Below are 139561 nucleotides of genomic sequence, written 5' to 3' on the forward strand. Positions count from 1 at the left end.
CGCCCACCGGAGGAGATCCCGACGTCGGCGGAGGCGAGAGGAGACCCCACCCAGGAGCCGTTCCCCCAGAGATCAAGTCAGGCCCATTGAACAACTCCCAGCACCGCCGCCGGCCATGGAGCCGCGTGGCGAGGAGCAGGTAACATGTGCTATATGTCTTGTAGAGAAGAACGGGGAAGGTTTGTTTACGCTCACCTCTCCCCGTTCTTCAGCTCCTGTGACCCGATCGCGGGATACTGGCGGCGATCGGGTCCCGTGGTCACGGAGATTCAGACCGAGTCGCGCGCGAGCCGCCGGCGGCGCATGTGACCCACTGCTGGGCACTTAAAGGGCTGGGGGGATGATTAGGGGTCTCCCCTGCTCCCCCCGACTCTCCTCCTCACCTTCACAGCTCTGCTCCCCCCAGCCGCCATTTCTGCCCCCCAGGACCGTTCCTCTCCCTCTCAGTAACAGTCTCTCCTCACCATTCATAGAGATATCCAGTAATAAATATGGCCGATGGCTGATGATGAAACCATAGAAACACAGCATTCGGGATAGGAGACATCTATGGCAGGGATCGGTATTACAGCCAGAGAAGAAAAGATCGCCATCTTGTGGCCAAATTCAATAATAACCATTAAAATCACCCAAAAATGTTTAATTATAAGTAAAATCAATAAAATGATATAAAATTGATAAGGGTTTGTGTTATATGACTGTTGGTGTGAGGGGTTTACTTCAGTGTGAGGCGCTGTGATTGGTCACAGGTTGTTGATCACTTCAGTCTGAGGACCTCTCAGCTCACTTCTCCTTAGTAAGTTGCCGGAGTGACATTCAGAGAGCTATCTCCTGTATTTCACTGCGATTTTCAGCGACTTACGGCGAATAACCGCGACTTGTATCATTTTTATTGATATTTATCACTATTACTAACTCTTATTATAATATTCTAATTAAAATTTGATTTTTTTTGCCTTTTCAGGTCTTCAGAATGCCTCGTCCATCACGTCGGGACGGCGACTCACCAACCGCCCACCGGAGGAGATCCAGATCTCGACGTCGGCGGAGGCGAGAGGAGACCCCACCCAGGAGCCGTTCGCCCAGAGATCGTGTCGGGCCCATTGAACAACTCCCAGCACCGCCGCCGGCCATGGAGCCGCGTGGCGAGGAGCAGGTAACATGTGCTATATGTCTTGTAGGTTATGAGGTTGGAGAAGAAACAGCCATCCTCACCTGCGCTCATGAATACCACATGGCCTGCATTCAACGGTGGATGGAGGAGAGTGCAACCTGTCCAATGTGCCGAGCTCCCATCCCCCAACCGGACCGCAGAATCCAGTTCAACATCGCCAACTTGATTGACGAAAGGTTTGAAACTGAGGCTGATGAAAATGGTGATGTGTGGTACATTATTGGGAGGTTATTTTACAGGTTTGAGTTTTACAATGATGGAAATGGTATTATGTGGTTCATTGACTTTGAAGAGCTGATGGCGTACAGGTTTGATATTGAGGTTGATGAAAGTGGTAATACGTGGTTCACCAACATCGAGGGGAGGCTCAGGTACAGGTTCAACATTCAGGACGAACAAAATGATAATATGCCGGTCATTAACCTTGAAAGGTTTTAAAGACTTTCAGGGTAATGAAATGGTAATGATTGCTATAGTATACTTGTATAATTATAATAGTAGTTTTATAGTAGTTAAGAAAAAAAAAAGAAAAAAAAAACCCAAAAAAATATAGTATAAATATATGTATAAATGTATAGATAAGAGAGATTTTCTTTTAATACCGCGGATAAGTGAATTGGGGGGGGGGGGTGATGGGGGGCAGATGAGTGAATGGGGGGTGATGGGGGGGCAGATGAGTGATGGGGGGGACAGATGAGTGAAAGGGGGGTAGATGAGTGAATGGGGGGTGATTGGGGGGGGGTCAGATGAGTGAATGGGGGGCAGATGAGTGAACGGGGGGGCAGATGAGTGAACGGGGGGAGGATATTGGGGGGTAGATGAGTGAGGGGGGGAAGGGACAGATGAGTGATTCACTCATCTCCCCCCCATCACCCCCCGTTCACTCAACTCCCCCCCATATTACCCCCCTTTCACTCATCTGCCCCCCTCATTCACTCATCTGCCCCCCCCCCCCATTCACTCATCTGTCCCCGCCATCACTCATTTTCACCAACATGGAGGAGAGGCTCAGGTACAGGTTCGACATTCAGGTCGATCAAAATGGTAATGTATATATCATTGACCTTGAAGGTATATATCATTGACCTTGAAGAGTTTTAAAGACTTTCAGGGTAATGAAATGGTAATGATTCCTATAGTATACTTGTATAATTATGATAGTAGTTTTATAGTAGTTAAGAAAAAAAAAAAAAAAAAAAAAAAAAAAACTATATAGTAGAAATATATGTATAAATGTATGAATGTATAGGTATAAGAGAGATTTTCTTTTAATACCGCGGATTAAAGAATGTGGGGGGGGGGGGTGATGGGGGGCAGATGAGTAAATGGGGGGGGGTGATGGGGGGCAGATGAGTAAATGGGGGGGTGTATAAATATATGTATAGGTATAACAGAGATTTTCTGGTAATACAGCATGCTTGTAGTAGGAATGGTAATGGTTTATGCTTGTATAAGTTTTATTGTAGTTTTAAAAAACAAAATCCCCCATAAAAAATAAAAAAATGGTATAAATATATCAGATATTTTCTTTATGTTTATGCTTTGCAAAAAAAAAAAAAAAAACATTTATTTATAAAAATTAATAGTAAAATATATAAATATATAAATCTTAGAGGAGGGCAGAGTCTTCCTACAGATCCTGCACCAAAAAGGGGACCAATGATCCTGATTGTAGCGTCTAGCTCTCAGGTGCGTTCCCCAGACACCACTGAGAAGGGGACCAATGATACTGATTGTAGCGTCTAGCTCTCAGGTGCGTTCCCCAGACACCACTGAGAAGGGGACCAATGATCCTGATTGTAGCGCCTAGCTCTCAGGTGAGTTCCCCAGACACCACTGAGAAGGGGACCAATGATCCTGATTGTAGCGCCTAGCTCTCAGGTGAGTTTCCCAGACACCACTGAGAAGGGGACCAATGATCCTGATTGTAGCGTCTAGCTCTCAGGTGAGTTCCCCAGACACCACTGAGAAGGGGACCAATGATACTGATTGTAGCGTCTAGCTCTCAGGTGAGTTCCCCAGACACCACTGAGAAGGGGACCAATGATCCTGATTGTAGCGTCTAGCTCTCAGGTGAGTTCCCCAGACACCACTGAGAAGGGGACCAATGATCCTGATTGTAGCGTCTAGCTCTCAGGTGAGTTCCCCAGACACCACTGAGAAGGGGACCAATGATCCTGATTGTAGCGTCTAGCTCTCAGGTGAGTTCCCCAGACACCACTGAGAAGGGGACCAATGATCCTGATTGTAGCGTCTAGCTCTCAGGTGAGTTCCCCAGACACCACTGAGAAGGGGACCAATGATCCTGATTGTAGCGTCTAGCTCTCAGGTGAGTTCCCCAGACACCACTGAGAAGGGGACCAATGATCCTGATTGTAGCGCCTAGCTCTCAGGTGAGTTCCCCAGACACCACTGAGAAGGGGACCAATGATCCTGATTGTAGCGTCTAGCTCTCAGGTGAGTTCCCCAGACACCACTGAGAAGGGGACCAATGATCCTGATTGTAGCGCCTAGCTCTCAGGTGAGTTCCCCAGACACCACTGAGAAGGGGACCAATGATCCTGATTGTAGCGTCTAGCTCTCAGGTGCGTTCCCCAGACACCACTGAGAAGGGGACCAATGATCCTGATTGTAGCGTCTAGCTCTCAGGTGAGTTTCCCAGACACCACTGAGAAGGGGACCAATGATCCTGATTGTAGCGTCTAGCTCTCAGGTGAGTTCCCCAGACACCACTGAGAAGGGGACCAATGATCCTGATTGTAGCGTCTAGCTCTCAGGTGAGTGCCCCAGTGTAGCGCCAGTCTTATGAGGTAGACTGGGCCGCAAGACAAATCAGCCTGGCTCCCCCATATTTGGGCGCAAGTTCTGTATTCAGAATGAACTTGCGCCCTTAGTTACGGCGGCGTAACGTATGTGTTGCGGCGTAAGGCCGCGTAATTCAAATGGGGATGTAGGGGGCGTGTTTTATTCAAATATGTGTTGACCCCGCGTTTTTTAAGTTTTATTTGAACGGCACATGCGCCGTTCGTAAAATATCCCAGTGTGCATTGCTCTAAATGACGTCGCAAGGATGTCATTGGTTTCGACGTGAACGTAAATTACGTCCAGCCGTATTCGCAAACGACTTACGCAAACGAAGTAAAAAATTCAAAACTCGGCGCGGGAGCGACGGCCATACTTAACATTAGCTACCCCTCATATAGCAGGGGTAACTATACGCCGGAAAAAGCCGAACGCAAACGACGTTAAAAAAAAGCGCCGGGCGGTCGTTCGTTTCTGAATCGGCGTAAATCCTCATTTGCATATTCCTTGCGTAAAAATACGGAAGCGACACCTAGCGGCCAGCCTGGAATTGCAGTCTAAGATCCGACGATGTAAGAGACTTACACCTGTCGGATCTTAGGGATATCTATGCGTAACTGATTCTCTGAATCAGTCGCATAGATACGACCGGCGGAACTCAGAGATACCGTATCATATCTCTTTCTGAATCTGGGCCAGGATGTCCAGATGTAAATAAACTGAGCGCTCCATGCTTTAGATAGATGTACACACACACACAACCAAATTAGGAAAGAGTAGATCGCACACACAGATTATAAGATGAGGCCGTACTACAAACCTACACCCAACATTAGAGAAAGGATGACTAGCATCCAGTAGGGTAGCTTAGTGTAGTCAGTGTAGATCCTGCCCTAGAAGAGTCTACCTTGCCGTGGTGGGCAGGCTTGTAATCTCTTGGTCAAAAGTGTGTCAGCGAATGGGCGAGACGATCACTAGATCTTCACTTCTGGCCAATTGATTTTACCAAAGGACTCTTGGTTTAATCCGAGTATATATATATATATATAGTTGGAAAAGGAAAAAATATGTATAGGTCCATAATTCTACTTTCATAAACACCCAATAAAAATTTGGTATATTTACATTTGAATTGCTTCCTCTTCCTCGGGGCTGAAGTTGTTAAAGTAGAACTATAGGCAACATTTCTTTTTTTTCGCTTTGAATAGCATACCTCCCAACCCGCCCGGATTCTGCGGGAACTTCACGCACAGATTGCATCCTCCCGCAGTCCCGCAAAGGGGTTAACTTTCCCGCACAGGAAGGAGAAGAAAAATTTCTGACGGGAGACATGCGAGGAGAACTGACAGGCTGTGCAGTGGTGAGTGGGCAGAACTTCACATCCATCCACGGCAACCCCCCCGCTCACCCGCGATCATCGTCCTCCCCTTCCTGCGATCGTCCGCCCCCCCGCTCAACAACTCGGAACGTTACCCCCCCCCCGCTCTACAACTTAGATCCCCCCCGGCTCCAATACTTCGATTGTCCCCCCCCCCCCCCCCCCCCCCCCTGCTCAACAACTCTGATCGCCCGACCCCGCTCAAAAACTTCGATAGGACAAATAGCCCCGCTCAACAAAAATGTCCCGCAGTGGATTTTTTAAATGTTGGGAGGTATGGGATAGAGTAAGGGAGGATTATAGCCCCTGTTAATTCTTTTTTGCCATCCGTTTATTTCCGTTCATTTCCTGCCCCATAGACAAACAGGAAGTAAGAGGAAATCTTTGCATATTTAGGGAATCCCCCCCCCCCCCCCCCAAGGCCCTCAGAACTGTCCCCACTGGAAAATTTCAGTGCATGTCTTAAACAGGAAGGGGTGTGACCTTGACAGGAAGGGGTGGGTCATATTTAAATGAGGGGTTGCAGGAGTTTAGTCGGGCCTAGGGCAGCACAAAACCTAATTACACCATTGCTCATGATACTTTATGTAGAAATATATTCTGATGATAATCTAATGATGATGATTAGGGTTGTCCCGATACCGATACTAGTATCGGTATCGGGACCGATTCCGAGTATTTGCGGGAGTACTCGTACTCCCGCAAATACCCCCGATACCGAAATAGAATACTTCCCGCCCGCCGCCGTCCCCGCCGACGCCACCACCGCCGCCGTCCCCGCCGACGCCACCACCGCCGCAGCCGCATCCCCGCTTGGTTATTACGTGCGGGGAACATTACAGCTTTCATTTGAATAGCTGTAGTCTTTCCCGCGCGCCGCGTATAGACACTCCCCCTTGCTCGGGTGAACTGTCCAATCCCGAGCAAGGGGGAGTGTCTATACGCGGCGCGCGGGAAAGACTACAGCTATTCAAATGAAAGCTGTGATATTACCCGCACGCTGCAAACCATTCCATGCCGCACATGTGACAGCAGAATGTGGCGGCGTCGCACGGGTTATTCCGCAGTGCTCACCAATAGCAGACAGGGCGGTTTTTCCGGCTGCGCATTATTCGAGATGTTGCTTCCTGAAATCCTCCAATCCCAGCACCCCCCGCTCTGCTGACACCCAGGCAGGTAATAGTGCGCCGTGTCCTACACCCGGAGTCACCCCATTGCCGCTCACAGACCGGATCTGCTGGTGCCGTAGCTTGCAGTGTCGCTCAGGAGGCCGGGGGTCCCCGCTAACATCGCTCCTCTGTAGTGATCTGTTCGTTGCTTGTCTGTTTGTGACCTGTAATACTAGTACTGCAGGGTGACTGAAACATGTGAGACAGGTCTCCTCCTGTGTGTGTCAGCAGGCTGGCATCGCTACTATGGGGACAGATTGTATAGGAATGCATGGGGAGATCTTCACCTGTGATCAGTTTGTTTTTTCTACTACTGTGTCACAATAGATGTCATCTATTGTGACACAGAAGTAGAAAAAACAAACTGATCACAGGTGAAGATCTCCCCATGCATTCCTATACAATCTGTCCCCATAGTAGCGATCCCAGCCTGCTGACACACACACACACACAGGAGGAGACCTGTCTTACATGTTTCAGTCACCCTGCAGTACTAGATGTGATTTCCAATGTTGTCCAATGGTATGGGACTGTGATCCCCTTTGATTTTCTGCTGTTGGAATTTCTGAGGCATATGAGGAACAGGAAATGTTTTATTTCATGAAATTATAACCTGTGTTCAAATGATTTTTGCTTTCAATCTGTTCACAATGTGTCTATTGGCTTAATTTAGGCTACCCAGGCATGTGTGAGTGATTTTAAAAGGTCAAATTGCCTTTCGGGGAAAATAATAATAAATGCACGTATATTTTGTTGTATAGTGCAACTTTTTATTTTTTTTCTACAGGAGATTGCAAAGAGCATTACACCTGCTGCATATGTGGGGGGACATGGCTGGATTTATGGGGGACATGGCTGCATATGTGGGGGGGACATGGCTGCATATGTGGGGGGACATGGCTGGATTTATGGGGGACATGGCTGCATATGTGGGGGGGACATGGCTGCATATGTGGGGGGGGGGACATGGCTGCATATGTGGGGGGACATGGCTGCATATGTGGGGGGACATGGCTGCATATGTGGGGGGACATGGCTGCATTTGGGGACACATTTAAAAAAAAGTATCGGTATTCGGTATCGGCGAGTACTTGAAAAAAAGTATCGGTACTTGTACTCGGTCCTAAAAAAGTGGTATCGGGACAACCCTAATGATGATGATAAACTCTCATGATATTCTGATGATCAGAGTTTGGGATGTTGGAAGGTTGCATGGTGACTCATGCGGATTGTTATGTAAGCCTCGCCCGGTCAGGTTTAACCACTTGCCGCCCGCCATATAGCAAAATGACTAGGGGTGTAACGGATCAAAAAACTCACGGATCGGATCGATCCTCGGATCAGGAGTCACGGATCGGATCATTTTCGGATCAGTGCAAAAAAAAAAAAAATGTGTGTGTAATATATACATATATGTATGTATGTATGTATGTATGTATGTATGTATGTATGTATGTATGTATGTATATATATATATATATATATATATATATATATATATATATATATATATACACACACACACACATTTCACGGGTGGATTAAAGAGGAAGCAGGTGAGGCTGTTTGGGACTTGTTAAAAGTACAATCTTGATGTTTTTACAGCTCTATATATATATATATATATATATATATATATATATATATATATATAGAGCTGTAAAAACATCAAGATTGTACTTTTAACAAGTCCCAAACAGCCTCACCTGCTTCCTCTTTAATCCACCCGTGAAATGTGCTCTCCCCCCCCCCTCCTCCTCCTCTCACACTAGTGCTTCTCTGCTACTATTCCCTCTCCATGTCGGCTTGCCAGAGCCCAGTGCACAGCGTGACACGCCTCCCCGGGGAGGCGTGTCACGCTGGGCTCTGGCAAGCAGACTGGGTGGAGCAAGATCGCTCCGGAGCTAGGCCGAAGCCGGGGACTTTCCTAGGCCTAGGCTCCGGAGCGCTCCGCGGATCGCGGGGTGTGCCGATCCGAACGGGGTGGCCCGTTCGGATCACGGATCGGTGACGATCCGTTACACCCCTAAAAATGACGGCGGCAAAGTGGTTTCAATATCCTGACTGGATGTCATATGACATCTTCAGGATATTGGGGGGGGGGGGCGCATCGCGGCGATTGTTGTTGCGGAGTGTCAGTCTGACACCCCGCAACACCGATCTAGGTAAAGAGTCTCTGACGAAGGCTCTTTACCACCTGATCAGCCGTGTCCAATCACGGCTGATCACAATGTAAACAGGAAAAGCCGGTAATCGGCTTTTCCTCACTCGCGTCTGTCAGACACAAGTAGAGGAGAGCCGATCGGCTGCTCCTCTGACAGGCAGGGTTTGTGCTGATCGATTATCAGCGCAGCCCCCCGAGGATGCCCACACTGGACCACCAGGGATGCCACCAGACCACCAGGGATGCCCACCACAGGTATGCCACCCTGGACCACCAGGCATGCCAATCAGAAATGTATAATGGATGCCTAATGGATGCCAATCAGTGCCCACAATGGATGCCAATCAGTGACCACAGTGGGCATCACTGATTGGCAGGCATTATTGTTTGGCACGGATTGGCATCCATTAGTACAACACATTACAGTACATCAGTGCCCAGCCATGCCACCTATCAGTGCCCATCCATGCCCATCCGTGCCACCTATCAGTGCCCATCCATGCCGCCTATCAGTGCCCAGCCATGCCCATTAGTGCCACCTATCAGTGCCCATCCATGCCGCCTATCAGTGCCCATCCGTGCCACCAATCAGTGCCCATCCATGCCGCCTATCAGTGCCCATCCGTGTCGCAGACTCTCAGCCTCATCTATTGATTTGGTAATGTCCATCTCACAATGACCGGTTTCTGATGACACCTCTGGAGCTTCTCTGTGATTGGATGAGACTTTGTGACTTAATTTCAATTGAGATTTATAAATTGAAGTGTTTACATGTAAGATAACAATGTGGAAATGTTTATAAATGACAAACTTTCTACTGCTTTGCGACGCATTCACACAATTGGGGGATGGGGACAGATCGTCGTCACCAGGGTTTGCCCGGGACAGTCCTGTATTTTTCAGGTGTGTCCCGGGTCCCGGGCACCTTCATTCCAGGACAATACAGTGTCCTGGAATGAAACTGACACGGCCATCCCATGAGCCGATGATGGAAACTGTCTTGTTTCCCAGCCCAGGGTGTTCGCCCCGCCAAATGCCCTGCAATGCACTGCACCCAACCAGGGCGCAGTAAAAGCTGGTATATATATATATATATATACACAGTAGGTATTTGTGATATTGTGTTTTTAGCACGACAGCATCGCGCTGATTCTCGGCGACATGGTGCCGAGATCTCGCACTCACTGGAATAGTGACAGCACATCCCAGCAAGCGCGTCATAGAAGCGACGGGAGATCCGACTTGGATTCCCGCCAATTCTACACGTGTGCGGCGTTTGTTATGAATCCTGAGGGGGAAGTCCCCGCCGGATTTTAAATAAAAATCCGGCATGGGTTCCCCCCTGAGGAGCATACCGGGCCCTTAGGTCTGTTATGGGTTGTAAGGAGAGCCCCCCTACGCCGAAAAAAACGGCGTAGGGGGTCCCCCTACAATCCATACCAGACCCATATCCAAAGCACGCTACCCGGCCGGCCAGGAAGGGAGTGGGGACGAGCGAGCGCCCCCCCACCTGAGCCGTACCAGGCTGCATGCCCTCAACATGGGGGGTTGGGTGCTCTGGGGCAGGGGGGCGCACTGCGGCCCCCCCACCTCAGAGCACCCTGTCCCCATGTTGATGAGGACAGGGCCCCTTCCCGACAACCCTGGCCGTTGGTTGTCGGGGTATGCGGGCGGGAGGCTTATCGGAATCTGGGAGCCCCCTTTAATAAGGGGGCCCCCAGATACCGGCCCCCCACCCTAAGTGAATGGATATGGGGTACATCGTACCCCTAACCATTCACCTGTAGGAAAAATGTCAAAGTTAATAAACACACCACACAAGGGTTTTTAAAATAATTTATTTTTCTGCTCCGGAGGCTCCCCCTGTCTTCTTTATTAGCTCTTTTACCAGGGGGGGCTTCTTCTTTGACGTTTTCGGGTGGGTGGGGGCCGCCGTCTGGTTCTCTTCCACCGCCGGGGGGGGGTCGCTTTTAAAAAAGCCCCCACCCCCCGGTGGGTTTCCTCCGGCGTCTTCGGCGGGGGGGCTTCTTCTTCCGCTATCCCGACGGGTCTTCTCCGCTATCCGGGGGGTCTTCTCAACTCTCCGGGGGTCTCCTTCTATGTTCGCCGCTCTCCGCTGTTGACTCGGCGCACCCCGGTTCTTCGTCTCGCTGTCCGGTGCCTTCTTCCGTGCTGTACGTCTTCTTCTCCTTCCGTGCTGTGAGTTCTTCTTCTGTGCTGTGACGTCATGTTCTTCACTTCTCTCCTTCTCCCGATGTTGACACGTCGCCTTTCCTCGCTGCAATGACAAGTGCGTGGCTTGCATTGGATTTATATAGACCTCACAATCCCATCATGCTCTGGTACCTACCCATGTGATACCTACCCACGTGGGCATTGCATGACGGCATTGCAGCGAGGAAAGGCGACGTGTCAACATCGGGAGAAGGAGAGAAGTGAAGAACATGACGTCACAGCACGGAAGAAGGCACCGGACAACGAGACGAAGAACCGGGGTGCGCCGAGTCAACAGCGGAGAGCGGCGAACATAGAAGGAGACCCCCGGAGAGTTGAGAAGACCCCCCGGATAGCGGAGAAGACCCGTCGGGATAGCGGAAGAAGAAGCCCCCCCCGCCGAAGATGCCGGAGGAAACCCGCCGGGGGGGTGGGGGCTTTTTTAAAAGCGACCCCCCCCCGGCGGTGGAAGAGAACCAGACGGCGGCCCTTACCCACCCGAAAACGTCAAAGAAGAAGCTCCCCCTGGTAAAAGAGCTAATAAAGAAGACAGGGGGAGCCTCCGGAGCAGAAAAATAAATTATTTTAAAAACCCTTGTGTGGTGTGTTTATTAACTTTGACATTTTTCCTACAGGTGAATGGTTAGGGGTACGATGTACCCCATATCCATTCACTTAGGGTGGGGGGCCGGTATCTGGGGGCCCCCTTATTAAAGGGGGCTCCCAGATTCGGATAAGCCTCCCGCCCGCATACCCCGACAACCAACGGCCAGGGTTGTTGGGAAGGGGCCCTGTCCTCATCAACATGGGGACAGCGTGCTCTGAGGTGGGGGGGCCGCAGTGCGCCCCCCTGCCCCAGAGCACCCAACCCCCCATGTTGAGGGCATGCAGCCTGGTACGGCTCAGGGGGGGGCGCTCGCTCGTCCCCACTCCCTTCCTGGCCGGCTGGGTAGCGTGCTTTGGATACGGGTCTGGTATGGATTGTAGGGGGACCCCCTACGCCGTTTTTTTCGGCGTAGGGGGGCTCTCCTTACAACCCATAACAGACCTAAGGGCCCGGTATGCTCCTGAGGGGGGAACCCATGCCGGATTTTTATTTAAAATCCGGCGGGGACTTCCCCCTCAGGATTCATAACAAACGCCGCACACGTGTAGAATTGGCGGGAATCCAAGTCGGATCTCCCGTCGCCAGGGTTGCCACCTCATCCCTTTAAAAAGGAACACATCTGAATTACACAGATTATGAGGCTAATTTAATGCAGATAAGGCACCAAGTGAGTTTAATTACCACCTTAATCAGCCACAGAACCTGTGTAATTCAGATGTGTTCCTTTTTAAAGGGATGAGGTGGCAACCCTACCCGTCGCTTCTATGACGGCTCTGTCTCCATCGCGGCAAGCCAGCTCGGCGCTGGCTCCCGCGATGGGGCTCATAGGTGCTCAATCTCACCGAGAAAGGGAGCGAGATTGACACAATATCGCGTTCACCTACTGTATGGACATACATACTTCAATATCAATTGATTTTTTTTTTTTCCGAATAATCGTTGTAGAAAATCGTTTTAGTAAGTGATTAATAAAATAGTATTACAAATGTAATTAAAAATACAATTAAATTTATATCTAAGAAAAACACTGTTTTAAATAATATTTTCCTGACAGACTCCATGGCAGCCTACGTGTGGGTTAATCCCGCCCCCTCATACCTCATAGGACCCTTCTCCCATAAATCTTTGCTCTGGGCCAGAGGCCGTGTTCCTTTTTTTGTCCTCCTCCTAGGACCAAGATATAGTCTTACCTTTTCATGAAGTTTTCTGTAATCCAGGCCTGGTGGTGTGCACAGCGATACGTTGGTGGTTAGCGGTGATCCTCTCTGCAGTCCAGCAATCCTAGCTATTAGCAGGTGGACATGGGCGATATGATGCGATACCATGAAGAGCTTACTAACCTGGCCATTGGCAGGCAAGCGGCAATATGGCCAAACGTCCCAGCTATTAGCGGGAGGCTTTGTAAACGCCCGATCGTGCAGTGGGTCGAGCGAACAGCTCCCCAGTCCCAGGTTCTGGTCCGGATCGTGCCATGGTGGTGGTAATGTACAAAGATATTTGTTTTATATGGCAGCCGTGTCTCTGTGTTTTGTTTGTCTCCTTATTTTCTATCAAACTCCAGTGAGTGGCCATGGCGGCTAGAGCGCAGCTGCGTTCCAGCTCGCTGCTTCAGGAAGTCGCCAGGACCTGTCTGCGCATCTGCAAGCCACGAACAAAGATTCCATGCTTGGTTCGTGCAATCGCAGTTTCGCCAAAATGGTGGCGGCAGTTGCGCATGCGATTGGTCGCCACCGGGTCGCGACATTTTTTCCAGCGCAGGCGCGCTGTGGGGCGGTGACATCATTATCGGTGGCATATTTAAATAGCTTTAAAAGCAGCTATTCCTTGGGATGACTTGCATGCTTATGCAGCGGTTTCCCTATGCACTGGTCTCTGGTTTACAAGGTAAATTGTTTGCTGCAGGCTCCCTAGGTGCTGGCTATGTTTGAATTGTGCTTTCTCATGCCTGTTGTCACTCCTGTTTCTCATAAGGCTTGAATAGTTCATTTCAGTTTCAAACTGCCTTGCCATGGATATGTCACTGCCCTCTTGTGGCCAACCCTTGCGCTGCAGATAGGATTTAGTTCCTTACTGCCTATGATGCTTGGGTTCACTCATTCAGGAGCTCTTATCCCTTTCTTTTTCACACAGCACTTTTAGGTCTGAACACCAAAGCATGGCAAAGACCATCCTAGGTCCCAACGTCATCACTTCTCTTCAAGCTCCAGATGTCATAGATCTCCCTTTAGATCTAGGTACCTCAGAGAGGAGTCTAAAACCACCTCTGGGCGACACTCTCACCACCACTCCAGCCGCTCTGTGAGGAAAGCCTGCTGGGTATGCGAGGCCCAGGTTCCTGAAGGTAAATCGCTCTGCGAGCGATGCTTTTCTAAAGTCGCAAAAGAGAGGATGGAGACCAACAAGTGGAAGCACTGGTCAGAAAGGTGGTCCATGAATCCCTGAGTAAAGTGAATTCTGGTCATACCCACAACCCTGCTGGCAACACTATGTTAGTCCCTATTAGGGATAATCTCGAGGCCTCAGGCCCTTCACAGCCGAGCCATTCCTCAATTGAAGCCTCAGACAGTGGGGTGGAGGTAGATGACCCTGGTGCAGGTTTTGAATTTGCCCCAGTACCACAACTGGTCAAAGCTGTCAAAGAAGCTTTGAGATGAGAAGAGCCAGTGGGGGCACCCTCCAAACAGAGGAAATATTTTAAACGCCTCAAAAAAGAAGAAATTCTCCTTTTTGGGTGAACTCGGCGCAATAATTACCGATGAATGTGGTGGTGTTGAAAGGAAGTATTGCCTGTTAACAAAGGTGTCAAAAATTTACCCATTTAAAAGCAAGGATGTAAAACACCTGGAGTCGGCTCCTCTCATTTAGTGTTGCTCACGAATATTCGCATTGCGAATATTCGACTCGAATATAGCATATTCGAGAAATCGCGCTATATTTCGAAATTCGCGGTGAATATTCGCAATTCCGAATATTCGATTTTTTACAATTTTTTTTTTGAATCAGATCACATCCTAGATATCTCCATCGACGTCTAAAAGCATTGCTGGTATCATTAGAGACCCTGGGCCGAGTAGCTGAAGCGTTCATTGAATTTTCCAGAAAGATCGCAATGCGATTATTCGGCAAACGCAATATCGCGCGATTATTTTCCTCGCCCCGATCTTCCGCATCAGAGCGATTTTTACAGTTTCATTTTTAAAACAGATCACATCCTAGTGATCTCCATAGACGTCTGAAAGCATTGCTGGTATGATTAGAGCCATTGGGCCGAGTAGCTGAAGCGATCATTTTATATTGCCGAATAATCGCAATGCGAATATTCGGCAATAGGAATATTGCGCGATTATTTGCTCCGCCCTTTTGCATCAGAGCCAATCAGAGTTCTCCTTCCACACTCGTCACAGGTTAGCAACCAATAGGAACCTGCCTGCATGGACATTATATAAGCTCACTCCCAGCACCATTTCATTGCAGATTCAGAAGCTTGCTATAGAGTGTGGAGGCTGTTTCTGTGTTCCTGGTTTCCTGGTTTCCTGTGTCTTTGTTCTTGATTGATTTAGATCATCACCAGCATTGCTATTTAGTGATTCCAGTGGATCTTTTCCAGTATATCAACTGCTTTTTTCAAAGCAATAGACCCAAGAGCTTTTTTCAAAGCTACGTTTTGTGCTGTTTTGTGCTGTTTTTTTCATTTGTGTTACTGTTTGATCCTGCAATCCTCCCTGTTCAGTTATATTTGCAAGAGATTTCAGAACACATATTGATCTGAGCTTTATAAAAGAGCTTTTCTAAAAGCTAAGTTTTGTTCATCTTGTGTTACTGTCAGATCTTGCAGGTTCACTGTTCAGTGATATTTGATAGGCATCTCAGTTCAAATTTTGTTTAGTTTTCCCTAAAGAGCTTTTATAAAAGCTAAGTTTTGTGTTCAGTTTAGTTAAATTTTGTGTAGAAAGTGTACACACTGTTAGTGTACATTTATTTCATCTAGCTTAGCTTAGTGTGTGTTTAGTGTCTGTGTTTTGTGTTTAAAAAAAAAAAAAAAAAAAAAAGTTAGTGTTTGTTTAGTGCTTTTTTTTTTTTTCTTTAATTTTGTAGTCCTTGTCTGGTGTACTACTTTTCTTATAGTTTAGTAGCTGTCTGTGTACGTCTTTGTCTGCGTGCCTGTCTTGTAAAAAAAACACAAAAACACATTTTGTTCACATTTTCCCCCCCAATAAAGTTTAACCCCCCCACACACATATCAGCAATTATGAGCGGCATCCGTGGCCGTGGCAGTAGGGGTAGGGGAGTTACTCCCAGTGCTGGATCGCTGCCAGCACGGGGTACCTCTCGTGCCCCTACTAGTGGTAGAGGATCGGGTGCAAGGGGAGTACGCCTGATCCGGGAGTTCTTCCCATCGGGCAGCCGCCCGATATTGCCATCTCAGGCTCAAGTAGTGGTGGACTACATGGGGCACAGCAGTGCCACTGAGTCGTCGGTCCCGACTCACAGTAGTACCACCATTACACCGTTGCCTGTACTACCCCCCCCCAGCCCCCAAGAGTCCAGCATCTTACTGTTCGACAGCGACAGTGATAGGGATCTCTTGGGGGAGGCCATGCATCAGGCAGACCTCCAGCTCTGTCCTGATGGTCAGGACCTTTTTGAAGGGATGGATGAGGAGGATGGGATACCTGCTGGCAGTATCCCAGAGACATCCCTTCAAACTGGTGCTGCTGTTTTGGTGCAGGAAACAGCAGCACCTAGTCAGACCCAGGCGTGGGTGAGGGGACAGCGGAGCCAGGCTAGAGGCTCCATGTCACGTGGTTCCCTCAGACCAACACATCTCAGCCCTTGGTCTGACATCTCTGGGGGCGAAGAGGGTGACCCATCATGGTTGCCATCTGACGCGTCGGCTCACTACGTCAGTGACGACGGGGAAGGTAGGCACCCTGGTGAAACGGTGCGCCAGGTCACCACCAGGGAGACCATCGTCAGGGTCTCCACTGGTGATGGCAGCAGGAGGTGTCAGGAGGAGGAGCAGCAGCAGCAGCAGCAGCAGCAGGCAGCTCCACCTGTGCGCACCGAATCCCAGCAGGTGCAAGTAAGCGTCACCCCATCTGACAGGAGGGCGGTGCTGAAGTCACCTGTCTGGAATTTCTTTACCCTGGTGGCAGACAACCCTACCGTGGCCATCTGCCGGATTTGTAAAGTGAGGGTGAAGAGAGGGAAGTGTTTGGCTCGGGTGGGTACCACAGCCCTGAACCAGCACCTCAGGATAAACCACTGGGCGTTGTATGAGGAGATGAAGCGTGGTGGTGGTAGCAGCGCCACCACCACAAGTGAGCAGGGTACAGCAGCCCCTGCCACATCTTCATCTGTTTCCAGCAGGTCATGCCCCCCCGCTCCCTCTAGTAGAGGTACTGGTACCGGCAGCCAGACCTCTACTTCCACAGCACCCTCCACGTCTGTGTCCCGCACTGCCGTCCGGCGCCAGGCGTCGATTTCAGACGCCTTTGACCGCACCACTCCCTTCCCCCCTGGAGACCGACGTGTGCGTTCCCTCAATGGGCTCCTGGCAAGGGTTATTGCCCAACATCTGCTGCCCTTCAACATAGTTGACAGCAACCCCTTCAGGCAGATGTTGGAGCAGGCCCAACCCCAATGGCGTGTCCCCAGCCGCCATTTCTTTGCCAGGACTGGTGTCCCTGCCCTACACCAGCACATTGTTCAGAATGTAACCCTGTCGCTGGATCACGCTGTCAGCGACAGGGTTCATCTGACAATGGATGGCTGGACCAGCAGGCATGGGCAGGGACGCTACATCAGCTTCACGGCCCATTGGGTTTCCCTCCGAGGCGTCGGTGAGGGATCGTCGGCAACCGATCTTGTGGTGCCGCCCCGGGGTGTCCAGGGGAGAACTGCTGGTCTCCCTCAAGCCACTGTCTCCGCAGCTGCTGAGCCTCCCAGCAAGCGCCCCCGTAGCTACTCAAGTGTGGGGCACGTGCGCTGTCAGGCCGTGCTCCAGCTTGTTAGTTTAGGGGACCGGAGACACACTGCAGAAGAAGTGCTGAAAGCACTTCAAGCTCAGGTCCAGAAGTGGCTGACACCCCGAAGGCTCCAGCCAGGTATGGTTGTCTGCGATAACGGCAGCAACCTACTCGCCGCCCTCCATGCTGGCAGTCTGACGCACGTGCCCTGTCTGGCACATGTCCTCAACCTGGTGGTGCAGAAGTTCCTGCGCACTTATCCAGGGTTGAGTGACATTGTGGCAAAGGCGCGTAGGATTGCCAGCCACTTCAGGCGCTCCCCAACCGCTACCGCGTCCCTGTCCAAATTGCAGCGGAAGTACAATCTGCCCCTTCACAGGCTGATTGTGGACAGTGTGACGCGGTGGAACTCCACCCTCCACATGCTGAAGAGGTTGTGGGAGCAGCAAAGGGCGGTGAGGGAGTACCTGATGGAACTAGGCACTCAGAGGGCTTCACCACAACTCCCTTTCATCGCCTGTGCGCAGTGGGGGCAGATAAACCAGGTCTGCCAAGTGTTGTCCTCCTTCGAGCAGGCGACCAAGATGGTCAGCAGTGAGCAAATTGGCCTCAATAGCGTGCTGCCAATACTGTTCATGCTGGAGAGGACACTAGATCGCCTGCTCGAGGCTGGGGAGAGTGCCTTGGTGGAGCAGGAGGAGTCAGCAATGCTCCACCGAGACCAGGGCCAGGACCAGGAGGAGGAGGAGGAGGAGGAGGAGGATGATGATGAAGAGGAGGAGGAGGTGGTTGCTGGTGTCGTCCCGGAGTCAGGGCCTGGTCAGGAGGGAGAGCCGGTGTTGGGGGCACCGATAGTCCGGGGGTTGGGCATGTCTGAGTTTGACCAGCAGCGCCTCAGGGAAGAAGAGTCGCACCTCATTAACCTGGCCAGCATTGAGGAGTCACAGCGGGCTGTGCTCTTCCCCATGGCTGCCCACATGCTCAGATGCCTCAGGAGGGACCCCCGGGTTAAGACCATCAAGACGAGGGATGATTTCTGGATGGCCACCCTTTTGGATCCCAGGTGCAAGGGGAAACTGGAGCAGTTCATCCCAGCCAGCCGGAGGCAGCACCGGATGGAGGAACTGCAGGCAGCCATTGTCAGACGGTTGGAGCAGGCAACTCCCCGGCCTCCAGTTGTCCCCCCTCATCTCACCCAGCAGGTGGCTGCACCCAGCTGCAGCCGAGCAGGGGACCTAATGGAAGAGATGAGGATGTTCTTCCAAACCGAGCGACCCAGTACCACCACCAGCAGCAGCAGCAGCAGTCACCACCAGCGGCTGGCCCACATGGTGGCAGACTACATGGCGTCCGTCGGTGCTTCTGACAGTATGAGCACCGACGACCCCATGGAGTACTGGGTTGCCAGATTGGACACCTGCCGCGAGCTCGCTCAGTATGCGCTGGAGTTATTGTCTTGCCCCCCCTCCAGCGTACTATCTGAGCGGACATTCAGCGCGGCAGGTGGGGTGGTCACGGACAAGAGGACCCGTCTGTCCACAGAGTCCGTGGACAGACTCACATTCATAAAGATGAATGAGTCCTGGATCGGCGGTGACTTTCTGGCACCCGTCGTCGGTTCAGGGCGCTGAAGGGTCCCTTGCCATGCATTCCCTGATGAAGCCCCGGACATGATGTATTTACAGTGCTGAATATAACTATTTCAACATCAGAGAAAATCAATGTTAATATTTGGTACAGTAGGCTTTCTTTGCAATTACAGCGGTCAAAAATTTCTTGTAGTTTTACACCAGCTTTGCACACACTGGAGGAGGGATTTTGGCCCACTCCTCCACACAGATCTTCTCTACATCAGTCATGTTTCTGGGCTATCGCTGAGAAACACGGAGTTTGAGCTCCCTCCAAAGATTCTCTATTGGGTTTAGGTCTGGAGACTGGCTAGGCCACGCCAGAACCTTGATATGCTCCTTACAGAGCCAATCCTTGGTTATCCTGGCTGTGTGCTTTGGGTCATTCTCATGTTGGAAGACCCAGCCTCGACCCATCTTCAAAGCTCTAACTCAGGGAAGGAGGTTGTTGCCCAAAATCTTGCAATACATGGCCCCGGTCATCCTCTCCTTAATACAGTGCAGTCACCCTGTCCCATGTGCAGAAAAACACCACCAAAGCATGATGCTACCACCCCCATGCTTCACATTAGGGATGGCGTTCTTGGCATGGTACTCATCATTATTCTTCCTCCGAACACGGTTAGTGAAATTATGATCAAAAAATTATATTATAGTCTCATCTGACCACATGATTTTCTCCCATGACTCCTTTGGATCAGTCAAGACAATTATGTCAGCAGTTATTTCACACCCTATATACTCTTATTAAGACTGCTGTACATCATGGCAACTCCTGCCCATGTGATATGACTCTGTATCAACTACTACTGTTAATACTACTACTGCTGCTTCTGCTGCTGCTGCTGCCCAGTCAAGACACCTATGTCAGCAGTTATTTGACACTCTATATACTCCTATTCCTACTGCTGTTCATCATGGCACCTCCTGCCCATGTGATATGACTCTGTATCAACTACTACTGTTAATACTACTGCTGCTTCTGCTGCTGCTGCCCAGTCAAGACACCTATGTCAGCAGTTATTTGACACTCTATATACTCCTATTCCTACTGCTGTTCATCATGGCACCTCCTGCCCATGTGATATGACTCTGTATCAACTACTACTGTTAATACTACTGCTGCTGCTTCTGCTGCTGCTGCTGCCCAGTCAAGACACCTATGTCAGCAGTTATTTGACACTCTATATACTCCTATTCCTACTGCTGTTCATGATGGCACCTCCTGCCCATGTGATATGACTCTGTATCAACTACTACTGTTAATACTACTGCTGCTTCTGCTGCTGCTGCCCAGTCAATACACCTATGTCAGCAGTTATTTGACACTCTATATACTCCTATTCCTACTGCTGTTCATCATGGCACCTCCTGCCCATGTGATATGACTCTGTATCAACTACTACTGTTAATACTACTGCTGCTGCTTCTGCTGCTGCTGCTGCCCAGTCAAGACACCTATGTCAGCAGTTATTTGACACTCTATATACTCCTATTCCTACTGCTGTTCATGATGGCACCTCCTGCCCATGTGATATGACTCTGTATCAACTACTACGTTAATACTACTGCTGCTTCTGCTGCTGCTGCCCAGTCAATACACCTATGTCAGCAGTTATTTGACACTCTATATACTCCTATTCCTACTGCTGTTCATGATGGCACCTCCTGCCCATGTGATATGACTCTGTATCAACTACTACTGTTAATACTACTGCTGCTTCTGCTGCTGCTGCCCAGTCAAGACACCTATGTCAGCAGTTATTTGACACTCTATATACTCCTATTCCTACTGCTGTTCATGATGGCACCTCCTGCCCATGTGATATGACTCTGTATCAACTACTACTGTTAATACTACTGCTGCTGCTTCTGCTGCTGCTGCTGCCCAGTCAAGACACCTATGTCAGCAGTTATTTGACACTCTATATACTCCTATTCCTACTGCTGTTCATGATGGCACCTCCTGCCCATGTGATATGACTCTGTATCAACTACTACTGTTAATACTACTGCTGCTTCTGCTGCTGCTGCCCAGTCAAGACACCTATGTCAGCAGTTATTTGACACTCTATATACTCCTATTCCTACTGCTGTTCATCATGGCACCTCCTGCCCATGTGATATGACTCTGTATCAACTACTACTGTTAATACTACTGCTGCTGCTTCTGCTGCTGCTGCTGCCCAGTCAAGACACCTATGTCAGCAGTTATTTGACACTCTATATACTCCTATTCCTACTGCTGTTCATGATGGCACCTCCTGCCCATGTGATATGACTCTGTATCAACTACTACTGTTAATACTACTGCTGCTTCTGCTGCTGCTGCCCAGTCAATACACCTATGTCAGCAGTTATTTGACACTCTATATACTCCTATTCCTACTGCTGTTCATGATGGCACCTCCTGCCCATGTGATATGACTCTGTATCAACTACTACTGTTAATACTACTGCTGCTTCTGCTGCTGCTGCCCAGTCAAGACACCTATGTCAGCAGTTATTTGACACTCTATATACTCCTATTCCTACTGCTGTTCATGATGGCACCTCCTGCCCATGTGATATGACTCTGTATCAACTACTACTGTTAATACTACTGCTGCTGCTTCTGCTGCTGCTGCCCAGTCAAGACACCTATGTCAGCAGTTATTTGACACTCTATATACTCCTATTCCTACTGCTGTTCATGATGGCACCTCCTGCCCATGTGATATGACTCTGTATCAACTACTACTGTTAATACTACTGCTGCTGCTTCTGCTGCTGCTGCTGCCCAGTCAAGACACCTATGTCAGCAGTTATTTGACACTCTATATACTCCTATTCCTACTGCTGTTCATGATGGCACCTCCTGCCCATGTGATATGACTCTGTATCAACTACTACTGTTAATACTACTGCTGCTTCTGCTGCTGCTGCCCAGTCAAGACACCTATGTCAGCAGTTATTTGACACTCTATATACTCCTATTCCTACTGCTGTTCATCATGGCACCTCCTGCCCATGTGATATGACTCTGTATCAACTACTACTGTTAATACTACTGCTGCTTCTGCTGCTGCTGCCCAGTCAATACACCTATGTCAGCAGTTATTTGACACTCTATATACTCCTATTCCTACTGCTGTTCATGATGGCACCTCCTGCCCATGCGATATGACTCTGTATCAACTACTACTGTTAATACTACTGCTGCTTCTGCTGCTGCTGCCCAGTCAAGACACCTATGTCAGCAGTTATTTGACACTCTATATACTCCTATTCCTACTGCTGTTCATGATGGCACCTCCTGCCCATGTGATATGACTCGGTATCAACTACTACTGTTAATACTACTGCTGCTGCCCAGTCAAGACACCTATGTCAGCAGTTATTTGACACTCTATATACTCCTATTCCTACTGCTGTTCATCATGGCACCTCCTGCCCATGTGATATGACTCTGTATCAACTACTACTGTTAATACTACTGCTGCTTCTGCTGCTGCTGCCCAGTCAATACACCTATGTCAGCAGTTATTTGACACTCTATATACTCCTATTCCTACTGCTGTTCATGATGGCACCTCCTGCCCATGCGATATGACTCTGTATCAACTACTACTGTTAATACTACTGCTGCTTCTGCTGCTGCTGCCCAGTCAAGACACCTATGTCAGCAGTTATTTGACACTCTATATACTCCTATTCCTACTGCTGTTCATGATGGCACCTCCTGCCCATGTGATATGACTCTGTATCAACTACTACTGTTAATACTACTACTGCTGCTTCTGCTGCCCAGTCAAGACACCTATGTCAGCAGTTATTTCACACCCTATATACTCTTATTAAGACTGCTGTTCATCATGGCACCTCTTGCCCGAGTGATTTGACACTGTATTGTCAATGTCTACTACTACTATTACAGCTCAGTCAAGACACCTGTGTCCCAATTTTTTGGTACACTATTGACTACTATGACCACTACTGATGCTGTAAAGTATTCCCCAAGTGTTTTTATGCTATGTATTACTATTACCACTACTGCTTGTAAATCATGCCTGTGTGATACTTAGTGGGAATGCTTTAATAAGCATTCCTAGTATGGATACCCGTAAATGTATTAATCTTAATTAGTGTGAATGCTTTAATAAACATTTCCAGTATTGATATCCGTAAATTTAGTAATCTTATTATTCCTTAAGTTTTTTGGTTCTGCGTAACTTCGGCATACTTTCAGCTATTGAGACCATTCAACTGTAAAAATGTTCGTCTCGTTCAGCTAATGATGGGACTTCTTCAAGTTTTTTTCTACTTTTTACACTTTTATAAATTTTAAGCTTTTAGACCCTTTTTTTAAACATTGAAGTCAATGAGAACATCCTTTTCCCCTTTGAATTCACATGCCATGCCAAAAGTTTCAGCTACTTCATACTTTCACTTACAGACACTGAAAAAACTTTAAAGCGGTCACAAAATATTTAGCTATCCGGCTATGACTTTTCAGATCGTTATCGTTTACAATTTTTTGGTGAAAACGCAATTTACGTTTTGCGAATTTTTCACAAAAATGCAATAGGTTATAATGTAATCCTATGGAGGGGATTTAGAGTCTGTCATGTGACCTTAACATTGGAGATCTTTGTAATTAAAAATATCTTTACAAAAAGGGGAAACAAATTGGTCTCACGCCCACAAGATCTACTTTTCATACACAATTTTTAGATCAAAACGTAGCTATGCTTGTCTGGTTTATGGCAATGTGACCAATTCTGCGATACGTATTTTAGTTTTAATTATTGGAGCAACAGCCAGAAATTATGTCTCATAGACTCTCATGTGAAATTATCTAAAAAATGTTGCTGCAGAACTCACAAAGACGCTCTTTTCTAAATCGCAGAAATGGCCACATTTTTAAGTTTATCTACATAAATTTCATATCGATGCGTTTACAAGGGCCGTGTATTTCAAACGGTGTAGTCGTTGTATCAATTGCATGTACGTTTGAGGATTTATTAAGCTTTGTTTGGAGGCTTAAATCATGTATTAGATCTGTGAATTAAAAGCGTTTGTAATGTTATTTCTTTCCATAAATAACTTTCCTGACCTCAGTGCAATATTCCTCCTCACTGACCTGGGGGGGAGGGGAAACCTATTGAGGGGGGAGGGGCGACCAGGAAGTCAGCATACTCTATACTTTGCAGATAGAGAAAGAAGCTGTGTGTCCTAAAGATAGTGTAGTGGTTATGGTGAATGTCTTTGGCAAGGGGCTCACCAATTAAGCATTCCCACTCGCATTTTCCTCAGGAAATGCATTGTCTAGTTATATTATATTTTAATACTCCTGCTGCTGCCTCCATGCTGAGTAAAGCTTCATGACCTTTCTGGCACAGCGGATCCACCAACAGCCTCCGCTACAAGCTACCAGACCGGACTACCAGACCGGATCTAAACAGCAAGTGTAACTATAACAATGAACCTTATGTTAAACCCTGTTTTGCGGCATTTATACTGCAACCATTGGGCTGACTGCAAGAGCTCATCTGCATTCTCTCTCTTTCTTGCTCTCCCTCTCTCTCTCTTTGTATATATATATATATATATTGTTGCTTTTGTTATGTTCATTTTTCAACAGTTTATTTTGTGTTCGTCGTGTCTGTGTCGTGTGCTTTAGTTTGTCCTAGGTTAATGTTAAATAAAATAATAGTATAAAATGTTTTTGCTTATTATGAAGTTAAATGTGTTGATGTTGATTTGTTTGATGTGAAGTTAGATGTGTTGAAAAACCTACAACTCTATCTCAAAAAGAAATGAAACATTTCCAAAAAATAAGTTTTTTTAATACAAAAATAAATTTAAATATAGCTCTCAATCCGTTTTTGAATGCGGTGCATTTCCGCAATCTGACCCGATAGCTGCTGCTCTAGCAGAGCATTTTGTTGGTTGAGGTAGCTCATCTTACGCTGGTTCTGAAGGATCTTCTGGTGCGTCTTTTCAATGAGTATATTTTGCCTCTTCAGATCTCTTGATGCTTTTAGGATATAATAAAAAAACATTTGGATTTCAAATAACGTTACCAAATAAATAAATATTTTTTTTTGCTTATTAATCAATCATTATCATGTGTATACACTTGTTATGTGTCTAACACATCCCGGGAGTGCAGAATTATTAGGCAAATGAGTATTTGGACCACATCATCCTCTTTATGCATGTTGTCTTACTCCAAGCTGTATAGGCTCGAAAGCCTACTACAGATTAGGCATATTAGGTAATGTACATCTCTGTAATGAGAAGGTGTGTGGTCTAATGACATCAACACTCTATATCAGGTGTGCATAATTATTAGTCAATTTCCTTTTCTTTGGCAAAATTGACCAAAAGAAGGATTTGACAGACTCTGAAAAGTCCAAAATAGAGAGATATCTAGCAGAGGGATGCAGCACTCTTAAAGTTGCAAAGCTTCTGAAGCGTGATCATCAAACAAAAGAAGCGTGTGGAAAAACAAAGGTGCAAAATAACTGCCCATGAACTGAGAAAAGTTAAGCGTGCAGCTGCCAAGATGCCACTTGCCACAAGATTGGCCATATTTCAGAGCTGCAACATCACTGGGGTGCCCAAAAGCACAAGGTGTGCAATACCCAGAGACATGGCCAAGGTAAGAAAGGCTGAAAGACGATGACCACTGAACAAGACACACAAGCTGCAACGTCAAGACTGTGCCAATAAATATCTCAAGAAAGATTTTTCTAAGGTTTTATGGACTGCTGAAATGAGAGTGAGTCTTGATGGGCCAGATGGAAGAGCCCGTGGCTGGATTGGTAAAGGGCAGGGAGCTCCAGTCCGACTCAGACGCCAGCAAGGTGGTGGTGGAGTACTGGTTTGGGCTGGTATCATCAAAGATGAGCTTGTGGGGCCTTTTCGGATTGAGGATGGAGTCAAGCTCAACTCCCAGTCCTACTGCCAGATTATGGAAGAGACCTTCTTCAAGCAGTGGTACAGGAAAAAGTCACCATCCTTCAAGAAAAACATGATTTTCATGCAGGACAATGCTCCATCACACGTGTCAAAGTACTCCACAGCGTGGCTGGCAAGGAAGGGTATTAAATAAAAAAAAGTAATGACATGGCCTCCTTGTTCACCTGATCTGAACCCCATTGAGAACCTGTGGTCCATCATCAAATGTGGGATTTACAAGGAGGGAAAACAGTACACCTCTCTGAACAGTGTCTGGCAGGCTGTGGTTGCTGCTGCACGCAATGTTGATGGTGAACAGATCAAAACACTGACAGAATCCATGGATGTCAGGCTTTTGAGTGTCCTTGCAAAGAAAGGTGGCTATATTGGTCACTGATTTGTTTTTGTTTTGTTTTTAAATGTCAGAAATGTGTATTTGTGAATGTTGAGATGTTATATTGGTTTCACTGTTAAAAATAAATCATTGAAATGGCTATCTATTTATTTTTTGGTTAAGTTGCCTAATAATTCTGCACAGTAATAGTAGTCACCTGCACACACAGATATCCCCCGAAAATAACTAACACTAAAAACAAACTAAAAACTACTTCCAAAAAAATTCAGCTTTGATATTAATGAGTTTTTGGGGTTCATTGAGAACATGGTTGTTGTTCAATAATAAAATGAATCCTCAAAAAATACAACTTGCCTAATAATTATGCACTACCTGTATACTTCTAGCATCAATACCATATTATGGTTATACAATCTGACAGGTGCGCTTTATATGTTGTCCATTTTTATATCTACATTTTGTTGTTGAAATGTTATTAATCATTGTGCACATATTTACCTTCCTGAATGAGGCTCACAGGACCGCTCTCTTCCTCCTGCTCTTCTGCTTGAGAAGTTGGGGTGGTGGGGGGGGGAAGCTCCTCAGCTTGCTCCTCAACAGGAGCTGGGGTTGGGGAGTGGGAGGGCCCTGGCTGCTCCTCCTCATCCATGTCCTCCTCTGCCGCATCCTCCTCTGCCGCATCCTCCTCCTCCTCCTCATCGGCCTGGCGCCTTCTGCGCTTGGCGCGGACAACTGGCATTGGAGCTCCTATAATAACACAATGTTCATATATTATAAAAATGTTTTCTAATGACGTATGCAAATTCTGTGTACTGTGCTGTATTGTATATGAATACAAATTGATTTATATAGACAGTTAACCAATGGGACAATGTTATATTAAAGGGTCTTGTGGGCACTACAGGGGACTGAGCGTGAGCTGGGATGCAACCATGTTAAAATGAGCTGTTTTTGTCTCCTTTGTTTTGTTCAGACCATCTCATGTTAAAAAAAGGGCCTGATGGAGCACACGGGATTACTATAACAACCCCACTCCTAACACAGGAATTTAGTGGTAATCTATATATATAAAACTCAACGTGTGTGTGTGCATAAATGTATGTATGTATGTATGTATGTATGTATGTTCCAGCATCACGTACAAACGGCTAAAGATATTTATATGAAACTTGGCACACAGGTTACTTATATGTCAGCCACAAACATAGGATAGGTGGTTTAAACCTTACCCACCCCCACTTGCCATGGTCGGGGTTTTTCTTTAAAGTCCCATGCAAAGCAATGGGAAAATTATGTTCCCACATAACTTCTGTGTTCCTGTCTGCTGCCCCATGTCTTTTTTCAACAGTACTATGAATACCTTGGCCGGTGGTGATATATGTTAGCACAACATGGCATCTTGGTTAACAACATCTGACCTTACATGAATTACATATGACCTTACATAACTGTCACCAAAGGAGCTGCGGTGGCTCCACGCGATTGCCACTGCACTGACAACTGATTCACCTCTGCAGCTAGGGGTTCGGATCCCGCTCTCGGCTACCTGTGAATTGAGTTTGGTGGTCTCAGCCCCGCCACTGGTGGGTGTGCTATGCGAGGTTGGGTTGGGAGGACCCCCTCACACCCGCCATTGCCAACCGGGGCATGGAGAAAGGTGGCAGATTGCCTCTGGGGGAGGCCTCCCAACTCCTGCAGGCCGGCTCCTCTCTCTTTCGAGTTCACGCACAAAATACACTTTTTTAAAAAAAAACATAACTGTCAACAATAACTTACCTGGATGATATTTAGCCCGAAGACGTCTGACATTACCCATTTGGCGCCTCTTGAGGTCAGACCACTTCTTAACAATGGCCTTGTGGTCATGTTGGCCGCCAAAGTCAGCGATTAGGGCGCTGACCACAGCCCTTTTCTGTGGCTGCCGCCGCAGGTCATCATATCCTGTTTCCAGGAACTTCTGCAAGATGAAGAACAAAGTATATTGTAATACTTCTGTTGACAGCCTTATGGATATATGACGTAAATGTATGCTATTCAACAATTGGAAGCATTCTCGCCTTATTAATCAATGACAGGGGTAACATGAAAGATTTTATATCCTGCCATTTCGGTCGCCACCTTTTTTGCATAAATATAGCAGCCATTATCATTTGCATAATTATGAATATATTATTAACAACACAGGATACACGTATAGGGGAGATATGCGTTGCTAACTCTTTTCCCTGTCAGGAGCCTAACGCCCCGGGGGGTCAGAGACGGGACCTTTTTCGGAGGACCACTGACGTATGTACCAGTCGCAGTTTTTTGTGATGTCACTCTTTAGGTGTGTGCACATTTTTCACTGCATCCGGGTGGAGTTTTTGGGTTGTGTTTTGCACGCCACAGGCTTTTCAACAGGAAAAAAACAGCTGGAGGCAGAATGGTTGCAAAACACTACGTGTTTGTTACTTAACTCTGGGTTTCAAGACCAGTCCACCTCCAGCTGTTGCAAAACTACTACTCCCATCAGCCACGGTCTGTCAGTGCATGCTAAGAATTTTACTTTTGCTGCATTTAGGGTGCCACAGTTTAGAGACCCGTGCATAAAGGCCTGAAAAATGGGGGCCTGCAGAACTTACAATACTAGAAGTGCCAGCATTCCCAGGCATGCTGGAAGTTGTAGTTCTGCAACATCTAAAGGGCAATATGTATTCGAACGTCCTTGGGCCTTGAGGACACTGAAGTCAGGACGTTCGCATACGTCCTATGTCCAAAAAAATTTTAAATTCATTATGCTAAATAACAAGGAAAAGTGCCAATATACACATTTGCCAACCAGGGTGTCTGCAGCTGTCCAGGCATGCTGGGACTTGTAGTTTTGTAAAAGCAGGAGACACATTTTTTGTGAAATACTAATATATGATCATATATACTAACTTTTAAACTAGACTTAAATGCTGGGCTGGGCTGGGACTTGTAGTTTTGTAAAAGCAGGAGACACATTTTTGGTTAAATACTAATATCTGATCATATATACTAACTTTTAAACTAGACTTAAATGCAGTTGAAGATGATGAAATAACAGTGGTCAAAATACTTACACAAATCAGCAACTTTTCCTCAGACTTAGTGAAATTGCTTCCAACCATGTTGCTGTGTGATTGCGCTGCGATCATAAGTTGGAAACTGGCAAGGCTCCAGGAAATGGTCGCGTGTTGTTCGCGTGTTGATTGCGCTGCTTGGACCGAGATGGGTCCATATGGCTTCGGCTGTATGGACCACAGTAACTCTTTTCCCTGTCAGGAGCCTAGGAGCCTAACGCCCCGGGGGGTCAGAGACGGGACCTTTTCGGAGGACCACTGACGTATGCAACCGTCGCAGTTTTTTGTGATGTCACTCTTTAGGTGTGTGCAAATTTTTCCTTGCACCGGGTGGAGTTTTTGGGTTGTGTTTTGCACGCCACAGGCTTTTCAACAGAAAATAACCAGCTGGAGGCAGAATGGTTGCAAAACACTACGGGTTTGTTACCTAACTCTGGGTTTCAAGACCAGTCCACCTCCAGCTGTTGCAAAACTACTACTCCCATCAGCCACGGTCTTTCAGTGCATGCTAAGAATTTTACTTTTGCTGCATCTAGGGTGCCACAGTTTAGAGACCCGTGCATAAAGGCCTGAAAAATGTGGGCCTGCAGAACTTACAATACTAGAAGTGCCAGCATTCCCAGGCATGCTGGAAGTTGTAGTTCTGCAACATCTAAAGGGCAATATGTATTCGAACGTCCTTGGGCCTTGAGGACACTGAAGTCAGGACGTTCGCATACGTCCTATGTCCAAAAAAATTTTAAATTCATTATGCTAAATAACAAGGAAAAGTGCCTAAATACACATTTGCCAACCAGGGTGTCTGCAGCTGTCCAGGCATGCTGGGACTTGTAGTTTTGTAAAAGCAGGAGACACATTTTTGGTTAAATACTAATATCTGATCATATATACTAACTTTTAAACTAGACTTAAATGCAGTTGAAGATGATGAAATAACAGTGGTCAAAATACTTACACAAATCAGCAACTTTTCCTCAGACTTTGAGAAATTGCTTCCCACCATGTTGCTGTAATATTGGGAAACTGGCAAGGCTCCAGGAAATGGTCGCGTGTTGTTCGCGCAATTGCGCATGCGCGATCGAAAAATCGCAATCGCAATATGTATTTTGGTTAAAATATCATACATATTCGATTTCAGAGTGCTGCTACAGCAGTTTTCGAAATATCTGCAATAAATTTCGCATTCGCATGTTGCGATATTTCGATAAAATATCAGGAATATTCTGAGCCAATCAGAGCGCTCCTCCAGCATATCTCGAAATTGCGCAATAAATATCGCATTCGCATGTTGCGATATTTCGATAAAATATCACGAATATTCTGAGCCAATCAGAGCGCTCCTCCAGCATATCTCGAAATTGCGCAATAAATATCGCATTCGCATGTTGCGATATTTCGATAAAATATCACGAATATTCTGAGCCAATCAGAGCGCTCCTCCAGCATATCTCGAAATTGCGCAATAAATATCGCATTCGCATGTTGCGATATTTCGATAAAATATCACGAATATTCTAAGCCAATCAGAGCGCTCCTACCGCAGTTATTAAAAAATCGCAATTATTTTCGCATTCGCAATAGCGAAAAATCGCATTCAATTAATTTCGATAAAATATCACGAATATTCGAATTTAGCGAATATATCTCGAATATTCGAATATATATTCGAGATATATCGCGAAATCGAATATGGCATATTCTGCTCAACACTACTCTCATTGATGCAGCCCCAATAAGGCCCCGTACACACCATAGAATCCATCCGCAGATAAATCCCAGCAAATGGGTTTCAGCGGATAGATCCTATGGTGTGTACACGCCAGCGGATCTGTTTCAGCGGATATATCTCCCCTGGGATGGATTCCAGCAGATCGAATATTTGCTGACATGCAGAACATATCCATCTGCTGGAGTCCATCCCAACGGATGGATCCGCTGGTCTGTACAGACTCACCGGATTCATCCGTCCGAAGGGATCCCCCGCATGCGTCGTAATGATTCGACGCATGCGTGGAATTCCTTATATGACAGCGTCGCGCACGTCGCCGCGTCATAATCGCGGTGACGGCGCGACACGTCATCGCCAGAGGATTTCGGCGCGGATTTCAATGCGATGGTGTGTACACGCCATCGCATAGAAATCCGCGGAAATCCTCGAGAGGATTTATCCGTGGAAACGGTCTGCTGGACCGTATCCGCGGATTAATCCTCTCGTGTGTATGGGGCCTCAGGGTGGCGAGGCACGTCGCACTCCCATTGGATGATACTGTTTCCTTTAGGGATGGCCTGGAGAGGAAAATTGAGACCGACCTCAAGCGGATCTACATTGAATGAATTAAAAACTTATATAGCGCAGCACATGCGAACTGAATCGCCTCAGGGCGGGTATGAGATGCAAACCAGCTCTAGCTCTCACAGCGCTTTCTAAAGCGATGGAAGTCTGGGCGGACGACATAGATGCTTCTCTGAGGAGCATCTCAGAAGAACTGGCCAGGAGCTCATCTATTCATGGGCTAAGGTTGGCGCTGGCTTTTTTTGGGTGAGGCTTCCCTAAACATAATTCACCTTGGTGGCTTGGATCATGCTGTCATCTATCACGCGTAAGCGTACATTGTGGCTGCGCCCATGGGTAGCTGACCCTGCCTTCAAGCAGGCATGGTGCAGGATTTCCTTTGAAGGTTTGTCCCTCTTTGGGAACAAATTGGACAGTGCCAAAGGGGGCAAGTTGGGGGTTCCTTCTCCAGGATCGCTGTCTGCTAAACCAGAAGAGAACACAGCCCAGGCAATGTTCAGATTTAGCAAGGGATTCTCGCTACTATAGGCCTGGCCATGAGTTCAAGAAGACCTGGAAGGAAAAATGGCCTTCAGGCCAGAAGTTTTCAAAAGGGGCATCTTCCGGTGGACAAGAATCCCCTAAGTCTTTATGATATTGCGCCTGCCCAGACAGAGTGAGTCGGCATCCTTGCCTCTCTCGGAAGAGAAAAAGCGAATTCTCCTGTCCTATGCAGACTCTCTTGTGGCTCAGGGCGCTGCATTTCCAGTTCCAGCCGACGAAAGGTTTCAATGGGTCTACTCGCCCCTCTTCATGGTGTTGAAGAAAAATGGCTCCTGGAGGCCAGTTATAGACCTAACCCACTTGAATTATTTTATCAAGAAGAAGTTCAAGATGGAGATACTACTCATGATCAGTCAAGCAACTACTCATGATCAGTCAAGCAATCTAACCAGGCGATTGGCTTGTGTCTAAAGACCTGAAGAACGCTCCATGTTCATGTTCCGATAGCGTCAGAATTCCAGTAATACCTTTGCTTTGCTGTCGATCAAATCCATCTGCAGTTCATCTGTCTCCCCTTCGGTCTTACGACCTTGCCTTGTGTGTTTTCAAAACTCTTGTTGGCTGTCGTGGCTCTGATCAGGACCAGAGGTATCCGTCTGTATCACTATCTAGATGACCTGCTTTTGTTATCTCGGGACAGGGAGCAGTTGCTAATCCACAGATCCCAGGTCATCTTCACTCTACTCGAGTTTGCTTGGCTTTTGAATCTGGAAAAGAGCCATCTGGATCCTACGCAGTCCCTGGTATTCCTCAGGGAACACGTCAACGCTATCAAGAGCACCATCTCGTTACCCCTGGAAAAATCCTCTCATCTCCGAGCCACTCAATGCCTAAAGATCATCGGCACCATGGTAAAGTGGGCTCAGTGGAAAATACGGCCCTTCCAGAAGGGTTTCCTTCAGCGGTGGAACCCAGGGCTTCGGGATCACTCTATCCAAATAATCTCATCCATGCGGGAGAGCCTTCCTTTGTGGCTACAACAGAGGAACCTCCTCAATTGTCACTTGTGTCTTGGGTCACCATCACTACAGATGCCAGCAACAGGGGCTGACAGAAATAGCCCAAGGCATATGGAATTTTCCCTCACAGGATAGTTTCCAATGTTCTGGAACTCCGGGCAGCGTTCTGCGCTCTGTAGGCCTTTCACCACTTAAAAGCAGGAGCCTCAGTCCTCTTAAGACTGGACAACACGACGGCAGTCGCATACATCAAGAGACAGGGGGGTACTCAGTCTCTTTCTGTCGAAGGAAGTACAGCCCATCATGATCTGGGCCCAGAAAAACCTGACGGCTGTCTTCCTCCCTGGGGTCCAGAACGTTCAGGCAGATTTTCTGTTGAGAATTTCTCTGGGCAACGAGTGGACTTCCCTCCGAAGTCTTCAGGTGGGTCCTGTCCCTGGGGGTCATTCCGAAAGTAGACTTGTTCACCTTCTTCTGCAACTTCAGACTAGAGAGATACTACACAAGGTCTCTGTATCCCAAGGCTTTTGGGTATATGCTATGACAGACCATTGGCGGTTCCACAGGGCCTATGCCTTTCTCCCGGTTCATGTCATTCTCCGGTTTCTGTCGAAGCTCAGGATAGAAGAAACAGAGATAGTGGCTATAGTTCTGTACTGGCCAAACAGGCCATGGTTTCCGCTGCTGATGCAACTCGGCTTCCGGGACCCAGTTCCTCTACCCTTCAGACTAGATCTCCTATCACAAGGGGCAATTCTACATCCATGCCCGGCCCATCTACATCTGATAATCTGGCTCTTCAGAGGGGAAGGTTGGAGGCCATAGGCTGTCCAAGTAGGGCCATCTCCACATTATTAAATGCCACTAGAGCAGGCACCAACAGGGTCTATCAGAGGATTTGGAAAAAGTTTGCAGACTACACCACTTCCACTGCAGGTTCTTGCAATAACCCAAAGATACATGATATGCTGGGCTTCCTACAATCAGGCTTGGATCTCATTGTCAGTCAGCTCGCTGCAAGTCCAAGTCTCTGCAATCTCTGCCTTTTTTGGGTGTTTCCTGGGCTAGACACCCTCTTACTCAGTAGTTGTTTAGATGAGCAATAAAGCTCAGACCTCAGAAAAAGACAAGATTCTCTAATTGGGATCTTCTCCTTGTCCTGGATTTTTTCTCAGGTAGAGAGTTGGAACATGAAGATCAGTCCTCCTTTATCAAATGACTCTCTAAAAGTTGCTTTCTTGCTGGCTATAACATCGGCCAAGAGCGTCTCTGAAATCAGCTCTCTGGGCTGCAAGGAGACATTTTTTAATGTATATGTTGGGTTTAAAACCCAAAGTGGCATCTGTGTTTCATGACAATCAGACTGCCCTTCCAACGTTCAGATCTACCGAGGATTCCAGTGTTCATCCCTTAGATATTGGAAAAGCTTTCCGTCAGACCGACCACCTGTTTGTTCTTTTTTTTATGGGAAGAATAAGGGAATGCGTGCCTCTTCCAGATCTATCGCATCATGGATTGTTCAGGCCATTTAGTGGGCCTTCAAAGCCAAGGGCTTGGTACCTCCAGAAACGGTGACTGATCACTCAACTAGAAGTGTGTCTTAATCATGGGCGGCCTTGCGTCACGTGGCTCCAGAAGTTATTTAGAAGGCGGCCTTGTGGTCTTCAAGTAACACGTTCAAGGCACACTACTGCATAGAGCCAGCCTTGTTAATTTTGGTTTACATATCTTGGCTGTTGATGGTGCCAATTAAACCTTTTTTGCTTTTGTCCAGCACTCTGCCCACCCGGGTGTGGATGGCTAGTTATTTCCCACACGGAGTCTGTCAGGAAAACGGAAAATTTTATATCAAATACTTACCGTAATTTTCCTTTCCTGATGGACTCTATGGCAGCAGGAGTTCCCTCCCAGTGGCTGGAGTAGGCTAAATTATGGAACACGGCCTCTGGCCCAGAGCAAAGATTTATGGGAGAAGGGTCCTATGAGGTATGAGGGGGCGGGATTAACCCACACGTAGGCTGCCATGGAGTCCATCAGGAAAGGAAAATTACGGTAAGTATTTGATATAAATTTTCCGTTATATTACTCCATTTAATATGCACATTATTAGTTTATAATAATATTTTTCCATGTGAATGCAAATAAATAAAATTTATGGCACAGTTGAAAATAGATCTCCTTACCTTTCCTATTAGCTGCTCAGTGACTGTTCTGAGCTGCAGCTGATAGCAAAGGTAAAAGTCTGCACAACGGGGCGTGAGCTTGTTACGCCGGCCGTTGTTATGGCAACAGTGTAGTGTTGACGGCGACGCTCGCCGTCAACACTGCACATGCGCGGGATCGAGCGGTGAATGCTGGGAGGCCAGCATTCACCGTATCCCGGAAGAAGACCCTGTCGGCTTCACAGTGCCCACAGGAAAAATGGAAACTGCCATCACCTGAAAATATAAAATATCCTTTTCAGAATTTCAGCGCTTACGCCGGCTAAAGGAGTGGGACACCCTGGTAGTGCGGGAGTACAGGTAAGCCCTGAGGATTATTGTAAAAAAAAAAAACGATATCCCGCGGAACCCCCGCTTTAAGGAGCGGGGCTGGGAAGGCGGCATCCATAACAACCGATGAGTCATCAGCTGACAATGGGCTTCCCCGCTGTCAGCTGAATAATAAAAAAAAAGCTGCCAATAAAAAAAAGTAAAAAAAACAAAAACAGCGTTGGGTCCCCCTCCCCTACTCAATTCCAGACCCTTTGGGTCCTTTGGGGGCTTCCAAAGTCCTTGCTTGAGTGACAGGTTATTATTTACATATCTCGTGCACTAGCTTGCAGACATGCACAACTTCTTGTCTATGTATATTCTGATGGCTGTTTACACTGAACTGTGGATCACCCCATATTAAAAAAAAAACATTTAATCAAAACACAGGAAAGACAGCCAATCCTGGGAGAGCTGGACGGGAGAGGAGGAGAAGGGAGGGGGATGTGAATTGTGCACTTTACAGAAGCTGTGCATGTCTGCAAGCTAGTGCGTGAGATATGTAAATAACCTGTCACTCAAGCAAAGACTTTGGTCTTTATCTGTAAGTCCGTTTTATTTCACTGAACAATAAAAAGAGGATTGCTCTACACTGGATTAACTCTGTGTGGCAAGACTGGGCACAGATGATAGGAAATCTTATAGCTAAATTCAGGATGGCGAGCGCATACTTGCGGCGGCGTAGCTTAAGGCATTTAAGCTACGCCGCCGTAAGTTAGCGAGGCAAGTACATGATTCACAATGTACTTGCCTGCTAAGTTACGGCGGCGTAGCCTAAAGCGGGCGGGCGTAAGGGCGCCTAATTCAAATTCGGCTGAGGGGGCGTGTTTTATGATAATGAGGCTTGACCCGACGTGATTGACGTTTTTTTTTAACTGCGCATGCGCCGTGCGCCTACATTTCCCAGTGTGCATTGTGGCTAAGTCCGCCGCACGGGCCTATTGATTTCGACGTGGCCGTAAACGACGTAAATTCCTATTCACTGACGACTTACACAAACAACATAAAATTTTCGAATTTCGACGCGGGAACGGCGGCCATACTTTAACATTACTATTCCATCTATTTGATGGAATAACTTTAGGCCTGCTAAAGCGTTATGTACTGCGTCGGCCAGGCGTACGTTCGTGAATAGGCGTATCTAGTGATTTACATATTCTACGCCGACCGCAATGGAAGCGCCACCTAGCGGCCAGCCAAAATATTGCACCCTAAGATAGGACGGCGCAAGCCGTCGTATCCTAGATAGGTTTAAGTGTATCTCTGTTTGAGAATACACTTAAACCTAGGTCGGCGCAGATTCAGAGTTAGGTCGGCGTATCTACTGATACGCCGACCTAACTCTACCTGAATCTAGCTATCATTCTCTACATTGTGACATCAAAAAAAAATTGGGTTTACATCCACTTTAGGTCTTAGAGAAAAATAAATATGACTACAAGCTGCGCAGCACAAGGAGGCAGACAGACTTGTAGCAGTGATTTTTTTTGGGTTGTGTTGATCAGTAGCTAGTATATGCAAAATCCATCCAGAGAGATGGCTGAACACTAAAAGGAAATGATTCTTACAGAAAGAGGACACGGGGGTGCACTTAAAGATTAAATGGCGGTATTAGCGGTTCTTGCCAGCGAAATGGAGCCTAAAATTTGCTGTAGATTTGATCAGTTGAGTGACATGAAATATTAGATTAGCTACGACTCCTAACTGTGTCATGGGGAGGTGGCTGTGTTTTATTTCCATCTCGCATTGTAATATCATTAGGTTAATGGCTAATTGATTTGGCCGGAGTTCTGGGCTTCTCCCGGAACGCAGAAATTGTAGAAAAACTGAACGAACAAGCGATTTGGTGTGTGATATAAATATTCCGTGTTCTATATTTTCAATGTCCACACAACAATAATGAAAAGTTTATTTAATAGGACAGTGTAAGGGGCGGTAGCCCAAAGTAATCAATCAGATTACAATGACATTTAACCCCTTAAGGACGAAGTTCCAAACAAATCTTAATACCCAAAACCAATTTTGCAACTTTGGCATGTGTATCCACAGGCCCGTCGCTACAGGACAGGCAAAACAAACAATTGCTTGGGGCCCCCGAGCTGGCCTGGGGCCCAAAACTTCCCCTTCCCAGGATGTAGCGTGGCCGAGCTCCTCTTCCTTCCACCTGGAGTCCTGTCAGTCCGGCCGGGTACCGCGCGTGGTACAGGAGATTCAGTTTCCTGTTCCCGGCCGGACTGACAGGAAGTGCACACTGAGTGCTCACAGGAAACTGAATCTCCTGTACCACGCGTGGTACCCGGCCCGGGCACTATCTGATAGGGGACTGGGGAAGAGGAGCTCGACCACACTACAGCGGCAGCCTACATTTTGCTTGGGGCTCCCAAATTCCTTCAAACGGCCCTGTGTATCCAGGTGAATTACAAGGGGCATTTAAGTCAAACCAGGGCTTTTAATTTTAAAAAGGGATGCTAGCGTGGCAGCAGGGCAGCCATCACACATTTTGGGGCCCCTTACACAGCTTTAGGCAGGGCCCCCTGGAGAAGAGAACTGGGGAAGGGGATGCTGACAAAAAAAACAAGTGTAATCTCTTCTCTCTTGACATGAGAAATGATAAGCAGGGGGGGGGGGGGGCTCCTGGGGACCATCGGTATAATGCAAAAAAATGCGGGAAAGGGGACGGCCGGGCATGTAAGGGGCCCTGGGACCCATTGGCCCCCTTACAGGTGTAATGCAAAAAATTGAAAAAATAAATAAAAAATAAAATGGGAGGGGGGCCAGCCTGGCCTGTAAGGGACCCTGGGGACCATCGGCACCTTACAGGTGTAATGAAAAAAAAGAAAGAAAAAAAAAGGGAGGGGGACCAGTCGGGCCCCTGGGGACCATCGGACCCCTTACAGATGTAATGCCTGTAACCCACTGATGACGGCCCTGCGTGGCGGTACTACATGCAGTAGTTAGGCTGCTTTCACACTGAAAGCGTCGGCCTAAGACCCCTTTCACACTGAGGGGTTTTTGAGGCGGTACAGCGCCAAAAATAGCGCTGCTATACCGCCTGAAAAACTCCTGCCCAGCAACCTCAATGTGAAAGCCGGAGGGCTGGACAGTGAAAAAAAAAGCAGCACCCTAATAAGTTTATCTCTCAGTCCCTTTACTCTCTACTCCTATCAGAATGCTCCTAGTTAACTCATGAGCACTACAGAACAGCTGATTGGCTGCTATTATTGACCCCCCCCCCCAGTCATAGCTCTGCCTTACATGGAATTGCCTGGGGCTGATATCAAGTAAGATTCAAATTAAAATTATAATAATGAAAACAAATCTGTTTTAATTTGTGTCCTATATATATCTTCTTGGAGTTCAGCTTAAAAAAATGCTAATAGAATACTGGAATATTTTTTTCCGAAATGTCTTTTACACTAAACACTTTCTTCTTTTTTCTTGTCTCGCTGTGTTCTTCTAATTAAGAAAAGTTCACAGTTAAAATAATTGGTTTATCAGAACTCTGCAATGCTGCAGTGCTTCACAATAGCCACTGCTCAATAATTCACATGCAATTAATGGCCCTTTTTTCCAGAAGTCCATTAGCTTGAGGGTAAACGGTGATGAAGGCCCCGCGAGAGTCCGGTTTTATGGTGCATTGAAATGATTTTTTTTTTTTTGCGTGTGGATAATGCAAAACTACATCGGTAAACACAACTTTATTCTGTTTGGTTTCATGCTCTGTTTCCTCCTATCTGTATGATTGCACAATTCTGCTTCTCAATACGATAAGATCTTCAGCTGCTTCCAATGGTAATGAAATAATTACGGAAAACTGGCGCTCATATTGTCTCTCTCCAGCACTGTAGCCAAACGGTTGAAGATAAAGGGATGTTTTTTTGTCCTCTTTTAAAGCGGGGGTTCACCCTATCAACGCAAAAAAAAAATATTTTTTTTTCTTTTACCATAAAATCAGGCATTGTAGCGCGAGCTACAGTATGCCTGTCCCGATTTTTTTACCCCCGTACTCACCTTGTACTCGTACATCGAAGATACCGGGGAATGGGCGTGCCTATGGAGACGGAGGATGATTGACGGCCGGCTCTGGCGCGCCACGCTTCTCCGGAAATAGCCGAAATAGGCTTGGCTCTTCACGGCGCCTGCGCATAGCCTGTGCGCAGGCGCCGTGAAGAGCCGAGACCTACTCCGGCTGTCTTCGGGGAGAGTGACGTGCCAGGGCCGGCCGTCTATCATCCTCCCTCTCCATAGGCACGCCCATTCCCCGCGGGAGCCGAAATCTACAATGTACGATTACAAGGTGAGTCCGGGGTTAAAAAAATCGGGACAGGCATACTGTAGCTCGCGCTACAATGCCTGTCTCGATGGTAAAATCAAGTCAGTGAGGGTGAACTACCGCTTTAAAGTAAATCACAAAAGGGAAATTTGTAAGAAGAAAAAGACAAAAAAAATTGATTTTAAGCAGAGTGTTATGGTGTGGATGGAAGTGGAATTTTTTTAGGTTAAAGCGGAGGTTCACCCTAATAACATGTATATCTGACCAACTCCCTTATATTCGTAACAAGTACTGTCCGCAATTAGTTTTTTTTTTATGCTTTACATACCTTGTAATCCATTTTTTCAATCTACTTCTCCCCGCGGGAGTAGGTGTTTCTATGCCTAGGGGGATTGTCATCTGGGAGGTCGCCCAGATGATTGACGTCTGTTCGCCCCGGCAAATAAGGCCCCGCCCCCCGTATTGCGTAGGCGCGCACAAGTTACGGGGTTTCCGAAAAAAGCCGAACATGCAGAGATGTGAGTCGGCTCTATACGGCGCCTGCACTCTGCATGTTCGGCTTCTTTCCGAAACCCCGTAACTTGTGCGTGCCTACACAATAAGGGGGCGGGGCCTTATGCGCCGGGGGAACAGACGTCAATCATCTGGGCGACCTCCCAGATGACAATCCCCCTAGGCATAGAAACGCCTACTCCCGCGGGGAGAAGTAGATTAAAAAAAATGGATTACAAGGTACGTAAAGCATAAAAAAAAACTAATTGCGGACAGTACTTGTTACGAATATAAGGGAGTTGGTCAGATATACCGTATTTATCGGCGTCTATCGCACACTTTTTTGCCCTGAAAATCAGGGCAAAATCGTCGGTGCGCGATATACGCCGATACCCGCTTTGCCGCGCCGAGTTTTGAATACTGCGCCGACATATACCGAGCGCAGTACACTCGGGTATAGTCGGCCAGTCTCGGCTTCTTCCGCGGTCACGTCCTGGACGTACAGGACGTGAGCGCGACAGTTGCCGAGCCTGCCCGAGTGTACTGCGCTCGGTATATGCTGGCGCAGTATTCAAAACTCGGCGCGGGAAACGAGCGGGGAGGACGCCGCAGAAGGACGCCGAAGAGGACACCGGACCCACCGCAGAAGGACACCGAAGCCGCAGAAGGACACCCGAAGCCGCAGAAGGACGCCGGACCCGACGAGGCCGCCGATGGCCGCCGCGCAGGACACCAAAACTGTAAGTACAAAAATAACTTTTTTTCCACAGGATTGGGGGTCACTTTAGGGGTGCGCAGTATACGTGGGAGCGCGTTTTACCGCGATAAATATGGTACATGTTTTTAGGGTGAACCTCTGCTTTAAGTTCCCACTGTTGCATTACAGTGAAGAATACATTAATTTGCACGTCAATGTATATTGTGTTAAGCCAGCCCATTCATTTGAATAGGCTGTCTGACACATCAAATCACACACACACACACACACAAAAAAAAAGAATTGATTTAAAGGGAAAAATCGTATATAATTCCCTTACTAAAAGTTAATTTGAACTTGATTCAATTATAGGGGCTGCTCGTTGTAAGGGTGATACCTTTATATGTGAAGATTATAATAAACCGTGCACCCTACTAATATGTGAAATGTTATGTAGCACTTCCCCCGTAGGAGCTGCTGGTTTAGTTTGTGGTCTTGCACGTTACCTCGCTCTTCGTTATCTAGGGGATGAGATGAAAGTCTAAGAAAATTCAATGTCCACACAAGTTTTAAATCCCTTTTCTGTCAGGTTTTATTTCACACAAACTTGTATAGGTAGAGGGATGGAGGGTCAGGGGAAGGTTCAGGCACACGATGCAGATCACTGGGGAACTTCTACGTTTCAAAAGTCACACTCACCACTTTTCCTCAGAGTGAGTATTGCTCAGGGATGGACTGGCCATCGGGACTACCGGGAGTTTCTGTCACTCAGGGGCGTTGGGAGGGGGTAGCTAGATCCCGTGTCTCGTATTTCTCATGTAGAATTATTAGCCCCAAGTGTAAACATCCAGTGATTGGTGGGCAAGCGGGGGCGTGCGGCCGCAGTGAGAGTGGAGCTGTCAAAACGAAGCACTGATGTCGGGGATGGGGGGGCCTCCCCATCCCCGACATCAGTGCTTAGATTTTGTTTTTTGCGCAATTGCGTATAGTTTATATATTGTTTTTGTGCATGTTTGCAAAAGAAGTGGGCCGGTCTGTATGAAGTCCAGGGCCAATTTTTTGTCCCAGTCCAGCCCTGGTATTGCTCACCCGGATAGGCCCCTCTCACTGGCCTAGCAGCCTGGTTATTGCACGGACAAAAAGAATACAGTCTCTGCCACAGACCTTTCTTTGAAAGTAGAAATAAACTGTTCCAGAATCCTCTGCCACAGGATTTAGTACCCGGATCTCCAGCAGTGCAGTTTAGAGCCTTTAAGCTGACCCTCAACACTACAAGGCATCATAGAATATGGTGCATCCTCCAATAAAGTTACCAGGCCTCTCCCGAGATGCCAGCTTTGCGCTTGGTCCTTTCCAGGACAGGTCCTCCCCTGGTTTCCTCCATTGAGTGGCTTCCTCCTGCAGGACAGACAGCACAGGATCACCTTCAAAGTGCAGCCCCCCGTCAAGACAACTGGGCCTACCTGGGGGAAATGCAGCCTCAGGCCAACGTGGTTCCGGGAGTGAAAATGGACCATCACATACCTCGAGCCAGGAGGGCCCGAGAAAATGGCGTCTGCCCCTTAAGTATCCTTCCCCAGCATGCCCAGTGGGGAGACCACTCCCACTGGGCTGTTCCCAGGGAAAAAACCCCATTGCACTTTGGCCTGACTGTGTTCCATCATTGGCCTGTGGTGGTAACGCCACCTACAGGCAAACAATGGGAAAACCCTCCAAGCACAGCCGTTATGTTTAAATTTAGTGGGTGTCTGAGCTGGTAGTTAGCTCAGACTTTGATGATTAAGGCTAAATAAGCCTCTTAAAAGAGGGCTCAGCGGGCCACATGTGACCCCCGGGCCACTGGTTGGGCACCCCTGCTTTACAGTAACGTTCTCAGTGTATCAAGTGGAACTGTGCAAAGCAACGGCTCCCTTCTAAACTAGAGTGCCACCTTAAAGGGATTGTAAAGGAAAAATGTTTTTTCCCTAAATAACTTTCTTTACCTTAGTGCAGTCCTCCTTCACTTACCTCATCCTTCAATTTTGCTTTTAAATGTCCTTATTTCTTCTGAGAAATCCTCACTTCCTGTTCTTCTGTCTGTAACTCCACACAGTAATGCAAGGCTTTCTCCCTGGTGTGGAGAAAACCTCTTGAGGGGGGAGGGGGCGAGCAGGAGGGTCAGGACGCTCTCTACTTTGCAGATAGAGAAAGGAGCTGTGTGTTAGTGGGCGTCCTGACACTCCTGCTCGCCCCCTCCCCCCTAAAGAGGCTTTCTCCACACCAGGGAGAAAGCCTCGCATTACCGTGTGTAGTTACAGACAGAAGAACAGGAAGTGAGGATTTCTCAGAAGAAATAAGGACATATAAAAGAAAAATCGAAGGATGAGGTAAGGGAAGGAGGACTGCACTAAGGTAAAGGAAGCTATTTAGGGAAAAAAAATTCCTTTACAAACCCTTTAAAGCTGACTTTCGCATGACTACGGCCCCATGTGCTTCTGTTCCTGGGCATTAGCAAGCTTGTTTGCAACGGTCGTCACATTGGGTGATAAGCCCCTCCCACAAGCTGCCTACACGTAGCATCTGGTGACTCAAGGCGCATAAAAAAAACCAGCCCACAATTTAGGGGCCTCAGCACCATGTGAAGGAGGCCTTACTTTGCAATTCACCACATGTTCAGTATCAAGGTGTGATGGGGTACCATTAAAATGGTTAAACTACAAGTGCAAAGTGCACTTGGAAGTGCAGTCGCTGTAAATCTGAGGGGTAGATCTGAAATGAGAGGAAGCTCTGCTGACTTTATCATCCAATGATGTGCAAGCTAAAATGCTGTTTTTTTTTTTATATCTTCCCTGCATGTCCCCCTCGGATCTACAGCGACTGCACTTCCAAATGCACTTTCAGTGCAATTTCAAGTGCACTTTGCACTTAATAGTTAGATTCAGGTAGAGTTAGGCCGGCGTATCAGTAGATAAGCTGGCCTAACTCAGAATCTACGCCGCCGTATGTTTAAGCGTATGCTCAAACAGAGATACGCTTAAACATATCTAAGATAGGATGGCTTGCGCCATCCTATCTTAGATTGCAATTTTTCTGATGGCCGCTAGGTGGCGCTTCCATTGCGGCCGGCGTAGATTATGTAAATGAGGGGATACGCTGATTCACGAACGTACGCCAGGCCGACGCAGTACTTTTACGCCGTTTACGTAAGAGATAGGCCGCGTAAAGTTAGAGCTAGGCTCTAGTGGAATAGTAATGTCAAGTATGGCCGCCGTTCCCGCCGCGAAATTCAAAATTTTTACGTCGTTTGCGTAAGTCGTCCGCGAATCGGGATTTACGTCGTTTATGTCCACGTCTAAATCAATAGGCCCGTACGGCGTACTTAGCCGCAATGCACACTGGGAAATGTAGTCGCCCGGCGCATGCGCAGTGACAAAAAAACGTAAAAAATTTGAGGTCAAGCCTCATTACCATTAAACACGCCCCCCCCAACCCATTTGAATTAGGCGCCCTTACGCCCGCCGCATTTACACTACGCCACCCTAAGTAAGGAGGCAAGTACTTTGTGAATCATGTACTTGCCTCTCTTACTTAAGGCGGCGTAGTGTAAACACGCTAGGCTACACCGCCGCAAATTAGCGCGCCCGTACCTGAATCTACCCAGTAGTTTGAACTTATCGTGCAAAGTGCATTTGCCTTTCGTAAATAACCCCCTATATTACCAAAAGTATTGGGACACCCGCTTTTACACACACATGAACTTTAAAGGTTCAATATTGAGTTGCTGCTATAACAGATTTAACTCTTCTGGGAAGGCGTCCACAAGGTTTAGGAGTGTGTCTATGGGAATGTTTGACCATTCTTCCAGAAGCACATTTGTGAGGTCAGGCACTGATGTTGGTTGAGAAGGCCTGGCTCTCAGTCTCTGCTCCAATTCATTCCAAAGGTGTTCTAACGGGTTGAGGTCAGGACTCTGTGCAGGCCAGTCAAGTTTCTCCACCCCAAATTCGCTCATCCATGTCTATATGGACCTTGCTGTTTTCAAAGTCATGCATTGGCAAAGTAATAAAGTCTCTGTACAGAAGACTCAAACACAAACCCTCATATTTGTTTTTACCTGATGGAGGCAGAAATGCTCTTTATTAAGTAATCTATGTTCATTTATAATTACATTTCTTTGTGCATTTATTATATATATTTTCTTAATATTACATTCTATTATTTTCCTTTTTTTACATTTTTTTCGATTTTTTTTACCTTGACTGTTTCAGTATTGAACTTGGTGCTTATATAAGGATTATGATGACTTGGACTGTGTTTTCTGGTGTCATCACAGGTCTAAACACACTTGTAACTTTCTTTAGAAGGATAATGTTTTTCAGACCCTCTAATACACATCCTGTCCCACCTCGCTGAGCATTGCCCTCCCTCCCTCTGAGCCCAGCCTTTCTCCTCCCTGCTGCCCTTAGGGTTTTGACACTGAGTTCTCTCTTAACTGAATCTGCCTCTGCAGCTTCTCTCCTCTCTACATCAGTGTACTATGGCAAGTATTGCTGCTCAGCCGGTCAAGGATAGGTGCTCAGCCCTAGGCATTGGCACCAATAAAAACCCGGTAAAATACTTGAACCAGGACTATGAGGAGCTGTTGGTACAGTGCCTGGCATCTGGAAAGCTATTTGAAGATCCAACTTTTCCAGCTGCTCAGGCTTCTCTGGGCGTCAACCATCTTGGACCAAAGTCAGAACAGGTACAAGGGCTCGTCTGGAAAAGACCTGCGGTAAGTGAGACTTTTATATCTTACCTGTGGTTTAATTGTTCATTAAAAAGGACTAAAGTCTGACAAAAATATGAATAGGCAGACTCTATTGCAGAAGTAGTGCCCCTTCTGCAAAAAAAAATAAAAGTACTTGCCTGTTTGCAATCTTTTGCAAAATGTACACTGAACTGTGCATGTGCAGCTGTGTTTACCATGCATGGTGCCAGTGCTCCGGGATAAATAACTTGCACTCATGCATTGGCGTGACATCACCCAACGCCAGCCAGACAAGATGGCCAAAGACTGGCACCCAGAAGGAGGGGGGGAGATGGACTTCCCAGGCATCTGATCGCTGGGCTATAGGTGAGTTTTGTCCCGCCTTAAGCTGGATGTACATGTGTCACTTTGATAGAATGTTTGAACTTAAAGCAGAGGTCCGGCGTAAAAAAATAAAATACAAATTATAAGTCAACAGCTACAAACACTGTAGCTGCCGACTTTTAATAAGGACACTTACCTGTCTTGGTTGCCCGTGAAGTCGGCTGCCCGAGGCCGATCCGTCCCTTGGACCGGGTCCCAGCGCCGCCATACTCACTAAGGGAAACAGGCAGTGGTGTCTTGCGGCTTCACTGCCCGTTTCCTACTGCGCATGCGGGTGTCGCGCAGCGCTCTGTGAATGCTCGGCTGACTTCTGGGAGACACACAGTTCCCAGAAGTCAGCGCGCCCTATTCCCCAGAAGACAACGCGAGGAGGACGAGACCGAGGAGCGCCGCAGACAAGGAAGGGGCAGATTAGGAAGATCTTCCTAGTAACAGCCATGTCTGGTAAGTATAACATTACATTTTTTTCTATTTTTTTTGTTGCCTTTTTGGCTATTTCTTTTTTTTTTTTTTTTTAGGGTGGACCTCCACTTTAATCCCCTTTTAATGCTGAATTTGAAAGGCAATCACAATTATAAAACAGCGGTTTTGATCAATTGTAAGCACATTGGATTGACGTTGTCCCAAAAGTATGTTTTGAAAAAAAAATATGATTGTCAAGTTTTGTTTCTATTTCAATTTGATTTTGCAATAAACTGTATTAAAATCATCAATTTATTGCTCAGCTTCAACTTCATAATCACCCAGGGAACACAGTTACCCCTTTGATTGCCCCTAGTGTTAACCTCTTCCCTGCCAGTGTCATTTATACATTGTTCAGTGCATTTTTCTTTCACTGATCACTGTATTGGTGTCACTGGTCCCCAAAAAGTGTCACTTAGGCCCCATACAGACGACCGAACATGTCTGCTGAAACTGGTCCGCGGACCAGTTTCAGCAGACATGTTCGGTCGTCTGTACAGCCGAGCGGACAGGATTCCACGGTACATTTGCCCGCCGGACCTTTTTCGAGCAGGCAAATATTTCTAAACATGTTTAGAAACATGCCCGCTGGAATCCTGTCCGTCGGACATGTTCGGTCGTCTGTACAGACCTACCGTACATGTCCGAGCGGCCGACATCCCTCGCATGCGTCGAATGACTTTGACGCATGCGTGGAAGCATTGAACTGCCAGGGCCGCGCATGTCGCCGCGGCGACGGCACGGCCTCGTCGCCGCGTATCGAGTACGCGCGGATTTCTGTATGATGGTGAGTACAGCCATCATACAGAAATCTCCGGGGCAGACATGTACGCTGAACACGGTCCGGCGGACCGTTTTCATCGTACATGTTTGCTCGTCTGTACGAGGCCTTAGGGTCAGATTTGTCTGCCGCAATGTCAAAATCCCACTAAAAATTACAGATTGCCGCCATTACATGTAAAGTCCCTAAATCTATCTCCTATTTTGTAGATGCAATAACTTTTGTGCAAATCAATATTCGCTTATTGGGATTTCTTTTGCCAAAAATATGTAGAAGAATACATATTGGCCTATTCGCCAGCACACCAAGGATCATTTAAAAACATCCAAAAATTTTAATGCATATAAGCGCTGTTTTGATCGCTTATATGCATTACAATTTTTGGACGTTTTTAAATGATCCTTGGTGTGCTGGCAAATATGTCTACATGATTTGCTTTCCGGTTCTGAAAGGCTTCCCCAAACCCGTTAGGTAAGATAAAGTATGCACACCTTAGTTACGATGGCCCCTTCGGTACCGGTGAGAATGTATTTAGCCCTTTTGCAGTAACGAGACTGACACGGTATTAGGTTAAATCATTCTGCTCTTTATGACGCAAGCTTTCCCTTTTATAGGGCGTTCACAACAAAAGGAAATACATATACATGTCTCATTACAATTGGTCAGTATACGGTTACTGGGCGGACCCTCCCTTTCGGGCGTTGCTGCAGTGACCAAAAAGTTACCGTTATCTATTGCTTAAGTTACAACTCATCTCGTGATTGAAACTGGTGATATGTGTCAACAGCCACAAACTGGCAATTCTAAACATAGATGTCACAAGGCCTACACAGGATATCCAAACTGACGATTACAAGACTTACTCATGTCATTCTGATACTTACACAGTACCATCTCAATCAGGGGCGTAACTAGAAATCACAGGGCCCCATAGCAAAATGTTGTATGGGGCCCCCCCCTCCAAAAAAAAATAAACTAATGCCATTGAACAACACATTACTGGACTCATGTGGCACAGTACCCAAGCAACAGCTTATATTAATTTTGAACAGCAAAACAAAAATTTAAATAACCTGTTGGTGTGCCTTGAGGACTGGAGTTGGGAAACACTGCTCTAGACCTCGCTGTTCATAGTGTCCATGAGGCCCCATGCTTCCGATGTAGAGGTCCATGGTCTTTACACAATACATGATCCTGGAGGAGGAGGGAGAGGGGGGGATAGGACAGAGGAAGGGGAGTAGAGGGGAAGGGGAAAGAGGACATAAGGAGGAGAGGGAGAGGTGAGAGAAAAGGAGGGGGCAAGAGGGCAGAAAGAGAACGGGGGAAACCGAGGGAGGGGAGGGAGAGAGGACAGAGAAAGGGATGGGGGAAGAGGACAGAGAGTAGACAGAGGGGGAGAAGGAGGGGGGAGAAAAGACAGGGGGCAGAGAGGATATAGAGGGGGGAGGTGAGAGTAAATAGAGGGGGGAGAGGAGAGAGTAGACAGAGGGAGGGGGGTAGAGAGAGGGTGGGGGGGATCAGAGCAGACAGAGAGATGTGGGAGAGAATAGAGAGAGGGGAGGGAGAGGATAGAGAGAGGGTGAGGAGAGAGTGGGCAGAGGGAGGGGGAGAGGATAGAGGGGGGAGATAAGAGTGAACAGAGGGAGGAGAGGATACAGAGAGTGGGCAGAGGGAGGGGTATAGAGAGAGGGTGTGGGGGAGATCAGAGTGGACAGAGGGAGGTGGGAGAGAGTAGAGCAGACAGTGGACAGAGGGAAGGGAGAGAGAGAGGAAGGGGAGAGGAAGAGACAGAGGGAGGGGAGAGGATAGAGAGAGGGCATGGGGAGTGAAGAGGGTAGATAGAGGGAGGGGGAGAGAATAGAGAGCAGGAGGGGGAGAGGAGAGAGTGGACAGAGGGTGGAGGGAGAGGATAGAGGGAGGGGAGGGTGGATAGAGAGAGGGTGTAGGGAGATCAGAGTGGACAGGGGGAAGTGGGATAGAGAGGATAGAAAGAGGGAGAGGGGAGTGTGGACAAAGGGAAGGGGAGAGGAGAGAGGGAGAAGAGAGAGTGGACAGAGGGAGGGGGGGATAGAGAGGGAGGGGTGAGAGGATAGAGAGGGAGGGGGAAGAGCATAGAGAGGGAGGGGAGAGAGTGAGGGGAGCGGATACAGAGAGGGAGAAGGAGTGGATAGGGGAGGGATAGCGTGGACAGAGGGAGGGGGAGAGAATAGAGAGGGAGGGAGTGGATAGGGGGAGCTTAGCGTGGACAGAGGGAGGGGAAGAGGATAGAAGAGGGGGAGAGGAGAGAGTGGAAAGAGGGAGGGGGGAAAGAATAGAAAGAGGGAGGAGGATAGAGAGGAGGAGGAGAGGATACAGAGAGGGAGAAGGAGAGGCTAGAAAGAGTGGCTAGGGGAGGGATAGCGTGGACAGAGGGAGGGGGGAGAGAATAGAGAGGGGGCAGAGAATAGAGAGGGAGAAGAGGGAGGGAGTGGATAGGGGGAGCATAGCGTGGACAGAGGGAGGGGAAGAGGATAGAAGAGGGGGGAGAGGAGAGAGTGGAAAGAGGGAGGGGGAAAGAATAGAAAGAGGGAGGTGGAGAGGAGAGAGTGTAAAGAGGGAGGCGCAAAGGATAGCTAGAGGGAGGGGGAGAGGATAGAGAGAGGGATGGGGAGAGGGTAGAGAGAGGGATGGGGAGAGGATAGAGAGAGGGATGGGGAGAGGATAGAGAGAGGAATAGGGAGAGGATAGAGAGAGGGATGGGGAGAGGATAGAGAGAGGGATGGGGAGAGGATAGAGAGAGGGATGGGGAGAGGATAGAGAGAGGGATGGGGAGAGGATAGAGGGAGTGGATAGGGGGAGGATAGCTTGGACAGAGGGAGGGGGAGAGGATAGAGAGGGAGGGAGTGGATCGGGGGAGTATAGCGTGGACAGGAAGGGGAAAAGGATAGAAGAGGGGGGAGAGGAGAGAATGGAAAAAGGGAGGGGAGAGAATAGAAAGAGGGGGGTGGAGAGGAGAGAGTGGAAAGAGGGAGGGGGGAAGGATAGATAGATAGAGGGAGGGGGAAAGGATAGATAGAGGGAGGGGTGAGAGGATAGAGAGGGAGGGGTGAGAGGATAGAGAGGGAGGGGTGAGAGGATAGAGAGGGAGGGGTGAGAGGATAGAGAGGGAGGGGAGAGAGTGAGGGGAGAGGATACAGAGAGGGAGAAGGAGTGGATAGGGGAGGATAGCTTGGACAGAGGGAGGGGGAGAGAATAGAGAGGGAGGGAGTGGATAGGGGGAGCTTAGCGTGGACAGAGGAGGGGAAGAGGATAGAAGAGGGGGGAGAGGAGAGAATGGAAAGAGGGAGGGGAGAGAATAGAAAGAGGGGGGTGGAGAGGAGAGAGTGGAAAGAGGGAGGGGGAAAGGATAGCTAGAGGGAGGGGGAGAGGATAGAGAGAGGGATGGGGAGAGGAGAGTGGATGGGGGGAGGATAGCCTGGACAGCAGGAGGGGGAGAAGCAAGAGTGAACAGAGGGATGTAGGTAGAGAGGACAGGGGGGGGCGCGAGAGAGGATGGAGCAAGTGAGGAGAGAAGAGAAAGGGGGTGAAGAAAATAATGGGGGAATGGAAGGGGGAGATAAGAGGCTTAGGGGGCAGAGGGAGGGGGGCTGCTGACATGTGGTAATTGGGATATGTGGATACAGTGTTCAGTGGGTATCAGGATGTTCAGGGCTCCTCCTCACACTGCAAAGACACGTTATACTGAGAGTGAGAGACCCTGGACTGATACACTATACTTCCCCCTCCAGCCTCGCACTAAGTTAGTCCTCCACAGACATGCTGGACATTGTAGTCCCACTCCCACAGACTCCTCTACACAATGGGGCACACGGAGACCACCTTCTGCTCTTCACCTTGGTGACTTGGTCCTCCTCCTCCACGACTAAAGGCAGCAGGACTCTGAGGGAGAATCAACTTCTATCTCTCCCGCGCTCTCTGCAGTGCAATCTGGGAGTTGTAGTCTCTCTGCAGAGCACAGGCACCAGACGGCCAAGTTGAAGTCTGTGTGCCTGTACTCTGTGGGAGAACTACAACTCCCGCCATGCACTGGGGCCGCGATCGCCGACTTTAGGTGGAGCCTGGGAGCCAGGCAGCCTGCTATTGGACGCAGGCAGCCTGAGCCTGCCCACCATCCACCCCAGGAACGATAGTAGCAATGTCACTTGTTTGCTCTGCTGCTTCAGTCTGCGGCTATGTGCAGCACCCGCCGCCCGTGAGTCCCTGTCTGTCCCGCACAACACCTTGAAGGCAAATTAGGCAATCGCGCGATGGCGATCGCCTAATTAAAGAGCCGACTCTGCTCACCGGGCCCCACTCGGCTGCGGGCCCCATAGCGCCCGCGTGGGTCGCTATGGCGGTAGTTCCGCCACTGATCTCAATCAATGTGTTAACCCTTTAACATCTCTTCAATCCCCTCTTAGAACACAAATAATTTTAAATTATGTGGCTCTCTTTCTCCACCCTTCTTTTATCATGATACATATTCAGATAGATTCTATTTGCAGCTGCTGGGTCAGGTGTTCGGGACATTTTAACAACTATGCACATTATAAGCCTATAACAAGCATATAAGAGTAAAACAAAAAGAATAATCATAAAGATGGCCAGGGCAGCACTTTTTAACCATGTCAGCATTCCTGCTCAAAAACTTAAGTTTGCAAAAAGATTCTCTACCTAGTATGACACCAACGGGTCCACAGTACTACTTCACATCTATGTGGAGCAAAGATCTTCTTAAGGTGTATGTGGATACATATCTTTTACTCATTCATATCACCCGAATTGGCATCATACGAATCTGCTAATCTGACAATCTGATAACACTCTATCTCTTCCCTGGGGTGATCTTCCTCAATTCTAATTGTCATTGTAGTACTAATTGTATTTTCACAATAACAATTGCTCCCTAATTGCTCTAGTTTCTATATTTAATTTAGTAATATCATCAGAGTTCTTTTCCAATATTTCATCAATAATTCCCGCATATTTATTCAACCTTTTCATTAAATCTATCCCCCACCCACTCCATGAGGGGAACCATACCCATTATAGGGATCCTAGTAGTGCTAGGATGGAGCTTACTACATATCCAACATTTTTCATATCCAGATTTCTGGGCATAGGCATATTTAAACTTTAATAATAGCATTTTGTCTGCAAAACCCTCTGAGTTCTCATTTCTCTTGTGTCTATCATGTGTGTTATTGGCATTGTCCTGTTGTGGAGTGTTAGAATTTCCACAAAATATGTCCCAAATCTTCAGGGTGATAGATACAGTAAGTTATCAGCCAAACTGGCAGGAATACGATTAGGACAGTCCAAAATAGGAGGCACAAGGCTTTCCCAGAAGTCTGTGGTGAAATAAGCGATGTCATCTTGTCGGAGGCCTAGGCTATCAGCCCTCGTTATTACCTCAGATCCAATTTGTGGGAGGTCGGAGTCATTTGCTCCCGTTAGTACCCCTTGTTGGAGGATTGGGCTTTCCCCTTCGTTTTGGTCATCTGCATCGACCGGTTCTGCTCTCAGTCTTGCTCTGGGGACCAATTTCACTCTGGTGGCATGGATCCAAGTTGGGCTTCCTTCAGTCAACACGGCGGTACGGGTCACAGCCACAATACTTGTATCTGGACCATAGGCGAAATCCTTGGCCTTCTTATCCTTCATCAGGTGTTTTACTACCACTACATCTCCTGGTATAAAAGGGTGGGTGTTTTCCTGTGGAAGAGAAGGAAACTTACAGACAACTTTTTGCTCTATCTCATCTAGTTTAGTTATCAATGTCCTAACATAGTGATCCTGAATTTGTTCTAAATCTCCTTCCTGTAAGGCCAGGGGTTTCTTTGCCCATGGGGTGGGAAAGGGTCTTCCCATTAGTATTTCAAAAGGTGACATCCTTAAAGATTTGTGGGGAGTCATGCGTATTTCTGCAAGGATAATATGCAAGACTTCCTGGTTAACTTTTGAGGTGAAGGCTGGTCCTTTATCAATATTAATTTCCAGTGGGCATCCCCATCTGGGAATGATATGTTGGGTCAGAATTCTTGCAACTGTATTTTTCATCCTCAGCTTTAGTGGGATATATCTCTGGCCATCGTTAGAACATGTCCACGATTACCAGGGCATATTTAGGTTGTTAGGATTTGCCCGGAGGCATGTAATGCACCTCTGTACAAACCCAGCTACTAACTTGTCAACGTCTAAATGTAAAAATCATTTTTAAGCAACAGTAGCATTGTAGCTTTACTATTGTGGCCTACCCCATGATACTGGGCTATAAAAAGTGGTGCACTAGCCTGTGGGATGCATGGTTTCCCCTCTTTGCAAATTAGTCCACTCTTTGGACTCTTTTGCAACACTGGATAACACCAGTCATTTAGATCTGTGTCACTTGCCGAGTACTGGAGTTCCACTATCATTTGTGTGTCATCTAACGAGGGTGGTGTTAGTACGGCCATTTGTAGAGTAGCTGGTTTTTGTAGTGCAGCTTCCTTTGCTTGTTCTATCTGCCAAGGCATTGCCCCTAGAAATCGGATCTCCGCCCCCCGTGTGTGCCCTACAATGTAGTATGGCTATCTCTGAAGGGAGGTGGACTGCAGCTAATAGATCATTGATCAACTGGGAATGAGAAATTCTTTTCCCATCCGCTCCTATGAACCCTTGTCTAAATGGTGACAGGCTGTCTCTCGAACAACTGGCATGCTCTGGTCAAGGCTATCAGCTCGGCAGCCTGAGCCGACTGATAGGGGATGGGTTTTGCTTCATGTATGCAGTCAGGTAAACTTACAACGGCATATCCTGCGTTGTATGTGGTGTCATTTGGTCTTGTGCATGACCCATCCACAAACACAACATGTGAATCTGGTATGGGCAGGGTTGCCATGTCTTAGTCTAGGGGAAGTCTCTTGTTACAGAAGTTAAACAGTCATGGTCTTGTGGAATGTCATCTGTCTCACCTTTCAGTCCCAATAATGCATTTAAGATAGGGGCAGGGCCTGCATTTGGGGAACAGTATTTAATTGACAAGGATGTGTTTCCTAAGAGGATGACTTCGTATCCACTTAGACGTTGGGCTGACATATGCTGGGTGTGTATCCCTCTTAGAAGATGGATGACATGGTGGGTAGTGTAAAGTGTGGTGGGGTGGCCCAGGGTGAAAACTACTGACATTTCCACCACCATTGCACATGCCGCTAGGGCTCTCAAACAAGCGGGCATACCTTGTACAGAAATTGGCATTACCTTCGAAAAAAACTACGGGTCTAAACTTTCCTCCGTGTTCTTGTCAGTACCCCCGCCATGGTTTTACAGTTGTCCCTTGCATATAGCTGAAATGGCTTTACATATTTCAGGGAGGCCCAAAACAGAACTACACATCATTGCTAACTTCAACTTTTCAAAAGCGTTTAACATTTTTATATCCTTTGGTTTGTCTGACAATGTGCACTGCCTCAAACATGGTAAGAACAGTCCGGTATCCACTGTCTGCAGTAATTTATCATACCCAGAAAAGATAGCATTTCTTTCTGAGTGGTTGGGTTGACCAGGCCCATGACAGATTGAATACAGCTAGGACTGATTTTCCTACTCCCTTGACTGAGGACAAAACCAAGATATTCAACTTCCTCTTTACACCATTGTAACTTTTTTGGTGAAACTTTGTGCCCACATTCATGTAACCAGCCTAACAATGATAAACAATCTTCCCTGCAGGCCTCCCTTGATAGACTACAAACGAGGGGGTATCCACGTATTGTAGCAGGACAGAACCTTGGGGGAGGTGCCAGGGTTTTAATGTGGCTTGGAGGACTATGCTGTACACAACAGGTAAATCAGCATATCCCTGGAGCACCAGGTGAGTTGTTGACCCTCGAAGGTGAAATGCAAACAGAGGCCTAGTGTCCTCATGTACAGGTATACTAAAAAAGGCATTCAAATCAATTACAGAAAAATAAGTGGCCTGTGCAGGGATGGAGGAAAGGAGAGAGATGACATCTGGCACTATCGGGGCAAGAGGGATGATTAAATTATTTATAGCCCTTAGGTCTTGAACAAATCTGACACTACCGTCTGGTTTGGAAACCGGGTTGATAGGGGTACTATATGCAGAGCAGATAGGGGTTAAGATTCCCTTCTCTAAAAAGCCCTGTATCATAGGTCTGATTCCATCTAGTTTCTCTTTTAGGGCTTGGTATTGGAAAGGGGGGGGGGGGGTGAAATGGGAATTATGCCAGAAGTTCCCTTCTTGATACATAATTTCTCTAACTCATATCTTTTTGAGTGATCTATGGGTTTGGGGCGTTTAGAATTGGGTCTGGGTCTATCATACCAATAGGGGGCAACTTCTAACCATTGCTCCCCCCCCATGTCTCATATAATCCTGGTCCCATTGTGGGTCCGGACCATAATATGGCCATGCGCTTTGATCTCCTAAACACAGTCCCTTCACCATATGGAACAGGTCATTTGTCCCGTCCCTAAGGAAGGGTGAACAACTGTGTAACCCCTCTGTCTATCCTGCTATATTATCCACCCAGGGATTAATAAGAAAATAATCCGTGCCTCCTACTCGGGCAACGTATTCTTTGCAGGTTTCTTGGACGTTGGGACATGGGTAGGAGGTAGGTTTACTATGTCTGGTCCCCATTGGTCTAAACACCGGGACTGGTCAGTTGGATAAACTGATCCAAATTTGTATCCGATGGTTGTTTCGACACAATCAAAATCTTCGTGCCAAACACACTGGAAACAAGATCCAGGTTTGATCGGATCCCACACAGTACAGATTGTGTTGGGCAATTTAACTATGGCTTGGATAATACAATTCTTATAAGTAAAATCTGTGTTTTGCAAAATGAAAGTAATTTTTTGCATTTTGCGCTGACACAGGAAGCAAGTCATTGGTTTACACAAGACAGTAAGCTGTCTATATGCTGTACTAATTAATGAAGTGACTTCACAAAGACAGTATGCAATTTCACTGTATGTTGCCAAATTGCATGCTGATTGTAAGCTAACAGATCTGCCAGACGGAGATCTGTGTGTGTGTGTGTGGGGACAGTGGAAAGAGTGATTTAACACTGGGATTCAAGCTTACAGAATAGCTGGAGGAACCCTAAAAGTGTGTAGTAATTGCTAGACTGTTTCCCAATCCTTAGCGTGCACCAGATTGTATGTAAGATTTGTATCTGCCTGTGTGTGGTCAGCTAGCTGGATTGGAGTGGAGTCTCCCTCTAGTGGTGGTCAAAGGTAATGCAGGCTGTGAAATATCACAGCCAGTCTTACGTTTTTTTTTTTTTTTTGTAAAAATACCTTCTTATTCTTTTAGTTCCTCATATAGCCCCGTCACGAGACGCTGTTGTGGTTAGTGACTCACCACTGGCAAGCGCAATCGTGACAGACTGTGTAAATCTTACTGTGTCTTATTTTGAAACTAACTTGGCAGATTTTTTTAAAATTCCACTCGGTTATACCAAATACTAAAACAAGCTTTACATCAAGGATAAATCATACAATATTACACAGACGACCGACTCAGTGTCACACACGTCTCAAAGCGGTCCTTGGCTTAGCTCACCTTCTAAGCATTCGAACCGCACAAACAGATAATTTCATATTACTCTAAAATTCTTAATACTTTAAACAACAGTATATCACTTAATACTTTAAACATCAATATTTCAAGCAGCAGTAATATAAGCAGCAAGCAATAATGGGTGATCGTAACCAAGGTGCCTGTGCCTCCCAGAGACACTTCTTAGTTATCCCCGATAACCTATTTTATATGGCGCCAACCACTCTTACCCGTATCCAAATTTACAGTCCCTGACTGCCTGGATTCAAAGAATTTACAGTCCCTGACTGCCTGGATTCAAAAGGAATTCAGGAATTGGTCCGAGCCCTGTTTAACCGTCAACAGTTACAGGGAGACCCTCTAAATCCCGGAACAGGTTCCCAGCTGGTAATCGCTTCAGCACCCTCTTTACTTATTGGCCATTTTCCAGGAAGGTGTGCAATTGGAATATTTTTGAGACTACATATTGGCCTAAACTGATGAATAATTATTATTTTTTTTGGATATGTATTATAGTAGAAAGTAAAAAATATATATATATATATATATATATATATATATATATATATATATATATATATATATATATATATATATATATATTTTTTTTTTCAAAGTCATACTTTTTTTTCATCATGCTTCATTAGCATCCTGTAACATCTACTAATCTTTTTATATTCTCTCTTAGGAAATAAAGGAAAAGCCTCAATTTATTAACGAGGGTGCAAAACGAGCTGATGTACGACAAGGATCTTTAGGTGATTGATTAGAAATAGTTTGAGCAAATGGTGTTTAGCATTCCTCAGAGTGATTATAGATGGGAAGATCTGCCAGCAAGTAGAGATCAGTCCATCCACACGTCGCCACTTACTATAGAGACCCCCTACAACCTTTCTTCAAGTACCCTATCTGACAGCCCTTCTCTCCCCTGATCCCGCGGCACACTGGTTGAGAAAGCCTTGTTTAGATAACCAGGCCGGCGGGCCGCTCAAAGCCGGGCCGCGGGCTGCGATTTTTTCTCTGAATGTTTTTAATAGGTGTCAATGAGACTGTTAGTGTACTTTTTTTTTTTTAGGGTGGACCTCCGCTTTAAGTAAATATATGTTGCTTTGCAGTATCTTGACTTGTGATAAAACTGTGTGCACAAAGTAGAAAGGCAGAAAGTTTGGTTGGAACTGTTATCTTTTCTTCCTTATGTTGTCTATCTTACCTTGTAAGCATATGATACTTTGCACAATAGAATAAGCTTGTGTAAGCAGGACATATCCCTACATATGCCTTCTTATAACTACACCTTTTTTTTTGTTTTGTAAGTGAATAAGGCCCCTTTCACACTGGGGCAGGAGGTGCGGTGGCGGTAAAGCGGCACTATTTTTAGCGGCGCTTTACCTTCGGAATTGCGGCGGGAATTCGGCTGCTAGCGGTGCGGTTTTACCCCCGTTAGCGGCCGGAAAAGGGCGCATTGCGGGTGGTATAGCCTCGGTGTCCCATTGCTTTCAATAGGCTGGAGCGGTGGAGGAGCGGTATATACACCGCTCCTTCACCGCTCTAAAGATGCTGCTAGCAGGACTTTTGGAGCGGTCCTGCTAGCACACAGCTCCAGTGTGAATGCCCTCGGGCTTTCACACTGGAGAAACAGCAGCCGCTGTTTAGGGTCGGTTTGCAGGCGCAATTTTTAGCACACTAGCATCTGCAAACTGCCCCAGTGTGAAAGGGGTCTAAAAGCTAAGCCACAAACACAATAAATCAGACATCTTACGAATGCACAACCTACCTCTCGTGCCTCGTTCATTCAGTGTCTCCACATAATCTGAAGGGCCCTGTTGGTGGACCTAGGTCTAAGAATACCTACTGTATATACTCGAGTATAAGCCGAGTTTTTCAGCCCTTTTTTTAAGGCTGAAAATACCCATCTCCGCTTAAACTCCAGTCAGTGTACCTGATATTCATGACAGGCTGCGGGCGTCCATTGTTTAAAATTTGCATCCTCATCCTGGTCCCGTTCTGTGATAGGCGTTTCCCAGCAGACACTGTGTTCAGTGTTCCACCTATCACAGATGTTCTCTCATCCGAGGATGAAAGGACATCCGTGATTGGCGGAACACTGAACACAGTGTTTGCTGGAAAACTGAGTCCGAGGATGAGAGGACGTCCATGATAGGCGGAACACTGAACACAGTGTCTGCTGGGAAACGCCTATCACGGAACGGGACCAGGAGCAGGCCTTGACTTTTAAATAATGGACTCCCGCAGCCTGTCACGAATATCAGGTACACTGACTTGGGCACAGTGAGGTTGCAATGGGCACAGTGAGGTTGGGCACAGTGAGGTTGCAATGGGCACAGTGAGGTTGGGCACAGTGTGATTGCAATGGGCACAGTGAGGTTGGGCACAGTGAGGTTGCAATGGGCACAGTGAGGCGTGCAAATGGGCAGACACAGATTTTAACGGACACCCCGAAAAGGGGGTTAAATTTACAGGCTGTCTGTAAATTTACGGACGATTGGCAACACTGGTGTGCGTGTGCCTGTATATGTGTCTGTATGTGTGTGCGTGTGCATGTGTCTGTATGTGTGTGCCTGTATATGTGTCTGTATGTGTGTGCGTGTGTCTGTATGTATGTGTGTCTGTATGTGTGTCTGTATATGTATCTGTATGTGTGTGCCTGTATGTGTGTCTGTATGTGTGTCTGTATGTGTGTCTGTATGTGTGTCTGTATGTGTGTCTGTATGTGTGTCTGTATGTGTGTCTGTATGTGTGTCTGTATATGTGTCTGTATGTGTGTCTGTATGTGTGTCTGTATGTGTGTCTGTATGTGTGTCTGTATGTGTGTCTGTATGTGTGTCTGTATATGTGTATTTGTCAGAATGTGTGTGTGTGTGTGTGTATGCGTCTGTGTCTGTGTGTATATATGTGTATATGTTACTCTTAATAAGGACCACCACCCCACGCACCCTCTCTATTCCTGTACCGTCAGAACTGCTTTTGTAGGGCTTTTGTGTGATAGCAGCCAGGACTGCTGCTCCTCTGAAAAGCAATCCATGCACAGATCGCTTTTCAGAGGCATTTGACAGATGGTAAAGAGGCATTATGTTGCCTCCTCACCACCTGTTTTAAGCCCATAAATGCAGCATCACTATACCGCAAACGTGCAATGCACACTGTTGTGGGGTAGTTCCAGTGCAGCCCCATTCAGCCTGGGTATACCTCCAGCTGCAGCCACAGCATGTGTACACCCCCAGCTGCTGCCTCTGCAGCTAAAGGGGGAGAAGTTGGGGGTGGTGAAAACAGCTTAACCATGTGGTTTTTACTGCCCCTCCAACCTGACATATGAACAAGCCCTTGGTTCACATTTGCGTGGCTGCGTGCTGCATGTAGGGCAGCCCATTCATTTCAATGGGCTTCCCTACCCACAAAAATGCACGGAAAGAAGTCCCCGACCTCTTTTTTAAATGCACTGCATCAAAAGCACCCCTTGTTTTCCAATGTGTGGGGTACCATTAAGAATTAACGGTACCCCTAAAAATCAGAGCATTCATCTGTGTGTCGGGAATGAGCGCGACAAAGGCAAGAGAATTCTTGTTGGGCAATAGTGTATTAGTGCTCAAACGAACACACTTAGACTAAATTTTAATGGTTCAAAGAATTTCAGGCAAAATGGTCGGCCCTCGAGCATGTTCAAATCTGGCCCTCTTTGTAAAAAGTTTGGACACCCCTGTACTATGTGGACTCCTGCAGAAATGTCCTCTGGTTTCCAGCCTTAACCACTGTGTGGGCTTTCTGTTTGAATGCCAAAGCACACAATCTGTGAATGAATGATGTGGCTGTGAGGGCTCTGCCATGCTGTATTTAAAAAGTGACAGTGGGTGCAGGGAGAAGATCCCCTGATGTCACAGGAAAGGAGGATTAAGCCTTGTACACACGCACGTTTTTCTCGGCAAGAAAGCTGCTGGGAGAGCTTTCTGCCGAAAAAAACGTGCGTGTGTATGGTTTCTCGTTGGGAATACTGCCGGGAATCTCGACGAGAAAAATAGAGAACCTGCTCACTATTTTCCTCGCCGGGATTCTCTGGATTTTCCTGCCGAGAAAAACGAGCGTGTGTATATGCTTACCTGTCCCCGGTAAGCCTGCGCATGCTCGATTAGACTTTGATGCATGCGCGGTAGTTTACAAGGGTAGTGTAGGGTGTAGCAAGATGGCGGCGACGGCATTGAATGTGACGAGCGTCGGCTCGTCGTAGTCAATGACGTCATCACGTTCTTGCCATTTAAAAGAACTGTGGTTCTTTTGAATGGTGTGTGTGTACACAGGAATCCCGTCAAGAAAACCAATGTTTTTTTTCCGACTAGATTCCCGCCCGTGTGTACGAGGCTTCAGGGGGGAAAGGGGGCAGGAGCTGGAACATGTTACATGTTCTCCCTAAATAAGGGTGGAACATGTAACATGTTCCAAATGTGAACTTAGGGCCAGATTCACAAAAGAGATACGACGGCGTATCTCCTTGTAATTTTACGGACGGAGCATGCGCAGTATGTTCGGCGCGGGAACGCGCCTAATTTAAATGGTGCCCGCCCCATTTGAATTAGGCGGGCTTACGCCGAGCGGATTTACGCTACGCCGCTGCAAGTTTACAGGTAAGTGCTTTGTGAATCAGGCACTTACGCTGTACACTTGCGGCGATGTAACGTAAATGGGATACGTTACGCCGCCGCAGCGTAACAGATTTCTACGTGAATCTGCTCCTTAGCCTTTAAATACATGCATGCAAACTAATGCATAAGTGTAAAGCTGGCCATACACTAGTGGATTTTAACATCTGATTTTGGAATGAATGGACTTTTTGAATGAAAACCACATACACTGTTAGAAATGTATTTGTTCGAAAATTTTCAACCTGTACAGTTATAATGTTTTATTGTTTTTTACAGGCAACTGCTGGTTTCTTTGCTCCATTGCATCTCTCACCCTAAATGAAGAGTGTTTGAACCGCGTGGTTCCAGGAGATCAAAGCTTTGACAACAACTATGCAGGGATCTTCCATTTTAAGGTAACTCAAGTCCCATTTTGATCTCCTTTGAAGGTCAATATTATATAAATATTGACCAATATATATAAAAAAAATCCAGGCTAGACGATCGGAGAATTGAAGGAGGATAAAGAAAACAATTATTTCCAGTTATGCTGCTACACCTAAAAAAAAAGGACAATAACGAAGGACTACATTTTTTCCTGTAAGTGGTTTCGACAGGAATCCCGTCAAGAAAACCAATGTTTTTTTTCCGACTAGATTCCCGCCCGTGTGTACGAGGCTTCAGTGGGGAAAGGGGGCAGGAGCTGGAACATGAACATGTTCCAAATGTGAACTAAGGGCCAGATTCACAAAAGAGATACGACGGCGTATCTCCTTGTAATTTTACGGACGGAGCATGCGCAGTATGTTCGGCGCGGGAACATAATTAGGCGGGCTTGCGCCGAGCGGATTTACGCTACGCCGCCGCAAGTTTACAGGTAAGTGCTTTGTGAATCAGGCACTTACGCTGTACACTTGCGGCGATGTAACGTAAATGGGATACGTTACGCCGCCGCAGCGTAACAGATTTCTACGTGAATCTGCTCCTTAGCCTTTAAATACATGCATGCAAACTAATGCATAAGTGTAAAGCTGCCTTATTATTGGACGAATTTTAGATATGCAAGGGGCTTATTCACATACTAAAGAAGTCCTCACCCGTAGCAGTTTATGGGTGACTCTTTATTAGATATTCTCCATGAGAGGAAGTAGAGAGGTGGTGAGATGTGAAGATGCCACTTCCTCAGAATAGGCAAATGTCTCCTCATCTGGCCTTTTCATGAACATATCTGCCCGTCTATGGCTAGATTAGACTGAGTAGTACCAACAAGTGGATTGCAGTTTTCTAACAGCTTAAAAGAGAAGTATGGGTTTTATTTTTATTTCCCCATCATACTTACCTAGGTGGATGCTGCATCTGTCCCACGGCGCTTCTACACTGAGCGATTGAATACCGCCGATGGCTCAGTTCTCACAGCTCCTCGAGCAGAGAGCTGCTGCTTGTCAGTCGGCAGCTCTCCGAACTGGCCCCCCCCCCACCACACCGCGCTTACTGGAGCACTGAGCTGTGGAGTGGGCAGGGAGCGGCTGTCTCAGGCTCTCGGCAGCTCACTGAGAAGCTGAGCCGGGCATCAGTCCAGGCACCTGGCAGATCCATACTTTATTGTCATGATGACACGGTCCTGGACTGATTCCTGTGACCTCAGCAGAGAGTGGACTTTAGACCGCTCTCTGCTAAAAATGGATCACAGGAGTGCAAAACAAATTGCACTCCTGTGACCCATAGAAGTCCAGCTAAACAAGCTCAGGCTGGAGTTCTCCTTTAAAACCTCGCAGACATGGGCAGGAAAAAAATGCGGCTTTTAAAAGGGTCTGGCATTGTTTTTGTTTTGTTTTTTACAACTCTGAAAGCAGCTCTAGGTTATCTAATGTGCATATGCACATTGTGTTGTTTACAGACGTATTTTGAATCAGTGATCAGGGGCACAAAAAAAAAACAATGGGGTGGATTCAGGTACGACTTGCGCCCTCTTACGGAGGCGCAGCGTACCGTTTTAACGCTGCGCCTCCGTAAATTACCTGCGCTACGCTTCATTCATGAAGCAGTAGCTACGTAATTTGCGCGGGCGCTCCTTAAAAATGGCCGGCGTAAGGGCGCGTAATTTAAATGATCCCGTAGGGGGCGTGGATCATTTAAATTAGGCGCGTTCCCGCGCAGAACGTAGTGCGCATGCTCCGACGGGAAACTTTCCCGACGTGCATTGCGGCAAATGACGTTGCTTTAACGTGAACGTAAATGGCGTCCAGCGCCATTCACGATTCACTTACGCAAACAACGTAATTTTTTAAAATCGCGACGCGGGAACGACGGTATACTTAGCATTCTCTGCCCCTGCTAATAGCAGGAGCAGCCTTACGCGGAACCCGACGAACGCAAACGACGTAAAATGCGTACGCAGGGCTCGCGTAGGGTTGTGAATCGGCGTTAGTATGCAATTTACATACTCTATGCTGACCACTACGGGAACGCCACCTAGCGGCCATCGTAAGAATGCAGCCTACGATACGACGGCATAAGAGCCTTATGCTAGTCATATCTTAGGCTGCAGTCGGCGTATCGAGCTTCCTGAATCAGGAGCAGTCGATATGCCGGCGCAACTAAGCAATTGCGCTGCGTAACTATGGTTACGCAGACGCAATTGCTTACTGAATCCACCCCAATGCCTGTGTAACGGCTACCTGGGCTAGTGTGAGGGTATCAGCCGTTGGAGAAGTCCTTTTCCCTGGCAAGTGGCGATATGCAGGTACTGCCGGGAAAATCCCATCGAACGCCCTTTCAAGAAACGAGACGGGCTACGTTTGCAGAGTCAAGCAGGACTGATTTTTAATGGTTCACTCTGAGATTTTATACAGTATTCAAGGCACATGAACAATCAAACTGTCCCCACCCACACATCACACCGTGGGGAAGCTTCAATCACCTTCTTTGAGCTAATTATAAACATTTCTTCATTACCAGAACTCAAACACAATGATCTCCTTGAATCAATCAGTCTCTAGACATTCCGGCACCGAGATCTACTTAACATGACCTGGCCGGGCACATTCCTTTCTCAATAGAATTCAATTAACCTTTAGAACAATATACACTCACAGATCATCACGTTAGCATACACCTGGCAAGAGGCTGTTAACTGGTAATACACAACAGAGCGTCAATTAGCATTTAGCAGTGAAAAAGTCCCTCTACAATTAACCCTTTGAGCTCAGTAACCAGTCATGCAGTCCTCTGTAGGCAGAATAGTTCATAGGTCCGTTACAGCCTGTGTTTAGAGAAGTTTTTTTTATGTATTCCAGTGGCTAGAATAAATGAATATTCTAGCCAAAAGAAAGAGTTTATGCTCTTATGCCGTGTACACACGATCGGTTCGTCTGATGAAAACCGTCCGATGGACGGTTTTCATCAGACGAACTGATCGTGTGTGGGCCCCATCGTTTTTTTTTCCCATCGGTGAAAAAACTAAGAACCTGTTTTAAAATTATCTGATGGTTAAAAAAACGATAGAAAAAAACGATCGTCTGTGGGGAAATCCATCGGTTAAAAATCAACGCATGCTCAGAATCAAGTCGACGCATGCTCGGAAGCATTGAACTTCATTTTTCTCAGCACGTCGTTGTGTTTTACGTCACCGTGTTCTGACACTATCGTTTTTTTAACTGATGGTGTGTAGGCAAGAGTGATGAAAGTCAGCATCATCGGAAATCTGATGAAAAAATCCATCAGACCGTTTTCATCGGATGAACCGATCGTGTGTACAGGGCATTACACTTCTAAATGCCATACGCATGTGTAGCGTCACTGATCTTCAGCTTTGAAATCGCAATGAAGTAGTGTGATTTTAAAGCCGCACGAGTGTGAACCAGGGGTAAAGGGTCACCTTGCCTCGCTCACTTCACTAAACCCAGCATTTGTTTCATAATTCAGCTATAACCATTACTCACTGATCTCTATACTAACCTCTTACCTGTCTCCCCCAGTTCTGGCAATACGGGCAGTGGGTGGATGTTGTGGTGGATGATCGCCTGCCAACAAAGAATGGGAAATTACTCTTTGTAAAGTCAACAGTGGCCTATGAGTTCTGGAGCGCCCTCCTGGAGAAAGCCTACGCCAAGTAAGTGCCCCACAATCAGGAGATAAATTCTCCCCTGAGCTGTAACTTCTACCTTGGCCAAAAATGTGATTGATTAAGGCCCTATAAACACTGTGCTTTTGCCCAGCACTTCTAAATGCTCTTCTCCTGGCAGGAGAAAAGCTGCTTCAAAAACGCATCTGAGCCGATTGGGCATTTGTTGATTTCATTAGCCAGAATAATAATTTATTCTGCCCCTGAAATGAATGAACGTTCAAGCTAATGCACCTAGCGCTTAGGGACATTTAGATGCGTTTGCATGCGTTTGGTGATTTTTCTGTCAAAATGCTCCTTCCTGAATGCACAAGTGATCAAAAGCACCTTGACCCCATTTATTCCTATGAATTGTATATACTCATTCAATTTATACAGAAGAGTGCAAAACCAGCCAGGAAACATGGAGGAGAACAGGAGCGTGATGATCAGGGTTGGACTGGCCATCGGGACTACCGGGCGTTTCCCGGTGGGCCAATGGCTCAGTGGGCCAGTTGTCACTCAGGGGCGTCGGGAGGGGATGGCTAGAGCCCCGAGTGGGTCCCCAAAAAGCCCGGAGTCTCGCCCTTAGTGTAAACATCCAGTGATTGGTGGGCAAGCGGGGGGCGTGCAGCCGCAGTGAGAGTGGAGCTGTCAAAACGAAGCACTGATGTCGGGGATGGGCGGGGCACCCCCATCCCCGACATCATTGCTTAGATTTGACAGCTCCACTCTCACTGCAGCCGCACGCCCCGATACCAATGTGCGGGGCCCCTTCGTCCAGTACATTTGCAAACACTGCCTGTATACACTCTGACAGTCAGAATGTATACAGGCAGTGTTTGCTATGTACTGGACGTGGACGAAGGGGCACCGCACATCGGTATCGGGTCGTTGCAACTACTGCACCTGCACGGTTCCAGTGCAGGCTGCAGAGTATCGCTGCTGGAGGGCGTGCATGGTGGGGTGGGTGGAGTGCATGTGCAGGGTGACAACAGTGAACCTGTTGAACATCCTGCCTGTGTGTCCTCTCAGACCTCTTCTCTCCTGTGTAACTCCTCCTTCCCCCCACAGCCACTTTCATCCATACAATAAGCAGACTGTCCGAGCAGAAGGCGGAGCTGTCCAACTTTTCAAGTTAAAAAGCCTGTGATTTGTTGCTAGGGGCAGTCCTAGCAACCAATCGTCTGTCTGTTACATGGAAAGTTGAACATCTCCCGCCTTCTGCTTGGACGCGTCGCATCCTCTTCTCCCTGCTGTGTAAGGTAAGGGAGGGGGCACTGACATAAAGGGAGCTGTGTTTGTTGCAAAGAAAGAAGATGTCTGTAAAGGATACCAGAAAGGGGACTGTGAAAGGAAGTCGGTGTCAGTGTATGTATCAGGAGGGGGGGTCAGTATATGTGTAAGGAGGGGGGGTCAGTATATGTGTAAGGAGGGGGGGTCAGTATATGTGTAAGGAGGGGGGGTCAGTATATGTGTAAGGAGGGGGGGTCAGTATATGTGTAAGGAGGGGGGGTCAGTATATGTGTAAGGAGGGGGGGTCAGTATATGTGAAAGGAGGGGGGGGTCAGTATATGTGTAAGGGGGGGTCAGTGTATGTGTCAGGAGGGGGGGTCAGTGTATGTGTCAGGAGGCTGGACAGTGTTTGTGTTAGGAGAGGGGGGGTCAGTGTTTGTGTCAGGAGGGGGGGGTCAGTGTTTGTGTCAGGAGGGGGGGGGGGTCAGTGTTTGTGTCAGGAGGGGGGGGTCAGTGTTTGTGTCAGGAGGGGGGGGTCAGTGTTTGTGTCAGGAGGGGGGGTCAGTGTTTGTGTCAGGGGGGGCAGTGTTTGTGTCGGGGGGGGCAGTGTATGTGTCAGGAGGGGGGACAGTGTTTGTGTCAGTAGGGGGGGGGTCAGTGTATGTGTCAGGAGGGGGGGGGGGTCAGTGTTTGTGTCAGGAGGGGGGGGGTGTTTGTGTCAGGAGGGGGGGGGTGTTTGTGTCAGGAGGGGGGGGGACAGTGTTTGTGTCAGGAGGGGGGACAGTGTTTGTGTCAGAAGGGGGGACAGTGTTTGTGTCAGGAGGGGGGGGGACAGTGTTTGTGTCAGGAGGGGGGGACAGTGTTTGTGTCAGGAGGGGGGGTCAGTGTTTGTGTCAGGAGGGGGGACAGTGTTTGTGTCAGGAGGGGGCGGGGGTCAGTGTTTGTGTCAGGAGGGGGCACAGTGTTTGTGTCAGGAGGGGGCGGGGGTCAGTGTTTGTGTCAGGAGGGGGGACAGTGTTTGTGTCAGGAGGGGGCTGGGGTCAGTGTTTGTGTCAGGAGGGGGGGGTCAGTGTATGTGTCTGTGATTTTTATTTTAATATGCAGCATGGTGGGGGGACGGGAGTAAATGCACTGCCACTGGTCATAGTAACTGATGTATTAGACCCCTTTCACACTGAGCAAGTAAGTGAGTAAAACGCCGCTATTTTTACCGCCGACAATTGCATATAGTTTACTGTGTTTGCAAAAATTAAGTGGGCCGGTCTGGATGAAGTCCAGGGCCAAATTTTTGTCCCAGTCCACCCCTGGTGATGATGCCCATAGTTTATAGCCAACAGATGACTTAGAAAGCTTTAGGACTTTGCCAGTGATTTTCTGTATCACCATAGGCGTAGCATCAGAGGTCGCAGGGGTCGCAATTGAGACACTGCCCATGCTCCAGAGGCCTGTGCGGTTGCCCTGTCACTGTGACGGGGCAAGCGGAATCCAGGTCAGAGTGTGATGTCAGCAGCCAAGAGAACCCCCACAAAGTATTTGAATGAGAGGCTCTGAGCTTATGGCAGAATTTTCAAGTCCTGAGCAAAGCAGAGAGCCGGAGAGTAGCGGAGGGAGGACAGGGTGAGGCCAACCAATCAGTGCTGACAAGCAGGTGGGGACCTACACTGAGCTGTCACAGGGCTGAGCAAGGGAGGAGGAGGAGAGCACTGTCCAGGACTCGGAACCACTGTGGTGAGGTAAGACACTGGTCAGACTCGGATCTGTGCAGAGAACAGAAACACACAATGCCCCCCCCCCCCCTCACCACCTGCTGACACTCTATCAGAAATACCCCAAAAAATCCCCTAACACCTCCTGAGGGCTCCCCACCCTGAAAGGTCTGTGCGCTCTAGAGGCAGTGTGGTGGGGGGAATCAGTAATTCTCGGGGGACATGTGTCATTACTAGGAGGAGAAACCTCTGTTATTACCTTGGTGTGATGGGTGGAGGTATTTGATTTTTTTTTACAGCTGGGGGGACTGTCATTACCTGGTGGGGGTCACTTGTCATTACTTGGAGGGGAGAAGGGGGGTCATCTGTCATTACCTTGTTGGGGAAATGGGGTAATCTGTCATTACCTGGTGGGGGGAGGGAGGTCATCTGTCATTATCTAGTGAGGGAGGTGGGTCATCAGTCATTACCTGGTGGGGGGGTCATCTGTCAATACCTGGTGGGGGAGTCACCTGCCATTACCTGTTCAGGGGAAGGGGGGTCACCTGTCATTACCTGGTCGGGGGAACGGGGTCATCTGCCATTACCTGTTCGGGGGAAGGGGGTCATCTGTCATTACCTGGTCAGGGGAAGGGGGTCATCTACCATTACCTGTTCGGGGGAAGGGGGTCATCTGTCATTACCTAGTCAGGGGAAGAGGGTCATCTGTCAATACCTGGTGGGGGAGTCATCTGCCATTACCTGGTCGGGGGAAGGGGGTTATCTGTCAATACCTGGTGGGGGAGTCATCTGCCATTAACTGGTCGGGGGAAGGGGGTCATCTGTCATTACCTGGTCATGGGAAGGGGGTCAACTGTCATTACCTGGTCGGGGAAGGGGGTCATCTGTCAATACCTGGTGGGGGAGTCATCTGTCATTACCTGGTGGGGAGGGGGATCATCTATCATCACCTAGTGGGTGAAGGGGGTCATCAGTCATTACCTGGTGGGGTAGGGGGGTCATTTGTTTTTACCTGGTGGGGGGGCATGTGTCATTATCAGGAGCAGGAGTTATCTGTCTTTACAGGAGGAGGGAGTCATCTGGCATTATCTGAAGTGGGGGGGCTCCTGAAGGAAGGGGTCATCTGTGATTTCCAAGAGGAGGCAGAAGGGAATGTGTCAATTCCAGGAAGGGGGTGTCCCATTATCTCAATATCTTGCTGAGCTGCTGGGTGAAAGGGGAAGAAAGAGACAGCTACCAAATCTAGGCATACGTTGGAGGTATCTTTGGGCACGGTGGAAGGTAGTGGGCTAGCATCAGGGCTCACAAGCTTCAAGATACGCCTCTGTGTATCACCCTTCTGGGCTATGCAGTGAATGAGGGCATGCATCAATCACAAGTCTTTCTGAAAGGAATTCAACATTTTATGGCAGGCAAGATGGTTTATGTATATGTATTTAAACGGTTTATAAGCAGTATGGCAAAATTTTAATAAATACATGATTGCCATACTAATTTTCACTGGGGAAGATATTGTACAAAAGTCTGTTCTTTGCCGTTTTATTATTTCAGTAATTGGATAATTATAGACACCATTTACCTCTTGTATTATCACACAGGCTGAATGGGTCCTATGAGGCTCTAAAAGGCGGCTTATCTTTGGAAGCTCTAGAAGACTTTACTGGAGGTGTCGGTGAATTATATTACTTCGAAAAAGCTCCGAACAATTTGTTTCAGATCATCCGTAAAGCCTTGAAAACAAAGTCCCTGGTCACCTGCAGCACTGTGAGTCCCATCTCTTCTCTATAAATAATCCTATATTGTATTTAAAAAAAAAATCCTAGCAGGGACAAGTATATAAAATGTAGCAATGGCCTTGCAGTTTACCTTGGGCAATATCCCGGATGAGCCCCCAAATGTAGCACATCCCCTTAGAGACTGCTGATGAACTTGGATCACCCACTCCTGCACAGCCAGGCACACCAAATTTACAGAGAACAGTCCATGACCTTGGGGCAAATCCACAAAAAACCTGCCTAATTAAACTTATAGCAGTTAAGTTACACTGGCGGAAAATTTCTACCTAAGTGCCCGATCCACAAAGCACTTGCCTAGAAATTTTCGGCTGTGTAACTTAAGTGCCTCCGTCACAAGGCGGTCTTCTCATCCAGGGGGCGATGACAATTTAAATGAGGCGCACTCCCACGCCGGACGTTCTGCGCAAGCGTGTGACGTCATTTTTCCCGACAGGCAGCGCGCAAAATTACGTTAGGTCGGGCATTGTGGATTGCGACGGGACAATAAAGTTGCGTCGGGAAAAAAAAAAGTTACGCGGCGAAAAATAAAATTTGAAATTTAAAAAAAATAGCGGAGATCGAAAAAAAGGTATGTTTTTACGAGGTGTAAACAGTTTACACCTTGTAAAAGCATCCCTAATTTTACGCATGCAAAACGTAACTTACGCAGAAAACACAAAGCTAAAAAGCTTTGTGGATCTGCCTAAGTACTCATTTGCATACGCAAAGCGGCATTTCGACTCGAAATGCCCCCAGCGGCGGATGCGGTACTGCATCTTAAGATCTGACAGTGTAAGTGTCTTACAGATGTCAGACCTTATGCCTATCTTTGGAAAAATCCTTCTGTGGATCAGTTCCAAAGATAGGCACAGGGATACGCAGGCGGAACAGCAGTTCCGCCTGTGTATCCCTTTTGAGGATTTGGCCCTTTGTTTTTAATAACTTGGATAACGATGGGAGGTTATGGGACGCCCATTTGACTTCAGCAAAACATCAGGGACATCTTCCTATATACAGTCTCCTTCGCTCTCCTCCGGCACATTCACTTGCTCCAGCTGAATCACTCTGACTCCATGCCTATTTATGGAGTGGTCTCAGCCCCCTGCCTGCCTACCTCTGAGGATTGGCTAAGGCTCCATAAATATTCAAGGCATCTCCTCTTAATCTCCACTCTCTAATTCTAGAAGATTTTCCAACCTTCTAGACCAGGAGGAGGCACCAGAGAGCTGCTAGGATGAGTCACCCAGCCCTGAACCTTAGTAAACCTTAGTAAACCCTGACTTCAAAGCTTAGGTTTTATCTACACTATCTTCTAGCACACACTAGAGGGTGCTACAAAAGTATAATAAACTGTACAGATCCTGCCCAAAAAAATGTAGACAGTGCTAAGCACTGAGCATCATGTAAGTCCTCTGTGCTCAGTTTTTATTTGTAAAGAGGTTACACAAATTACAAAAATCAAATATCAGTATATTAGGCAGCCCATACATTGATTTTTTCTTTCGTTCAACCAGCACATTCAAGGTGGATGGGGAAATCCTTCCACTGTGGTATTGTATTCTGACAGCGGGAAGACTTCAGAATACAATAATCAGTGTTGCCTGCTATAGCCTATAGAAAAACCTGAAAGGCTGATTGTACACAAGTTGATCGATAGATTGCCTTGTGTACAACTTACGTTCGACTCGAACATCTAGCCCATCCCTATGCTTTATCTAGGTAAGTACTTACTGCAACTTCCAATGCACACCGTGAGAAACTCAAAGTGTGCAGTGAAATTAGAGTAAGCGAATACAGTAAAAGAAAGCAGCTTGTAAAACTGTACAAGACTAAGTTTAAGACTGGAGTTTGGCTTAAAAAAAAAATATGAAACCTTGCATGTTCACCTTAAAACTAATAATGATCCTGCTTTTCCCTTGTAATAGAAATCGGACTTTGGATTAGATGAAATAGTTGTGAGCACCAATGTTGTAAAGAATCACGCATATTCTCTGATCGGTGCTGAAGAGGTAAAGAATTAGCAGCTGCCATTTGCACTGATTTGTGAGATGTGGTTGAGAGCTATAATAGCCCAGTTTATTTACTGTGGATTGTGTGTTTCAGGTCAGCTATCGTGGAGACACATTGCAGCTTGTCCGAGTGAGGAATCCCTGGGGTTATACAGAGTGGAATGGCATCTGGAGTGATAAGTATGTTCTATCATGTTGATGTGGTCAGTGTACCCAGATGATGTGGTCAGTCCAATCAATTAAACTGTCAGGACCCATACACACGGGAGTATTTATCCGCGGATACGGTCCAGCGGACCGTTTCCGCGGATAAATCCTCTCGAGGATTTCAGCAGATTTTAATGCGATGGAGTGTACTCACCATCGCATTGAAATCCGCGCCGAAATCCTCTGGCGATGACGTGTCGCTCCGATTATGACGCGGCGACGTGCGCGACGCTGTCATATAATGAATTTCCATGCATGCGTTGAATCATTGCGACGCATGCGGGGGATCCCTTCGGACGGATGGATCCGGTGAGTCTATACAGACCAGCGGATCCATCCGTTGGGATGGACTCCAGCAGATGGATATGTTCTGCATGTCAGCGAATATCCGATCTGCTGGAATCCATCCCAGGGGAGAAATATCCGCGGAAAAAGATCCGCTGGCGTGTACACACCATAGGATCTATCCGCTGAAACCCATTTGCTGGGATTTATCTGCGGATGGATTCTATGGTGTGTATGGGGCCTCAGACTTTAGTTGATATTTTGCTGTGGAGGGTCAACTGGGGACTTTGGCGGCTCTTGGTGGTGACATTTGATGGATCAGGCCAGACTGAATAACTGCATTTAAAAAGAGAATAACACATATTTAAATACCCACAACCCCCAACCAGATTCACAGCTCCTCAGTTTGAGTTTACTTGTTTCTCTTTTTTTTTAAGCTGTTTAAAGGAGTTGTAAATAGTGTTGCTCACGAATATTCGCATTGCGAATATTCGACTCGAATATAGCATATTCGAGAAATCGCGCTATATTTCGAAATTCGCGGTGAATATTCGCAATTCCGAATATTCGATTTTTTACAATTTTTTTTTTGAATCAGATCACATCCTAGATATCTCCATCGACGTCTAAAAGCATTGCTGGTATCATTAGAGACCCTGGGCCGAGTAGCTGAAGCGTTCATTGAATTTTCCAGAAAGATCGCAATGCGATTATTCGGCAAACGCAATATCGCGCGATTATTTTCCTCGCCCCGATCTTCCGCATCAGAGCGATTTTTACAGTTTCATTTTTAAAACAGATCACATCCTAGTGATCTCCATAGACGTCTGAAAGCATTGCTGGTATGATTAGAGCCATTGGGCCGAGTAGCTGAAGCGATCATTTTATATTGCCGAATATCCGCAATGCGAATATTCGGCAATAGGAATATTGCGCGATTATTTGCTCCGCCCTTTTGCATCAGAGCCAATCAGAGTTCTCCTTCCACACTCGTCACAGGTTAGCAACCAATAGGAACCTGCCTGCATGGACATTATATAAGCTCACTCCCAGCACCATTTCATTGCAGATTCAGAAGCTGGCTATAGAGTGTGGAGGCTGTTTCTGTGTTCCTGGTTTCCTGTGTCTTTGTTCTTGATTGATTTAGATCATCACCAGCATTGCTATTTAGTGATTCCAGTGGATCTTTTCCAGTATATCAACTGCTTTTTTCAAAGCAATAGACCCAAGAGCTTTTTTCAAAGCTACGTTTTGTGCTGTTTTGTGCTGTTTTTTTCATTTGTGTTACTGTTTGATCCTGCAATCCTCCCTGTTCAGTTATATTTGCAAGAGATTTCAGAACACATATTGATCTGAGCTTTATAAAAGAGCTTTTCTAAAAGCTAAGTTTTGTTCATCTTGTGTTACTGTCAGATCTTGCAGGTTCGCTGTTCAGTGATATTTGATAGGCATCTCAGTTCAAATTTTGTTTAGTTTTCCCTAAAGAGCTTTTATAAAAGCTAAGTTTTGTGTTCAGTTTAGTTAAATTTTGTGTAGTAAGTGTACACACTGTTAGTGTACATTTATTTCATCTAGCTTAGCTTAGTGTGTGTTTAGTGTCTGTGTTTTGTGTTTAAAAAAAAAAAAAAAAAAAAAAGTTAGTGTTTGTTTAGTGCTTTTTTTTTTTTTCTTTAATTTTGTAGTCCTTGTCTGGTGTACTACTTTTCTTATAGTTTAGTAGCTGTCTGTGTACGTCTTTGTCTGCGTGCCTGTCTTGTAAAAAAAACACAAAAACACATTTTGTTCACATTTTCCCCCCCAATAAAGTTTAACCCCCCCACACACATATCAGCAATTATGAGCGGCATCCGTGGCCGTGGCAGTAGGGGTAGGGGAGTTACTCCCAGTGCTGGATCGCTGCCAGCACGGGGTACCTCTCGTGCCCCTACTAGTGGTAGAGGATCGGGTGCAAGGGGAGTACGCCTGATCCGGGAGTTCTTCCCATCGGGCAGCCGCCCGATATTGCCATCTCAGGCTCAAGTAGTGGTGGACTACATGGGGCACAGCAGTGCCACTGAGTCGTCGGTCCCGACTCACAGTAGTACCACCATTACACCATTGCCTGTACTACCCCCCCCCAGCCCCCAAGAGTCCAGCATCTTACTGTTCGACAGCGACAGTGATAGGGATCTCTTGGGGGAGGCCATGCATCAGGCAGACCTCCAGCTCTGTCCTGATGGTCAGGACCTTTTTGAAGGGATGGATGAGGAGGATGGGATACCTGCTGGCAGTATCCCAGAGACATCCCTTCAAACTGGTGCTGCTGTTTTGGTGCAGGAAACAGCAGCACCTAGTCAGACCCAGGCGTGGGTGAGGGGACAGCGGAGCCAGGCTAGAGGCTCCATGTCACGTGGTTCCCTCAGACCAACACATCTCAGCCCTTGGTCTGACATCTCTGGGGGCGAAGAGGGTGACCCATCATGGTTGCCATCTGACGCGTCGGCTCACTACGTCAGTGACGACGGGGAAGGTAGGCACCCTGGTGAAACGGTGCGCCAGGTCACCACCAGGGAGACCATCGTCAGGGTCTCCACTGGTGATGGCAGCAGGAGGTGTCAGGAGGAGGAGCAGCAGCAGCAGCAGCAGCAGCAGGCAGCTCCACCTGTGCGCACCGAATCCCAGCAGGTGCAAGTAAGCGTCACCCCATCTGACAGGAGGGCGGTGCTGAAGTCACCTGTCTGGAATTTCTTTACCCTGGTGGCAGACAACCCTACCGTGGCCATCTGCCGGATTTGTAAAGTGAGGGTGAAGAGAGGGAAGTGTTTGGCTCGGGTGGGTACCACAGCCCTGAACCAGCACCTGAGGATAAACCACTGGGCGTTGTATGAGGAGATGAAGCGTGGTGGTGGTAGCAGCGCCACCACCACAAGTGAGCAGGGTACAGCAGCCCCTGCCACATCTTCATCTGTTTCCAGCAGGTCATGCCCCCCCGCTCCCTCTAGTAGAGGTACTGGTACCGGCAGCCAGACCTCTACTTCCACAGCACCCTCCACGTCTGTGTCCCGCACTGCCGTCCGGCGCCAGGCGTCGATTTCAGACGCCTTTGACCGCACCACTCCCTTCCCCCCTGGAGACCGACGTGTGCGTTCCCTCAATGGGCTCCTGGCAAGGGTTATTGCCCAACATCTGCTGCCCTTCAACATAGTTGACAGCAACCCCTTCAGGCAGATGTTGGAGCAGGCCCAACCCCAATGGCGTGTCCCCAGCCGCCATTTCTTTGCCAGGACTGGTGTCCCTGCCCTACACCAGCACATTGTGCAGAATGTAACCCTGTCGCTGGATCACGCTGTCAGCGACAGGGTTCATCTGACAATGGATGGCTGGACCAGCAGGCATGGGCAGGGACGCTACATCAGCTTCACGGCCCATTGGGTTTCCCTCCGAGGCGTCGGTGAGGGATCGTCGGCAACCGATCTTGTGGTGCCGCCCCGGGGTGTCCAGGGGAGAACTGCTGGTCTCCCTCAAGCCACTGTCTCCGCAGCTGCTGAGCCTCCCAGCAAGCGCCCCCGTAGCTACTCAAGTGTGGGGCACGTGCGCTGTCAGGCCGTGCTCCAGCTTGTTAGTTTAGGGGACCGGAGACACACTGCAGAAGAAGTGCTGAAAGCACTTCAAGCTCAGGTCCAGAAGTGGCTGACACCCCGAAGGCTCCAGCCAGGTATGGTTGTCTGCGATAACGGCAGCAACCTACTCGCCGCCCTCCATGCTGGCAGTCTGACGCACGTGCCCTGTCTGGCACATGTCCTCAACCTGGTGGTGCAGAAGTTCCTGCGCACTTATCCAGGGTTGAGTGACATTGTGGCAAAGGCGCGTAGGATTGCCAGCCACTTCAGGCGCTCCCCAACCGCTACCGCGTCCCTGTCCAAATTGCAGCGGAAGTACAATCTGCCCCTTCACAGGCTGATTGTGGACAGTGTGACGCGGTGGAACTCCACCCTCCACATGCTGAAGAGGTTGTGGGAGCAGCAAAGGGCGGTGAGGGAGTACCTGATGGAACTAGGCACTCAGAGGGCTTCACCACAACTCCCTTTCATCGCCTGTGCGCAGTGGGGGCAGATAAACCAGGTCTGCCAAGTGTTGTCCTCCTTCGAGCAGGCGACCAAGATGGTCAGCAGTGAGCAAATTGGCCTCAATAGCGTGCTGCCAATACTGTTCATGCTGGAGAGGACACTAGATCGCCTGCTCGAGGCTGGGGAGAGTGCCTTGGTGGAGCAGGAGGAGTCAGCAATGCTCCACCGAGACCAGGGCCAGGACCAGGAGGAGGAGGAGGAGGAGGAGGATGATGATGAAGAGGAGGAGGAGGTGGTTGCTGGTGTCGTCCCGGAGTCAGGGCCTGGTCAGGAGGGAGAGCCGGTGTTGGGGGCACCGATAGTCCGGGGGTTGGGCATGTCTGAGTTTGACCAGCAGCGCCTCAGGGAAGAAGAGTCGCACCTCATTCACCTGGCCAGCATTGAGGAGTCACAGCGGGCTGTGCTCTTCCCCATGGCTGCCCACATGCTCAGATGCCTCAGGAGGGACCCCCGGGTTAAGACCATCAAGACGAGGGATGATTTCTGGATGGCCACCCTTTTGGATCCCAGGTGCAAGGGGAAACTGGAGCAGTTCATCCCAGCCAGCCGGAGGCAGCACCGGATGGAGGAACTGCAGGCAGCCATTGTCAGACGGTTGGAGCAGGCAACTCCCCGGCCTCCAGTTGTCCCCCCTCATCTCACCCAGCAGGTGGCTGCACCCAGCTGCAGCCGAGCAGGGGACCTAATGGAAGAGATGAGGATGTTCTTCCAAACCGAGCGACCCAGTACCACCACCAGCAGCAGCAGCAGCAGTCACCACCAGCGGCTGGCCCACATGGTGGCAGACTACATGGCGTCCGTCGGTGCTTCTGACAGTATGAGCACCGACGACCCCATGGAGTACTGGGTTGCCAGATTGGACACCTGCCGCGAGCTCGCTCAGTATGCGCTGGAGTTATTGTCTTGCCCCCCCTCCAGCGTACTATCTGAGCGGACATTCAGCGCGGCAGGTGGGGTGGTCACGGACAAGAGGACCCGTCTGTCCACAGAGTCCGTGGACAGACTCACATTCATAAAGATGAATGAGTCCTGGATCGGCGGTGACTTTCTGGCACCCGTCGTCGGTTCAGGGCGCTGAAGGGTCCCTTGCCATGCATTCCCTGATGAAGCCCCGGACCTGATGTATTTACAGTGCTGAATATAACTATTTCAACATCAGAGAAAATCAATGTTAATATTTGGTACAGTAGGCTTTCTTTGCAATTACAGCGGTCAAACATTTCTTGTAGTTTTACACCAGCTTTGCACACACTGGAGGAGGGATTTTGGCCCACTCCTCCACACAGATCTTCTCAACATCAGTCATGTTTCTGGGCTATCGCTGAGAAACACGGAGTTTGAGCTCCCTCCAAAGATTCTCTATTGGGTTTAGGTCTGGAGACTGGCTAGGCCACGCCAGAACCTTGATATGCTCCTTACAGAGCCAATCCTTGGTTATCCTGGCTGTGTGCTTTGGGTCATTCTCATGTTGGAAGACCCAGCCTCGACCCATCTTCAAAGCTCTAACTCAGGGAAGGAGGTTGTTGCCCAAAATCTTGCAATACATGGCCCCGGTCATCCTCTCCTTAATACAGTGCAGTCACCCTGTCCCATGTGCAGAAAAACACCACCAAAGCATGATGCTACCACCCCCATGCTTCACATTAGGGATGGCGTTCTTGGCATGGTACTCATCATTATTCTTCCTCCGAACACGGTTAGTGAAATTATGATCAAAAAATTATATTATAGTCTCATCTGACCACATGATTTTCTCCCATGACTCCTTTGGATCAGTCAAGACAATTATGTCAGCAGTTATTTCACACCCTATATACTCTTATTAAGACTGCTGTACATCATGGCAACTCCTGCCCATGTGATATGACTCTGTATCAACTACTACTGTTAATACTACTACTGCTGCTTCTGCTGCTGCTGCTGCCCAGTCAAGACACCTATGTCAGCAGTTATTTGACACTCTATATACTCCTATTCCTACTGCTGTTCATGATGGCACCTCCTGCCCATGTGATATGACTCTGTATCAACTACTACTGTTAATACTACTGCTGCTTCTGCTGCTGCTGCCCAGTCAAGACACCTATGTCAGCAGTTATTTGACACTCTATATACTCCTATTCCTACTGCTGTTCATCATGGCACCTCCTGCCCATGTGATATGACTCTGTATCAACTACTACTGTTAATACTACTGCTGCTTCTGCTGCTGCTGCCCAGTCAAGACACCTATGTCAGCAGTTATTTGACACTCTATATACTCCTATTCCTACTGCTGTTCATGATGGCACCTCCTGCCCATGTGATATGACTCTGTATCAACTACTACTGTTAATACTACTGCTGCTTCTGCTGCTGCTGCCCAGTCAAGACACCTATGTCAGCAGTTATTTGACACTCTATATACTCCTATTCCTACTGCTGTTCATCATGGCACCTCCTGCCCATGTGATATGACTCTGTATCAACTACTACTGTTAATACTACTGCTGCTGCTTCTGCTGCTGCTGCTGCCCAGTCAAGACACCTATGTCAGCAGTTATTTGACACTCTATATACTCCTATTCCTACTGCTGTTCATGATGGCACCTCCTGCCCATGTGATATGACTCTGTATCAACTACTACTGTTAATACTACTGCTGCTTCTGCTGCTGCTGCCCAGTCAAGACACCTATGTCAGCAGTTATTTGACACTCTATATACTCCTATTCCTACTGCTGTTCATGATGGCACCTCCTGCCCATGTGATATGACTCTGTATCAACTACTACTGTTAATACTACTGCTGCTTCTGCTGCTGCTGCCCAGTCAAGACACCTATGTCAGCAGTTATTTGACACTCTATATACTCCTATTCCTACTGCTGTTCATCATGGCACCTCCTGCCCATGTGATATGACTCTGTATCAACTACTACTGTTAATACTACTGCTGCTTCTGCTGCTGCTGCCCAGTCAATACACCTATGTCAGCAGTTATTTGACACTCTATATACTCCTATTCCTACTGCTGTTCATGATGGCACCTCCTGCCCATGTGATATGACTCTGTATCAACTACTACTGTTAATACTACTGCTGCTTCTGCTGCTGCTGCCCAGTCAAGACACCTATGTCAGCAGTTATTTGACACTCTATATACTCCTATTCCTACTGCTGTTCATCATGGCACCTCCTGCCCATGTGATATGACTCTGTATCAACTACTACTGTTAATACTACTGCTGCTTCTGCTGCTGCTGCCCAGTCAATACACATATGTCAGCAGTTATTTGACACTCTATATACTCCTATTCCTACTGCTGTTCATGATGGCACCTCCTGCCCATGTGATATGACTCTGTATCAACTACTACTGTTAATACTACTGCTGCTTCTGCTGCTGCTGCCCAGTCAATACACCTATGTCAGCAGTTATTTGACACTCTATATACTCCTATTCCTACTGCTGTTCATGATGGCACCTCCTGCCCATGTGATATGACTCTGTATCAACTACTACTGTTAATACTACTGCTGCTTCTGCTGCTGCTGCCCAGTCAAGACACCTATGTCAGCAGTTATTTGACACTCTATATACTCCTATTCCTACTGCTGTTCATCATGGCACCTCCTGCCCATGTGATATGACTCTGTATCAACTACTACTGTTAATACTACTGCTGCTTCTGCTGCTGCTGCCCAGTCAATACACCTATGTCAGCAGTTATTTGACACTCTATATACTCCTATTCCTACTGCTGTTCATGATGGCACCTCCTGCCCATGTGATATGACTCTGTATCAACTACTACTGTTAATACTACTGCTGCTTCTGCTGCTGCTGCCCAGTCAAGACACCTATGTCAGCAGTTATTTGACACTCTATATACTCCTATTCCTACTGCTGTTCATCATGGCACCTCCTGCCCATGTGATATGACTCTGTATCAACTACTACTGTTAATACTACTGCTGCTTCTGCTGCTGCTGCCCAGTCAATACACCTATGTCAGCAGTTATTTGACACTCTATATACTCCTATTCCTACTGCTGTTCATGATGGCACCTCCTGCCCATGTGATATGACTCTGTATCAACTACTACTGTTAATACTACTGCTGCTTCTGCTGCTGCTGCCCAGTCAATACACCTATGTCAGCAGTTATTTGACACTCTATATACTCCTATTCCTACTGCTGTTCATGATGGCACCTCCTGCCCATGTGATATGACTCTGTATCAACTACTACTGTTAATACTACTGCTGCTTCTGCTGCTGCTGCCCAGTCAAGACACCTATGTCAGCAGTTATTTGACACTCTATATACTCCTATTCCTACTGCTGTTCATCATGGCACCTCCTGCCCATGTGATATGACTCTGTATCAACTACTACTGTTAATACTACTGCTGCTTCTGCTGCTGCTGCCCAGTCAATACACCTATGTCAGCAGTTATTTGACACTCTATATACTCCTATTCCTACTGCTGTTCATGATGGCACCTCCTGCCCATGTGATATGACTCTGTATCAACTACTACTGTTAATACTACTGCTGCTTCTGCTGCTGCTGCCCAGTCAAGACACCTATGTCAGCAGTTATTTGACACTCTATATACTCCTATTCCTACTGCTGTTCATGATGGCACCTCCTGCCCATGTGATATGACTCTGTATCAACTACTACTGTTAATACTACTGCTGCTTCTGCTGCTGCTGCCCAGTCAAGACACCTATGTCAGCAGTTATTTGACACTCTATATACTCCTATTCCTACTGCTGTTCATCATGGCACCTCCTGCCCATGTGATATGACTCTGTATCAACTACTACTGTTAATACTACTGCTGCTTCTGCTGCTGCTGCCCAGTCAATACACCTATGTCAGCAGTTATTTGACACTCTATATACTCCTATTCCTACTGCTGTTCATGATGGCACCTCCTGCCCATGTGATATGACTCTGTATCAACTACTACTGTTAATACTACTGCTGCTTCTGCTGCTGCTGCCCAGTCAAGACACCTATGTCAGCAGTTATTTGACACTCTATATACTCCTATTCCTACTGCTGTTCATCATGGCACCTCCTGCCCATGTGATATGACTCTGTATCAACTACTACTGTTAATACTACTGCTGCTTCTGCTGCTGCTGCCCAGTCAATACACCTATGTCAGCAGTTATTTGACACTCTATATACTCCTATTCCTACTGCTGTTCATGATGGCACCTCCTGCCCATGTGATATGACTCTGTATCAACTACTACTGTTAATACTACTGCTGCTTCTGCTGCTGCTGCCCAGTCAAGACACCTATGTCAGCAGTTATTTGACACTCTATATACTCCTATTCCTACTGCTGTTCATCATGGCACCTCCTGCCCATGTGATATGACTCTGTATCAACTACTACTGTTAATACTACTGCTGCTTCTGCTGCTGCTGCCCAGTCAATACACCTATGTCAGCAGTTATTTGACACTCTATATACTCCTATTCCTACTGCTGTTCATGATGGCACCTCCTGCCCATGTGATATGACTCTGTATCAACTACTACTGTTAATACTACTGCTGCTTCTGCTGCTGCTGCCCAGTCAATACACCTATGTCAGCAGTTATTTGACACTCTATATACTCCTATTCCTACTGCTGTTCATGATGGCACCTCCTGCCCATGTGATATGACTCTGTATCAACTACTACTGTTAATACTACTGCTGCTTCTGCTGCTGCTGCCCAGTCAAGACACCTATGTCAGCAGTTATTTGACACTCTATATACTCCTATTCCTACTGCTGTTCATCATGGCACCTCCTGCCCATGTGATATGACTCTGTATCAACTACTACTGTTAATACTACTGCTGCTTCTGCTGCTGCTGCCCAGTCAATACACCTATGTCAGCAGTTATTTGACACTCTATATACTCCTATTCCTACTGCTGTTCATGATGGCACCTCCTGCCCATGTGATATGACTCTGTATCAACTACTACTGTTAATACTACTGCTGCTTCTGCTGCTGCTGCCCAGTCAAGACACCTATGTCAGCAGTTATTTGACACTCTATATACTCCTATTCCTACTGCTGTTCATGATGGCACCTCCTGCCCATGTGATATGACTCTGTATCAACTACTACTGTTAATACTACTGCTGCTTCTGCTGCTGCTGCCCAGTCAAGACACCTATGTCAGCAGTTATTTGACACTCTATATACTCCTATTCCTACTGCTGTTCATGATGGCACCTCCTGCCCATGTGATATGACTCTGTATCAACTACTACTGTTAATACTACTGCTGCTTCTGCTGCTGCTGCCCAGTCAAGACACCTATGTCAGCAGTTATTTGACACTCTATATACTCCTATTCCTACTGCTGTTCATGATGGCACCTCCTGCCCATGTGATATGACTCTGTATCAACTACTACTGTTAATACTACTACTGCTGCTTCTGCTGCCCAGTCAAGACACCTATGTCAGCAGTTATTTCACACCCTATATACTCTTATTAAGACTGCTGTTCATCATGGCACCTCTTGCCCGAGTGATTTGACACTGTATTGTCAATGTCTACTACTACTATTACAGCTCAGTCAAGACACCTGTGTCCCAATTTTTTGGTACACTATTGACTACTATGACCACTACTGATGCTGTAAAGTATTCCCCAAGTGTTTTTATGCTATGTATTACTATTACCACTACTGCTTGTAAATCATGCCTGTGTGATACTTAGTGGGAATGCTTTAATAAGCATTCCTAGTATGGATACCCGTAAATGTATTAATCTTAATTAGTGTGAATGCTTTAATAAACATTTCCAGTATTGATATCCGTAAATTTAGTAATCTTATTATTCCTTAAGTTTTTTGGTTCTGCGTAACTTCGGCATACTTTCAGCTATTGAGACCATTCAACTGTAAAAATGTTCGTCTCGTTCAGCTAATGATGGGACTTCAAGTTTTTTTCTACTTTTTACACTTTTATAAATTTTAAGCTTTTAGACCCTTTTTTTAAACATTGAAGTCAATGAGAACATCCTTTTCCCCTTTGAATTCACATGCCATGCCAAAAGTTTCAGCTACTTCATACTTTCACTTACAGACACTGAAAAAACTTTAAAGCGGTCACAAAATATTTAGCTATCCGGCTATGACTTTTCAGATCGTTATCGTTTACAATTTTTTGGTGAAAACGCAATTTACGTTTTGCGAATTTTTCACAAAAATGCAATAGGTTATAATGTAATCCTATGGAGGGGATTTAGAGTCTGTCATGTGACCTTAACATTGGAGATCTTTGTAATTAAAAATATCTTTACAAAAAGGGGAAACAAATTGGTCTCACGCCCACAAGATCTACTTTTCATACACAATTTTTAGATCAAAACGTAGCTATGCTTGTCTGGTTTATGGCAATGTGACCAATTCTGCGATACGTATTTTAGTTTTAATTATTGGAGCAACAGCCAGAAATTATGTCTCATAGACTCTCATGTGAAATTATCTAAAAAATGTTGCTGCAGAACTCACAAAGACGCTCTTTTCTAAATCGCAGAAATGGCCACATTTTTAAGTTTATCTACATAAATTTCATATCGATGCGTTTACAAGGGCCGTGTATTTCAAACGGTGTAGTCGTTGTATCAATTGCATGTACGTTTGAGGATTTATTAAGCTTTGTTTGGAGGCTTAAATCATGTATTAGATCTGTGAATTAAAAGCGTTTGTAATGTTATTTCTTTCCATAAATAACTTTCCTGACCTCAGTGCAATATTCCTCCTCACTGACCTGGGGGGGAGGGGAAACCTATTGAGGGGGGAGGGGCGACCAGGAAGTCAGCATACTCTATACTTTGCAGATAGAGAAAGAAGCTGTGTGTCCTAAAGATAGTGTAGTGGTTATGGTGAATGTCTTTGGCAAGGGGCTCACCAATTAAGCTATTCAGCATTCCCACTCGCATTTTCCTCAGGAAATGCATTGTCTAGTTATATTATATTTTAATACTCCTGCTGCTGCCTCCATGCTGAGTAAAGCTTCATGACCTTTCTGGCACAGCGGATCCACCAACAGCCTCCGCTACAAGCTACCAGACCGGACTACCAGACCGGATCTAAACAGCAAGTGTAACTATAACAATGAACCTTATGTTAAACCCTGTTTTGCGGCATTTATACTGCAACCATTGGGCTGACTGCAAGAGCTCATCTGCATTCTCTCTCTTTCTTGCTCTCCCTCTCTCTCTCTTTGTATATATATATATATATATTGTTGCTTTTGTTATGTTCATTTTTCAACAGTTTATTTTGTGTTCGTCGTGTCTGTGTCGTGTGCTTTAGTTTGTCCTAGGTTAATGTTAAATAAAATAATAGTATAAAATGTTTTTGCTTATTATGAAGTTAAATGTGTTGATGTTGATTTGTTTGATGTGAAGTTAGATGTGTTGAAAAACCTACAACTCTATCTCAAAAAGAAATGAAACATTTCCAAAAAATAAGTTTTTTTAATACAAAAATAAATTTAAATATAGCTCTCAATCCGTTTTTGAATGCGGTGCATTTCCGCAATCTGACCCGATAGCTGCTGCTCTAGCAGAGCATTTTGTTGGTTGAGGTAGCTCATCTTACGCTGGTTCTGAAGGATCTTCTGGTGCGTCTTTTCAATGAGTATATTTTGCCTCTTCAGATCTCTTGATGCTTTTAGGATATAATAAAAAAACATTTGGATTTCAAATAACGTTACCAAATAAATAAATATTTTTTTTTGCTTATTAATCAATCATTATCATGTGTATACACTTGTTATGTGTCTAACACATCCCGGGAGTGCAGAATTATTAGGCAAATGAGTATTTGGACCACATCATCCTCTTTATGCATGTTGTCTTACTCCAAGCTGTATAGGCTCGAAAGCCTACTACAGATTAGGCATATTAGGTAATGTACATCTCTGTAATGAGAAGGTGTGTGGTCTAATGACATCAACACTCTATATCAGGTGTGCATAATTATTAGTCAATTTCCTTTTCTTTGGCAAAATTGGCCAAAAGAAGGATTTGACAGACTCTGAAAAGTCCAAAATAGAGAGATATCTAGCAGAGGGATGCAGCACTCTTAAAGTTGCAAAGCTTCTGAAGCGTGATCATCAAACAAAAGAAGCGTGTGGAAAAACAAAGGTGCAAAATAACTGCCCATGAACTGAGAAAAGTTAAGCGTGCAGCTGCCAAGATGCCACTTGCCACAAGATTGGCCATATTTCAGAGCTGCAACATCACTGGGGTGCCCAAAAGCACAAGGTGTGCAATACCCAGAGACATGGCCAAGGTAAGAAAGGCTGAAAGACGATGACCACTGAACAAGACACACAAGCTGCAACGTCAAGACTGTGCCAATAAATATCTCAAGAAAGATTTTTCTAAGGTTTTATGGACTGCTGAAATGAGAGTGAGTCTTGATGGGCCAGATGGAAGAGCCCGTGGCTGGATTGGTAAAGGGCAGGGAGCTCCAGTCCGACTCAGACGCCAGCAAGGTGGTGGTGGAGTACTGGTTTGGGCTGGTATCATCAAAGATGAGCTTGTGGGGCCTTTTCGGATTGAGGATGGAGTCAAGCTCAACTCCCAGTCCTACTGCCAGATTATGGAAGAGACCTTCTTCAAGCAGTGGTACAGGAAAAAGTCACCATCCTTCAAGAAAAACATGATTTTCATGCAGGACAATGCTCCATCACACGTGTCAAAGTACTCCACAGCGTGGCTGGCAAGAAAGGGTATTAAATAAAAAAAAGTAATGACATGGCCTCCTTGTTCACCTGATCTGAACCCCATTGAGAACCTGTGGTCCATCATCAAATGTGGGATTTACAAGGAGGGAAAACAGTACACCTCTCTGAACAGTGTCTGGCAGGCTGTGGTTGCTGCTGCACGCAATGTTGATGGTGAACAGATCAAAACACTGACAGAATCCATGGATGTCAGGCTTTTGAGTGTCCTTGCAAAGAAAGGTGGCTATATTGGTCACTGATTTGTTTTTGTTTTGTTTTTAAATGTCAGAAATGTGTATTTGTGAATGTTGAGATGTTATATTGGTTTCACTGTTAAAAATAAATCATTGAAATGGCTATCTATTTATTTTTTGGTTAAGTTGCCTAATAATTCTGCACAGTAATAGTAGTCACCTGCACACACAGATATCCCCCGAAAATAACTAACACTAAAAACAAACTAAAAACTACTTCCAAAAAAATTCAGCTTTGATATTAATGAGTTTTTGGGGTTCATTGAGAACATGGTTGTTGTTCAATAATAAAATGAATCCTCAAAAAATACAACTTGCCTAATAATTATGCACTACCTGTATACTTCTAGCATCAATACCATATTATGGTTCTACAATCTGACAGGTGCGCTTTATATGTTGTCCATTTTTATATCTACATTTTGTTGTTGAAATGTTATTAATCATTGTGCACATATTTACCTTCCTGAATGAGGCTCACAGGACCGCTCTCTTCCTCCTGCTCTTCTGCTTGAGAAGTTGGGGTGGTGGGGGGGGGGAAGCTCCTCAGCTTGCTCCTCAACAGGAGCTGGGGTTGGGGAGTGGGAGGGCCCTGGCTGCTCCTCCTCATCCATGTCCTCCTCTGCCGCATCCTCCTCTGCCGCATCCTCCTCCTCCTCCTCATCGGCCTGGCGCCTTCTGCGCTTGGCGCGGACAACTGGCATTGGAGCTCCTATAATAACACAATGTTCATATATTATAAAAATGTTTTCTAATGACGTATGCAAATTCTGTGTACTGTGCTGTATTGTATATGAATACAAATTGATTTATATAGACAGTTAACCAATGGGACAATGTTATATTAAAGGGTCTTGTGGGCACTACAGGGGACTGAGCGTGAGCTGGGATGCAACCATGTTAAAATGAGCTGTTTTTGTCTCCTTTGTTTTGTTCAGACCATCTCATGTTAAAAAAAGGGCCTGATGGAGCACACGGGATTACTATAACAACCCCACTCCTAACACAGGAATTTAGTGGTAATCTATATATATAAAACTCAACGTGTGTGTGTGCATAAATGTATGTATGTATGTATGTATGTATGTATGTTCCAGCATCACGTACAAACGGCTAAAGATATTTATATGAAACTTGGCACACAGGTTACTTATATGTCAGCCACAAACATAGGATAGGTGGTTTAAACCTTACCCACCCCCACTTGCCATGGTCGGGGTTTTTCTTTAAAGTCCCATGCAAAGCAATGGGAAAATTATGTTCCCACATAACTTCTGTGTTCCTGTCTGCTGCCCCATGTCTTTTTTCAACAGTACTATGAATACCTTGGCCGGTGGTGATATATGTTAGCACAACATGGCATCTTGGTTAACAACATCTGACCTTACATGAATTACATATGACCTTACATAACTGTCACCAAAGGAGCTGCGGTGGCTCCACGCGATTGCCACTGCACTGACAACTGATTCACCTCTGCAGCTAGGGGTTCGGATCCCGCTCTCGGCTACCTGTGAATTGAGTTTGGTGGTCTCAGCCCCGCCACTGGTGGGTGTGCTATGCGAGGTTGGGTTGGGAGGACCCCCTCACACCCGCCATTGCCAACCGGGGCATGGAGAAAGGTGGCAGATTGCCTCTGGGGGAGGCCTCCCAACTCCTGCAGGCCGGCTCCTCTCTCTTTCGAGTTCACGCACAAAATACACTTTTTTAAAAAAAAACATAACTGTCAACAATAACTTACCTGGATGATATTTAGCCCGAAGACGTCTGACATTACCCATTTGGCGCCTCTTTAGATCAGACCACTTCTTAACAATGGCCTTGTGGTCATGATGGCCGCCAAAGTCAGCGATTAGGGCGCTGACCACAGCCCTTTTCTGTGGCTGCCGCCGCAGGTCATCGTATCCTGTTTCCAGGAACTTCTGCAAGATGAAGAACAAAGTATATTGTAATACTTCTGTTGACAGCCTTATGGATATATGACGTAAATGTATGCTATTCAACAATTGGAAGCATTCTCGCCTTATTAATCAATGACAGGGGTAACATGAAAGATTTTATATCCTGCCATTTCGGTCGCCACCTTTTTTGCATAAATATAGCAGCCATTATCATTTGCATAATTATGAATATATTATTAACAACACAGGATACACGTATAGGGGAGATATGCGTTGCTAACTCTTTTCCCTGTCAGGAGCCTAACGCCCCGGGGGGTCAGAGACGGGACCTTTTTCGGAGGACCACTGACGTATGTACCAGTCGCAGTTTTTTGTGATGTCACTCTTTAGGTGTGTGCACATTTTTCACTGCATCCGGGTGGAGTTTTTGGGTTGTGTTTTGCACGCCACAGGCTTTTCAACAGGAAAAAAACAGCTGGAGGCAGAATGGTTGCAAAACACTACGTGTTTGTTACTTAACTCTGGGTTTCAAGACCAGTCCACCTCCAGCTGTTGCAAAACTACTACTCCCATCAGCCACGGTCTGTCAGTGCATGCTAAGAATTTTACTTTTGCTGCATTTAGGGTGCCACAGTTTAGAGACCCGTGCATAAAGGCCTGAAAAATGGGGGCCTGCAGAACTTACAATACTAGAAGTGCCAGCATTCCCAGGCATGCTGGAAGTTGTAGTTCTGCAACATCTAAAGGGCAATATGTATTCGAACGTCCTTGGGCCTTGAGGACACTGAAGTCAGGACGTTCGCATACGTCCTATGTCCAAAAAAATTTTAAATTCATTATGCTAAATAACAAGGAAAAGTGCCTAAATACACATTTGCCAACCAGGGTGTCTGCAGCTGTCCAGGCATGCTGGGACTTGTAGTTTTGTAAAAGCAGGAGACACATTTTTTGTGAAATACTAATATATGATCATATATACTAACTTTTAAACTAGACTTAAATGCTGGGCTGGGCTGGGACTTGTAGTTTTGTAAAAGCAGGAGACACATTTTTGGTTAAATACTAATATCTGATCATATATACTAACTTTTAAACTAGACTTAAATGCAGTTGAAGATGATGAAATAACAGTGGTCAAAATACTTACACAAATCAGCAACTTTTCCTCAGACTTAGTGAAATTGCTTCCAACCATGTTGCTGTGTGATTGCGCTGCGATCATAAGTTGGAAACTGGCAAGGCTCCAGGAAATGGTCGCGTGTTGTTCGCGTGTTGATTGCGCTGCTTGGACCGAGATGGGTCCATATGGCTTCGGCTGTATGGACCACAGTAACTCTTTTCCCTGTCAGGAGCCTAGGAGCCTAACGCCCCGGGGGGTCAGAGACGGGACCTTTTCGGAGGACCACTGACGTATGCAACCGTCGCAGTTTTTTGTGATGTCACTCTTTAGGTGTGTGCAAATTTTTCCTTGCACCGGGTGGAGTTTTTGGGTTGTGTTTTGCACGCCACAGGCTTTTCAACAGAAAATAACCAGCTGGAGGCAGAATGGTTGCAAAACACTACGGGTTTGTTACCTAACTCTGGGTTTCAAGACCAGTCCACCTCCAGCTGTTGCAAAACTACTACTCCCATCAGCCACGGTCTTTCAGTGCATGCTAAGAATTTTACTTTTGCTGCATCTAGGGTGCCACAGTTTAGAGACCCGTGCATAAAGGCCTGAAAAATGTGGGCCTGCAGAACTTACAATACTAGAAGTGCCAGCATTCCCAGGCATGCTGGAAGTTGTAGTTCTGCAACATCTAAAGGGCAATATGTATTCGAACGTCCTTGGGCCTTGAGGACACTGAAGTCAGGACGTTCGCATACGTCCTATGTCCAAAAAAATTTTAAATTCATTATGCTAAATAACAAGGAAAAGTGCCTAAATACACATTTGCCAACCAGGGTGTCTGCAGCTGTCCAGGCATGCTGGGACTTGTAGTTTTGTAAAAGCAGGAGACACATTTTTTGTGAAATACTAATATATGATCATATATACTAACTTTTAAACTAGACTTAAATGCTGGGCTGGGCTGGGACTTGTAGTTTTGTAAAAGCAGGAGACACATTTTTGGTTAAATACTAATATCTGATCATATATACTAACTTTTAAACTAGACTTAAATGCAGTTGAAGATGATGAAATAACAGTGGTCAAAATACTTACACAAATCAGCAACTTTTCCTCAGACTTAGTGAAATTGCTTCCAACCATGTTGCTGTGTGATTGCGCTGCGATCATAAGTTGGAAACTGGCAAGGCTCCAGGAAATGGTCGCGTGTTGTTCGCGTGTTGATTGCGCTGCTTGGACCGAGATGGGTCCATATGGCTTCGGCTGTATGGACCACAGTAACTCTTTTCCCTGTCAGGAGCCTAGGAGCCTAACGCCCCGGGGGGTCAGAGACGGGACCTTTTCGGAGGACCACTGACGTATGCAACCGTCGCAGTTTTTTGTGATGTCACTCTTTAGGTGTGTGCAAATTTTTCCTTGCACCGGGTGGAGTTTTTGGGTTGTGTTTTGCACGCCACAGGCTTTTCAACAGAAAATAACCAGCTGGAGGCAGAATGGTTGCAAAACACTACGGGTTTGTTACCTAACTCTGGGTTTCAAGACCAGTCCACCTCCAGCTGTTGCAAAACTACTACTCCCATCAGCCACGGTCTTTCAGTGCATGCTAAGAATTTTACTTTTGCTGCATTTAGGGTGCCACAGTTTAGAGACCCGTGCATAAAGGCCTGAAAAATGTGGGCCTGCAGAACTTACAATACTAGAAGTGCCAGCATTCCCAGGCATGCTGGAAGTTGTAGTTCTGCAACATCTAAAGGGCAATATGTATTCGAACGTCCTTGGGCCTTGAGGACACTGAAGTCAGGACGTTCGCATACGTCCTATGTCCAAAAAATTTTTAAATTCATTATGCTAAATAACAAGGAAAAGTGCCTAAATACACATTTGCCAACCAGGGTGTCTGCAGCTGTCCAGGCATGCTGGGACTTGTAGTTTTGTAAAAGCAGGAGACACATTTTTGGTTAAATACTAATATCTGATCATATATACTAACTTTTAAACTAGACTTAAATGCAGTTGAAGATGATGAAATAACAGTGGTCAAAATACTTACACAAATCAGCAACTTTTCCTCAGACTTTGTGAAATTGCTTCCCACCATGTTGCTGTAATATTGGGAAACTGGCAAGGCTCCAGGAAATGGTCGCGTGTTGTTCGCGCAATTGCGCATGCGCGATCGAAAAATCGCAATCGCAATATGTATTTTGGTTAAAATATCATACATATTCGATTTCAGAGTGCTGCTACAGCAGTTTTCGAAATATCTGCAATAAATTTCGCATTCGCATGTTGCGATATTTCGATAAAATATCAGGAATATTCTGAGCCAATCAGAGCGCTCCTCCAGCATATCTCGAAATTGCGCAATAAATATCGCATTCGCATGTTGCGATATTTCGATAAAATATCAGGAATATTCTGAGCCAATCAGAGCGCTCCTCCAGCATATCTCGAAATTGCGCAATAAATATCGCATTCGCATGTTGCGATATTTAGATAAAATATCACGAATATTCTGAGCCAATCAGAGCGCTCCTCCAGCATATCTCGAAATTGCGCAATAAATATCGCATTCGCATGTTGCGATATTTCGATAAAATATCACGAATATTCTGAGCCAATCAGAGCGCTCCTCCAGCATATCTCGAAATTGCGCAATAAATATCGCATTCGCATGTTGCGATATTTCGATAAAATATCACGAATATTCTAAGCCAATCAGAGCGCTCCTACCGCAGTTATTAAAAAAAATCGCAATTATTTTCGCATTCGCAATAGCGAAAAATCGCATTCAATTAATTTCGATAAAATATCACGAATATTCGAATTTAGCGAATATATCTCGAATATTCGAATATATATTCGAGATATATCGCGAAATCGAATATGGCATATTCTGCTCAACACTAGTTGTAAAGGAAAAAAATGTGTTGCCTAAAATGTATGTCTGCAAGGTAGACAGACAGAGTAGTGTAATGATTCTGTTAAAAAAACAAGTAAATACCTATTAAAGCGGATGTTCACCCTAAAAACAATTTTCTAACATTACATTGTGCTCACTCTCGACATTGACAGTATGCTGATGTTTTGTTTTTTTTGCCGTACATACCGTTGTATCGCTATTTTCCCCGCCGGCTTCCGGGTAGTGGCTCCCGCGGGAGTGGGCGTTCCTATGCACAGGCTTAGTGATTGACGTGATGACAAAAGCTTCCCCCTGGCCCATAAGGCGCGTCACGAGTTGCCGAAAGAAGCCGAACATCGGTGCGCAGGCACCGTATAGCGCCGACTCGCAGTTCGGCTTCTTTCGGCAACTCGTGACGCGCCTTATGCGCCGGGGGGAAGCTTTTGTCATCACGTCAATCACTAAGCCTGTGCATAGGAACGCTCACTCCCGCGGGAGCCACTACCCGGAAGCCGGCGTGGAAAATAGCGATACAACGGTATGTAAGGCAAAAGAAAAAAAAAAACATCAGCGTACTGTCAATGTCGAGAGTGAGCACAATGTAATGTTAGAAAATTGTTTTTAGGGTGAACCTCCGCTTTAAATTCCTTCGTCTATATAACCTCCGGCATGGAAGTGGCTGTTCTCTCATTTACTTCCTGGTTTGCGGCGCTCGTTCATGTAAGAAATACATTTCCCAGCATGCATTGCGGCACGCCCAGTAATTCACACCTCCTTGAAGTCTCTAACACGTAGAGAGCGTCCTGCCGCACAAATGTAGTTCCCAGGAGGGGGCGAGCACATCACTGACCACCACAGTAAAGCCTCCCTTCACTGTGGTGAGTAAAATCAGACAAGCAGGAAGTGAACAGAACAGAGAAGAAATAGAGCAACTTCTGAGCAAAAACGAACAATGAGGAAGTGAAAAGAGGAATGTCTGCAGGTAAAGGATGCTTATTATAAAAAAAAATGTTTCCTTTACAACCCCTTTAACCACTTGCCGACCAGCCACCGTCGTTTTACGGCGGCAGGTCGGCTCCCCTGCGCGAGAGCCCATACAATAACGTTGGCTCTCGCGCAGGCCACTAGGCAGGCGCGATCACCGCCGGGCACACGCAATCGCTCGTTACAGAGCTCCCGGTCCTGTCAGGGAGAGAAATACAATGTATGAACAGAATATCAGTCATTTCCCCTAGTGGGGCCACCCCCGCTACAGTTAGAACACCCCCAGGGAACATTCTTAACCCCTTCCCCGCCCCCTAGTGTTAACCCCTTCACTGCCAGTGGCATTTTTATAGTAATCCAATGCATTTTTAAAGCACTGATCGCTATCTATCAATGGATTCTTTATTACTGGCGATTTGCTTTAAGTAAAATGGATTAGTACTGTATTCTGTGTTTAATGAAGTTTAACAGATGAGATTTTTGTTATTTGTACATCCTACAGTGCTCTGGAATGGAATGAAGTTCTCCCAGAAATTAAGGCTCAGCTGCATCTGCTGTGTGATGATGGAGAGACCTGGTGAGTTCAGTGGAAAATGTATAATGCATCGGCAATAAGTTCTCCTACTGCGCCATGATCACATTTCATATACAAACTTTAAAATGTGCATAAAATACTTGTACACACACCAATGCATGCACTGTACTAGCCTAAAATAGATATACTGTAAATCCAATCCAAAAAATTCTCATATAAGTTTTATCCACTTTCCTACTGGCCACTTTTACCCCCTTCCTGCCCAGGCCAATTTTCAGCTTTCAGCGCTGTCGGACGTTGAATGACATTTGCGTGGTCATGCAACCCTGGACCCAAATTAAATTTCAATATTTTTTTTCACACAAATAGAGCTTTCTTTTGGAGCACTGCTGTAAAAAAAAATATTTAAAGCCAGCAGCTACAAAAACTGCAGCTGCTGACTTTTAATATATGGACACTTACCTGTCCTGGAGTCCAGCGACATCTGCAGCAGAAGACAAGCAATCGCTCATCTATCTGCTGCCCCCACCGCCATCCTCGATGAGGGAATCAGGAAGTGAAGCGATCCGGCTTCACTGCCAGATTCCCTATGGCGCATGCGCGAATTGCGCAGCGCCGTCCTCACTGGTTCCCGTTGTGTTCTGGGAGCCAAGTGTTTCCCAGATCACAATGGGCCGGGCGGGAAGTGACGTACTCCCCTCAGAGAGGACTCCCGGAAGTGGGTGCAAATACCTGTTTTTGACAGGTATCTGCACCCCCTCCCACCTAAAAGATGTCAAATATAACACCGGAGGGGGCGAGGGTTTCAATGAATGGAAGTCCCACTATAGGGTGGCACTCCGCTTTAATCACCACTGTTTTTTTTTTTGTTTTTTTTTTTTGTTTCTAAATTTTGCAAAGAGGCTCCTTCACTGATGTGTGCTGATGGGCACTGATGAGGTGGCACTGATGGGCACCGATAGTCTGCACTGATGGGCACTGATGAGGCGGCACTTTTGGGACTGATAGGCAGAACTGATGGGCACTGATAGGAGGCACTGATAGGCGATACTAATGATCACTAATAGGTGGCAATGATTGGCACTCATAGGCGTCACTGATGAGCACTGGTAGACAGCACTGATGGGCACTGGTAGGCAGCACTCACGAGGAGAGCCTGATGGGCAGCAGTGGTGGGCATAGGCACTGTTGGGACTGGTAGGCACTGTCACCTCTACAGAAGCTGGTCATCAGCTCCCTTTTCCTCTCCTCCTCACACTGACAACGTGAGGAGGAGAGAAGAGAGCCGATACAGATGTAAACAGAAGCCGGTTATCGGCTTTTCTTTCCTAACGCTGACAATGTGAGGAGAAAAGAATAAAGCCGATAACTGGCTTCTGTTAAAGGGACATCAGTCTCAACATTGCCCACCAGTGCTGCTAATCAGTGCCCACCAGTGCCACCTATCAGTACCCATCAGTGCTGCTAATCAGTGCCCACCAGCTCCACCTATCAGTGTCCATCAGTGCTGTCAATCAGTGCCCATCAGAGCCTCATCATCAGTGTCACCTATCAGTGCTGCCCATCAGTGCCACCTATCAGTGCCCATCAGTGCAGCCTCATCAGCACACATCAGTGAAGGAGAAAAATTACCTGGTTGCAAAATTTTATAATAAACAAAGAAAAATGTATGTTTTTTTTTTCAAAATTTTCTGGCTTTTTTTGTATGTTTAGAAAAAAAATTAAACCCAGTGGTGATTAAATACCACCAAACGAAAGCTCTATTTGTGTAAAAATATTTATATAAATTTTTTATATGGATACAGTATTGTATTACAGCGCAATTGTCATTCAAAGTGTGACAGCACTGAAAATTGGCCTAGGCAGGAAGGGGGTGAAAGTGCCCTGTAGGCAAGTGGTTAAATTTTCTGTATACAGCCTGTCAGTTTTGGATTTCTTGTGTTTTGCAGGATGCCTTTTTCTTCCTTCTTGGTTGAATTCTATCGGGTAGAAATCTGCCACCTTAATCTGGACAATGTATGTTGTAGCAAAATACATAAGTGGTGTCTAACTGGATTTAATGGAAAGTGGATATCAGGAGTGAATGCAGGAGGATGCAAAAGCAACTGTAAGAATCACAAATTTCTATAACAACCTTTTTCTCACTCACCACACAACGCTAAGAAATATTGTTTACAAAACCCAATAGATCTAGCTCAAAATTTCCACCAAAAAAAAGTAAAAGAAAAGTGACCAAAATGCACATGAGAACAGTCCCAGTCAAGTCTGCAGGCAGTAATAGGGCTATATGGCTGTATGGTCAGTTCCTAAACAGCTCAATCTTTATAGCAGCAGATAGTAAATCCCTACAGCAGCAACTTACCACTCCCAGTGATATTGCAACTCAGCATCCGGTCATACACAGCAGTTAGTCCACTCTATGCTCTGTACCCAGGTGACTCTGGCTGTTGGCGCACATGGACTGCACACTAGACAGCGACATGCACTCTCCAGGCTCTCTCATGGCAAGCTAAAGCTGAGTTCTGTACAGCCTGAGAAAATGCAGTTCTTTCCCGTCGTCTTGGTAATTTCCCTCTGGGAAATGCAGTTCAAAAGCTCTTGATTCCAGTAGAGTCTCTCTTCTCTGGACTACAGTTCCCACTGTGCAGGGCTGCCTTACTCAGTCTAGTTTGCTGGAATTGTTTGTTCCTATCCATCCTGCATCTGAAGGTCCATCGGTTTGGTTCCTGTCGTTCCTGGTATTCATCCCACCTGAGTGATCGAGAAACGCACCACCATCCGGGGAGTCCTTGTTGAAGTGATCCAGGTCCTTAGAGGCCATTAAGCATATTAGACTTACTGTTGCAAAACAGCTGAATAAACAACACATGGTAAGCGTACCCTAATACAGTATCTATACTTGATGCTTTGGTGATCCCTGTAGACAACTAGATTTTCATCAGTTCATGTCAGCGATTGGAAAGTCACATATATTTTTTGTACAAGGACTATTTCACATACAGTGTTTTATTTTTTTCCAGTATCACATTGCTTGTGATATCTGGTCCTTGCACATGGACTTAACTATCATTGAGTCATATTTATTATATTTTATGTTATATACTTTATGTCACTATTAACATTGTGTTTTGACACATTTTAGCGCTGCACTAATTATCTATATTTCTTATGGACTTTGTTTGTTCGAGTGCTGGCTGCTCCTTTTCTCTGTGGTTTAGCGCCATTTTGTCCCTTTTTCCATATATTTTATAGGACTCTTATAATAATTGGCTTATTTTTCTGTGGCAGCGACATTTTGGACCAATCCACAGTTCCGAATCACTCTGGAGGACTCTGGTGAGAATTGCATAGGAGAGAGTGGGGAGCCACGCTGTACAGTGCTGGTCAGTCTGATGCAGAAAGAGCGTCGGAGAAAGAAAGGAGGGGACTATTTAACAATTGGCTACTATATATACAAGGTTAGCTTTACATGCCAGCCTTAAACTAAAGGAAATTGTAATGGTTTAGGACCAATTGATAGTTTGTAAATTCCTAAACAGATTTTTTAAGATTACTATAAAAACTGTCTTTTATATACTTTTTTTTCTATATTTTATGAACATATAAATAATGGCAATGGATTCCCAAAGCACATTAGGTTATCTAAAGAGAGGGATCAGAAGCAGTTATTTCCTTTCAGACAGGCTATATCTCATTTAATGGGGCTGTACAGAGGGAGGAGAGGGGGTTATTGCTCTGACTTATTTAGTTATCTGTTAAATTGTTAAATTCAGCTTGAACTCTATGAACAAAATTGTTTGTCTCACAATATATAGTACATATCATTTCTTTTTTAACAATATGGGGTTGATTTTTACTAAAACTTCAGAGTGCAAAATCTGGTGCAGCTGTTTATGGTAGCCCATCAGCTTCTTACTTCAGCTTTTTCAATTAAAGGGGTTGTAAAGGTAAAAGTTTTTTTACCTTAATGCATCCTATGTGGCATGTAAGGGGGGAAGGAGTGGATTAAGCGGAAGTTCCATTTTTAGGTGGAACTCAGCTTTAATGCCTCACATTAGACTGGATATAATTGGACCCTAAAGCTAAAATTTAGGCACTGCAGTAATAATGTTTTGATTACAAAACCATAAACTTTATCTCCAGCGACATATAGGGCTTATATGACCTAGTGTTCTATTTATCCCTTGCATCCATCCAGACAGTTTAACTTGATGAATAAACTCAGACAAGGAAAGCCTTTCAAATGTTCCTTTTCATGGAGGATACTCATAGGTAGAAAAACGTTAATGGTGTAAGGCACATGGAAAGATGTTTACACCATGACAGATTACTGGGGTCTGAAAAACAGCTACAAAGCAGCATATAAGGGCAAATGTATTAATTAATTTCATATATATAGAAAGATACATCACTGGTAATATGTTAGAAATGTTATGGGCTACTTTGATGGTCCCTGAAATTCAGACTTAATTATTTTGTGTAAATTGTTTTATAACGTATTTGTAATGTATCATATTGGATAGTAGATCATGTGTAATAATTATTGTTATTGATAATGGTAATTTTTATTATAGTTGTATCGTTTTGTAGTTACACAATGCTATTATCATTTATTTTTCAGGTCCCTAAACAGGTGCGGAATTCATTTTTTTCTCTCCTTACACATACCTTCCAAATTAGTATGGTAAAGATGGTAAAGAACAGCCTTTCTCAAACAAGGTTCTGTAAAACCCAGGGGTTACAGTGAATGTTAGGGTTCCCTTTAAGGATGGGATGATCATTTACTACGTGATGGCACTTACAAAGTTCCAGTACTGGCAACACTAAGCAGGAGTCACTGACCAGCAATGTAACAGGGCATTTTTTTCATTGGCCTCCACTGTAAGTAGCCCCCTATTGACCAAAGATATAATATGAAAGCCTTCCTCTGATTTCCGATGTTTTATGCTGACCACCAATGTAAAGTAGCACTTTAGCCCTCCAATGTAAGAGATCTACTATTCCATTGACAAAACCCAACTATATAATATACCATGAACTGTAATATAATAACTTTAAGCAGAGGTTCCCCAAGATCTGAAAATGAGTTCAAGGGTTTCTCTTTGGGCAAAAGTCTGGCACCAATTTACAAACAAAGGGGCAGATTCTCAAAGAAATTACGCCGGTATATCTGTTGATACGCCGCGTAATTTCAAATTTTGCGCGTCGTATCTTTGTTTTGGTATCCACCAAACAAGATACGACGGCATCTGTGTTAGATCCGACAGGCGTACGCCTTAGTACGCCGTCGGATCTAAGATGCAATTTTCCGGCGGCCGATGGGTGGTGTTCACGTCGTAATCCGCAGCGATTATGCAAATTAGCTATTTCCGACGATCCACGACCGTACGAGCGGCCGTTGCATTTTTTTACGTTGTTTCCGTTCGGCTTTTTCCGGCGTATAGTTAAAGCTGCTATCTGGTGGCATACTCAATGTTAAGTATGGCCATCGTTCCCGCGTATAATTTTGAAAATTTTACGTCGTTTGCGTAAGTCGTCCGTGAATGGGGCTGGACGCCATTTACGTACACGTCAAAAACAATGACGACGTCATTTGGAGCAATGCACCCTGGGAGCTTTGACGGACGGGGCATGCGCAGTTCGTTTGGCGCGGGGACGCGCTTCATTTAAATGAAACACGCCCCCTACTCGCCGCATTTGAATTCCGCGCCCTTACGCCGCGAGAGATACACTACGCCGCCGTAACTTACGGCGCAAATTCTTTCTGGATTCAAACCAAAGCCAGGTAAGTTGCGGCGTAGCGTATCTCAGATAGTATGCTTCTAAATATGTAGAACAGTCAATATCATTCTTTCTGTGTTACTAATTTGTAGCTACATTGTATATTCCGTTTCTCATACATTCATTATGCTGGCTTAGTGATTATCACAGCAATGATTTTTCCACAGGGTACCCAGCCTAATTAGGTCTTATCTTATTGCAAAATTCCAGGGTTTTTCTACATATTGCTGCTTGTCTTCTGGATTATTTACCTCTGCCTATACCAGTGGTCCCCAAACTGCGGCCCGGGGGCCAGATGTGGCCCTTTGCTTGCTTTTATCCGACCCCTGGGGTACTATTTCATCCATTAATACCAAGAATTAGGCATAATTACTCTCACTAACACTTACAATGGGACCCAATGACACCCATCACACCAATGATGGGACCCAATTTTTCCCAATGACACCAACAATGGGGCCCAATGGCACCAACGATGGGGTACAATTCCTCCCACTGACACCAACGACAGGGCACAATTTCTCCCAATGACACCAACAATAGGGCCCAATGGCACCAACAATGGGGCATTATTTCTCCTAATGACACCAACAATGGGGCACAATTGGAGACCCCTGGCCTATACTTAAAATACTTCCCATGCGCCATATAGAAAAATGACGTCCGGAAAGTGGTTTCATTATCCTGACTGGGCATCATATGACGTCCAGCAGGATAAGCCGCAATTGCGCGAGTAGAAGAGAGCCATTCGGCTATTCTCCTGACAGGGGGGTCTGCGCTGATAATCAGCGCATTGATTATCAGTGCAGACCCATCGAGGATGTCCACTTCAGACCACCAAGGATGCCTACTTCAGACCATCAGGTGAGCCCACCAGAGGTGCCAATCAGTGCCCATTAGGATGGACTCTGTGCCCATCAATAATGCCTGCCAGTGCCCCCTGATCAGTGCCACTCATCAGTGCCCACCAGTGCCACCCATCAGTGCCCTATAAATCCCCACCGATGCCACCTATCAGCGCCACCCATGATTTCCCATCAGTCCCACCTATCAGTGACCATCAGTGCTGCCTATGAGTGCCCATTACTGCTGCCTATTAGTGCCACCTATAAGTGCCCATCAGTGCTGCTTTTCAGTACCGCCTATCAGTGCTCATCAGTGTTGCATATAAGTGCCTCATTATCAGTGCCCACCAGTACCACCTCATCCAATTAATACTGCCTCATCAGTGCAGCCTCATCAGTGGCCATCAGTGAAGGAGAAAACTTACCTATTTGCAAAGTTTTGTAACAGAAACAAAGCAAAAAAAATGTTTTCAAAATATTCGGTATTTATTTATTTGTAGCGCAAAAAAATAAAAACCCCAGTGGTGATCAAATACCACCAAAAGAAAGCTTTATTTGTGGGGGAAAAAAATGATAAAAATGTTCTTTGAATACAAGGTCACATTTTGTCATTCAAAATGCGACAGCGCTGAAAGGTAAAAATTGGACTGGGCAGGAAGGGTGGAAAGTGCCCTGTATTGAAGTTGTTATTAAATGGATTTTACTAACAATCATTTTTATTATCGTTGTAAGAAGGTTAACAATGAAATCAAGAAAAAGCACATGAAACATCAAAACAGCCAGGACCGTGGCGCAAGCTTACAAAAATAGTGAGTGGTAAATACATACACATATAAAGCATTGCCAAATAACATAATAAAAGAGTAACAAGAGACATGGCAATCTTCTCACTGTATTATCTTAAACCTCAAAAGTATAGCAGGGACTCCTGTTGTAATATCGCACAGGAGAAGTATCCCATATACTATATGTAGCACTACCCCCGAAGAAGCTGCTGGTTTGTTTTGGGTGGCACGTTACCTCGTGGCTCCTCGGCCGCCCTAGGGGTGTATACAGTAGTGAATATAGAAGTGACGGAATGTCCATGACAGGTGTCTTTTTCTGCGCTCTTTAGTAGAAGGAGAAATAACAGAATCAGGCGTAACAACAAGGAAAACAGTCCTGCTCCCAACAATACTTTGTATTCTTCGCCACTCTAGCCAGAGTGGTATAGCGTACCTGGACAGGCCCCTCTCACTGACCTGGCAGCCAGAGTATCACTCGAGCTTGAAGGAAAAGTCTCTGCCACAGACCCTCCTGAAATGGACTCAGGGTAAAGCCTCTGCCACAGGCCCTCCCTGTGATTATAATTACGGAGATGATCCTCCTTGATAGAATTGCGCCTGGATCTCCTTCAGATAGTTTCAGGTACCGACTAACAGGTGACCAGCCTCTCAGTGTCCGGCTACCTTGATCCCCGGTGGTTTGTCGAGACCCTATTGGATCGCCAACCTCTCATTGACTCTCCTCAGATGGACTTCCCACCAAACAGCTATCTCGCTTGGGATCTTCAGGATTGGGAACCCAGCCGACCACTGGGCTCCCCGCCACAGCTCTGTTGTCCCGGACCAACATGGTCCCGGAAACAGGAACACTGTGTGACACGTGCACCCTGGGCCCGGAAGGCCATTACGCCGGGCACTGTGATGCAGTCACCCTGAAGGTGGGTACCGCACTCCGAAGAAGAACCCAGACTAATGGTGTCTGTCCCATAAATACCATCCCCCAGCATGCACAGTGAGGCTGAACCCTCCTGATAGGCTGCTGGGGAAGAGAACCCAAACCTCGACTCCACTGCTGCCACCCATCGCCCTGGGGTAGGAACTACACCCCAGCAACAATAGACAGCCCACAGCACAGCCAAGCTGAGACAGAGACCCAGTTTTGAACATAATAATTGGATCAGAGTCAGATAACACTCTGATCCCTCTCTAAATTTTACTAGCACCGGTACCTTTTAAGTAACCAGGCACTACATATAAATCTAAGGAATAGCAGAAAAGAAAGAAACAAGAAAAGCAAAGACAGAATGGAAGGTACAGAGAGAGAAGGGGAAACCCAGAAAGAGGGCAACGAGGTGATGTTCTCTGGGGACGGGACTGATGTGGTTTAGAGCGAGGTAAGTGTTCAATGGGCTCATTTAACAAAGCAATACGTAGATGCTGGAGGACCGGAACCTCTGGAACTTTCCATATCAGGTTAATAAATGGATTTTATGCTGTGAAGAAGACGAGTCAGGCCCCGTACACACGTCCGAGGAACTCAACGGGCAATACACATCGTTTTGCTCGTCGAGTTCTGTGTGAAGCCGCCGAGGATCTCGGCGAGCCAACTTTCCTCATTGAACAACGAGGAAATAGAGAACATGTTCTCTATTTGGCTCGACGAGGAACTCGTCGGCTTCCTCGGCCGAAAGTGTACACACGGCCGGGTTTCTCGGCAGAATTCAGCTCCGATCGAGTTTCTGGCTCAATTCTGCCGAGAAACTCGGTCGTGTGTACGGGGCCTCAGGGATTGCATCTCTTTTAAATCTTCATTACTGGCTTGTGGAGCCTGTGGATTGGCTACAGGAGGACAGTCTTTCTTTATCGTACATCATGGGACACAGAGAAACCATAGTAATTACTATGTGGGTTATACGCTACCTATAGGTGAATGGACACTGGTACACTCAGAAGACAGGAAGGCCCCCTCTATATAACCCCTCCCATACAGGGAGTACCTCCGTTTTTCACCAGTGTCTAAGGCAGGGATCTCCAAACTACGGCCCTCCAGCTGTTGCGGAACTACACGTCCCATGAAGCATTGTAAAACTCTGACATTCACAGACATGACTAGGCATGATGGGAATTATAGTTCCTGAACAACTGGAGGGCCATAGTTTGGAGACCACTGGTCTAAGGTATTGGTCACGGTTAATGAAGTGTTAAGAATATGCTCCGCAAAGAGATCCTTGACAGGATCAAGGGGCTATGCAGTCGGATCCATTCAAAGTGCCAAAAAGGGCCAAAATGGATGGTACCCGAGCCTCGAGGAAGAACAAGGTTTTCCTGCCTGTAATGCTCCTCTTTTGAGGGCTGGACCCTGGGATCCAGCACCTTGGTCACATATACTAAACCAAAAGTTGCTCTGTCAGGGTACTGTACAGGTCCAAGGGAGTGGACCCCAAATACAATACTTGAAGGTATTGTATATGGCCCGCCGTGATGGGTGAAGATTGGATCTGTCTGTGAATTCCAGATTCCAGTCTTCATTCAGGGGGTGGAGAATTTGCAGGTAGATTTCTTGAGCCACCAACAACTATTACCGGAGAATGGTCTCTACATCCCAACATTTTTCTGGCCATATGCCAAAGATGGGGTACCATCTAGATCTATTGGTGTCCAGGTTCAACAAGAAATTGGACAACTTTGTGCCATGAACAAGGCATGCACTTGCAAAGGGGACATATGCGTTAGTGACCCAGTGGGATCAGTTTTCACTGATTTATGCGTTCCCCCAGTTTAGCTGCTACCGCGGCTTCTTTACAGGATCAAAGAGGAAGGGAAGCCGGTATTTCTAGTAGCCCCAGCATGACCCAGAAGATCCTGGTATGCAAAAATCATAAGAATGGCAGTAGGGGATACATGGACTCTTCCATCTCATCCAGACCTGCTTTAGCAAGGGCTGGAATTACATCCTGCCTTACAATCGCTAAATTTAACGGTTTGGCCTCTAGGTCCATTTATTATAGTGTCTGGAGGGCCTATGTTTTCTGGTGTGAAGCCAAAAGATGGCATCCTCGGAAGTATGTCATAAGTAGAATTCTTCTGGAGCTGCGGTGGCTCAACGCGATTGGCTTGTCAGCGCATTGCCATTCACCTCTGCAGCTAGGGGTTCGGATCCCGGTCTCGGCTACATGTGAATTGAGTTTGGTGGTCTCAGCCCGGCTCCCGGTGGGTGTGCTATGCGAGGTAAGCCTGCGCTTAGTACGCCCACCCCCCTCCCACAAAAACCACCACACTTACATGCACTCGAAATTGGGTTAACATCACGCACTTTGACCACGCGGTCTCTAAAAAGAGAGGCAAAGGACTAACAGGGCTGGTTGAGCGGGCTAATCCCCTCACTCCCTTATAGGGAGTCCCTCTGCCCCGTTGGGCTTCAAAGCGGAGCAGGTAGGACAGGCTGTGTGGGAGGACCCCCTCACACCCGCCATTGCCACCCGGGGCATGGAGAAAGGTGGCAGATTGCCTCTGGGGGAGGCCTGCCTACGCCTAGTCCGGCTCCTCTCTCGAGTACACGCACAAAATACACTTTAAAAAAAATAAAAAAAAATAAGTAGAATTCTTACCTTTCTACAGTTGGGGGTAGAAAAGAAACAGGCCTGGAGTATGACCAAGGGTCAGATCTCGGCCTTGTCAGTGTTTTTTCAAAGGCTGCTTGCTTTGCATTATTTGATCCGGGCCTTTATACAAGAGGTAACACGTATAACTCTGCCAGTTATGACACCCTTGTGCCCATGGGATTTGAATTTAGTTTTGTCAGTTTTACAAAGACAGCCCTTTGAGCCGATGTGCAATATTCCCTTGGTTCCTTTGACAAGGAAATTGGTGTTCTTAATTGCGGTAACCTCCGCAGGAAGGGCATCAGAATTGGCAGCTTTTTCTTGTAAAGAGCCATACTTAATTGTTCAAGGACAAGGTGGTGTTACATCCTCACCCAACCTTTCTGCCTAAGGTAGTGTCAGGTTTTCATCTGAATCAAGATGTTGCCCTGCCTTCCTTTTTTCCATAATCTCGTTCTGCGGAAGAAAAATTGTTACACTCTCTCGATGTTATGAGAGCAGTTAAGGCCTATCTGAAAGCGACAGCTCAGATATGAAAAACTGATGTTTTTTTATGCTGCCAGATGGCCCCAGGAAGGGGCAGGCAGCGTCAAAATCAACTATTTAAAAATGGATTCATCAGGTTATTATTCAGGCTTATGGTTTAAAAAGATGGGTTCTGCCTTTTCAAGTTAAAGTGCACTCTACCAGGGCAGTCAGTGCTTCTTGGGCAGTACATCACCAAGCCTCTATGACTCAGATTTGCAAGGCCGCAACTTGGTCGTCAGTGCATACATTCACTATCATTCTATCAGGTGGATAGAAGATGGCAAGAGGATGCCGCTTTTGGGTGCAGTGTACTGCGGGCAGCAGTATAGGTCCTCACGTCTGACGACCTGCTTTGATTTGTGTCTCCCTCACCTCAGAAGGCATTGCTTTGGGACATCCCACATAGTAATTACGATAAAGAAAATAGGATTTTTATAACAGCTTACCTGTAAAATCCTTTTTTTGGAGCACATCACGGCACACAGAGGTCCCTCCCCTCTTATTGGGATATATACATTGCTTTGCTACAAAAACGGAGGTACTCCCTGTATGGGAGGGGTTATATAGAGGGGGCTTTCTGTTTTTTGAGTGTACCGGTGTCCATTGACCTATACAGTAGGTGGCGTATAACCCACATAGTAATTACTATGGTTGCTCTGTGTCCTGTGATGTACTTCAAGAAAAGGAGTTTACAGGTAAGCTGTTATAAAAATCAGTTTTTCCTGCCAAACTGGATTATTGGGGTAGTAGCACAATTTACGTTTTTGAGAACTTAAGTACGTCCATGTGGGCAAGGTATTAAACGTATGTGTGCTCATAAGTCAGGTTTCAGTCAGTTTATAACACCTTATAAACACTTGCTGTGTGCTCACATTAGAGGGCTGGTAGCCTGTCAAGATTCTGTTACAATAGAAAGTAATAAGAATGGAGCTAAGGGTTTGTCACAAATGTGAAGATGAATTACTGCACAATGCATACAGACCCCGAGGAGAATAAGGACTCATTTTAAAAGGCTTTACCCATAGCTCCCAACTGTCCCTGATTTTGAGGGACTGTCCCTGATTTGGAGTAATGTCCCTCTGTCCCTCATTCCTCCTAATTTGTCCCTCATTTTGGTCTGATCTATATAGATGTATATAAAATGCACTTTTTATCTATCAAAAGGTGTTTTCCAGCGCTAAACCATTCATCTGAGTTCTAAATTACTGCATTTGTAAATTTCAAGAGCCAATATAAAGAAATAGTAGTGGTAAAAAAAGCACTTGTGAGTTTAACCACTCTTGTTTTTTGTACAATTCTCCTTTAAGGGGCGTGGCAAGGGGTGTGTCCTATGTCTGCATACTTTTGCTGATAGGTGTCCCTCATTCCAATCTCAAGTTGGGAGGTGTGGCTTTACCTGCTTGTTCAGGGTAAAGTGTATGTAATGATTGTACATTTTTTTTTTTTGTATTATATAGAGGGTTCTTAGGCCCCGTACACACGAGGAGAGATGTCCGATGAAAACGGTCCGCGGACCGTTTTCATCGGACATGTCTCCTGGGAGCTTTTGGTCTGATGTGTGTACACACCATCAGACCAAAATCCCCGCGGACAGAGAACGCGGTGACGTAGAAGACACCGACGTTCTCAATTCGACGCATGCGCGGGATTTCGGTCCGCTGGTTAGACGTACTAACCAGCGGACATGTCCGACTGACAGGTTTCCAGCAGACAAGTTTCTTAGAATGCTAAGAAACTTTTGTCCGCTGGAAACCTGTCCGCTAGGCCGTACACACGACCGAACATGTCCGATGAAACTGGTCCGCGGATAATGATACTTTTTTTTAAATGTGTCCCCAAATGCAGCCTTGTCCCCCCACATATGCAGCCTTGTCCCCCCACATATGCAGCCATGTCCCCAAACATATGCAGCCATGTCCCCAAACATATCCAGTCATGTCCCCAAACATATCCAGTCATGTCCCCAAACATATCCAGCCATGTCCCCAAACATATCCAGCCATGTCCCCCCACAGATGCCGCCATGTCCCCAAACATATCCAGCCATGTCCCCCATATACGCAGCCATGTCCCCAACTTATGCAGCCATGTCCCCCCACATATCCAGCCATGTCCCCCATATACGCAGCCATGTCCCCAAACATATTGCAGCCATGTCCCCCACATATCCAGCCATGTCCCCTGTATATCCAGCCATGTCCCCTGTATATCCAGCCATGTCCCCTGTATATCCAGCCATGTCCCCTGTATATCCAGCCATGTCCCCCGTATATCCAGCCATGTCCCCCGTATATCCAGCCATGTCCCCCGTATATCCAGCCATGTCCCCCGTATATCCAGCCATGTCCCCCGTATATCCAGCCATGTCCCCCGTATATCCAGCCATGTCCCCCGTATATCCAGCCATGTCCCCCGTACCTACTGTTATGATGCCGCCACCGCCGCGTTAATCACTGCGGCGCGGGGAACATTACAGCCAGCGGTCGTTTGAATAGCTGTTTTCCCCGCCGCGCTGTGTATAGAGACACTCCCCCTTGCTCGCGATTGGACAGATCCGTCCAAGGGGGAGTGTCTATGCGCGGCGGGGAAAACAGCTATTCAAACGAACGCTGGCTGTAATATTCCCAGCGCCGCGGTGATTAACGCGGCAGTGGCGGTGGTGGTTGCGGCGGGGTGGGGGCTGGGGCTAAAGTATTCTATTTTAGTATCGGCGGTATTAGCGGGAGTACGAGTACTCCCGCTAATACTCGGTATCGGTCCCGATAACGATACTGGTATCGGTATCGGGACAACCCTAGTTAAAACTCCTGACAGGTTTTTATTGCTGAAATGCCTCTGGGGAGATTCACTCTCTTAATTGATCTGGATGACCTTTGTCTCTAGAACAGAAATGTTTGAACTGTCGCAAGAACAGGAGGTTCCCTGTTCTTATGACAACTGTCTAAGAGGGAATATGGAGAGATCACCTCTGCATCTCTGGGACAGGAAGTGAAGGTAAATCTCTCTAGGAGGACATAGACATATTTGCCCATGCAGTGGGCTGTGCATGGTTAATGGCCCATCTTTGTCTAGGGGTGGGAAGAGTGTAGATATACTTACCTAATCTGCTAATCCAGACCAGTCCCCAGAGTTCTGATTTAATCATTCCCCACTCTATCTAAAGTGTTTGTTTATGAGGCACCTGAGATGAGAACACTGGCTAAAATGACAGGTGCTCCTTAAGCTTAGTTCATTGGGATCCTTCCATATTGTCTCCAGAATCTCACAGATCTGCAGCTGGGGAAAGATTTCTTTAAAAAAAATAAAGACGCAGCCCGTGTGGATTTTTACAAAAATGACCGTGAAGTATCCAAACGGTTCCTGCTTCCTGTTGGAAACTACGTGATCATCCCAACCACCTACTGTCCTTCTGAAGAGGCGGACTTCTTTCTTCGTGTCTTCTCAGAAAGGAACTCCAATGGGCAGTAAGTAGAAAGAGTACATGGAGATGTTTTCACATGTTAAAGCAATCCTGTGGTTTGTTAAATTGGGGCTAAGAATGGGTTTTCTTTGATCCTGTCATCGTCGGCAGCATATACTTACTTTCCTTTGCTCCCATACCGCTATGTTTAGCATCAGGAGCCAAAGGAAATACCCAGTACTTCTGGGTATGGAGGAGAATGTGATTCACTCCATGTGACAGCGCTGGGACCTATGCTGCTATATCCTCACTGTAGCTAACCCCTATTTTAAATTAAATGTATATTTTCTCTGCATGTGAGTGGGCAGTCTCCGAACCAGATTAGGGTATTTTTCTGCCTTCATCTCAAGGGTTTGTCAGCTTTAGAAAATCTTAAGTCAACGAGCACACAAACAAGGTGTATGGAATAATCCCTCCGCCATGACAAAGAAATTCGGACAGCAGCACCTGCTATCATCAGAAGACACTGATCAGTGAAAAGTTTTCTATGATGTCCTATCTACAGACATTGATTAAATAATCTATTTGGGGAGGTTACATATTGATCAATATTCAGCCAGTCCCTGCTGGACCAGTCAAATATCGCTCCGGACAGCTTTAACTTCTTCCCTACCGAGTCATATTAAAATTACTTTGGCGGGAACCTTTTGTCTTTCAGACTTAACGTCATATGATGTCCTTGCTTTTCCGGCCGCTAGGGGGCGCGCGCGCCCCCACCGCATTGCTCGGGACCCGGTGCGCGTGCGTGGCGGCCACGATGTCCGCCGGGGACCCGCGATTGCCTGCAATCAGGGCAGGACCATGAATCTGTGTGTGTAAACACACAGATCCACGTCCTGTCAGCGGTGAGGAGACCCATGTGTGTTCCCAGTACAGAGGAACACACATCGATCTCCTCCCCTTGTGAGTCCCCCTAACACAGTGGTTCTCAACCTGGGGGTCGGGACCCCCTCGGGGGTCAAATGATGATTTGCCAGGGGTCACCAAATCCTGGGCTGTTCCTGAAGCCAGCACCACTCTCCCAGCCTTCTTGCAGCTGTCTCTGGAGCTGGTGGCCACCCAACTGGGCTGTTCCTGGAGCACAAGGCCGCCCACTCAGCCTCTTTGCAGGGGCCCATTCAGTTCAAGGCATGGCTGGGGGCAGAGACTAGAGGTCCGCTGACTGTTGAGTATTGTGAGGTGGGAGGGGCTGGAGGAGACCCTATCTCCTGATTTCAGCATAGGTGTCACTGCTATGAGACACCACAAAGTTGGAGACATAGTGGGTAACACTACCTGTGATTATAGTTGCCATTAAAAGTCCCCACTACAGTTCTCAGATCAGCAGATGACCTTGATAAGTTGGCCAATCAGAACTCCCCCCAGCATTGCCACTCAAACCACCCCCCACCCACCAAGGAGTAAGAGAAGGAATTAAAATAGAGAATACATGGAAGGGAGAGGAAAAGAGGGGGGAGGAAGAAAGAATAAGGGAGAGAAAGAATAAGAGAAAAAACAAGAAGGACGGCTAGAGAGATTGATAGGGGGAAAAAACAAGAAATTAGGATAGCAAGAGATAAAAGGGAAAGAAAGGAGAACAAAGAGAAAGAGGGGAACATCCTAAAATGTACCATATGAGGTTTTAATACTGTACGAGTGGAGGGGACTCTGGGAGCGCTAAATTTCCATGGGTTAGGGGCGCAAATTACTTGTCTTGCCTTGGGTGTTGACAACCTACGCTACGAAAATAATTTTACTGTTAATGGTCCCCACAACAAATTTTATCAAGGGGTCACGGCACTAAAAGGTTGAGAACCACTGCCCTAACAGTTAGAACACACGTTAGGGAACATATTTAACCCCTTCAGCGCCCCCTAGTGTTAACCTATTCTCTGCCAGTCACATTTACACAGTAATCAGTGCAGTTTTATAGCACTAATCACTGTGTAAATGTGAATCGTTCCAAAAATGTGTCAAAAGTGTCAGATATGTCCGCGGCAATGTCACGGTCACAAAAATCGCAGATCGCCGCCATTACTAGTAAAAAAATAAAATTAAATAAAAATGCCATAATTCTATTCCCTATTTTGTAGACGCTAGAACATTTGCGCAAACTGATCAAATACGCTTATTGCGATTTTTTTACCAAAAATATGTAGAAGAATACGTATCGGTCTAAACTGAGGAAAAAAAACGTTTTTTAAAAAAAATTATGATATTTATTAAATCAAAAAGTAAAAGATATTGTGGTTTTTTTTTCAAAATTGTCGCTCTTCTTTTGTTTATAGTGCAAAAAATAAAAACCGTGATCATATACCACCAAAAGAAAGCTCTATTTGTGGGAAAAAAAGATGTCAATTTTGTTTGGGAGCCACGTCGCACGACCGTGCAATTGTCATTCAAAGTGCGACAGCGCTGAAAACTAAAAATTGGTCTGGGCAGGAAGGGGGTGAAAATGCCCTGTATGGAAGTGGTTAATATAAAACTGATCATGGATGGTTCAAATCTCGGCCAGTTCAGCAGGGACTGGCTGAGATTCAAACCATCTATGGGTAAGCTCATTGTACCCAAGTCGATCCATTGATCAATTTGGGTACAATCGGCATGTTGGATTTTTGCCATGCGATTATTGTCAACAGCTATAGCCACTAACAATAATCATTGTTTTCTCCTGGCAGCAACGGCTCCCTGCACCTCCCACCCCCCAAGAGAACACTATAGCTTCGCAAAAGAGATTCCCCCCATCAAACTAACCATGTTGATGGGGAAAACTAGCGATTTTTTTTTTCCTGTGAAAAAAGATTGCATCATTTATGACCAGATTAAAGTGGTAGTATACTCTGTACTACCACTTTAACCACTTAAGACCCGGACCTTTATGCAGGTAAAGGACCTGGCCAGTTTTTGCGATTCGGCACTGCGTCGCTTTAACTGACAATTGCGCGGTCGTGCGATGTGGCTCCCAAACAAAATTGGCGTCTACTTTTTCTCACAAATAGAGCTTTCTTTTGGTGGTATTTGATCACCTCTGCGGTTTTTATTTTTTGCGCTATAAACAAAAATAGAGTGACAATTTTTAAAAAAATGCAATATTTTTTACTTTTTGCTATAATAAATATCCCCCAAAAAGATATAAAAAAACTTATTTTTTCCTCAGTTTAGGCTGATACGTATTCTTCTACATATTTTTGGTAAAAAAAATAGCAATAAGTGTTTATGGATTGGTTTGCGCAAAATTTATAGCGTTTAAAAAATAGGAGATAGTTTTATTGCATTTTTATATAAAAAAAAAAATTACTACTGTCGGCGATCAGTGATTTTTTTCGTGACTGCGACATTATGGCGGAAAACATCAGACAATTTTGACACATTTTTGGGACCATTGTCATTTTCACAGCAAAAAATGCTATAAAAATGCATTGTTTACTGTGAAAATGACAGTGCAGTTTAGGAGTTAACCACTAGGGGGCGCTGAAGGGGTTATGTGTGACCTCATATGTTTTTCTAACTGTAGGGGGGCGGGGCTGGACGTGTGACGTCATTGATCGTGTTTCCCTATATTAGGGAACACACGATCAATGAAGCTGCCACTGTGAAGAACGGGGAAGCTGTGTTTACACACAGCTCTCCCCGTTCTTCAGCTCCCGGGACCGATCGCGGGACTCCAGCGGCGATCGGGTCCGTGGGTCCCGCGGCCGCGGAGCTTCGGACCGGGCCGCAGGCGCGCGCCCGCGACCCAAGGCTGGGCACTTAAAGAGGACGTACAGGTACGTGCTTGTGCCCAGCTGTGCCATTCTGCAGGAGGCGGTCCTTACATGGTTAACCTACAGGTAAACCTATAATAAGGCTTACCTGTAGGTATAAAGAATATCTCCTAAACCTGTAAGGCCCCGTACACACGACCGAGTTTCTCGGCAGAATTCAGCCAGAAACTCGATCGGAGCCGTATTCTGCCGAGAAACACGGCCGTGTGTACACTTTCGGCCGAGGAAACCGACGAGGATCTCGTCGGGCCAAATAGAGAACATGTTCTCTATTTCCTCGTTAGTCTACAGGGAAACTTGGCTCGCCGAGATCCTCGGCGGCTTCACAAGGAACTTGACGAGCAAAACGATGTGTTTTGCCCGTCGAGTTCCTCGGACGTGTGTACGGGGCCTGAGGTTTAGGAGATATTCCCCCCGCAATGCGCCGCTGACTGCAGCGGCGCATGCACAGCGGGGATCCTCGGCTAAAGGCCCGGCAGCCGCTGGACCTTGCCCGGGAGAAGTCTCCTGCGCACATGCGCAGGAGTGACGACATCGCAACTCCAGCCAATCACAGCGCTGGAGCAGCAATACCCGGAAGACACGCCGAGGAAAGATGACATCTCCCTCGGCGTGGACCAGGTAAGTTCCTCTCACCTCGTTCCGAGGTAAGTATTTCATAATGAGCTAGTATGCGGTGCATACTAGCTCATTATGGCTTTTGCTTTTCAGGTTTAAAAAAAAAAAAGACAGCGGGTTTACTAACGCTTTAAGTATTAGACTGGCAATTTTTTTAATTAATTTTATTTGTTTTAGTGAAACTGGCAAAGTGGTGGAAGAAAATATCTATGAGGTAAATTCAAAGTTGTTCACAATTTATATAATGTATATATGAGTCTTCAGCCCATATACCTTTTTTTATGTCCTTTCAAACTTTTCCGAGCTCATAACATTTCATTATTATTATTATTATTATTATTATTATTAGTGTGTACATTTCTCATTATCATTTGCAATATATTCAAACCCCAAAACAAAAAAGATTTAACAGCTTACCAGTCCTTAGGCCCCGTACACACGTCCGAGGAACTCGATGGGCAAAACACATCGTTTTGCCCGTCGAGTTCCTTGTGAAGCCGCCGAGGATCTCGGCGAGCCGAAATTTCCCATTGAACGAGGAAATAGAGAACATGTTCTCTATTTCCTCGCCGAGGTCCTCGTCGGCTTCCTCGGCCGAAAGTGTACACACGGCTGGGTTTCTCGGCAGAATTCAGCTCCGACCGAGTTTCTGGCTGAATTCTGCCGAGAAACTCGGTCGTGTGTACGGGGCCTGAGAAGTGGTGGCTACATTTGTTTTCCAGTTTTCATTATCACCACCTGGTAATTCTGCCGGTAACATAGGGCCAGATTCACGTAGCCCGGGCGCAACTTAACTTTTCCGATTTAAGTTACACCGCCGCAAATTTTCTGCCTAAGTGCCCGATCCACAAAGCACTTACCTGGAAATTTGCAGCGGTGTAACTTAAATCCGTCCGGCGCAAGGCGGGCCCAATCGAATGGGGCGAGTCCCATTTAAATTAGGCGCGCTCCCGCGCCGGACGTACTGCGCATGCTCCGTCGGGTAAATTACCCGACGTGCATTGCGCTAACTGACGTCGCACCGACGTCATTTGCTTAGACGTTAACGTAAATGGCGTCCAGCGCCATTCACAGACGTCTTACGCAAACGACGTTGATGTTTAAATTTCATCGCGGGAACGACGGCCATACTTACCATGGCTTAAGACAACTAGGGCTCAGCCCTAATTTTACGCGGCGTAACTCGACGGAAACGACGTTTAGATCGACGGGCCGTTCGGGACGTTCAGGGATCGCCGTAAGTCTTCATTTGCATATTCTACGCCGGCCGCAATGGCCTCGCCACCTAGCGGCCGGCCTAGAATTGCATCCTTAAGATCCGACAGTGTAATTCAATTACACCTGTCGGATCTTAGGGCTAGCTATGCGTAACTGATTCTATGAATCAGTCGCATAGTTAGCAACAGAGATACGCCGTCGTATCTCGTTTGTGAATCTGGCCCAAACTTCCTGTTGTGGGGTGACCACGCTCACCCCCTGTACTGCATCTATGGAGGTGACTCCTAGGATAGAGATGTGTTAGGACTACAAAACAACTCCCAATCTCCTCATCCTAATTACGTATTGGGATGGGGGGTCTGTAGTCAACAAAAGATAGATGGGAAGGCTGATGACTTTGAGATTTCAGTGCCATGCCCAGCAAGTTGGATTTCTATTGTGGTCCATGGATATTTTCTGTACTTGATGAAAATGTTTTTACCCTGAAAAAGGTAAATTAATGCAGCCACTATATCTAAGGACTACAGTACATTTTGATTTTGGGGTTTAGATACACTTTAACCACTTGCAGACCACGCTATAGCCGAATGACGGCTACAGCGTGGTCATCCAGATCTGGAAGGCCATCATATGATGCGCCTGGACACTGCTGAGGATTGAGGTAAGGAGCCAATCAGCGGCTATTTACCATGTGATCAGCTGTGTCCAATCACACACGATCAGACATTCCGACCACAAAACCATGGATTTTTTTTCGACGGATGTTGGCTCAAACTTGTTTTGCACACACGGTCGCACAAATGTTGTCGGAAAATTCCGATCGCCAAGAACGCGGTCACGTACAACGGCACTATAAAAGGGAAGTTCAATACCAAGTGCGCCACCCTTTGGGCTCCTTCTGCTAATCTCGTGTTGGTAGAAATTTGGTGAGAGACGATTCGCGCTTATATGTGATCTGTTGCTGTTCCCGATCTCTCGAAATCTCAGAGAAATCAGTTTGTCAGAACTCTGTGTGAATATCTACAGCAAAACAACTTCATTATTCTAGCATTATACAGAAGAAGAGAATGCGCTGCATTAAAAGATTTAAAAATTTGCAGCGTTACGAATGCTAGTTTTACCAGACCGAGCGCTACCATCTCGCACTTGATTCAGAGCATGTGTAGAATTTTGTGCGTCGGAATTGTCCACACACGATCGAAATATACGAGAACAGATTTGTTGTCGAAAAATTTGAGAACCAGCTCTTAAATTTTTGTTGTTGGAAATTCCGTCAGCAAATATTCGATGGAGCCTACACACGGGTTGGAATATTTGTTGTCAGAAATTCAGAGCGTGTGTACGTGGCATTAAAGTGGTTGTAAACCCCCCCCAAAAAAACGTGTAGGTTGAGGAGATATTGCAAACACCTACAGGTAAGCCCTAATCTAGGCTTACCTGTAGGTGTAACTGCCCACAGAGAGTTTACAACCACTTTAACTACTTGAGGCCCGCGCTATAGCCGAAAGACGGCTTCAGCGCGGACCTGAAAATCCAGGAGGATGTAATTTGACGTCCTCCCCTTTGCTCGTTTCCCCCCGAGCGCGCAGCGGGGAAGTTCTGTGCTGGCCGTGTCCCTTGGACACAGCCAATCACAGATCGCAGTAAACAGCCAATCAGAGTGGCCATTTGCTATGCAATCTGTGCGGCCAATGAGAGATGATCTCAAATGTAAACATATGAGATCATCTCTCATTGCCGGCTCACACAGAGACAGCGTCCTGTCAGGGAGAGGAGACCGATCTGTGTCCCTTGTACATAGGGACACAGATCTGTCACCTCCCCAGTCAGTCCCCCTCCCTCATAGTTAAAACACAATTTAGGGTACACATTTAACCCCTTCCTCACCCCCTAGTGTTAACCCCTTTAATGTCAGTCACATTTATACTGTAATTAGTGCATATTTATCGCACTGATCGCAGTATAAATGTGAATGGTGCCAAAAATGTGTCAAAAGTGTCCGATGTGTCCGCCATAATGTCGCAGTCCCAATAAAAATCGCAGATCGCCGCCATTACTAGTAAAAAAAAAAAAAAAATAATAATTCTGTCCCCTGTTTTGTAGGCGCTATAACTTTTGCGCAAACCAGTCGCTTATTGCGATTTTTTTTTTTTTTTTTTTACCAAAAATATGTAGAAGAATACGTATCGGCCTAAATTGGGATATTTATTATAGCAACAAGTAAAAAATATTGTATTTTTTTTTTAAAAATTTGCCCTTTTTTGTTTATAGCGCAAAAAATAAAAACCGCAGAGGTGATCAAATACCACTAAAAGAAAGCTCTACTTGTGGGGAAAAAAGGACATCAATTTTGTTTGGGAGCCACGTTGCACGACCGCGCAATTGTCAGTTAAAGCGACACAGTGCCGGAAGCTGAAATTTCACCTGGGCAGGAGGGGGGTATATGTGCCCAGTAAGCAAGTGGTTAAGGTTTTTCCTCATAATATATGGTTTGGTAACTCTGAAGACAAAACTAATAGTGTGTATGGGGTCTTAGGCCCCATACACACGATAGAATCCATCCGCTGAAAAATCCCAGCGAATGGGTTTCAGCGGATAGATTCTATGGTGTGTACACTCCATCCCAACGGATGTCTTCAAATCTATCCGCTGGAATCCATCCCAACGGATTGATCCGCTGGTCTGTACAGACTCACCGGATCAATCCGTCCAAAGGGATCCCCCGCATGCGTCGTAATGATTCGACGCATGCGTGGAATTCCTTATATGACTGCGTCGCGCACGTCGCCGCGTCATCATCGCGGCGATGGCGCGACGCGTCATCGCCAGAGGATTTCGGCGCGGATTTCGATGGTGAGTACACTCCATCGCATCAAAATCCGCGCAAATCCTCGAGAGGATTTATCCGTGGAAACGGTCCGCTGGACCGTATCCGCGGATAAATCTTCCTGTGTGTACGGGGTCTTAGAGTAAAGGGCTCCATAATAAAATTTACAACTCGTAGGATCTGCAGATTCATTATAGTCAGTTATAGCATAGGCCTACAGTAGGCTTTCTTTAGAAAGCAGTCACAGATTGAATAGAAATGCCTGTCTCTTGCCAGCATGCCGCTGAGAAGGACCCTTCACGGTTTTGGAGATATTTACAATAGAAACGGGTGCCGTTGTCTACGGCTCATGCGCCGTAGCAACGGAGCAGGCGCACTTTAGAAACGGCAATCATGCCGTTTCTAAAGGAGGTCAAGCTGTGACGGGCAGCTCCCACCCACATGCACGGGAGTGACGTCATCGCAGCTTCAGCCAATCACAGCGCCGGAGCCACGATACCCGGAAAGTAACTCCGGGACGACAAGTCGCCGGCCGGTGCTGTGTCGGGCACAGCAGCGGGGGCTTCAATCCCAGGTGAGTATTACATAATGAGCTAGTATGCTATGCACTAAAGTGATTGCTATGCACTAAAGTGATTGCTATGCAATCACTTTAAAGCGGTTGTATACCCTGCTTGATCATTTTTACCTACAGATAAGCCAATAATAAGGCTTACCTGTAGGTAAAATTAGCATCTACTAAACCTGTGATGTATACTAGCACATTATGCTATTGTCTTGCGGGGGTGGGGGGGGTCTCAGAGGTTTACTACCACTTCAGTGTGTGGCAGATATCTCCAATCGGCATGGATTGTAAACGTTTATCCAAAGCTAGGAAAAAGTCCTGGCTTTGTAGTACCTTTACAGCGCCACCTGCTGGATGCATGCATATAGCTTTTTTTTTTGTTATGCCGCGTACACATGGTCGTTTTTTGGGATGAAATAAAACAACTTTTTTTATCATGAAACAAAACAACGTTTTTCAAACTTCATTTTAAAAAACGACGTTGCCTACACACCATCGTTTTTTCAAAATGCTCTAGCAAAGCGCGGTTACGTTCAGCACGTACGACGGCACTCTGTTCCATTCAAGCTTGCGTCATAACTTGCTTCTGAGCATGCGCGGGTTTTAAAACGTAGTTTTAAATGTCGTTTTAAACGTTGTTTTACACTATCATTTTAAATGACACAAAAAATGCGTTTTGAAAAACGACATAAAAAATTGAAGCATGCTCAAATTTAATTTTTGTCGTTTTTCAGAAGACATAAAACAATGTTTTCCCCACACACGGTCATTTTAAATGACGTTTTTAAAAATGTCGTTTTTTTTCCATCACAAAAAACGACCGTGTGTACGCGGCATTATAGTCTTGGCCTATACATACAGTATATACAAAACGTCCATACGTTGATTTTACATAACTGTTCTTTTTTTTTTTTTTAACAGTGTCTCTGTGCTGCACTCATATAAAGGGAACTACATACGCATACACAGAACGGGTGACTGCGCATCGTCTTTGAACTACCTGTTTGCTCAGAGGCAGAACTATCTTTATTCGATCAATTATAACCCTTATCAGGAATATAGAAAATGACCAGTGTATTGCATTTCATGTAAAATACTTTTTCTTTATATAAAAAACACCTAACAAAAGTCAATAAAAAATAAAAATGTTATGGTTGGTTTGTCTGTGTAAATCTTTTTAGCTGTAATACATAAACCATTTGCCTTCAACCACTTGTGGGTCTCCACAGCTATAAGAACCTCCCCCACTGGTGGTAATAAAATTAATAATTAAAATGCATTATTGATTTAATATGAAAACGTGCCCCTGGCTTTAGGTATTGGAATGGAAGGTAAAATAGGTGCTCACTAGGGTGACCACGTGTCTCGGATTGCCCGGGACAGTCCCACATTTTGCAGGTCTGTCCCGGGCACATTCATTCCAGGACAATACAGTGTCCCAGAATGAAACTGACACAGCCACCCCCGGGCCAATCTGATGCCCCCAAAAAATGCCGCCACATCACCGCTTTACTCACTGTACTTGTCCTGGCCGGGAATGCCTGGAGGAGCACAATCCCGCCCCCTGCTTGCAAGAATATGTATCGGCCTAAACTGAGGTAAAATCTTTTTTTTTTTTATATCTATTTTGGGGATATTTATTACAGCAAAAAGTAAAAAATATTGCATTTTTTTTTAAATTGTCGCTCTATTTATGTTTATAGCGTAAAAAATAAAAACCGCATAGGTGATCAAATACCACCAAAAGAAAGCTCTATTTGTGGGAAAAAAAGGACGCCAATTTTGTTTGGGAGCCACGTCGCACGACAGCGCAATTGTCAGTTAAAGCGACGCAGTGCCGAATCGCACAAAAGGGGCAAGGTCCTTAACCTGCATAATGGTCCGGGTCTTAAGTGGTTAAATGCAAACGCGGCATCCAAAAAAAACTGACGTTTTAAACGTGGGTTACTATCTGTCAAGTTAAATACTGTATTTTCCGGCTCAATAAGAGACGCACCTAGGTTTTAGAGGAGGAAAACACAAAAAAAATATTCTGAACCAAATGGTGTACTAAAATATTTTCCAGTGCCCATGGAATGCAGTCTGACCATTGTCAAAGAAATGCAGAGTTACCATATCCCATAGTAAATGCAGAGTGACCATAGTAAATGCAGAGTGACCATAGTAAATGCAGAGTGACCATAGTAAATGCAGAGTGACCATAGTGAATGCAGAGTGACCATAGTGAATGCAGAGTGACCATAGTGAATGCAGAGTGACCATAGTGAATGCAGAGTGACCATAGTGAATGCAGAGTGACCATAGTAAATGCAAAGTGACCATAGTGAATGCAGAGTGACCATAGTGAATGCAGAGTGACCATAGTAAATGCAGAGTGACCATAGTGAATGCAAAGTGACCATAGTGAATGCAGAGTGACCATAGTGAATGCAGAGTGACCATAGTGAATGCAGAGTGACCATAGTGAATGCAGAGTGACCATAGTGAATGCAGAGTGACCATAGTGAATGCAGAGTGACCATAGTGAATGCAGAGTGACCATAGTGAATGCAGAGTGACCATAGTGAATGCAGAGTGACCATAGTAAATGCAGAGTGACCATAGTAAATGCAGAGTGACCATAGTAAATGCAGAGTGACCATAGTAAATGCAAAGTGACCATAGTAAATGCAGAGTGACCATAGTAAATGCAGAGTGACCATAGCCCATAGTAAATACAGAGTGACCATAGTAAATACAGAGTGACCATAGTAAATACAGAGTGACCATAGTGAATGCAGAGTGACCATAGTGAATGCAGAGTGACCATAGTGAATGCAGAGTGACCATAGTAAATGCAGAGTGACCATAGTAAATGCAGAGTGACCATAGTAAATGCAGAGTGATAGTTGCCAAAAATGCAGCCTTACCTTACGTTGCTCTTCCACCTAGCAGAAGACAAAGCAGCCCGAGCCAGCCAGCCGGAAGATCGCCCGGCGAACAGGGGGGTTTGGAAAGTCTGTCCCCCGCCTCTCTTCCAGAGGTTCCGGCGGAAGGAGATGCGAGCGGTGGCAGGGGGCGGAGCCAGCGGCAGTGTGGGGCAGTGTCATACCACCTAGCAGAAGACAGAGAAGCCCGAGCCAGCCAGCCGGAAGATCGCCCGGCGAACAGGGGGGTTTGGAAAGTCTGTCCCCCGCTCTCCTGCCTCTCTTCCAGAGGTTCCTGCGGGAGGAGATGCGAGCGGTGGCAGGGGGCGGAGCCAGCGGCGGCGTGGGGCAGTGTCATACCGTATATTCAAACTTTAAGACGCAGGGACATTTTCCCCCATATTTCTGGGGGGAAAAGTGCGTCTTATAGTCCGAAAAATATGGTAGAGGGACTCCACTATCTCTATCTCATAGTACAGGGCCTCCAGACACTCCCTCTCCTAATCTGGGACCTCCTGGCACCCCTCTCCTTATCTGGGACCCATTGTACCACCTACCCCCCCCCCCCATCCTGAGTAGGGGCCCCATGAGAGTCTCCTGGGCTGGTATCTTTATAGGGTCACCGCTTGCCTGCTGTAAGTCTCCCCTCCCATGTGACAGCCCCTGTGTTTGTATCCGGCTCGGAGCTGACGGCGTCTTTATGTCACGGATTTCCACGTAGTGGGCGGCCCGGCCAGCGTTTAACGTTGCTAGGATACAGGGGCCGCATAGAGCATGCGCAGTCACCGTCAGTGGCGGCTGGTGCTCAACATTTTTGGGGGAGCGCAAACGAAAAAAAAAAGCCTCACTGTGCCCATTAAATGCAGCCACTGGGCCCATCAAACGCAGCCACTGTGCCATCAATTGTCACCACTGTGCCATGCCATCAAATGCAGCCACTGTGCCATCAATTGTCACCACTGTGCCATGCCATTAAACGCAGCCACTGTGCCATCAATTGTCACCACTGTGCCAAGCCATCAAATGCAGTCACTGTGCCATGCCATAAAACACAGCCACTGTGTCATCAATTGTCACCACTGTACCATGCCATCAAACGCAGCCACTGTGCCATCAATTGTTACCACTGTGCCATGCCATAAAATGCAGTCACTGTGCCATGCCATCAAACACAGCCACTGTGCCATGCCATCAAACGCAGTCACTGTGCCATGCCATCAATCACAGCCACTGTGCCATCAATTGTCACCACTGTGCCATGCCATCAAACGCAGCCACTGTGTCATGCCATCAAACGCAGCCACTGTGCCATCAATTGTCACCACTGTGCCATTACATCAATGCAGCCAATCAGTGCCACTAAATGCTGACCAATCATTGCTGCCAACCAGTGCTGCCAATCAGTGGCCTGCCTATCGGTGGCCATCAGTACTGCCAATCAGTGGTGCCTATCAGTGCCAATCATTGGCACCTATCAGTGCTGTCAATCAGTGGCACCACTCAGTATATTAGGTAATGACCACACTATTTACAATAAACTACTGGAGGTGAAATAAAAAAGTGTCAGTGAAAGGCCTGCCGCTAAGCACTGTTATGTGTTCCCACACAAGAAAAAGCAAAGAGCAGCGATAACTTACTAATCAATAACTTAATAATGGTAGTACCCTCCAATGTATGGAAATATCAATAACCTTCAATATTACCACAATACCGGTCTCTATGATACGTAACTTCACATATAAAACACACCAAACTGAAAAGAAGACATGACAAACTAAACTTAGCAAGGATGGTGGAAACCCCTCCTATAGATATTTACCATACAGATCAACTTCAAGTGCAACAACTTTTTAGTTGGGAGGTTCCCACCATTATCGCACTTTGGAATTTTTATTTTTTAGATTGTTACACTTCATTTTATATGTTTTAGTTACTATTATAATTGAATTTTTGCATCTGAAGTAAATTTTCCACCACCCCTGCTAAGTCCATGTGTTTATGGACCTTGCTTTGTGCACTGGTGTGCAGTCATGCTGGAACAGGAAGGGGCCGTCCCCAAACTGGTAACACAAAGTAGGGAGCATGAAATTGTCTAAAATGACTTGTATGCTGACACCTTAACCACTTGCCGACCGCGCACCGTCGTTATACGTCCACAAGGTGGCTCTGCTGGGCGAGAGCACGTAATATGACGTCCTCTCTCCCAGCCGCCACTAGGGGCGCGCGCGCCCCCCGCTCGCCCCCGACTCCTGTGCGTGTGCCCGGCGGGCGCGATCGCCGCCGGGCACACGCGATCGCTCGTTACAGAGCGGGGACCGGGAGCTGTGTGTGTAAACACACAGCTCCCGGTCCTGTCAGCAGGGGAAATGCTGATCTTCGGTTCATACAATGTATGAACAGAGGATCAGTGTTTCCCCTAGTGAGGCCACACCCCCCCCCCACAGTAAGAACACACCCAGGCATACTTAACCCCTTCCCCGCCCACTAGTGTTAACCCCTTCACTGCCAGTGGCATTTTTATAGTAATCCAATGCATTTTTATAGCACTGATCGCTATAAAAATGCCAATGGTCCAAAAAATGTGTCAAAAAAGTCCGAAGTGTCCGCCATAATGTCGCAATACCGAAAAAAAAAATCGCTGATCGCCGCCATTACTAGTAAAAAAAATATAATAAAAATTACATAAAAATACCCCCTATTTTGTAAACGCTATAACTTTTGCGCAAACCAATCAATAAACGCTTATTGCGATTTTTTTTAACAAAAAATATGTAGAAGAAAACGTAGCGGCCTAAACTGAGGAAAAAAAATGTTTTTTTATATATTTTTGGGGGATATTTATTATAGCAAAATGTAAAAAATATTCATTTTTTTCAAAATTGGCTCTCTATTATTGTTTATAGCGCAAAAACTAAAAACCGCAGAGGTGAGCAAATACCACCAAAAGTAAGCTCTATTTGTGGGAAAAAAAGGACGCCAATTTTGTTTGGGAGCCACGTCGCACGACCGCGCAATTGTCTGTTAAAGCGACGCAGTCCCGAATCGCAAAAAGTACTCTGGTCTTTGGGCAGCAATATGGTCCGGGGGGTAAGTGGATAAAGTGGAGTTCCAACCAGGAAATTATTTTTTCACAAACAATCATAAAAAAAATATAAAAAAAATATTTTTTTATACTCACCCGAAATACCTGTTGCTATGCGGAAGTCCGTAATCTGCCTCTTCTATAACCGCGGTCTGTCTTCTTCTGCATCCTCTTCTAGTGAATGGGGCGCTCTGCTTTCTGGGAACTGTGTGTATCCCAGAGAGCAGCTGCCCATTCACAAGTCGGCGCGAGACTCGTGCATTCGCGCAGTAGGAAACGGGCAGTGAAGCCGTAAGGCAGCAGCTACTAACACTGTAGCTGCTGGCTTCACTGCCTGTTTCCCTTAGTGTGGATGGTGGCATGGGACCTGCACCGATCGAGGGATCGGCATCAGGGGGGGGGGGCCATCAGTGCGGGCGAGTAGAACAGGTAAGTGTCCTTATTAAAAGTCAGCAGCAGTGTTAGTAGCTGCTGACGTTAAAAAAAAGAGGTCCCTTCACTGGAACTAAGGGGCCAAGCTCAACCCCTGAAAAACAACCCCACACCATAATCCCCCCTCCACCAAATGATTTGGACCAGTGCACAAAGCAAGGTCCGTAGGTATCAGCATACTAGAGCCTGGACAGTTCTTATGTAAAGGGTTTTTAATATGACGGCCGAGTGGGAGCTCTGTCATCATGGGAGGATGTCATATGAATCGGCCGCACTCCGGCGCAATCTGTCATCCGCCGCTGAGTCTACTGGACACAGATCACTGTACAGACAGGGCCGGTCACAGCCAATCACAATAGTGAACAATGAATGAATTTTCAGCTTTCAGCGCTGTAACATTTTGAATGACAATTGCGCGGTCATGCAACGCTGTACCCAAATTAAATTTTTATACCTTTTTCCCCCACAAAAAGAGTTTCTTTTAGTGGTATTTGATCCCCTGGCATTTGATCACCTTTATTTTTTGCGCTATAAATGAAAAAAAGTAAGAATTTTGAAAAAAACACAATATTTGTAACTTTTTGCTATAATAAATATTCCAATAAAAAAAAAAAGAAATTCTCAGTTTAGGCCGATATGTATTCTTCTACATATTTTTGGTGAAAAAAATAAATAGAAAATCACAATAAGTGTATATTGGTTTTCGTAAAAGTTATAGGGCCAGATTTACAGCGGAGATACGACGGAGTATCTCTCAGAGTATCTATGCGACTGATTCATAGAATCAGTTACGCATAGATATCCATAAGATCCGACAGGTGTAATTGTTTTACACTGTCGGATCTTAGGATGCAATACCGCGGCCGCCGCTGGGGGGAGTTTGCGTCGTAAACCAGCGTTGGTTATGCAAATTAGGAGATCCACAACGGTTTTTCGCGTTCGCTACGTCGCCGCTAGTCTTGTTTCCCGTCGCAAAGTTAGTCGTCGTTTTGGGTGCCTTAACTTTACACAGCAAACGTATTGCTGTATAAAGTATGGCCGTCGTTCCCGCGTCGAAATTTAAAAATTCACGTCGTTTGCGCAAGACGTCCGGGAATACGGAAGTACGCTACGCACGTCGCTGTTCGAAAAAATGACGTCACTGCGCGCAAAGCATGGCGGGAATTTCGAAACGGAGCATGCGCAGTAGGTCCGGCGTGGGAGCGCGCCTAATTTAAATGGCACACGCCCATTTAAATTACGCGGGCTTACGCCGGAGGCCGCCGGCGTAGTTTTCATCGCAAGTGCTTTGTGAATCAGGCACTTGCGATAAAAACTTGCGGAGGTGTAACGTATCTACGATACGTTACGCCGCCGAACTTCTACCTGAATCTGGCCCATAGTGCCTACAAAATAGGTTATTGATTTATGGCATTTTTATTATTTTTTTTTTTTTACTAGTAATGGTGGTGATCTGTGATTTTTATCATGACTGTGACATTGCAGCGGACAGATCGGACACTTTTGACACCATTTAGGGACCATTGACATTAATACAGCGATCTTTGCTATAAATATGCACTGATTACTGTATAAATGTCATTGTCAGGGAAGAAGTTAGCACTAGGGGGCGAGCAAGGGGTTAAATGTGTTACCTAGGGAGTGATTCTAAAGGCCCATACACACGATCGGACTTTTTGACAACTTTTTGACTTTTTGACAACAATTGTCCGACGGACCTGTTTTAGCGGACAATGCGACCATGTGTATGCTCCATCGGACAATTGTTTTCTGTTTTTCATCAGACAAATGTTTGCTGTGAATCCTGTCAAACTTTCTGGTAACAAATGTCCGATGGAGGATAATCCGATCGTGTGTACACAAGTCCATCGGACTAAAGTCTAAAGCAGTGTTTCCCAACTCCAGTCCTCAAGGCATACCAACAGGTCATGTTTTCAGGATTTCCCTCAGATGAAACGGCTGTGGTAATTACTAAGGCAGTGAAACTGATCAAATCACCTGTGCAAAATAATGGAAAGCCTGAAAACATGAGCTGCTGGTGGGCCTTGAGGACTGGAGTTGGGAAACACTGGTCTAAAGTACAAACACGCATGCTCAGAACCAATGCTGAACATCAGACAACAATAGCAGAAGTTGCCCACAGGGTGGCGGCAAAGAGCTGAAAAAAACACGTGATTAGGTGAAAGATGGCTGAAAATGTTGTTCCGTGTGTATGCAGAACAAGTTCACGGCCAACGCCCATTCGGACCAAAATCCACGGAAAAGTCTGATGGAAGTCCGATCGTGTGTACGATGCTTTACTGTGGGGGGATGGTAAAGTAAACAAAGCCGCAATCGCGGCTGTCGGCATGAGATCTGTGAATTTTTTTTTTTTCACAATCTCATGTTTTCAAGCCTGGAGGAGAGATGTGGGGTCTTATTGACCCCACATCTCTCCATAAAGACGACCTGTCACACACTATTCCTATTACAAGGGATATTTACATTCCTTGTAATAGGAATAAAAGTGATCAATATCCTGAAGACGGTTAAGTAAAGTTTCATTATAGTACATTTATTTGTTGCCTATTCCACACCTGCCCCCCCCTCCTTTTTTTTTTTATTGTTTTCTTAGTTGTGTGTACTAGTTTTGTAATCTGCTTGACGAAATGATGTGCCCTCTAAGTACATATGAATTTGTGTATAAATAAATTTGTCCAGGCATAAATTTGTTTATATATAACAGTGTAGCGTCAATCGGGGAACCCTATACGGGTACTCCTAAAAACCAAAAAATAGGTATTCCACCCCACTTCATGGCTTAAAGTATCACAAGTGATCAAAAATTGAACGTGAACCAACCATTCAAAGTTAAATAAACAGAAATTGTTCCGAGGTACTGTCACCGCAGTGATTATGTACCATACCATAGGGTAAGTGTTCAAACTTAAGAAATGGTGCTAATAAACCAGTGATGGTGAGCCAACCATATATTGAACCATACGCACTAAAATGCAATGATGGTGCAATCTACCGTTACAGGTAGTTGAAAGCAGGTAGTTGGATATCAACAATCAAGGGTAAGTGTTCAAACTTATAAAAAATGGTGCTAATAGACCAGTAATGGTGAACCAACCATATGTTGAACCATACACACTAAAAGTGCAATAGTGATACAATCCACCGTTGTAGGTAGTTTGATATCAACAATAAATCATATAAAGATTAGTCCGTGCTTTATAGAAATGTGATAAGCAATCAATCATATAAAGATTAGTCCGTGCTTTATAAAAATGTGATAAACGTATCCTCTCCTCAGCTGGTTTGTGCAAAACATATATTCCTCAGAAGCAATCCTCAATACTGGACATAAGAAGATAGGTGGGTACGTATAAAAGTATTTTACTAGCAAGATGTAGTTGTTTACTCTTACCGGATCAGGTGGACCCTCGACTCACCGTACGGCGGGAGGCTCTTTAAGGCTTAGGTAGACCGACTGTCTGATCCGGATGTCATCAGGATGGTGGTCCTGGGTAAAGATGGTCCCCAAAATATCCTGGCGTCCAGAGGGTAGCTTGATATTAAACCAGCCTGGTGATAATGTTTAAACACTCCCAGCCATAGGAGAGGAAAAAAGAAAAAAAGGGGGGGCTCCTCATAGTGTAAAACTGGTTTTAATAAAAAAATTCCAAATATCCACACAAGTGACAGGAACTCGATAAAAGCAAATAAAAATTACAAAGCCACACGTGACATGGAAAAACAAACTTTAAGATAAAAAACAGCAGCAACTCCCACCCTTGATGGGTGAATAGGAGTATTTCCAGAAAGAAAAAATGCAGTTGCTGATTCATCGCATCTCCACTGCATTTTTTCTTTCTGGAAATACCCTAAATACTGTATAGGGTTCCCCGATTGGCGCTACACTGTTATATATTTACGTTTACAAAGCATCCATTTTGTTGTGTTGGCAGCCTAATTTTCAGTTTTCTATTTTTGGTTAGCGCAATATTATTATACATACAATTTTTATAAATTTGTTTATATTTGTATAATCATTTGTTTATGTTTGTATAATATTTTTCAATAAAATCAGATTAAATAAAAATAAATAAACAACTACATCTTGCTAGTAAAATACTTTTATACGTTTTATAAATCACACTCATCCCCATGCTGGGCCATCTGGTACAAATGGCTGCTGCAGCATACAGATACATAGAACTGATCTGTGGTTGTATTTAAATGGAATCCACTAATATAATGCAACAAAAGCAAACTTATGTTATATTTTCTAGAGCCTGGACAGTTCTTATATAAAGGGTTCAGCTGGCGTTTAGTACTTATGTACATTTATCACACAGATAGAAACATAGTCAGCCAGGTGCTGCTAAGTTAACCACTTCAGCTCCAGAAGATTTTACTCCCTTCCTGACCAGAGCACTGTTTACAATTTGGCACTGCGTCGCTTTAACTGGCAATTGCGCGGTCATGCGATGTTGTACCCAAACTAAATTTGCATCTTTTTCTCCCCCACAAATAGAGCTTTCTTTTGGTGGTATTTGATGACCTCTGCGGTTTTTATTTTTTGCACTATAAACAAAAAGGGAGCGACAATTTTGAAAAATAAAACAGAATTTTTTACATTTTACCATAATAAATATCCCCAATTTTTATTTTTAATTCATCGGGTTAGGCCAATATATATTCTTCTACGTATTTTTGGTTAAAAAATAAGATAAATAATAAATAAATAAATAAATAAATAATAAAGATTGCAATAAGTGCATATTGATTCGTTTTGCGTAAAAGTTATAGCATCTACAAACTATGGGAAAAGCCCTGAAAAGCCCTGTACACACGATCGGATATCTGATGGAATCTAATCCGATGGATTTTTTCGTTGGATATGCGATGAAGCTGACTTTCATCAGTCTTGCCTACACACCATCAGTCAAAAATCCGACCGTGTCAGAACGCGGTGATGTAAAACACTACGACGTGCTGAGAAAAATGAAGTTCAATGCTTCCGAGCATGCGTCGACTTGATTATGAGCATGTGTGGATTTTTAACCGATGGACTTCCACACAGACGATCATTTTTTTCTAACGGTTTTTTATCCATAGGAAAAATTTAAAACATGTTCTAATTTTTTTCACCGATGGAAAACAAACCGATGGGGCACACACACGATCGGTTTGTCGTGTGTACAGGGCTAAAGATTTATGGCATTTTTATTATTTTTTTTTACTAGTAATGCCTGTGATCTGCGATTTTTAGCAGTATTGAGACGGACAATATACATATACAGCACTGCGTTACTTTAACTGACAATTGCGCAGTCGTGCTACGCTGTACCCAAATAAAATTGATGTCTATTTTTCCCCGCACATAGAGCTTTTTTTGGTGATATTTGATCACCTCTGCAGTTTTTATTTTTTGCGCTATGAACAAAAAAAATAAAGACAATTTGAAAGAAAAAACAATATTTTTTTACTTTCTGCTATAATACATATCTAATAAAAAGATTGAAAAATAAATCTAATTTCTTCATCAATTTAGGCCAATATGTATTCATATACCTATTTTTGGTAAAAAAAATATGTCAATGAGCGTATATTGATTGGATTGCGAAAAAGTTATATCGTCTGCAAACTATGGGATATTTTTATGGCATTTTTTTCATTTATTTTTACTAGTATTGGTGGCAATCAGCGATTTTTAGCGGGACTGCAACATTGCGGCGAACAAAAAGGACACGCAACCGACACTTTTTTTGGGGACCAGTGACACTAATACAGGGATCAATGCTAAAAGTATGCACTGTCACTGTACTAATGACACTGGCAGGAGTTAACATCAGGGGCAATCAAAGGGTTAAATGTGTCAGTGTGGGGGCTGCTCTGACTTGGTGAAGACAGAGATCTCTGTTCCTGCTACAAGAACTCCATCTTCTCCCCTGTCAGAATGGCGATCTGCCTTGTTTACATAAGTTCTGCCACTCACAAAAATTATCGCAGGTGGCCCGGGCAGACATTGTCTGCTGGACACGCTGATTGGCATCCTGGTGTCCAATCAGCATGCGATCACTCCTCTGGCAGAACGCATCTATATGGTATTGTGCTCCATTCAATGGTCACACAGCTTTACTTAAAGTGATACTAAAGCTTTGAATATATATATTTTTTTTTTAAATAACAGAGGTGATCAAATACCAACAAAAGAAAGCTCTATTTGTGGGGGGGAAAGGACACCAATTGGGAGCCACGTCTGTGCAAGCAGAAATATTTTATTTTATTCTATCTTTCTAGCATGTGATTGGATATTCTCTGCAAAGCGATTTTTCACCACATTCACCAAGCTAAGAAAAATTCCTGTGCAAAGTAAAAATTGACTGTGAACGTGCTTTACATAATTAGTGAATTAACCTCAATGGCTCTATTCTGTGAACTGTGCATGTGTCATTATTTATTTAGCATTTTTTTTATTGAGACAATTGACACCTTTCAGTTTCATCCTGCAGAGTTTGTCTTTTCGTGATGAATGCAGAAAAACCAGAAAAACAAAATCCAGACCATCCAAAATTAGCATCAGCACCATGACTTGAATTTAAATATGGCATTAGGGGGTTTTTGTATTTTAATTTTGCATTACTAATCTTTGGGCGTTCCTTTAAAACCACCTGCAGTGCTTGTTAGTCTCATAAACCTCCACCAAACAATAAATGACCCTGGTGTTAGCAGTTTACCTCTGGATAACGAAATTATATGTGGTGACTAGTGTTGCTCACGAATATTCGTATTGCGAATATTCGGCTCGAATATGGCATATTCGAGTATTCGCGAATATATCGAATTTCGCGGCCAATATTCGCTATTCCGAATATTCGCATTTTTTCAATTTTATTTTTAAAACAGATCACATCCTAGTGATCTCCATTGACGTCTAAAAGCATTGCTGGTATGATTAGAGACACTGGGCCGAGTAGCTGAAGCGATCATTTTATATTGCCGAATATTCGCAATGCGAATATTCGGCAATAGGAATATTGCGCGATTATTTTCTCCGCCCTTCTTTTGCATCAGAGTTCTCCTACCACAGTTGTTAAAATTTCGCTCTCATTTTCGCATCCGCATTAGCGCAATTTCGCAATATTGTTTTTTGGATAAAATGTCACGAATATTCGATTTCAGAATATTAGCGAATACTTTCTCCGACCTTCTTTTGCATCGGAGCCAATCAGAGTTCTCCTACCACAGTTGTCGAAATTCCGCAATCAATTTCGCATTCGCATTTGCGAAATTTCGATAATATATCACGAATATTCGATTTCAGCATGAGCCAATCAGAGTTCTCCTACCGCACTTGTCGAAATTTCGCAATTATTTTCGCATTCGCAATAGCGAAATTTCGCAAAAATTTCATTTGGATAAAATATCACGAATATTCGATTTTAGCGAATATTTCTCGAATATTCGGCTATATATTCGTGATATATCGCGAAATCGAATATGGCGTATTCTGCTCAACACTAGTGGTGACAAAATAATAGCAAATGTTGGTAGCGCTCAATCAAACAAATACAAAAAATGTGTATAACTATATAGTAAAATATATATATATATATATATATTTGTAATAATCCGTGGAATATATATATATATATATATATATATATATATATATATATGGTCATTGGGAAGAATGCTCCTTACGCTTGTGGCTATTGGGAAGAATTACTCCCTTACAGATATGTAACTAAAAAAAATTAATAATGGTGTCAGTGGGAACTTATCTGAGGGACAGAAATTGTTCATTGCTCAAGGAACCCCTAGCAACCACTGGAGGAGGTCTAAGTCATATATCTAGATATATATCTATATATCTTCCACCATGTAGTAACTTCAGTGAAAATGATCCCGATCTTCCTTATAACAGCCATATTTTCCCAGAGTGTGCCACACTACACCGTGATGTGACCCTCCACCTATAGGATCAACACTCATCAGAATTATTTGATGTCCAAGCTATAAGCTATAGGCTAGTGGTCCCCAACCTTTTTGGCACGGGGACTGGTTTTGTGGAAGAAGGTTTTTCCATGGACCGGGGAAGTTGGGGCTGGGGAGGAGGGTTTGAGGTGGTTTGATTTGGTGCTAGCGCATCAATCATCCCTACACCATGGGTGATTTGGTGTCAGGATCATTGAAGCACATTGTTTCTATTATTACATTGTAAAATATATTGAAATAGTTCAACTCACGATAATGCAGCTTGTCACTTGCCACTGTAGACTGCCACCATAAGCAGCTTGTCACTGTAGCCTGCCACCGCAGCCCCCAGAAGAAGTTTGTCAGCCCCCATATGCAGCTTGTCAGCCCCAGTCACCAGATGCAGCTACTGCCTCAGCAGGAGACTGGCAAAGGCGCTGTTGACACAGGGTTCCCTGCCATGAGAATCTGGAGGCAGACCATACAGTGGTGATGCAGACAGTGATGTCAGCTAGCCGAGTCTGTGCTCGCCCGCCGCTCACCTCTTTCAGCACAGCCTGGCCTCAAACAGGCCACAAATCGGCACCAGGCCATGGCCTAGGGGTTAGCGACCTCTGGGCTATATCACCAAATTCATTCCATCACTGTATATAACATAACTTAAAGCGGGGGTTCACCCTATTAAAAAAAAAAATTTTTTTTTTTTTATTCTAGCATTACATTCGGCATCGTAGCGCGAGCTACAGTATGGCGGTCTTACATTTTTTATCCCCGTACTCACTGTACTATTGTACATTGAAGATTCCGGGGAATGGGCATTCCTATGGTGAGAGAAGGTGATTGACGGCCGGCACTGGCACGTCACGCTTCTCCGGAAATAGCCGAAATAGGCTTGGCTCTTCACGGCGCCTGCGCATAGCCTGTGCGCAGGCGCCGTGAAGAGCCGAGACCTACTCCGGCTGTCTTCGGGGAGCGTGACGTGCCAGAGCCGGCCGTCAATCATCCTCCCTCTCCATAGGCACGCCCATTCCCAGCGGGAGTCGGAATCTTCAATGTGCAATAGCACAGTGAGTACGGGGATAAAAAATGTAAGACCGGCATACTGTAGCTCGCGCTACGATGCCGAATGTAATGCTAGAATGATGTTAAGGAGGGTGAACCACCGCTTTAAATATACAATCCTGTAAAAATAAATTATCATATATCCAGAAGTGACATGTAAAGCTCAAAATGCATTTTATAGCATTTTTTTAAGTAATAATCACTAAAACCTACATTAGATAAGTGCAGAAATATCAATATATTTCAGTACATTAAAATATATATACCCATACAAAAAAACTGGCCTCCACTCTGCTCCTGACGTCAGAGTGACAAAACGTATAGGGTGGGAGCTGTATTACTTCACCACACTGTCCAATTGAGGTTTGTCTTATTCAAACTGGTACTTGAAGTCTCATGGAGATTGCTGTTGTAGGGGTTTGTTTGTGCAATTATCGACTGTAAGTTTTAGTAATTATTTACTTTTCAAATTTAAAATAAAACACTGGCTCGGTAGAATACACTCCAGTCAAGATACATTTTCTTCCTAGAATTCTATTTCTGGAAATCCAAATTCCTAAGTGGAAATTGTTAAAACTTCAACAGGGCATTTCAGCTTTCATCTGGGGAAACAACCCCCCCCCCCAATTTATTAAACTCAACATGTATATTCCTAAGCTTAGAGGGGGCCTAGGTCTCCCTAATCTTATCTGGTATCAGACAGTACAAATTGCCCAATTAGCATTTACAACTATTAGGGGGCCAAATCCACATTGGGTTGATTTGGAAGCCTTCTCCTGTTCAGTGGGCTCAATAGCATCCCATATATGGATTTCCAGTAGGTTACGCCCTTCTATTTTCTCTCCTACTCCCTCCTATCCACTATCGATTTGGGATGCGAAGAACTGCCTTTGATCGCCTCATATGTCTTTGACTCCTCCTTTTAATAATCTGGAGCTTAATCCTCAGTTGGTGGATAAATAAAGGGTTTATGCAGATAGGAGACATTTTATCGGGAGACACGTTACATACTGTATTTATTGGCGTATAACACCTGAAAATAGAGGGTAAACTGTGCCTGCGTGTTATACATGTTGACAAAAACGTCCCCCCGGCGGATAAGGCACGTCACGAGTTTCCGAAAGAAGCCAAACTGCGAGTCGGCTCTATACGGCGCCTGTGCAGTTAGCTCTACACGGCTCCTAGTCGGTGCGCAGGTGCCGTATAGCGCCGTATAGAGCCGACTCGCAGTTCGGCTTTTTTCAGAAACTCGTGACGCGCCTTATCCGCCGGGGGGGGAAGGTTTTGTCAAGACGTCAATCATCTGGGCGAAGTCCCACATGACACTACGCCTCTTCATAGGAACGCCTACTCCCGCGGGAGTGAGAATCCGGAAGCCGGGTGGAAAATAGCTATAAGACGGTATGTACAGCAAAAAAAATAAAAAAAATCAGCATACTGTAAATGTTGGAAGTATGCACAACGTAATGTTAGAAAAATATTTTTAGGGTGAACCTCCGCTTTAAGCCAGGAATCCTTCACCAATAGACACCCGTACCATATATGTATCATTGTACCTTTTCGTTAAGACATCTCCAACATGTTTCCAAGTTATCTCCATATTTTTTTTGTGTAAATCGACAGGGCTCCAGTGCCATCTCATCATAATTTTATATTTTTTTTCCTGATGTTTAGTCGCTATCTATAATTTATGTATTAACTGAAATGCCTTCTTCCATTCTGGCAATACAATTGGCCTCTCTATTTCAGTTTTCCATTTTTTCATATCTGTTATTTCCCCCAAAGACACAGAAGGGAGTAGAAGCTTATTTATAATTGACAAATTGTGAGTCGGTTTCTGTTCTTATATTAGGATTTGCTCAAAATTAGTTAATGGTCTATCGATCAGGGAAATTTGTAAACTTGATCTAATATATGTAAATAATTGGCAATCTTGCATCCATTTTTGTCCTTGTTCATGCCCTAATTAAGCTAACCTAGGAATCTTATCATCCACTAAGGTCTGTACTATCCTTATATTCTCTGACCTATTCCATTTAATAAAATGTGTAGCTTATAGTGCTGATGGGAATTTGGGGTTAGAAAATAGTGGGGTCATAAGCCCATCCAGTCTAGAGAGGCATTTCCTTTTCATCACTGTATCCCATATCTTTAATGTTGATGTCACAAACAGTGTTAGTTATTTTTTCCCGGGTCGAAACTGGAGTTTGACCCATTGGAGTGATTTAAAGCGGGGGTCTGCCAAAAAAAATAAAAAAAATATTAAAAGCCAGCAGCTACAAATGCTGCAGCTGCTGACTTTTAATATATGGGCACTTACCTGTCCAGTGCGCCTACGATGTCGGCAGCTGAAGGCGATCTGTGTGTCGGCTCTCGGCTGCTGCCGCCACCATCCTCAGTAAGGGAATCAGGAAGTGAAGCCATGCGGTTTCACTTCCTGGTTCCCTATTGCGCATGTTCGAGTTGCGCTGCGCGTCCTCACTGGTCCCTGCTGTCTTCTGGGACCTGTTTCTCCCAGAAGACAGCAGGGGAGGACAGTGTAGGCGCCGGAAGTGGCGTAGATCACCGCGATCACAGAGGTGAGCTATGCCAGGAAGTGGGAGCAAATACCTGGATTACACAGGTATCTCCTCCCCCTGAAAGGTGCCAAATGTGACGACGGAAGGGGATTCCAAAAAGTGGAAGTTCCATTTTTGGGTAGAACTCCACTTTAAGTTGTAAAAAGTAATATTTTCTTCAAGGGTTACCCATTGTTTATATTTCGCATTGTGAAACCAATCAATAATCCTAATTATATTCGCTGCACGCAGGTATATTATAAAGTCCGGAAGGGCAAGGCCTCCATTCTCTTTTGTTCTAATTAGGATTTCCCTTTTAATCAGTGATGATTTTTGAGCCCAAATAAACCTTCCTATGGCTTTACGTAGTTGTGTCATTAAACTTATTGAAGGAACCATGGCCCAGATTCTCAAAAGAGATACGACGGCGCATCTCCAGATACGCCGTTGTATCTCTGCCTAGCGCCGTCGTATCTATGGGACTGATTCTTAGAATCAGTTACGCATAGATATCCCTTAGATCCGACAGGCGTAAGTCTCTTACGCAGTCGGATCTTAACTGGAATTTTTTTTTTTTGCCCGCTAGGTGGCGCTTCCGTCGATTTCCCAGTCGAGTATGCAAATTAGCAAGATACGCGAATCCCCGAACGTACGCGCGGCCGACGCAGTAAAGTTACGACGTTTACGTTAGGCTTTTCCCGGCGTAAAGTTGCCCCTGGGTCTATGAGGCGCTGCCAATGTTAAGTATGGGCGTCGTTCCCGCGTCGAAAATTAAAAAATTTACGTCGTTTGCGTAAGTCGTCCGTGAATGGGGCTGGACGTAATTTACGTCCACGTCAAAACCAATGACGTCCTTGCGACGTCATTTAGAGCAATGCATGCCAAGATATTTTAGGGACGGCGCATGCGCAGTTCGTTCGGCGCGGGGACGCGCTTCATTTAAATGAAACACGCCCCCTATCCGCCGAATTTGAATTCCGCCGGGTGATTTACCCTACGCCGCCGCAACTTTACAGGCAAGTGCTTTGTGAATAAAGCATTTGCCTGAAAAACTTGCGGCGGCGTAACGTAAATCAGATACGTTACGCCCGCCCATTTTTACGCCGATCTACGAGAATCCGGGCCCATAGGTATTGTCTGAAATACATATACTAATTTTGGTAATTTATCGATTTTCTGTACATTAATTCTCACAATCCATGAATAGACCACTTTATCATATCCTTGAAGTGATTTTATAACTTTTCGGGTCAATGGCAAGTAATTTAACTTCTGTAATATATCCATATCTCTTGGGATATATATCCCTAGATATTTAATTGCTATTTCTTGCCTTTTAAAGGAAAAGTTATTTTGAAGGAGATCCTGAACTTCTTTTGGCAATGATATGTTTAACATCTCGGACTTATCATAGTTAACTTTAAAGTTGCTTACCTCTCAAAACCTTTTAAATTCATGTATAAGATTAGGTAAATTAGTTATCGGATTGGTGATATATAATAATAAATCGTCCGCATATAAAGATATTTTATATTCTTTTCCTTTGACCCTAATACCTTGACTATCGCTATTATTGTGTATAGCTGTACTAAGATGTTCCATTATGATCTCATATAACAAGGGGGACAGGGGACAACCTTGTCGGGTTCCATTTGATATTTGTACATATTCTGAGAGTATACCATTAATATGTATTTTCGCTCTGGGATTGGAACATAAATTCTATGTAGCATTCGTGGGCCAACCCCGAGCATACTGGGAAATTTAGGGCCAGATTCACATAGAATCGCGGCGGCGTAACTTATCCTAGATAAGTTACACCGCCGCAATTTTTCATCGCAAGTGCCTGATTCACCAAGCACTTGCGATGAAAACTACGCCCGCAGCCTCCGGCGCAAGGCGGGCCAATTTAAATGGGCGTGTGCCATTTAAATAAGGCGCGCTCCCGCGCCGGACCTACTGCACATGCTCCGTTTCTTAACTCCCGCCGTGTTTTGTGCGCTGTGACCTCATTTTTTTGAACGGCGACGCGCGTACCGTACTTCCGTATTCCCGGCCGGCTTACGCAAACGACGTTAAATTTTGAATTTCGACGCGGGAACGACGGCCATACTTTAGACAGCAATACACTTGCTGACTAAAGTTAGGGCACCAAAAAAAAAGTGTAACTTTGCGACGGGAAACTAGACTAGCGGCGACGTAGCGAACGCGAAAAACCGTCGTAGATCGGTCGTAACTCCTAATTTGCATACCCGACGCTGGTTTACGACGCAAACTCCCCCCAGCGGCGGCCGCGGTACTGCATCCTAAGATCCGACAGTGTAAAACAATTACACAAGAAAGTGGGTAACCGCTCAAAGAAAACCAGGTGATCTATTTCCTGTGATCCGAGTCTAGGGTGCAGGCAGTGCAATAAAAATACAGGTTGGGATGAAAGAAAAGAAGCTGGGATAGCCGCACTCCAAAAAAACTCCTCCTTTAATTAAAAATCACAAAACGCATGCCACAGCAAAAAACAGCACAACAAAAGAAAAGCTTTTCTTTTGTTGTGCTGTTTTTTGCTGTGGCATGCGTTTTGTGATTTTTAATTAAAGGAGGAGTTTTTTTGGAGTGCGGCTATCCCAGCTTCTTTTCTTTCATCCCAACCTGTAAAACAATTACACATGTCGGATCTTAGGGATATCTATGCGTAACTGATTCTATGAATCAGTCGCATAGATAGAAACAGAGATACAACGGCGTATCAGGAGAAACGCCGTCGTATCTCATTTGTGAATCTGGCCCTTAGTTCTTACATGAAGAGCACCGCTAACCAGGAAGTGAATGAGAGAACAGAAACTAGATCGCCGGAGGTGATATAGATGAAGGAATTTAATAGGTATTTAC

At 45.8% G+C, this 139561-nt stretch overlaps 1 protein-coding gene across 1 annotated transcript; it reads left to right on the plus strand.

Annotated features, from left to right (window-relative positions):
- Nucleotides 1-45704: 45704 nt before the first annotated feature.
- Nucleotides 45705-119820, plus strand: LOC120937871 (calpain-8-like). Its single transcript, XM_040351397.1, has 14 exons — nt 45705-46029; nt 57910-57979; nt 62150-62268; nt 65830-65963; nt 70495-70660; nt 72597-72680; nt 72775-72860; nt 94684-94758; nt 96666-96823; nt 98005-98174; nt 99338-99349; nt 109495-109700; nt 114235-114271; nt 119589-119820. The coding sequence occupies exons 1-14, from the start codon at nt 45793-45795 to the stop codon at nt 119610-119612; spliced, it is 1578 nt and encodes a 525-aa protein (XP_040207331.1). The 5' UTR covers nt 45705-45792; the 3' UTR covers nt 119613-119820.
- Nucleotides 119821-139561: the final 19741 nt, after the last annotated feature.

The sequence above is a fragment of the Rana temporaria genome, chromosome 4 (assembly GCF_905171775.1).
Source record: "Rana temporaria chromosome 4, aRanTem1.1, whole genome shotgun sequence".
In the NCBI taxonomy this organism is placed as follows: Eukaryota; Metazoa; Chordata; class Amphibia; order Anura; family Ranidae; genus Rana; species Rana temporaria.

What these genes read in the sequence shown, in the direction of transcription:
- LOC120937871 (XM_040351397.1), top strand. Translation starts at nt 45,793, where the DNA reads ATGGCAAGTATTGCTGCTCAGCCGGTCAAGGATAGGTGCTCAGCCCTA. An exon ending in AGGAGGATGCAAAAGCAACT is followed by an intron (nt 96,824 to 98,004) that starts GTAAGAATCACA and finishes TTTCTGTGGCAG; the next exon opens with CGACATTTTGGACCAATCCA. An exon ending in TGGAAGAAAATATCTATGAG is followed by an intron (nt 114,272 to 119,588) that starts GTAAATTCAAAG and finishes TTTTTTTAACAG; the next exon opens with TGTCTCTGTGCTGCACTCAT.